This window comes from Scyliorhinus canicula, chromosome 25 (assembly GCF_902713615.1).
Source record: "Scyliorhinus canicula chromosome 25, sScyCan1.1, whole genome shotgun sequence".
NCBI lineage: Eukaryota > Metazoa > Chordata > Chondrichthyes > Carcharhiniformes > Scyliorhinidae > Scyliorhinus > Scyliorhinus canicula.
This window is the reverse complement of record NC_052170.1, coordinates 15,905,198-16,049,376: the sequence shown is the minus strand read 5'-3', so window position 1 is coordinate 16,049,376 and position 144,179 is coordinate 15,905,198. Positions and strand designations below refer to the sequence as shown.

Genomic DNA, 144,179 nt, shown 5'->3' with positions numbered 1-144,179 from the left:
TGCCCTTGGTGTCCAAAAAGGTTAGGTAGGGTTGCTGGGTTACAGGTATGGGTTGGAGGTTTGGGCTGAAGTGGGGTGGTGTTTCCAAGGGCCGGTGCAGACTCGATGGGCTGAATGTACTCCTTCTGCACTGTAAATTCTATGTCTATGCCTATCCCTCCCTCTGACTCTCTCTGTCCGTCCCACCATCCCTCCCTCTATCCTTCTCTCATTCTCTTTGTCTCTCCCCCCATCCCTCACTTCCACCATCCCTCCCTCCGTCCTTCCCTCTGTCCCTCCATCCCTCACTCCCTGTGGAGGCAGAACAAGCTCCCCTTTGTGTTCTGCGTGTGATTTGATGATAATGAGAGGTTGACGTCTACCTTAATCTCGTAGAGAGCCATGAGCACCGCAAAGCTGGACAGATGACTACAACTGCACTCCGTGTGCGTGTCATTCGAAGTTGTGAGTCGGCAGCCTGATGTGGACCAAAAGCCTCCTTCTGCTGACGATTTCCAGAAGGTACAAAATTTCTCCGAGTCACTCACGCCTCCCTGTGGGTAAGGAGCAATTTCCAATCAGAGGTTTCAGAGATAGTGAGCCTAACTCGCCAAGGCTCCTTTGACAGCATCTTTCAAACCCGCGACGTCTTCTGAACTAGAGTGATCAGGAGCAGCAGAAGCATGGGGGGTGGGGGGGGTGGGGGGGGGGGGTGGGGGGCACCACCGGGAGGTTCCCCTCCAAGTCACTCATCATCCTGACTTGGAAATATATCACCCGATCCTTCACTGTCGCGGGGTCAATGTCCTGGAACTCACCACCCCCCCCCACTCCCCTCCTCTCACCCCCTCAACAGCACACGTGAGTGTAACAGCAAGTGTTCAAGAGGACAGCTGAACACCACCTCATGCGGGCAATTAGGAGAGGCTGTGGCGTAGTGGGATTGTCACTGGACAAGTAATGCTCTGGGAGCCAAGGTTCGAATCCCACCATAGCAGATGGCAAAATTCATAAAAATCAGGAATTAAAAGTCGAATAATGGCCATTGTTTTATAGGCAGCACGGTAGCACAGTGGTTAGCACTGTCGCTTCACAGCTCCAGGGTCCCAGGTTCGATTCCCCGCTGGGTCACTGTCTGTGCGGAGTCTGCACGTCCTCCCCGTGTGTGCGTGGGTTTCCTCCGGGTGCCCCGGTTTCCTCCCACAGTCCAAAGATGTGCAGGTTAGGTGGATTGGCCATGCTAAATTGCCCTTAGTGTCCAAAAAGGTTAGGTGGGGTTACTGGGTTACGGGGATAGGGTGGAGGTGTTGGCTTTGTGCTCTTTCGCAGGGCCGGTGCAGACTCGATGGGCCGAATGGCCTCCTTCTGCACTGTAAATTCTATGATTCTGTAGCAATGGGCGATAAAGCTTCACCTTTCCAGCGACGCCCACATCCCAATGAGAGAATATTTTTAAAATCCAAAACACAAGTGAACGCAGGGAGGGCGGAATCCTCCGTAGCTGGGAGCTGGGCAGGCGCGGGAGTTTAATTTGACGCAAGGCCAAAATTCAGTTTCCCCGATGTCATGGTGAGCGGTCGCGATTACGTCCTTAAGGCTTTAGAGGCTGTTGAGCTTCCCGGTGAACACAGTCACAAAGAATTTGAATCTCATTATAAAGCGTCTCGCTGATGCTACATTCCCCCCTCCAAATTTAAATACCCCACCAGCGAGAAATTACAACGTAAGACTGTGAGGGAAGGATACTTCATTCCAGGAGCAATTCCATGCACAAATAGGAATATGGATATATTAAAACAAACTTTATTATTACACAGTCTTGAAATAACTTCATAAAGAAAATAGTTTACAATTACCAGTCAAACAATGCTGAACAATGACAATGACACTGACTGCTATCTTTTATCCCCACTCAAGCAAAACCCACCTCAGGTCAAGATCTACTTTTAAATGTAGTTCGTCAACCCAGGGATTCTTGCTGAAAAGAGACGTCTTGGATGAACCACTTCAAGAGAGAGATCCTTCAGGAAGCCAACCTGCAGATTCTTGCCTCTGTCAAACTACTGTTTAACCTGACAGCCTTTTCAGAAACTGCTGTTCCGTTCACAGGCAATTTTTTTTCTTTAACTGAGCTGCTTTGAGAGCATCTGCCAGTCTGTTCACTGACAGATCAACAATGAACTCCAAAACTCAACACCTGACTGCTTCAGCCCTTGGCTCCTCCCATTAATTACATCGTCTTACTAAAGCTAAACACAAAAGGCTGGATTCTCCGCAGTCGGGATTCACCATTGCGCTGGCAACCCGGGGATTTCCTTACGGACCCATTGCACTGAGGTTGGGCCGGGCAAAGGGCCGAATAGGAGAAAGAGCGGATTGTCCGCCCCCAGGGCCTGCACACCTCACGGTGACATTGCGTCTGGGTCGGGTGGGTGGGAACCCCGGGGTGAGGTGGCGGGGGAAGGGAAAATCCCGTCCATGCAATTTTCACCATTCCCCCTCCTCCTCAGAATACATGTGGGACAGGGAGTGGTGCTTGTAAAATTCCAGCCCACATTTTCCTGGCTGCGACGTGATCCAGCGGCACCTTGAGGTTGAGGAAAGCAGGATCCTTGACCTTTACCTCAGATTGTATCAATTGTGCTTAAATTCCACCAGCTGCCGTGGCGGGATTTGAACCCACAGCCCCAGGGCACTAACCTGGGCCTCTGGGTTGCTAGCCCAGTGGCGTTAACACCCGCCGGATTGAGAACACAAGTTTATGATTTACAGAAATCAGACAAATTTGTTAAAATATCAACATATCGAACAACTGACCCGTTTCCCCTGAATTTCCTTGAAAGTGATATTGACAGTTCCGTTCAGTTCGTGAGAGCGTCTGTTTCCTCTGGTCACAGTTACCACCTTCGAATAAAACTGGTTCTGCTGTGGCTTTTGCGAATCGGTGCTTTCTTCCTTCTCCAAGTTTGCACTCATGATGGATTCCAAACCACTGTAGGACATAAAGGCGAGTAGAGCTGCCAATCGAGGGGAGGGACCGATAAAGAGAAGGTCAGCCAAGCAAAACTAAATCACGCCAGGCGCTATTAGCTAAATCCAAAGCTCCGCTGCTGTGCCCGTTAACCTGGATTGGATTCGGCCTATCTCCTCCTCTGTTTTAAAACTCTCACTTTTTCAAGGATGGCTTCATCCCTCCCTCTCACTGCAACCACCTCCAGCCCTATAACCCCTCGAGGCCTCTGCATTCCTCCAATCTGACCCTAACTTTAATCGTGACATCATTGATGGGCGTGCCTTCAGCTGCCTGAGCCTCGAACGCTGGGACCCACTCCATCTCACGCCACCCCTCCTCTCTCCTCCGCTACGGTGCCCTTAAAGTCCACCCCCTCCTACCAAGTTTAGGGTTACCTGTCCCACTATCTCCTCACGAACGGTGATGTTAGAGTGAAGCGTCCTGTGGAATTTTGCAACATTATAGGTGCGGGGAGGGAGGAGGACCTCCTCATGGACCTGACCATGAATAGATCCAAACAGCGAGTGGTCAAGGGGATAATTCGTCCCAACTGTCTACCTGTCTTCTTATGGCCATGTTCACAGTTGGCTGTCCCTGGAAATGGCGCACATGGTATCCGCCAGCGAGGCCTCCCGTGCCCGTGGGGCACCGTGGGGACTGGGGTGCATCGGCGACTCCTTTAATCACATTTTGTTTTCATGTTTTAAGTTTCCTTTGCGATTCTGTTTACTTTGATGCAGTGTCCCTTTAAGGAACTGAATTTTTAATTAATCCTACAGTTTGTCTATTTAGTTTATTTGTTTAATGGCTTTATCAAACGCTTAACTGAAATCCATGTACACCACATCGACTGCTTTACCCTCATCCACCTGTTTGGTCACCTTCTCAAAGAACTCAATAAGGTTTGTGAGGCACGACCTACCCGTCACAAAACCATGTTGACTATCTCTAATCAAATGATTCCTTTCCAGGTGATTATACATCCTATCTCTTATAAACCTTTCCAAGACTTTGCCCACAACAGAAGTAAGGCTCACTGGTCTATAATTACCGGGGTTGTCTCTACTCCCCTCCTTGAACAAGAGAACAACATTTGCCATCCTCCAGTCTTCTGGCACTATTCCTGTAGACAATGATGACTTAAAGATCAAAGTCAAAGGCTCAGCAATCTCCTCCCTAGCTTCCCAGAGAATCCTAGGATAAATCCCATCCGGCCCAGGGGACCTATCTATTTTCACACTTTCCAGAATCGCTAATACCTCCTCCTTATGAATCTCAAGTCCTTCTAGTCTAGTAGCCTGAAGCACACTCTCCCATCCTGTATGGAAGGGGGAGGGAAGAAGAAGGAGGATCTCCTCATGGGCCTACTACTGGGCCTGGACAAACTTGCCATTAATACCTCCAGGCACGGGTGGTCAAAGGGGTCATCCATTCCAACAGTTTGCCCCCTTCTGCAATGAGGTTTACAGCGACGTGTCCCTGGAAAGGGAGCACACGTTGTCCGCCAGCAAAATCGAGACCTTCCGTGCTCGATGGGCACCACGGGGACTCAGATATTTCATCGACCCCTTTTTATTTTTTTCCCAATTAAGGGGCAATTTAGCGTGGCCAATCCACCTACCCTGCACATCTTTGGGTTGTGGGGGTGAGATCCACGCAGACACGGGGAGAACGTGCAAACTCAGCACGGACAGTGACCCAGGGCCGGGATCGAACCTGGGACCTCGGCGCCGTGAGGCAGCAGTGCTAACCACTGTGCCACCGTGCCGCCCCATCGACCCCTTTAATCACATTTTAAACATCCTGTTGAGATTCTGTTTGTTTTGATGCAAGAAGCCTTTAAGGGGCTGCCTTTAAAGACGTGCTTGTTAGGTGAATTGGACATTCTGAATTCTCCCTCTGTGTCCCCGAACAGGCGCCAGAGTGTGGCGACTAGGGGCTTTTCACAGTAACTTCATTGCAGTGTTAATGTAAGCCTACTTGTGACAATGATAAAGATTATTATTATTATTATTATTCTTATTATTATTAATAAAAAAGTGTTGTCATGTGCCTAGTCTTAATAAATGAACCCACAATGTGTTTATCCAATCCCTGATCGATGCATGGTGCCTTGTATAGTAACTGAGCACAAAGTATTAAATCATCAGAATAACAGAACAGTTCCCCATCTGGAAGAATTCTAAAATGATTTCTGTGATGCAAACTGTTCGCTCGCGATTGCAGGTAAATAAAGTAGAAACATACCAGTGTCGTCTTCACCAATAACCGTGCTGGGGTGGACATTCAAGGTGTTTCCTTTGGCTTGCAATGTCATCATGTCACTTCCTGTGATGTTGTCCCTTTTAATGTAACCTATTTGAACATCTGGTGAGAAGAAGCAAAGGTGTTTTGAATGCCCTCTTTGTGCACTAATGCTCAAGGTAGATAGGGTACCCCGAGGATTAAGGTCCCTCCTATAAGAGTAGAATTAACTGGCTGGCCTATTCAACGGGGCGGCACGGTGGTTAGCACTGTGTGGAGTCTGCACCTTCTCCCCGGGCCTGTATGAGTTTCCTCCGGGTGCTCGAGTCTCCTCCCATTGTCCAAAGACAATGAACATAGAACATAGAACATTACAGCGCAGTACAGGCCCTTCGGCCCTCGATATTGCACCGACCTGTGAAACCCCTCTAAAGCCCATCTACACGATTCCCTTATCGTCCATATGTCTATCCAATGACCATTTGAATGCGTTTAGTGTTGGCGAGTCCACTACTGTTGCAGGTAGGGCATTCCATGCCCCTACTATTCTCTGAGTAAAGAACCTACCTCTGATATCTGTCCAATATCTATCTCGCCTCAATTTAAAGCTATGTCCCCTCATGCTAGCCATCACCATCCGAGGAAAAAGGCTCTCACTGTCCACCCTATCTAACCTCTGATCATCTTGTATGGCTCAATTAAGTCACCTCTTAACCTTCTTCTCTCTAACGAAAACAGCCTCAAGTCCCTCAGCCTTTCCTCATAAGATCTTCCCTCCATACCAGGCAAAATTCTTGTAAATCTGCTCTGCACCCTTTCCAAAGCTTCCACATCCTTCCTATAATGCAGCGACCAGAACTGCACGCAATACTCCAAATGCGGCCGCACCAGAGTTTTGTACAACTGCAACGTGACCTCATGGCTCCGAAACGCAATCCCTCTGCCAATAAAAGCTAACACACCGTATGTCTTCTTAACAACCCTATCAACCTGGGTGGCAACTTTCAGGGATCTATGGACATGGACACCGAGATCTCTCTGCTCATCCACACTACCAAGAATCACCATTAGCCCAGTACTCTGTCTTCCTGTTATTCCTTCCAAAATGAATCACCTCACACTTTTCTGCATTAAACTCAATTTGCCACCTGTCAGCCCAGCTCTGCAGCTTATCTATGTCCCTCTGTAACTTGTAACATCCTTCTGCACTGTCCACAACTCCACCGACTTTAGTGTCATCTGCAAATTTACTCACCCATCCTTCTACGCCCTCCTCCAGGTCATTTATAAAAATGACAAACAGCAGCGGTCCCAAAACAGATCCTTGTGGTGCACCACTAGTAACTGGACACCAGTCAGAGCATTTCCCATCAACCACCACCCTTTGTCTTCTTCCAGCTAGCCAATTTCTGATCCAAACTGCTAAATCACCCTGAATCCCATGCCTCCGTATTTTCTGCAATAGCCTACCGTGGAGAATTTTATCAAACGCTTTACTGAAATCCATATACACCACATCAACTGCTTTACCCTCATCCACCTGTTTGGTCACCTTCTCAAAGAACTCAAAGAGGTTTGTGAGTCACGACCTACCCTTCACAAAACCATGTTGACTATCTCTAATCAAATTATTCCTTTCCAGATGATTGTACATCCTATCTCTTATAACTTTTTCAATACTTTGCCCACAACAGAAGTAAGGCTCACTGGTCTATAGTTACCGGGGTTACCTCTACTCCCCTTCTTGTACAAGGGGACAACATTTGCTATCCTCCAGTCCTCTGGCACTATTCCTGTAGACAAAGATGACTTAAAGATCAAAGCCAAAGGCTCAGCAATCTCCTCTCTAGCTTCCCAGAGAATCCTAGGATAAATCCCATCCGGCCCAGGGGCCTTATCTATTTTCACACTTAAGTTGATCTCCATTCGGGCCCACAGGGAGAGAGGGGAGCAGAGAGAAAGGGAGAGGTTTGTGGGAGAGATGGTGAGGGTGGACAGGAGGTACGCGGAGGCCCCGGAGGAGGGATTGATGAGAGAGCGGCGCAGCCTTCGTGCTGAGTTTGACTTGTTGACCACCAGAAAGGCGGAGGCTCAATGTAGAAAGGCTCAGGGTGCGGTGTACAAGTATGGGGAGAAGGCGAGTAGGATGCTGGCACACCAGCTCCGTAAGCGGGATGCGGCTAGGGAGATTGGTGGAGTTAAGGACCGGGGAGGAAATGTGGTGCGGAGGGGGGTAGACATTAATGGGGTCTTCAGGGACTTTTATGAGAGACTATATCGGTCCGAACCTCCAGCGGAGAAGGGGGGGGGATGGGGCGCTTTTTGGACGGGCTGAGATTCCCGAGGGCGGAGGAGGGACGGGTGGAGGGTCTGGGGGCGCCAGTTGAGCTTGAGGAGCTGGTTAAAGGGATGGGGAACATGCAGTCGGGGAAGGCGTCGGGTCCGGATGGGTTCCCGATTGAATTTTACAAGGCGGATGCAGACCTGCTGGGCCCCCTGTTGGTTAGGACCTTCAACGAGGCGAGGGAGGGGGGGGCTTTGCCCCTGACGATGTCTCGGGCGCTGATCTCCTTGATCCTTAAGCGAGACAAGGATCCCCTGGAGTGTGGGTCATACAGGCCGATCTCACTCCTGAATGTGGATGCCAAGTTGTTGGCAAAGATCTTAGCCACGAGGATAGAAGATTGTGTGCCGCAGGTTATCCACGAGGATCAAACGGGGTTTGTGAAGGGGAGGCAGCTGAACACTAATATACGGAGGCTCTTGAACGTTATTATGATGCCGGCGGTGGAAGGGGAGACGGAGATAGTGGTGGCGCTAGATGCGGAGAAGGCCTTTGATAGGGTCGAGTGGGGGTACTTGTGGGAGGTGCTGGAAAGGTTTGGGTTTGGGGAGGGGTTTGTCAGTTGGGTGAGGCTGTTGTATGAGGCCCCGATGGTGAGTGTGGCCACGAATAAGAGGAGGTTGGAGTATTTTCGACTATACCGAGGGACGAGGCAGGGGTGTCCTATGTCCCCCCTACTTTTTGCGCTGGCAATTGAACCCCTGGCTATGGCGCTGAGGGAGTCGGGGGATTGGAGGGGGCTGGTCCGGGGTGGGGAGGAACACCGAGTGTCGCTCTATGCGGATGACCCATTGTTGGATGTGGCGGACCCGGTGGGGGGAATGCCGGTGGTGATGGGGATTCTCCGGGAATTTGGGGATTTCTCAGGGTATAAGCTTAACTTTAGGAAAAGCGAGCTGTTTGTGGTACACCCGGGGGACCAGGAGCGGGGGATTGGGAGGCTCCCACTGAAAAGGGCGGAGAGGAGCTTCAGGTACTTGGGGGTTCAGGTGGCCAGGAGCTGGGGGGCCTTGCATAAGCTAAACCTCACAAGGCTGGTGGAGCAAATGGAGGAGGAGTTTAAGAGGTGGGACATGCTGCCGCTGTCTTTGGCGGGTAGGGTGCAGTCAGTCAAGATGACGGTGCTCCCGAGGTTTCTGTTCCTGTTCCAGTGCCTCCCCATCCTTATCCCGAAGGCCTTTTTCAGGCGGGTTAACAGGAGCATTACGGAGTTTGTGTGGGCACACGGGACTCCAAGGGTGAGACGGGTGTTCTTGGAGCGGGGCAGGGATGGGGGGAGCTGGCGTTGCCCAACCTCTGTGGGTATTATTGGGCTGCCAACGCAGCGATGGTGCGTAAGTGGGTAATGGACGGGGAGGGAGGAGCATGGAAGAGGCTGGAGATGGCATCCTGTGTGGGTACGAGCCTGGAAGCGCTTGCAACGGCGCCGCTGCCGCTCCCTCCGACGAGGTATACCATGGGCCCGGTGGTGGCAGCTACCCTCAAGATTTGGGGGCAATGGAGGCGGCACAGGGGGGAGTTGGGGGCCTTGATGGGGTCCCCGATACGGGGGAACCACCGGTTTGTTCCGGGGAGAATTGATGGCGGGTTCCTGAGTTGGCACAGGGCAGGTGTCAGGAGGCTGGGGGACCTGTTCATAGACGGGAAGTTTGCGAGCCTGGGTGAGCTGGAAGGGAAGTTCAGACTCCCCCGGGGGAACACCTTTAGGTACATGCAAGTAAGGGCGTTTGGCAGGCGGCAGGTGGCGGGGTTCCCCCTGCTGCCGCCACGTGGGGTCCAGGACAGGGTGCTCTCGGGGGTATGGGTTGGAGAGGGGAGGATCTCGGAAGTGTACCAGGTGATGCAGGAGGTAGACGAAGCCTCAGTGGAGGAGCTGAAAGATAAATGGGAGGAGGAGCTTGAGGAGATTGAGGAGGGGACTTGGGCGGATGCCCTAGAAAGGGTGAACTCCTCCTCTTCCTGTGCGAGGCTTAGCCTCATACAGTTCAAGGTACTGCAGAGGGCTCATATGACCGGGACAAGGATGAGCCGGTTTTTTGGGACCGAGGACAGGTGTATTAGGTGCTCAGGGAGCCCAGCAAACCATGTCCACATGTTCTGGGCATGCCCAGCGCTGGGGGAATTTTGGAAGGGTGTAGCAAGGACGGTATCGAGGGTGGTAGGATTCAGGGTCAATCCAGGCTGGGGACTCTCAATATTTGGGGTTGCAGTGGAGCCGGGAGTGCAGGAGGCAAAAGAGGCCGGTGTTCTGGCCTTTGCGTCCCTAGTAGCCCGGCGGAGGATTCTTCTTCAGTGGAAGGATGTGAGGCCCCCAAGCGTGGAGGCCTGGGTCAACGATATGGCGGGGTTTATTCAATTGGAGAGGGTGAAATTTGCCCTAAGGGGGTCAGTGCAGGGGTTTTTCAGGAGATGGCAACCAATTTGAATAACAATTATTGAAAAAAAAAAGAAATGGTGTGTTGAGGGGGGGGGGGGGGGGGGGGGGGGGGCGGTGGTAGTGGGGGGAGGATCAACAACGAGAGAACCTGGTTTGACTATCTCCTCTATCGGATGTGTTGCATTTGGAGTGTTCTCTGTTTTGGCAAATGCGGAGCTTTACCTAAGGTGGGGTGTGTCCAGTTTGTTTTTCCGTCCTTCTGTAAACCCAGAGCAATGGCTATGACAGCACTTTCCATCGTTTCCAAGAACCGGCCGGCTGCTTTCTGTCTCTCTGAGTCCTTGACACTTTTCCAAACTGTTACATCGCTGAGCAGACGTGTCGCTAACTCAATGATCTTCTATAAAGTAAAGCTGCGCGTTAGTTTGGACCGCCGGCGGTAATTAATTCTTTATATAACACTCGCGAAAGGAGGGAGTGGAGGATTCATTCTTACTCCTGAACAATATTTAACGGTCGTGCGGATAAACGTCACTCAGCTAAAGGCCAGAATAATCGCACGTCAACCAGTGCGCCGATCGCTGTATGAGCGCCGCAGTTTTGTTTCCTTGCTTCAAGACACGGGTGGAATGAAAACTTTGCAAAATGGCGTGCCGAATCGAAAGAGGTGTGAGCAGATCAGGTTCAATGTGACTGGATTGGGATTGCTTTCCTTAGAATGGGAGGAGGATGAGGGGTGACCCTAATTGAGGTACACCACATTTTGAGAGGCCTAGTCAGGGTAGGCCAGAGAGACTTGTTTGCCCCCTAGCTGAGGGGTCGATTACCAGGGGGATTTGAACCCAGATCCCCCAGGGTTTCTGGTTTACTAGTCCAGCGATACCATTGTGCCACCGCCTCCCGCTAATGGAGATGGAGTGGTTTGGAAAGGGAATTCCAGAGCACCGCCACCAATGGTGGGGCAAAGCCATCCAGGGCTGGGAGAGAGGCCAGAAAGAGAGGAGTGGGGTTCTCCACTAGCATAGAACCCTCGCTGGCATCAAGGAGAGCTAGCGCCATTTTGATGGCCCCCTGACTTCCTTTGGGCCCCATCAGCCACTGAGCTCAGCAACATCAACATGGCTTCCTTTCAATTGGAGCTCAGTTGGTCCCATCTTCCTCATTATTAGACGCAGGCTTTTCCTTTGAGAATTCAGCACGGTTGAACGATTCAGGGACTCACCTTGGCAGGAAAAGCAGCACCAGAGCCGTTGCACATCTCACTGTCAAGCTCAGTGGTGAAGTTCATGAAGCGGCAGAACGTGGAATCAGAGCGTGATTTCTATTTGTTTAACACAAAACATCGAGCAACTTAAGGAATTACAGCAGGGCACACACAATGGCCGGTTTATTGAACACCACAGAAACGTGTATGACAATGTGGGTGGACCACATATCCGGCGCAGCATTGATCGGCAGAGATCACACCTCTCCCCATGCCCCACCACCTCTTCCATCCAACGATTGGGACAATTGATGGGAGAGGGGAGAGCATTTCATCGATACTACAGCAGAGGACGAGAGGAGCCCCTTTCCAGATTGTCAATCATGTCAAACTATCAATCACGTCAGGCTGTCAATCACCTCCGATTGTCAATCACCTCAGATTTTCAATCATATCAGCATGTCAATCACCACAGACTGTCAATCACCTCAGATTGTCAATCATATCAGCCTGTCAATCACCTCAGACTGTCAATCACCTCAGGCTGTCAATCACCTCCGATTGTCAATCACCTCAGATTGTCAATCATATCAGCCTGTCAATCACCTCAGACTGTCAATCACCTCAGATTGTCGATCACCTCAGATTGTCAATCACCTCAGATTGTCAATCACCTCAGACTGTCAATCACCTCAGATTGTCGATCACCTCAGATTGTCGATCACCTCAGATTGTCAATCACCTCAGACTGTCAATCACCTCAGACTGTCAATCACCTCAGACTGTCAATCACCTCAGACTGTCAATCACCTCAGACTGTCAATCACCTCAGATTGTCGATCACCTCAGATTGTCAGTCACCTCAGACTGTCAATCACCTCAGATTGTCAGTCACCTCAGATTGTCGATCACCTCAGATTGTCAATCACCTCAGATTGTCAATCACCTCAGACTGTCAATTACCTCAGATTGTCGATCACCTCAGATTGTCAATCACCTCAGACTGTCAATCACCTCAGATTGTCGATCATCTCAGATTGTCAATCACCTCAGATTGTCAGTCACCTCAGATTGTCAATCACCTGAATAAAGTTTCACCCTGAGTCACACATGGAGGTTTTTGGGAAAAATGGCATAATTGCTTGGTCAAAGACGTTGGTAGTCCGGAGTACCTTAAATGATTATAGGGAGCTTGAGAGGTGAAAAGGTTCTGAGAGGGAACTTTAGAGGTTTGCGGATAGTGGTATGAAATCCATTCCATTCTATAAACCTACCCACACTCAGAGACAGATTTACAGTGATACACACCATGACTAGGCGCGGGGCTTCAACAAATTGGGAGAGGGTTTAGGGTTAGGGTTACTGTGGGCCCAATCAGAGCCCGATGACTATTTATTTTTTGATAGGCTCAACAAATACAAATGAGCAGGCAATGTAGAGTGACATCAGACTTTGATTGGTCGAGTACCCTTACAGTAGGAAAACAGACAGGTCCAAATATTGAGGCGACGAGGGAGAGAGGCAGAGGCAGAAGATCGTGAAGAAAAAGGCACAGCCTGCAGGTTCCTCGACCCAGGACTGAGGGCAGAGAGGTGAGCCACGAGGCTCTGGGCCCAAGCCACGAGCTAAGGTGAGCCAGCTGGTCAACAGCCCTCGATAAACGAGGGGAGGAGGTGAGGGTTGAAGGCAGGCCAGCCAGCAACAGGGAGGCGTGAGGCCTAAACTCAAGCCGGACCAACACCCCAGGCGAGTGAGGTTAGTGAGATTCCAAGAATGGTGTGGGAGGGGGAGGGACTGTGAGGAGATGGGAGTATGAAGGTGGGGGGAAAGAGAGCCTGAAGGTGTAGGGGAATCGGGAGAGTGCGTGAGGTGGTGGGGGGAGGGGGTAACCAAGGTTTCAGACTTGCACTAAAGTAGCGATCAATTTGTGTATTTCTGGGGCATGTTCCTTTGCAGGGCGAAGGTCGGCGGGGTTGGGAGGGGCGTGGCGTCATGGCGCTGGTGCCCAGAGATGAAGGTGAGCCCGGGGTCCCACAAAGTGTCAATCCGCCTCTGCCTCGATCGGGCCTACACGTGACTCCAGTCCCAGAGAAATATGTTTGATTGTTGACGGCGATGAGTGTTTGGCCAACAAATGCTGGCCTTGCCAGTGACTGCCACATCCAGCGAAACAACGAACAAACGAATGGGAGAGCAGCGGTTAAGGTTGTTTCTCTGCCAGTCAGGTACAACAATATCCGTTTTACAGTCCAAGGCTTCCTCCTACATGGTGTTTGTAAATCTAAGGGGTTAAAAATCCATCCGTGCCATTTTCTTTTGATTGCGGGTATCGCGATGCACAACTCGCCCCGTGAGGTGGGGCTGGTAAGGCCCAAGTTTGGCGCAGAGATCCCGTATAACTGGTTGTCACGTCGGACCGAGCTGTTAACAACCTCCAGGAGGGCGTTTGGATTCGGTCGCAACATCTGGAGCGGCACAACTGAATTGCCCCCCTCCCCTACCAACCCCCCCAACCCGCCAGGATACTTGATATGCAGAAACAGAAGATACAATAGTCAAGCGGGAACGTGGAAAATTAATTCTTACCCACAATTGAGAGTCCGACTGGCATTCTGCCACAGAGCCCGTACTTCCATTGTCCGAAAGACATTTAAAAGGGCGAGCTGGAAACACAAGTCAGATATTTGAGCTTCCGAATCTCCAGTGGATCAGTAATTAGCCCGCAATGGAACTATAACCATCTCTCTCTCTCCACTACAGGAAGACAGGTGGTTATCTAGAGCTTGGGTGGCACCACTTCGCAAGCATGGGCAAGGCAAGGGTTGAGCTGCCGACAGCCAGTCCGGGGATTGAACCCACACCACTGGCATCATACACCTGATCTGAACGACCCCCTGCCGATCAAGTGCATTAAAAAGAGCACGAGAAAGGAATCCTCTGCACGGTTCTGGCCGCCACACTCCAGGAAGGATGTGAACGCATTGGAGGGAGCGCAGAAGAGGTTCACAAGAATGTTTCCGGGGACGAGAAACTTCCGTTGTGATAGACTGAAGAGGCGGGGAGTGTTCTCCTTGGAGAGAAGAAGGCTGAGAGGAGATTTGATCGAGATGTTCAAACCATGTGGAGGCTGGAGCGAGAGAGTAGACAGGGAGAAACTGTGCTCCGCCGTAAAAGGATCGAGAAGCAGAGGGGGGCAGATTTAAGGTGATTTGCCGAAAGAAGCAAAAGCGATGTGAGAGAAAATTCTTTCGCCAGCGAGCGTCTGGGGTCTGGAATGCACTGTCTGGCAGTGTGGTGGAGGCAGGTTCACTCGAGGCACTGCAGAGGATATTAGATGATTATTTGAGTAAAAACAATGCGTAGGAGTGCGGGGGGGGGGGGGGGGGGGGATGGGGTGAGGCAGGGGAATAGCGCTGAGTCATGATGCTCATTTGGAGAGCCGGTGCAGCCTCGATGGGCCGAATGGCCTCCTCGTGCTCCGTGATTCTGATTCTGAGGTACTTTTCAATTCACGGTCGGACAGCACTGAACATTATTAGTTCAATCTCTCTTAATTCGCCATTGGGTCACAGTTCTAGCGCACTTCATTAGTTCTAGTTCTAGCATACATAGATTGTGTGGGCATGTTGGTATTTAATGTGAAATCCTAGTGTTCACTAAAATAACGGAGATGATGACCTGCTTAAGATCAAAAATTGCGAAGGCTGACTTTGAGTGTCCATTGTTGCACCCAAGGTTTCCTGTATCTCAAACCAGCCCTGGGTTCTATCTGAGGTTTTTGGCTTTGATCAAGGAAGGTTGCTGCATCATTTTCCATTCTTATACTTGAAATTCTGTGCCAGAAATGCCCTATTTCAAGCACCAGGTTAGGTCCAATGCAGAGCCAAACCCGTCTCTAAATCGTCAAGAATGTGGCAAGGTTGCCAGCTACTTTCCCAGGGTAACATTTTTAGCTGTGCCATGGTCTACCCAAATGGAGATGCCAAATTGGTGAAAACCTTGAAGACAATTTGCTACCTTGACTGCCATTCACTTACAACAGTGAGTAGCAAGGAAGCACAGAAGGAGATCACCACAGGGCGGCACGGTGGCACAGTGGTTAGCACTGCTGCCTCACAGCACCAGGGACCCTGGTTCGATTCCGGCCTCGGGTGACTGTGCGGAGTTTGCACATCCTCCCCGTGTCTGCGTGGGTTTCCTCCGGGTGCTCGGGTTTCCTCCCACAGTCCAACGATGCGCAAGTTAAGTGGATCGGCCATGCTAAATTGACCCTTAGTGTCCGAATGGTTAGGTTGGGATACTGGGTTACAGGATAGGGTGGGGGCATGTGTCTAGAAAGGGTGTTCTTTCAGAGGGTCAGTGCAGACTCGATGGGCCGAATGGCCTCCTTCTGCACTGTAGGGATTCTATTCTATGGATTTTATGTCTGTACCTGCTCTGTGAAATTTGTCCCACGCCTCCTACTGCTTCCCTCCAATTGCTTTAATTCTCTGAACTTCGGTTCCCGTCCCTTCCTAGAACGGGAAACAATTTCTCCCTATATACATCTGCAAAACCTTCCAGCCATTCTGAATGATCCGACAGTAAACTGGGAAATATAGGAAGGCCAGTTCAGCCCGACATAATCAGATCAATCGCAAGAACTCACCTTGGTAAACGGCGAGGCTTATTGCTTCTTTCTGGTCATTAAAGGGTCCACTAAACTCTACGCGGCAGCAATACCAACCCTCATCTCCCAGGGTCAAACCGTGTATGGTCAGAGATACGTTACCACGCTCGATGTCCCCGTACAAATTGTATTTTAGTCCAACATTGCTTGTGACGCGTCTCCCATCAGTTGCAAGCAATTTGTCGTCACAAGAAAAACGTGCCAGGCATTTCCCTCGGCCCCAGCACATTGAAACTTTGCCACGATAGTCAACATCATAGCTGCAAGGCAGCGTGACTGAGGACCTCACCTCCCCGCTGATGTGCGACGCCTCTGCAAAAATGAATAGAAATGACATTCAGAGCCTGCAATGTGTCATCAAAGCTGTTGAACAATGACGAATGAATCGAGACACTTTTAAGATTAGTGTGTGGAGGTTTATCCTAAAGAATGGGTGATGTAAGATTGAGCGGATAATCCTGACAGTGTGGGACAGAGGAACAGTCACTTCCTCAAACATCCACCAGCCAATGAGATCTTGGCTGCTCTTCAATCTAATTCCATGGGCTCGCCTTCACCTTGTATCCTTAACTACCTTTGGGTGGCTCAGTAGCTCAGTGGGTGGCATGGTAGGACAGTGATTAGCACTGTCGCTCCACAGCTGCATGTTCCCAGATACGATTCTCGGCTTGTGTCACGCTGTCCGGAGTCTGCATATTCTCCCCGTGCCTGTGTTGGTTTCCTCCGGGTGATCTGGTTTATTCCCACAGTCCAAAGATGCACAAGTTAAGTGGATCGGCCATGCTAAATTGACCCTTAGTGTCCGAATGGTTAGGTTGGGATACTGGGTTACAGGACAGGGTGGGAGCATGTGCCTAGAAAGGGTGTTCTTTCAGAGGGTCAGTGCAGACCCAATGGGCTGAATGGTCTCCTTCTGCACTGTAGGGATTCTATTCTATGGATTCTATGTCTGTACCTGCTCTGTGAAATTTGTCCCACGCCTTCTACTGCTTCCCTCCAATCGCTTTAATTCTCTGAACTTCGGTTCCCGTCCCTTCCTAGAACGGGAAACAATTTCTCCCTATATACATCTGAAAAACCTTCCAGCCATTCTGAATGATCCGACAGTAAACTGGGAAATATAGGAAGGCCAGTTCAGCCTGACATAATCAGGTCAATAGCAAGAACTCACCTTGGTAAACGCCGAGGCTTATTTCTTTTTTCTGGATATTAAGGAATCTTCTAAACGCTACGCAGCAGCAATACCAACCCTCATCTCCCAGGGTCAAACCGTGTATGGTCAGAGATACGTTACCACGCTCGATGTTCCCGTACAATTTGTATTTTGGTACAACATTGCTTGTGACGCGTCTGCTATCAGTTTTAAGCAATATGTTGTCACAAGCATTACGTGCCAAGCATTTCCCTCGGCCCCAGCACATTGAAATTATGCCATGAGAGTCAACATCATAACTGCAAGGCAGCGTGACTGAGGACCTCACCTCCCCGCTGATGTGTGACGCCTCTGCAAAAATGAATAGAAATGACATTCAGAGCCTGCAATGTGTCATCAAAGCTGTTGAACAACGACGAATGAATCGAGACACTTTTAAGATTAGTGTGTGGAGATTTTTTTTAATGTTGTGGTGTAAGATTGAGCGGATAATCCTAACAGTGTGGGACAGAGGAACAGTCACTCCCTCAAACATCCACCAGTCAATAAATTCTTGGCTGCTCTTCAATCTAATTCCATAGGCTCGCCTTCACCTTGTATCCTTAACTACCGTTTGTTAATAAATGTCCATCAATCTTAGATTCAAAATCAACAAATGGTCAATTAGCATTTGCAGACAAGAGTTCCAAATCTCGTTTGCATGAGGAAGTGTTTCCGAATATTACTCCTGAAAGGTCCAGTTCTAATTTTTCAACTCTGCCGCACAGTCCAGGACACCCCCAAGCAGTAGAAGGGAAATGAAAGTCGCCACAGTTTCAGAGGACCATGGGCTGCTCTCCCCTTTTGAGAGGGGGCTGACGGGTGGTGATTTAAGCTGAGGGTCACCACGCCTCAGGCGAGGGACAAGCTTGAGAAGGCGGAGCCTTCACGAATAACCTCAGCCGGTGCGGGGGAATTGAACCCGCACTGTCGGCCTTGCACATCATCACGGACCAACCATCCAGCCAACTGCTCTGACCAAAGCTCGTCTTGCTTGACCCCTTTAGTTTCTTAATAACACTTAGATTCAATCCTCACAATGGGAAGCGCATGCATAGATTTTTAAATAAATTTTAAACCCCTGTCGTGGATATCCGCGGCTCGGATGCAACGCGGGTGGCTGTCTTGGACCCCAACACCCGCGTTATAACGGGGGACTACTGTATTCTGATGGGAAGATGTTCAGCCACTTGACATTTCCATTCATGTTTTTATGAATGGAAATAGCAGAACGACGCTAGTAAAGCCAGCTGGAAAGCTGTTCGATTCGCGAACAGCTTTCACAGCAGAATCCACTCTGCAGAATCCACAGACAATGATACCATTTGGAAGTTTTAGTTTGGGCATTAATTTCCAAAAAAGTGACTCGCATGATACATGAGATATAGCATAAAATCATGTTTTGGGGACGAAAATTTAGGGGTTGCATGATACGCGAGATCGCATGATACGCGAGTATATACGGTAATCCTGGTTTACATAGAACATAGAACAGTACAGCACAGAACAGGCCCTTCGGCCCTCAATGTTGTGCCGAGCCATGATCACCCTACTCAAACCCACGTATCCACCCTATACCCGTAACCCAACAACCCCCCCCTTAACCTTACTTTAATTAGGACACTACGGGCAATTTAGCATGGCCAATCCACCTAACCCGCACATCTTTGGACTGTGGGAGGAAACCGGAGCACCCGGAGGAAACCCACGCACACAGGGGGACGATGTGCAGACTCCACACAGACAGTGACCCAGCCGGGAATCGAACCTGGGACCCTGGAGCTGTGAAGCATTTATGCTAACCACCATGCTACCCTGCTGCCCCGTTTGTTTCGCCTCTCCTCGTAACATGACCCTGGGAGTCCATGTCTCATAAATCTGCACTGCACTCCCTCCAAGGCCAATATAGCTACCCTAATTTGTGGTGCCCAGAACTGCTCACAGTCACTCCAGGTGTAGTCTAGCCAGGGCTTTGTTTCGTTGAAGCATGACTTCTACCCTCTTACATATTTTTAAATCCATTTGTAGGACATGGGCGTTGCTGACTAGACCAGCATTTAGTGCCCACTGCTAATTGCCCCTTGAGGAGGTGGTGGTGAGCCGCCATCTTGAACCGCTGCCGTCCATGTGGTGTAGGTATACCCACTGTGCTGTTAGGGAGGGAGTTGCAGGATTTTGACCCAGTAACAGTGAAAGAAAACGGTCAATATATCTCCAAGTCAGGATGGTGAGTGACTTGGAGAGGAGTATCCGGGTGGTGGGTTCCCATGTGCCTGCTGCCCTTGTCCTTCTGGACAGTAGCAGCCGTAGGATTGGAAAATGCTGCCTAAGGATCCTTGGTGAGGTCCTGCAATGCATCTTGAAGATGGGACACGCGGCTGCCACTGTGCGTCGGTGGTGGAGGGAGTGAATGTTTGCGGATCGGGTGTCAATCAAGCGGGGCTGCTTTGTCCTGGGTGGTGTCGAGCTTCTTGAGTGTTGTTGGAGCTGCACTCATCCGGGCAAGTGGGGAGTATTCCATTACACTCCTGACTTGTGCCTTGTAGATGGTGGACTGGCTTTGGGGAGTCAGGAGGTGAGTTACTCCCCGCAGGATTCCCAGCCTCTGACCTGCTCTGGTAACCACAATATCAATGTGGTCAGTGCTGTTCAGTTTCTGGTGAATGGTAACCCCAGGGTGTTGATAGTGGGGGATTCAGCGATGGTAATGCCATTGAATGTCAAAGGACAATTGTATTCTAGTCCTCAAGACAGTATTCCATCAGTTTTTGCGATTATATTCTGTACCTGTTCAAGACCTTTTAACCTCTGTGCAACTGAAATGAAAATGAAAATGAAAATCGCTTATTGTCACGAGTAGGCTTCAATGAAGTTACTGTGAAAAGCCCCTAGTCGCCACATTCCAGCGCCTGTTTGGGGAGGCTGGTACGGGAATTGAACCGTGCTGCTGGCCTGCTTGGTCTGCTTTCAAACCAGCGATTTAGCCAGTGAGCTAAACCAACCCCAAAGTCTCTTTGGACCTCCACTGTTCCCGGATTGTCACCATCTATAGAGTATTATCCTACTTAAAAAGTGGATGACTTCACATTTCTCTGCATTGAAATCATTTTCCACACCTTTACCCATCCCCTCAATCTAATATGTCTAGGGTTCTGATGCCATCAACAGTGACTATCAAGCAGCCTATCTTTGACCATTGTGAAATTTGGCTTCCAATCCCATCATGCAGGGCAGCAATGGACACAATGAGTTGAGGGACCAATAACGGAGTTAACCAATCATATCTTGCAGTAGATTATTAGGGGGGATTTGCAACCATATTCTTGTCTTCATCCTGACTGAGTGCAAGATGAAAATCTTCAGCAACTTGTCCCTCTCTTCATCAATATGTAATATTTAACAATCCTCCACTCAGTGCGTTTTGAGTTCCTCTATAAGTCCCACCATACCTCCGACACACTGGCTGGCACAGTGGTGTCAGTAGATATGCCATTGAAGGGTAGTGTGCCCCATCCCGCCCACAACTCTTACCACACCTCTCAGGGGGGCTGATTCTCTCCTGTCGGTCCTAGCTCAGTGAGTTATACAACGACTTGCCGAAATAGGTTTTTCACAGAGCGAGGCAACTGTCTGGGATGCACTCATCAATTCGATCGTGGCTTTTCAATGGGAATTGGATAAGGTCGGGGAGTGGGGCTAGCTAAATTGCCCTTGAGGACAGCCAGCCCGGCAGGGTGGGCCGAATGGCCTCCGTCTTCTCTGTAACTGATCCTTGAGACTTTGAATTCTAAATGGCCATGGTGTCTCTCTATCTCTACTTTAATGTAAAGTCCATGCACAATATTTCTGCCATATTGGTAACTGTTGGTTACCGGGCGAAGGTGTTAATTGGCGAATACATTTGAGATTTTTGACTTGTATTCCTCGTTACAAGAAGGTTGAGTACAATTGAGGAGTGGGCTTCAAACCGAAAACGCTTCATGACTTACCAGATTGATGAATGTTTTGATTCCAAAGGACCCAGTTAAAAATAGCTAGGAAAAAAAAGATTTGCTTAGATTACAAGTGAACAGTTTGTTGGGAGATACATTGGGGCCGGGATTTTCCGCCGTTCATGCCGGCGGGATCATCCAGTCTAACCGACAGCGCGCCCCCGCCGTGCGTTTCCTGGCGGCCAGGCGTGAATTCAGCCCTGGCAGTGGAGGGGCCGGGAAATCCCGCTGTCGGCGGACCGCCTCCGCCGCCGTGAAACACGCGGTGGGTTGTGTGGAAAATGGTTCTACCCTGGCATGTTCCCCCAGAACTGGGGAGTACAGCTTCCAATGAGGAGGTTGGTGTGTGGAGGCGAGGGCTCCCTGTATCTATTGGAGGGGGGCTTCCTGTATCCATGGGGTAGGGATTCCCTGAAGTGTTGGGGGGGGGGGCATTGTGTGCACGGGGTGGGAGGGGGGGGGGCGGGCGCGGGGGTCTCCGTATCCATGTTGGGGGGATCCCAGAGCCCCTCTCTCAGAGCCCACCCTCCCAGCATGGCATTGTGGGACCCGCCTGCAACACTTTTCTGACAACGTTTTTTTTTGTATACTGGCGGGAATATCATGCAGTGGCTCCGGTGGGCAGCACACCACTTTCCCCACCTGAGCTGACACTCAGTATCAAATACAACTTGACACCAAGGCACAAAACCAAATATCAGGACAGACCGGCTTTAAGAAGGGAAACTTAGAACGTGAAGCTTAGAACAGTACTGCACAGAACAGGCCCTTCGGCCCTCAATGTTGTGCCGAGCCATGATCACCCTACTCAAACCCACGTATCCACCCTATACCCGTAACCCAACAACCCCCCCCATTAACCTTACTTTTTTTAGGACACTACGGGCAATTTAGCATGGCCAATCCACCTAACCCGCACATCTTTGGACTGTGGGAGGAAACCGGAGCACCCGGAGGAAACCCACGCACACACGGGGAGGACGTGCAGACTCCACACAGACAGTGACCCAGCCGGGAATCGAACCTGGGACCCTGGAGCTGTGAAGCATTTATGCTAACCACCATGCTACCCTGCTGCCCCTTTTTTTAAATTTCTTTTTTAAAATTTGTTCTTTCACGGGGTGTGGGCGTCGCTGGATAGACCAGCATTTGTTGCCCATCCCTAATTGCCCGTGAGAAGGTGGTGGTGAGCTGCAGGAAATGCTGCAGTCCCTGTGGTGTACGTGCACCCACTGTGCTGTTAGGGAGGGAGTTCCAGGAGTTTGACCCAGCGGCAGTGAAGGAACGGCCGATATATTTCCAGGGCAGGGTGGCGAGTGTCTTGGAGGAGGTCGTGGTGTCCCCATGTTCTTGTCCTTCCAGATGGTTGTGTGGGTTTGGAAGGTGCTGCTTAAGGAGCCTTGGTGAGTTCTTGAGGTGCCCCTTGTAGGAGGTACACGCGGCTGCTACTGCGCGTGCCAGTCGCCCAGAGGACAGATTAGGTCATGTTTCCTTCTCTAAAGCACATTAGTGAACTAAATGGGTTTTTAATGACAACGATTGATGACCACCGTAACTGAGACTAACTTTATTAATCAAATTAAAATTTCACCAGCAGCCATGGTGGGCAGCACGGTTGCATTGTGGATAGCACAATCGTTTAACAGCTCCAGGATCCCAGGTTCGATTCCGGCATGGGTCAATGTCTGTGCGGAGTCTGCACATCCTCCCCGTGTGTGCGTGGGTTTCCTCCGGGTGCTCCAGTTTCCTCCCACAGTCCAAAGATGTGCAGATTAGGTGGATTGGCCGTGCTAAATTGCCCGTAGTGTCCAAAATTGCCCTTAGTGTTGGGTGGGGTTACTGGGTTATGGGGATAGGGTGGAGGTGTTGACCTTAGGTAGGGTGCTCTATCCAGGAGCCGGTGCAGACTCGATGGGCCGAATGGCCTCCTTCTGCACTGTAAATTCCATGTTCGATGATCTATGATTTGAACCCATGCTCCCAGAGCATTAAACTGGATGTAAGGACTACTATGTGCATTTTTACCATCGCTGTGTGATGATACTCTCAATGATTTTTATCAGGTTCTTACATAATCATATTTTTGTTTTTTCCACTCAGTTTGCAACAAGTTGCGTCGCTTCCCCTTTAATGACTAGCCAGAATGAGACGAGCAAATAGATTTCCTCTGGGTGCAACCAGTTGCAACATTGAGCAACAATGTCAGCCGGGGTCATGAGCAAACCGATGGAATCTTTCTCACAACTTCTGTTCCAAGAAAGATCTCTCCGTGGGTCCATCTGTAATGGTCAATGAGCAATCCTTCCGCTCTATCCCAGGTGTATTTTTATTAATTTCCAGAATGTGGGCGTCGCTGGTTAGGCCAGCATTTATTACCCTTCCCTAATTGCCCTTGAGAAGGTGGTGGTGAGCCGCCTTCTCGACCTGCTGTTGTCCATGTGGTGTAAGTACACCCACAGTGCTGTTAGGGGGAGAGTTCCAGGGTTTTGACTCAGCGATAGTTAGGGGACGGCCGATATATTTCCAAATCGGGATAGTGAGTGACTGGGAGGGGAACCTCCAGGTGGTGGGGTTCCCAGGTATCTGCTGCACTTGTCCTTCTAGATGGTAGTGGCCGTGGCTTTGGAAGGTGCTGTTGAAGATGCCTCGGTTAGTTACCGCAGTGCCATCCTGTAGATGGTATACACAGCTGCCACCATGCGTCGGTGATGTGGAGATGCCGGCGTTGGACTCAGGTGGACTCGGTAAGAAGTCTTACAACACAAGGTTAAAGTCCAACAGGTTTGTTTGGAATCACTGGCTTTCGGAGCATAGCGCCATCAGGTGAGTGGAGGTGAGTGATGCGTCGGTGGTGGAGGGAATGAATGTTTGTGTAAGAGGTAGCAATCAAGCGGGGCTGCTTTGCCCTGGAAAATTTTATCAAGTTACTTCAAATTTCAACCCTTCCCTCTTCCCTTTGTGTGGTCAATCTCTGACTCTCCCCGTCCCTTCTTTGACTGCCCCTTCTCCATGACTGGAGATAAGCTGTCAACAAATCCTCGCCAACAGGCCACTGATTCTCAGAGCTACTTTGTCCCTCTCCCTCACACTCCCGCTTCCTGTGAAGACTCCATCCTCCCAGTTTCCCTCTCCCCTTTGTCTCTGATACCGAGGACTTCCCCCCCCCCCCCCACAACAATGACCTCAACCATGTCCATTCCATTTCCTGCTCTCACCCCTTCCTCCCTTTTACCAGGGTCAAGGCAGGGAGCCCCCATCCTCACTCTCCGTCCCACCAGCCTCATATCCATTGGATCATCTTCCATTGTTTCCCCTATTTCCAATGCGATGTCATCACCAAACGCATCTTTCCCAGCCATTTCCACCTTTCAGAATGGGGGAGGCGGCGGTATAGTGGCGTTGTCAGTGGACAGAGACCCAAAGTGATGTTTTGGGGACCACGGTTCAAATCCCCCTATGGCAGATGGTGAAATTTGTATTAAATTTAAGAAAAAACACAAATCAGGAATCAGTTCCCGGCTGGGTCACTGTCTGTGCGGAGTCTGCACGTCCTCCCCGTGTGTGCGTGGGTTTCCTCCGGGTGCTCCGGTTTCCTCCCACAGTCCAAAGATGTGCGGGTTAGGTGGATTGGCAATGCTAAATTGCCCGTAGTGTCCTAAAAATAAGGTTGGGGGGCGGGCGGGGGGGGGGGGGGGGTTGTTGGGTATAGGGTGGATACGTGGGTTTGAGTAGGGTGATCATTGCTCAGCACAACATCGAGGGCCGAAGGGCCTGTTCTGTGCTGTACTGTTCTATGTTCTATGGTCTAAAAGTCTAATGATGACCATGAAGCCATTGTTAATTTTTGTAAAAACCCATCTGGTACACTACAAAGGACAAAGAACAAAGAAAAGTACAGCACAGAAATAGGCCCTTCGGCCCTCCAAGCCTGTGCCAACCATGCTGCCCGTCTAAACCAAAATCTTCTACACTTCCTGGGTCCGTATCCCTCTATTCCCGTCCTATTCAATTATTTGTCAAGATGCCCCTTAAATGTCACTATCGTAAATCTAATATCCTTTAAGGAAGGAAATCTGCCGTCCTTACCCGATCTGGCCTATATGTGACTCCAGACCCACAGCAATGTGGTTGGCTCTCAACTGCTCCCCCAGCCCCCAGTCATTTTTGGTTTATTTATACTTGTTTGATTGAAAAGAGTGTAACGGGCGACATGGTGGCGCAGTGGTTTGTACTGCTGCCTTACGGCGCCAAGGACCCATGTTCGATTCGGGCCCCAGTTCACTGTCTGTGCACATTCTTCCCGTGTCTGCGTGGGTCTCACCCCCCACAACCCAAAAACATGCAGGGTAGGTGGGTTGGCCACGCTAAATTGCCCCTTCATTGGAAAAAAAACGAATTGGGTACTCTAAATTTGTTGTAAAAGGGTATACCTCGGGGACAACTGGGACACTGGGTGTGTCGAGAGCTGTGAGGCTGAACAAAGTCAACTCTCTCTATAAAGCAGAGCTCTGTGTCCTTGTATTGACTTCACCAACTGGCTTGAATCTTATTAACAATAACCACAGACTTTGAGGGAGCAGCTTTGGGTGTTGATTCTGCAATACCCCCTCTTGTTTTCCTTTTGCTCCTTCACATTTCAACCCCGCGTGTCATTTAATCGTACCTGCCCTCAACCCTATCATAGACCTTCCGTTTTGTTCTTTACCAACCTCACCCCCCCCCCCTCCCGCCCCACACCCCCGCCCCACACACTCCAAGCCAGGCTTTTCCAGTTCTGACTAAAAGTCATCACTCCAACCTGCTCAGCACTCACGACAATTGTTATTTCCATTTTCGATTAACGCAATATTTTGCTTTGATGTTGAAATCGCCACCCTTGCTCTCAAATCCTTCCGAAGCCTTTGTCCCTCCCTGTCTCTCCAATCTTTCCCCCCTCCCACCCCCCCCCAGCCCTACATCCCACCAAGGCATCAGCTCGCCTCAATTCTCGCCTCAAATTCATTCCCGATTTTAATCATCCCACAATTGATGGCCACAGCTGTCTGGATCTGGAATGATCTCTCTGAATGTCTCCACCTTTTTCTCTCTCTCTCTCTCCCCTCCTCATCTCTCAGTTGATCTGTAAATAACTGAATGTTGTGTGGTTGCTGGTTGATCTGTTGACGCGTGTCTCATGGCGGCACAGTGGTTAACACTGCCGCCTCACAGCACCAGGGGACCCGGGTTCAATTCCGGCCCTGGGTGGAGTTTGCCCGTTCTCCCCCGTGTCTGCGTGGGTTTCCTCCGGGTGCTCCGGTTTCCTCCCACAGTCCAAAGATGCGCAGGTTAGGTGGATTGGCCATGATCAATGCGCTGGAGTTACGGGGATTGGGCGGGGGAGTAGTGGGCCTAGGTAGAATGCTCTTTCAGAGGGTTAGTGCAGACTCAACGGGCCGAACAGCCTCCTTCTGCGCTGTAGGGATTTTATAACATTGGTTAATCGCCCATGTACACCAATGTTCATATTACAAGTAGTTACTCTGGTTTGAGAAATTTGGTTTAATCAGTAAGTTACTGTCAATTATAATTGGACGTTCCACTCAAATTAGCCAACATGGTCTCTATCATCTAGGATTGCTGTCTTCAAATTACAGAGCAGCATTGACTGAAGAGTTGATGTGAGGACCTATGTGTCCCCCATTGTGCCAAGCCTTGTTACCCTGAGAGATTGGAGCTAATATTTCAATCATTGATAGGAGATTTCAGAATGACAGCACGGCAGGCTAATGATCGCAGCGGTTCAGGAAGGCTGCTCGACGCCATCTTCTCGAGGGCAATAAACGTTGCCCTTGCCAGCGATGCCCCATGTCCCACAAATTAAGTAAGAAAGTGAAATAGATGCCGATCCATCATATTGTGGCTACAGTGTGTGACATCGGCAGGATGAAAGGCAGAAACTAGCCCCAAATCTCCTTCGACAGCACCTTCCAAACCTGTGACCTCCACCACCTCGAAGGACCTGGGCAGCGGACGCTTGGAAACACCGCCACGGGCAAGTTCCCCTACCTGCTCCACACCGTCCTGACTTGGAAACTTATCGCCCGCCGTTCCTTCACTGTCACTGGGTCAAAATTCAGGAACTCCCCCCCCCCCCCCCCCCTCCGCCCCCTCACACCACTGCGTCTTTATCAACACCAGGAGGACTGCGAATGTTTAAGAAGATACCTTCTCAGTTAAAGACAATTAGGGATGGGCAATAAATAATAATCTTTATTTATTAAGGTAAGTAGGCTTACATTAACACTGCAATGAAGTTACTGCGAAAAGCCCCTAGTCGCCACACTCCGGCGCCTGTTCGGGTACACGGAGGGAGAATTCAGAATGTCCAATTCACCCAACAAGCACCTCTTTCGGGACTTGTGGGAGGAAACCGGAGCACCCGGAGGAAGCCCACCCAGACTCAGGGAGAACGTGCAGACTCCGCGCAGGCAGTGACCCAAACCGGGAATCGAACCCGGGTCCCTGGCGCTGTGAAGCAACAGTGCTAACCACTGTGCTACCATGCCGCACGCATAGAATAAAGAAAAACAATTACATGTGTAGGGAGTACAATTTAAACTCAAGAAAGGCTACAGCACTAAAGGACAACGTTAGTGTCTCTCCTTACATAGATAAACGTGTAAAAACGGTTATAAAAATGGTCACGCATTATAGTATGCATTAACTTGTACATACATAGGTAATCATGCCAAACTCACCATGAAGCGCAAGACAATGTCCTCTCTTCATCTTTCGTGTGTTCTTTGCACCAGAAACCTGTTGGCAATTGAGAAGAATTAATTTCAGAACTGTCAGCGCAGTCCCTTCTGCAACTCTGAGGTGAATTGGTCGCATTAGCTAGTTAGCCAGCTCAGCTCGGGAGATCTGTGAAAGATTGTGGTTTCCAGCCTCCTTCTGCAGATCTGACCAAATACTCGAGGTTGGGCGCTCGGGTTGAGGAGGAAGTGCTGATGGGGGTACAGCCTTTCAGATGAAATACTAAACTGAGGCCCTATCTATACTCTCTGGTGGGCATGGGAAATACCAGGGCAATATTTGAAAGAGGAACAGGGGAGTTTTCAATAGTATCCTGGTCAATTTTCCTCTTAAACAATCCCTGACACAGATTAGAACATTGTTTGCCCAAATTTACTGGATGAAAATTGGTTCCCTACTGCATGACTGTATCCAAATATACTTAACCAGCTGTAAAATCCTTTACAATGTCCCGATGTTACAACCGGTGCCATATAAATGCAAATCCCCCCCCCCCCCCCCCCCCCCCCCCCGGTGAATCCCGCCCCGCCGCTCCGACACCAGCTCCCGAATTCTCCGGCGCCGGTTTTTTGGCGGGGGCTGGAATCGCGCCACGCCGGTTGGGGTCAATTGGCAGTGCCTCCCCACCCCGGCGATTCTCCGGTCACCGATGGGCCGAGCGGCCGCCCGTTTTCAGCCAGTCCCGCCAGCGTGGATTAGACAAGGCCTGTACCGGCAGGACGTGGCTCTGAGGGCGGCCTGCGGAGACTCGGGGGTGGGGGGGGGGGGGGGGGGGAGAGGTGCAGGGGATCCGGCCCCGGGGGGCCCCCACGGTGGTCTGGCCCGCGATCGAGGCCCACCGATCTGCGGGCGGGCCTGTGCAGTGGAGGCAGTCTTTCCCTCCGTGCCGGCCTGTGTAAAGCCATGGCAGGCGGGAGAAGAAACCCCCCTCCCCCCTGCGCATGCACAGGAATCACGGCAGCGGTTCTGGGAACACGCTGGCGCTCCAGCGCATGCGGCAAATCGCACCTTCCGGGCGACCCGACACCAGACTGGTTCACGCCACTCTTTGGCGCCTGTGCGGCCCGCCGACCAGGTACCGGAGAATCCAGCGCTTGGTTTCTTTAAGTCGCATTTAAAATCAAATATGCAAAGAAATATACCAGTCGCTACTCATTTTCATAGAAAATAGGTCAGGAGTAGGCCATTCGGCCCTTTGAACTTACACCATCATTCAATATGATCATGGCCTATCATGCAATTTCAGTGACCCACTCCTGTTTTCTCTCCGTACCCCTTGATCCGTTTAGCCACAAGGGCCGCTTCCAGCTCCCTCTGGAATATATCCAACGGACCAGCCCCAACAGCTTTCTGCGGTGGAGAATTCCGCAAGTTCACAACTCTCTGAGAGAAGAGGTACTTCCTCATCTCAGTCCCGAATGGCTTACCCCTTATTCTTAGGCAGCGACCCCCCCCCCCAGTTCTAGACGTCCCCAACATCGAGAACATTCTTCCCGCATCTGGACTGTCCCGCCCCATCTTAATTTTACGTTTCTATGAGATTCCCTTTCATTCTCCTAAACAGTATAAGCCCAGGCGATCCAGTCTTTCTTCATGTGTCAGTCCTGCCATCCCGGGAATTAATCTGGTGAACCTTCGTTGGGCACCCTCAATAGCAAGAATATCCTTCCTGAAACTAGGAGACCAAACAACACTCATAGAATCATAGAATTTACAGTGCAGAAGGAGGCCATTCGGCCCATCGAGTCTGCACCGGCTCTGAAAGAGCACCCTACCCAAGGTCAACACCTCCACCCTACCCCCATAACCCAGTAACCCCACCCAACACTAAGGGCAATCTTGGACACTAAGGGCAATTTATCATGGCCAATCCACCTAACCTGCACATCTTTGCACTCAAACACACTCAAGGTGTGGCCTCACCAAAGCTCTGTATAACTGCAGCAAGACATCCCTACTCCTCTACTCAAATCCTCTGGCTATGAAGGCCGGCATGCCATTAGCTTTCCTCACCGCCTGCTGTACCTGCATCCCAACCTTCAGCGACTGTTCCACTGTGACACCCAGGTCTCATTGCGCTCCCCCTTTTCTTAAACTTTCACCATCCAGATAATAATCTGCCTTCCTGTTTTTGCCACTGAAGTGGATAACCTCACGTTTACCCACATTACATTTGCGTTTGCCAAGTACTTTCCCACTCAGCCAGCCTGCGGCCTCTCTGCATTCTCCTCACAACACACACTGCTACCCAGCGCACCTCCACCCTGCCAGCACCAACCTCCCCGTTCTCCCAGTGCACTTTTAGCATTTAATCAAGTAAGGAGATGGAATATTTTAGGCCCCAGCTAAAGGTACTCTTCTCTGATCTGCCGGGCTAACAGTTCAAACACGTGTCTGTTAAAACATAGCACTGTCGTCGCGGTTCTAGTGCGTGGAGAGGGGAAGGAAGAATCAATTGGCCAAAAACAACTTACGGATTTGCCGATGGACTGGGCTGCTGGAGGGGGGAGCAGGTTTCAGCCACCGTCACCAAACATCTTCTGGGAAGAGATTCCTTCTCAGTGCAACTTGCTGGGGGAAAAGAAATGTGGAGGATCCCGTCCGACTCTATCCATGCATCGCATTGAGGGCAATGAGGACATCGACGCAGCAGAGGCACAATCATACGAGTGGTGTGGTCAGGAACTGGTACAATTCAGAGAAGGTAAGGAGAAGTGAAGAGTGACGTAATTTTATTCATGGAAAGGGGTAACGTCGATGCTTTCTTCACACAATTCGAGTGAGGTGAATTAAAGTGGACGAATATTTGATAAAAGGGGCGCAGATTGCAATAATAAAAGCAACCGCGGCCAGCTTTGATTCTAACCTTCTAGCAAACATTTTATTCAGTGAGCACCCCCCCCTCCCTTTCTGGGCGTGCTTGCCCTGGGTTGTTTCTCTTGCATTCAGGTAGCACGCAGCCCGTTCTTGACCATAACATTCACAAATTATATTATAACATCTGTACTTCCAGGCGAACAACTTTGAAGTCAGTTTCAAAATGAGCAATTCTTAAAATCTGGATTTTTTTTTTCTTCTTCCAAACAAACAGCTTCAGTGTCTCGATAAATCTGCATTGAATAGCAAAAAGCAGAAGTGATTCGCTCTGACTCGTATCTTTCCAGCAGTGAAACACATCCTTTTCCGGCTTCGTCCTCCGCACAAACTTAACTCTTTGGCTTATTGCTTGACTTTAGATTTTTTTTATTTTTTTTGCTGAACTTTTTTTTCTTCTCACGGGATGTGGGAGTTGCCGAGAGGGTCAGTATTTGTTGCCCCTCCCTATTTGCCCTTGAACCGCTGGTCCATTTCGGAGGGTATTTGCAAGTCAACCGCATTTCTGCGGGGTCTGGAGTCACGTGTAGGCCAGGTCGGGTAAGGATGGCAGATTTCCTTCCCTGAAGGATGTTAGTGAACCAGAAAGTGGGGGGGGGGGATTCTCCGTCGGCCGACGCCGGAAGTGGGAAACGCGATTGGGAGGAGAATCTGTTCCGCGGCAAAATCGCACGTCCGCCGATTTCACGCCAAATCGCAATACTCTGTCGCCTCGACAGTGACATCAATGCATTCAGGATCGCACATGCAGTAAACGCCTTTAGCGTATCATTAGCGTGCCCGACCCGATCTTCTCCCGGACCTCCGCGATTCTCCGCCTCCAATTGGCTGAATTCCCGACGGTGAGTTTCACTTGGTGCTTTTAAAAATCGTGAAACCGGGGTAGTGGCTGCTGAGTGAGAGAGAGGGGAAAGTGTCCAACATCACCATAGTGAGCTCAGTTGTGCCGCTGGCCGGGGGGGGGGGGGGGGGGGGGGGGGGGGAGAGCTTCCGGGGGGGAGTAGTGGGGGGTGACCAGGAGGTGGGCTCTGGGGTCAGGGTGGACAGGCACGGAACACCATTGCCACAGCCGGCTGCGCACGCTGCTACAGCCGGCAAGGCAGCCATCCAGCGGCGCACGCTGCTGACTGCCCACTGTGAGCTTTGAACCATGGGTCACATGGGTGCACCCCCAGGTTGCCCCACGCCCGCCCTCTCAGGGTGGCCCCAGCCGACCCATCAACAGTATGGGTACGCTCCAGCGCAGCCAGTGCCATCCTGTTAGCTGGGTGTGTGTGGGGAGCGCAGTGTGTACGTGCAGCTGCAGCTTGTCGGCCGCCTAAGTGTCCATCACGAATCTGCCGAATCCAGCTCCGGTTCTCATTGGAATCGATTGCGTTCCACGTGGCGCACGGTGCCAGCCCCTCAAGGGTCGCAGAATCGGTCCAGGGGCAGCGCCGGTTTTGCTGTTGTGGAAGTCAACAAATCAACATCGGGGGTTTTTACAAGACATGGCCAAATTTTATTCATTGAAATTAAATTTCACCAGCTGCCACGGTGGGACCCATGCACCCCCCCCCCCCCCCCGCGCCCCCCCCCCCCTCCCCCCCCCCCCGCAACCCACCCCAGGCCATTCGGGCCCTGCACCAACTGTTCTGCCAGTCGATAAGATCGTAGCTCATTTGTTTGAGTTGACTTCCTCATTCCCCATCTACTCCTGATAACCTTTGGTTCCGATGTCCAACAAGAATAACAGAATCCCGACATTGTGGAAGGAGGCCATTCGGCCCATCGAGTCAGCATCGGCCCTTCGGAAGAGCACCCTACCGAAGCCCACGCCTCCACCCCATCCCCGCAACCCCACCTAACCTGAAATGAAATGAATGAAATGAAAGGAAAATCGCTTATTGTCATGAGTAGGCTTCAATGAAGTTACTGTGAAAAGCTCCTAGTCGCCACATTCCGGCGCCTGTCCGGGGAGGCTGGTACGGGAATCGAACCGTGCTGCTGGCCTGCTTGGTCAGCTTTAAAAGCCAGCGATTTAGCCCAGTGAGGTAAACCAGCACATCCCTGGGCAATAAGGGGCAATTTATCACGGCCAATCCACCCAACCTGCACATCTTTGGACTGTGGGAGGAAACCGGAGCACCCGGAGGGAACCCACGCAGACACGGGGAGGACGTGCAGACTCCACACAGACAGTGACCCGAGGACAGAATCGAACCAGGGTCTCTAGCGCTGTGAGTCGGCAACGCTAACCACTTTACCTCCGCCTTCAAAATGTTAAATGATCCTGCTTCTACTGTCTTCTGAGGCAGAGAGCTCCAAAGTCTCACAGCTCTCTGAGAGAAAATAATTAAGGCCATTAGAAATGGGAACAGGAGGAGGCCATTCAGCCCTTCGCGCCTGAGCTGCTATTTAATAAGATCATGGCTGATCTAACACTCGGTAAGTCCACTTTCCTGCCTTATTTCCAGAAACCTTAATTACCCTATTGAATAAAAAACATATCCATCTCAGCCTTGGAAATGTTCAGAGATTTGTCCTCATTTCTGCCCTAAAAAGGTGATTCTAATTGTAAAACAGTGCCCCCGGGGGTCGTGTAATGTAAGCTCAGGGTCGGCTGCAGTTTCGCGAGCTCCGGCTCTACTCATCTTTTGATCCTTTATTTTATCCCAATGCACATTTCATAAATTTCTTTTTTGGGGAATATATGCCGTGCGCTGTGTCCCGAGATGATGTTGGTCAGAGTTTGGGGACGGGGAGCCGAGTTAAGTCCAAAAGAATTCTTGTTTGTTGAGGCAGCTGTCAGTGGCTGGGATGGGGGTCCACCCTAGTGGCGGGTTCGCTGGTGAGTGTTGGGTACACTGGTCTAACACTGGCTGCAACTGGATGCAGCTTCGATCAGAAAAATGCTCCAGACCTTGAAGTTAGTTCAATCGGGTTTATTGAACTAATAGCACAGTTAGCACAGTTCTCCGTGAGTTCGACTCTCTGCTAACTTAAGTGTGGTTACTCTGACTGAAGCAGCTCTTAGCCACGTGGTGGAGGTGTGAGATTGTAACAACACCCTTGACTGACTCTCTCGATGTTGATCAGTGGAAAGAGGCGGGGTGTGAGCGCCTCGTGCCTTTTATAGTCAGATCCCACCCCGAGTGTCCTGCCTGCTTATTGGTCACGTCCTGTTCTCTGTGTCCATTAGCTGCTTGTCTGTATATCATTATGCGTGTGTCTGCATATCATGACGAGCGGTGCTGTCAACATCGGGGTGACGGCTGCCGTTGCGAACGATGTGTCGGACGCTGATCTTGGCTCCGAGGTGTAGGTTTCCGGTGCTCACTTTGATGAACTGCAGAATATCCTTGAGGGAGTAGTGGAAGCGGAGGGGAGAATCCAGGTACTCGAGAGAGCAATTTCCCTGGTGGTGGCCCGCTTTCAGTTCTTGAAGATCCTGCTGCATGTCCGCACTTACTGACTTCGGGTGTTGGGACTGGATGTGTGGGGGGGCGGGGGGGGGGGGGGGGGGGGAAACGGGTGGGGGGTTGGACGAGGGGGGGTGTTGCGGGTTGTTTGTGAGCCCGGTCTCTCGCGAGGAATGGGAGGTGGGTTCCTGACTGAGTTTGAAAATTGGCTGCCAGGCTTCCGCAATCTTGATTTGGAGGCTGGGTGCATCGGGGTTTGACGCAGCACATTGTCTTCGAGGTAGGCGGGGTCGGTTGGAGGCCCCGACCACTGGTACTGATGTTATCCTGTTCCCGGTGCTCGTCGTGAGGGGTAGAAAATATCGTGTCATGTGGAGCCATTTCCCTCTGTGTTGTTGTAGCCCCTCACCGGGATTAGAACGTAAGAACTAATTTGTCTTGTTTCCTCAGTTACCGCCAGCAGAGGGCAGCAACAGTTTTTTTGGGAGTCATTGACATCATTGACCATAATCCAAACCTATAGCTGTTGGCCCTCTGTGCATTAATATGTAAAATGGTGATCGTTCTGTACTCTGCCTGAGGTTCCAGTTATGTTGCGTCTTTTGGAACTGGGGGTTTTTGCATTTTTTTTGTATTCCGTTTTTGTTATGGGTGGCGTCAAGAATCCATGATTGGCTCCTGCAGGGGTACAGATGGCCAGGAGGGGAGGGTATTGAAAATGAAAATCGCTTATTGTCACGAGTAGGCTTCAATGAAGTTGCTGTGAAAAGCCCCTAGTCGCCACATTCTGGCGCCTGTTCAGGGAGGCTGGTACAGGAATCGAACTGTGTTGCTGGCCTGCTTGAAAAGCCAGCGATTTAGCCGAGTGAGCTAGACCAGCCCCTGGCTGAATTGTATCATTGGTGCCTCAGGTGTTGCAGGAGCTGAGGGAGATATGTGCTGTGGCATGCCCCGAGGGGCTGGTTTAGCACACTGGGCTAAATAGCTGGCTTTTAAAGCAGACCAAGGCAGGCCAGCAGCACGGTTCGATTCCCGCACCAGCCTCCCCGAACAGGCGCCGGAATGTGGCGACTAGGGGCTTTTCACAGCAACTTCATTGAAGCCTACTCGTGACAATAAGCGTTTTTCATTTTTCACATGGCACGGACGTTTTATCCAGAATTCCCGAGTTTGTTGCGCGATGTCGCTGTGTGGGAAGTTGCGCACCGCTTTTCCATGTTTTCAAGGCCTTACCCTTCTCTGCCTTGTTCTCTGGTGGTGCTTGCCGTGTCCAGTGTTCAATGCCCGGCAAGGAATCTACCAAACGACTTGTGACTTGTCCAAGCCAGCATCTTTATTAAATCACACGTGGTAAGGTAATGATCTGTCACAGAGCAAGTTATCCTGGAGTTTCTGTGTACTCCTTTGGAACCTCCCCAAGTGCATGTCTGTCCCCTTGTACGTCTTATATCCATCTCTTCAATATCATAGGCCCTCACGTTTATCTGAGTGCCTCATCACATAGAACATACAATGCAGAAGGAGGCCAATCGGCCCATCGAGTCTGCACCGACCCACTTAAGCCCTCACTTCCACCCTATCCCCGTAACCCCTCCTAACCTTTTTTGGACACTAAGGGCAATTTATCATGGCCAATCCACCTAACAAGCACGTCTTTCAGGACTTGTGGGAGAAAACCCACGCAGACACGGGGAGAACGTGCAGACTCCGCGCAGACAGTGACCCAGCCAATCGAACCTGGGACCAGGCGCTGTGAAGCCACAGTGTTATCCACTTGTGCTATTGTGCTTCCCACGTGACCACTGTCTTGAGACCCCCATGGTGGGTCAGTACTGCCACCTGCTGGTTGGAGGTCACACCGTCAGCCATCTACAATATTGGTTCCAGGCATATCACCACAGTGCTTATAGAGGTATCACGTTGAGTCTAATGATTGTATTGAGCCAGCTATTCCCCTGTCCCCTTCTGTATCCATGCATGTTGAGACTTTTGTCCTGATTTGCGCCATTCCTGTGGCGTTGTTGTGTTATTTGTTGAAATGAAGAATTCAATAAAAATACTTTTTTCTTGGATCCCATAAGAGTGAACATCAATTCCATATCGACCTTGTCGACATCATTCAGGGTCATGCACAATTCTGCTCATTTATGGGAAACAATAGATTCAAGATTGATAGTGGTTCTTAAATATCATGGGCGGGATTCTCCGACCCCCTGCCGTGTCGGACAATCGCCGGGGAGGCGGCATGAATCCCACCCCCGCCGGCTGCCGAATTCGCCGGCGCCTAGGCTTTGGTGGGTGCGGGAATCGCGCCATCGCCGGCGATTCTCCGGCTCACGATGGGCCGAGTGGCCGCCCATTTTCGGCGGGTCCCACCGGCGTAAATCAGAACAGGTCCTTACCAGCGGGACCTGGCTCCACGGGCGGCCTGCAGAGTCCTCGGGGGGGAGGGGGGGGGGGGTGCGGTGCGCGGGGGGATCTGGCCCCGGGGGGTGCCCCCATGGTAGCCTGGCCCGCGATGGGGCCCACCGATCCGCGGGCGGGCCTTTCCGGTGGGGGAACTCTTTCCCTCCGCACCGGCCGCTGTCAACCTCTGCCATGGCCGGTGCGGAGAAGAACCTCCCCTGCGCATGCGCTGGGATGACACCAGGGGGGGCTGGCGCTCCCGCGCATGCGCCAACTGGCGGCGGCCGGCAGAGGCCCTTTGGCCCTGGGAGCGAATGTACTGTAGCCAAATTTGCAGTTGACACAAAAATAGATGGAAAGGTAAGTGACGAGAGGGATACAAACAGTTTGCAAAGAGATATCGACAGGTTAAGTAAGTGAGCAAAAAGTTGGCAAATGGAGTATAAAGTGGGGAAATATGAAGATGCTCATTTTGGAAGGAGGAACAAAAGTGGGGCTGGTTTAGCTCACTTGGCTAAATCGCTGGCTTTTAAAGCAGACCAAGCAGTCCAGCAGCGCGGTTCGATTCCCGTACCAGCCTCCCCGGACAGGCGCCGGAATGCGGCGACTAGGGGCTTTTCACAGTAACGTCATTGAGGCCTACTCGTGACAATAAGCCATTTTCAATTTTTTCAAGAGTATTATTTAAATGGGGAAAAACTGCAGAAAGCTGTAACACAAAGGGACTTGCGGTGGGGGTGGGTGGGGGGTGAGGGGGTAGGGGGGGTGAGGGGGTAGGGGGGTGAGGGGGTAGGGGGGGGTGAGGGGGTAGGGGGGTGAGGGGGTAGGGGGAGTGGGGGGGGGGGTGGGATTTGTGCCTGAAACACAAAAAGCTAGCACAAGGGTACAGCAGGTCATCAGGAAGGCTAACAGAATGTTGGCCCTTATTTCAAGGCGGTTGCAGTATCAGAGTGGGAAAGTTTTGCTGCAGCTGGGCAAGGTTCTGGTGAGACCACAGCTGGAGGACGGTGAACGGTTTTGGGTCCCTTATTTATTTAATTGAAGGCGGTTCAGGGAAGGTCGATCCCCGGGATGGAGGGATTGCCTTGTGAGCAAAGGTTAAACAGGTTGGGACTCTACCCATTGGAATTTCGAAGATTGAGGGATGATCTCATTCTTGAGAATGAAACGTAGAGGATTCTTAAGAGGGCTGACAGGGTAAATGAGAGGCTGTCCCCCCCCCCCCCCCCCCCCCCCCCCCCGCGGGAGTGTCGAGGACCAGAGGGCACAGTCTCACAAAAAAGGGGATGTCAATTTAAGACCGAGATGAGGAGGAATTTCTTCTCTCAGACGGTTGAGAGTCTTTGCAACCCCTTGTCACAGAGAGCTGTGGGGGCAGAGTCCTTGGGTATATTTAAAGCTGAGAGAGGCTCTGGATCAGTCAGGGAATCAGGGGTTGCGAGGAAAGGGCAGGAAAGTGGGCGTGAGGAGTGGCGGATCACGTGATGCTCCACCAGCCGGAAGAATGACTTGAATACATACTTCTTCACCAGACTTGTCTTGGGAATGCTGAGGCAGTCTTACAAAGAGCGATTGGGACAAACTGGGCTTGTATTCCTGAAGAATGGGAGGTGACCTCATTGGAACCGACAAAGTGCTGGAAGGAATAGACAATGTAGATGCAGATAAGATGTTTCCCTTGGTTGAGGGGGGAGGGGGGGGGGGGGTGGGGTGCTGTCTAGAACCAAGGACCACAATTTCAAAAAAATGGGAAGCCACTTCGGACAAAGAATAGGAGAAATTTCTTCACGCAAAGAGTTGTGAACCTTTGGAATTCTCTACCCCAGAGGCCATGGAAGCTCAGTCATTGAGTATGTTGGAGATTGATAGATTTCTGATTAACAATAACGTTACGGGGATAGTATGGGTAAAAGGCATTGAAGTGTTTGATCAGCCACGATCATAGAAGATAGAACATACAGTGCAGAAGGAGGCCATTCGGCCCATCGAGTCTGCACCGACCCGCTTAAGGGGTCACTTCTGCCCTATCCCCGTAACCCAATGACCCCTCCTAATCTTTTTGGATACTAAGGGCAATTTATCATGGCCAATCCACCTAACCTACATGTCTTTGGACTGTGGGAGGAAACCGGAGCACCTGGAGGAAACCCACGCACACACGGGGAGAACGTGCAGACTCCGCACAGACAGTGTCCCAGCGGGGAATCGAACCTGGGACCCTGGCGCTGTGAAGCCATAGTGCTATCCACTTGTGCTACTATATTGAGTGGCGGAGCAGGCTCGACGGGCTGAATGGCCTGCTCCTGTTCCTCTCTCCCTTACGACCTCGTCATTTGCCGGCCAATATTGCGATCAGCTTTCCCATGGAATGTCAGGTTCCTGAGAGTTAGATTTAGTTGGTACTGGCCTGACTGTGGTTCAAACTGGATCAGCTGCTCTCAAGGGTGGAATGGTGCTGGTTGTAGTTGGGACTGGAGGGGGTGGAGACACCAAGGCAGGAGACAGCAGGAGAGGAGGGAAGAGGAAGAGAAGGAGGAGGCGGTCACCACGCAAGAGGCTGGACCAGCAAGCCCTTGTCCTATATGAACCTCGTGGTGGAGGCACCATCTCTTCACCAGGTGACTGTCAGGGGATGATGTCACCACTCCTGAGCACTATGTCAGGGCAGTGTCAGCACAGCCCATGGCTGTCAAAGACATTGAGGCCCTGAGCTCTAAAGCCGTGGATTTCTTTCTGGCTACAGAAGATGACATCATCAATGCATCCCGGTTTGCAACTCACCGATCTGTCAAGGAAGTCACCAAGTCCACAAGGGACACTTACATTTCCTTTAGCTTGGGCAGAGAGCAGCAGGAAAAGAGATTAGTAGGTTTCAAGGATGCAAGGTAACACGGATCATAGTTCATAGAATTTACAGTGCAGAAGGAGGCCATTCGGCTCATCGAGTCTGCACCGGCTCTTGGAAAGAGCACCCTACTCAAGCCCACACCTCCACCCTATCCCCGCAACCCAGTAACTCCACTAAGGGGCAATTAATCATGGCTAATCCATCTAACCTGCACTTCTTTGGACGGTGGGGGGAAACCGGAGCACCCGGAGGAAACCCACGCAGACACGGGGAGAAGGTGCAGACTCCGCACAGACAGTGACCCAAACCAGGACCCTGGGTCTGTGAAGCAACAGTGCTAACCACTGTGCTACCGTTTATTTCTGGGGAGACCACAGATGGCTATTGGGCGACGGGAGTTATCCCCACTAGACATGGGCTGTGACTCCTGTCAGAGGCCCGGTTGCTATGCTATAAATGAACTATGGAGAATAATTTGAACAGGAGGGGGCCATTTAACCCCTCGAGCCTGTCCGCTATTCAGTTCAATCAAATCTTAACTCCATCTCGGCTGCTTGGTTCTTCAGCCTTGATATACTCACTTCCTCTTTTTTGTGAGTGTTCCCTGATATCATTGATGAGCCATCAATCGAACGCGAGACGAGTTGCTGTACAAACGTTAGGCTTTAATAAGCTAGAAGTTAGCCCTGCGGTCGACTACAGTAAATGGACGACCGCCGGGCATTCTGGGTATTTATACATCGCTCTGGAGGCGGGGTTAACTAAGCCTCTCGACCAATCGGGGAGCCGTCACATGACTGGTCTCAACCGATTGGTCGAGAGGCACATGACCGACCAGGGCCAATGGTAAGCCAGTGTTCTGCACCAATGGCAGACAGCTATGCAAATCATACCACCACACTCATTACTTCAGCCTGTCAACTCCACCTAACCTGCACACCTTTGGATTGTGGGAGGAAACCGGAGCACCCGGAGGAATCCCACGCAGACACGGTGGGGGGGGGGAGGGGGAGAACTTGAAAACTCCACATACACAGTCCCCCGAGGTTGGAATTGAACCCGAGTCCCTGGCTAACCGCGGTGCTATCGTGCCGCCCCTTCCAGTCCCACCGATGGTGACCCCCCCCCACCGTGGCGCATAACACGGCGGCGAGGTTGCGGGGTATACAAAACCCTGTAGACATCGGCGGGATTGGACGCGGCCAATGGGCTGTCTCAGCAAGGCCAGCATTTGTTGCCCATCCCTAATTTCCCTTGAATCGAACGGCTTGCTCGAGCCATTTCAGAGGGCATAGAGTGGCTCTGGAGACACAAGTCGGCCAGACCTGGTAAAGGACGGCAGACTTCCCTCCACGAAGGGGAATTAGAGAACCAGGTGGATTCTATACAACAATTGATAATGGCTTTATGGTCACCATTTCTGAGACTGCCCTGATATTCCAGATTATTAATTGAATTTAAATTCCACCAGCTGCCGTGGTGGGATTTGAACCCACGTCCCCAGCGCAACAGCCTGGGGCCTCTGGGTTACTAGCCACTTCGCCATTACATCGCCATGCCCTCATCAATCTTCCATATTCAAGGGGGTCCATGTCTAGTCTGTGCAACTTAGATCCTCAGAATCTTACCCTTTTAGGTTCAGTGCCGTCCTCGTGAATCTTCGCTGTACCCCGTCCTTCTTGAGGTGTGATGGAACCATCAATTCAGCGAACACGTGTAGTTGGATCTGAACAGAGGCTTTAATACACTTACAACAGAGCCAGCCTATTCGTCATTGAACTTCAGATGAACTGCAGGCTGGCTCTAAGGCACTGATCTTTATACATCGGTCCCAGGGGGAGGAGTCCTGGGCGGAGCCAAGGGAGGAGCCCAGTACAAACTCTCGCGTACTCCCAGAGCGACTCCCACTGGTGGTGGGATAGTGCAACTGCACTTACAATGGTGGATAGTGAACATATATACATGGAGTGATATTGGCAACTATATATAGTGTGAATCACATTCACCACAAGGTGCAGTGCCCAGGAGGGTGCGCGGCCTTCGAGATTGTATCTAACCAGAGCCCTGGGTGGGTGAATTCCTTACCTCTTTACATTCCGGCTGTATTGAGATCGGGACCAACTCCACTGGCTTTACAGGTGTTTTCTTTTCTTCCCCCTGCCTGTTTTCTTTTCTTCCCCCTGCCTGTTCACAAGGTTTCTCTCGTGAGGTCCTCCTGCCCATCCACCGGCTTCTAGCCCCACACCACTTAGAACACAATCTAACTGATCTTCTCGGGTACAAAGACTTGGCATTTCCCTGCATCGAACTCCACCCTTAACATCCTGTCTTCCACTTGACTGATCAATGCGCAGGGCAATCTAGACTTCAGATTAAAGAGAGGAAGGAGAAGTGAAAGGAGTTTGCTTTGCCACAACCGCCTGCACTTTGCAAGTGCTGCCCAAATTGTCCCACTCCCCAGTTCGTCTCCTTGATGTGCAATTTTGTTTCCCCCTTTCCAAATAGATGCCAAAGACCCTTTTTTAAAAGTTACAATTTGATCTGCTTCCAGCAACCTTTCTGTCTGTGCTTTCCAGATCGCAATAATTCGCAGCATATAAAAAAAACTCATCTTTCGGCAATGATCTCAAATCTGTTTCCTCTGGTTACTGACACTCGCACCAGAAATAGTTGGCGGGATCCTACGTCCCTTGCAGCCGGCCAATGAGGTTTCCCATTGTGAGCGCCGGCGCGCCGTCGGGAAACCCGGGGATGTGAGTGCGCTGCCTGCGAAGCGGGGGATCCCGCCGACAGAGAATCCCGCCCACAGAGTTTCCCCTCCCTTACTCGAGCAAAATGTTTCGAACTGGGATGTTCCACCTTCCCGTAATCTTGTCCAGTCCAAGTCCAATTCAAGTTTCAAATAGACGTTTGATGGCACAGGAGTGTTACCGAAGATAAAAATCCCCTTTCGTTGCTCCCCTTACTGTCGGTGTTCTTGTGAACAGTTCTGATGGGTGTCAATTGAAAAATTTCGACAACAACGGGTGGAATTGCCTACCCCCGCCCTCCCTGGGTCCTGCTGCCGGCCGGGGAAGGGAGGAGAATTCGGAGGGAGGTCCAAGAATTGCTTTTGCGCCAGCCTGCATTTCCCGCAGGATCTTACGCTGGTGCCCGCCACGGCAAATCAGGAAACCCGCTGGAGCGCGACACGAAACTGGGATTTGCATCCCGCCGATTGGGGAACCGGATGAAGAGCAGACCAGAATCTTCCACCCCTCCATGCCCCATTCTCCGTGGGGCCAGCGGGAAAACACACTTGGAACAATGTGACTGGTGGAAGTCATGGGGCGGGATCTTCCCGCACGGGAACAGAGCCCCTTAGCGAACGCATTTAGCCGGGTGATTCCCGGGGCTCGGAATCCCACCACAACCCCCTGCACCAGGTATCCCCAGGCCCCATCTGCGGGGCTGGGACAATGCCAGATTGGCACCTTGGCGATGCCAGCCTGGTACCCTGGCAGAGCCCCTGCCAGATGGCAAAGCCACCTGGACACCTTGGGCTGGATTCTCCGATTCTGAGGCTGTGTCCCAGGCTGGCGCGGGAACGGTGGAATTTTATGCCAGACAAAATGGCGGACAAACGGCCACTGATCCTGCGTTTGGCTGGGGCCCAGCGTACCGGCCGGGTAGCTCACTCGGCTCTAGCTGCCGATATGGCCCAGAGAATTGCCGGGTCCATGGACGCGCCATAGTGGCGAAGGCCGCTCGCGGACCCGGCCTGGAAATAGTGCCCCCCATTTGGCACGGCTCGTGTGCCCCGGACCACCCCCTCCCCCCCCCCCCCACAGTGCCCCCAGCCCCTGATAAAGCCCCCCCTGTCCGCGAATCGGTCCTCCCCGACTGTGCCGGCGCTGGGCTAAGGCCGCAGCCGCCACACCGAGTTCCCCGACGGGCGAGACCGTGAGAGACCCACGTCAGGGGCGGACCACCGGGGTGCCTTGGGCAATGTCCTGAGGCCATCGACATGCCGCTTTGGAGGGGGCGGAGCACCGCGACAGCGGCGCTGCCCCTGATTCTGTCGGCAACTTGGATTCTCCCGCCGGTCGCCGAACGTGATTTCGGTATTGGTGACCGTAGGGACCAGCCCCTTCTGGCAGTGCCAAGGTGCCCATGTGGGACCAGCAGCGACAGGCTGCCACCCGGCCCAGAGGGCAAGCACCTGGGGTCTCCGATCCCCCTTCCCCCCGGGGGACCCCCGTGACTGCCAATCCGTCTGGTCTCCACTTGCGGGGACCAGCACTGAACAGGGCTCTCCCGAGGTGTCCAAGGCGAGGGGGGGGGGGGGGGGGGGGGGGGTTAGATTCCACACCTCGGGTGATTCCCACCCGAAATGTGTCTTTTGAAATTCCATGTCCACATTATCGGCCACTCCATCCTTATCAAGCCTCCCGCACTGCGTTGAATGGTGTATCCATAATGGGTAAAATCCCAAGCCTGTGCTCCCCCCAATGTTCCTGTCGTCCTACCCCACATGTCTCCGGCTGAGAGCAGCGGGAAACCGACTAACGTTGCAAACGGCACATTTCACCAAACAATTGACATCCTCTAAATTGTATTGGTTGAGCGGTTGATTAAAATAGCAGCGGTCAACATCCTTCCCTTTCTCACATAGTTCTCCATTTCAGCAGCAGGAATGCAAATGAGCAAAGACCCAGCAAAGGATTTATTTTGACCGTGATTTGCAAATGTTGTAATTTTACAGAAACTCAGCGAGCCGGCTTCCGCCAGTCCCAGGGTGAGAAGGCTCCGCACAAGACGCGCGTCGAGAGATTTAGACGGGGGCAAAGCCTTTGGCAAAATGGGTCTGCTCCACTGGGCAAACCTCCTGGGTAAGTCATTGATGCTGAACTCCAACATCTATTGGTGCATGTGGAAAATGTTTGCAATGCAATAGGCGGTTCTTAACATGGAATTTACAGTGCAGAAGGAGGCCATTTGGCCCATCGAGTCTGCACCGTCCCTTGGAAAGAGCACCCCACTTTAGCCCACCCCAACCCCATAACCCAGTAACCCAACCTAATCTTTTTGGACACTAAGGGACAATTTATCAGGTAGCCAATCCACCTAAATTGCACATCTTTGGATTGTGGGAGGGAACCGGAGAACCCGGAGGAAACCCACGCAGACACGGGGGAGAACGTGCAGACTCCGCACAGACAGTGACCCAAGCCGGGTTGCGAACCTGGGACCCTGGAGCTGTGAAGCAACAGTGCTAACCACTATGCGACCGTGCCGCCCATAAAACTATCTGTTTTATGCCGCACAAATCCATGTTTCTAACTTCCCAAGATACATTTCCAGCAATTTGTTTTGCTCCCGAACCTATCCATCAATTTACTCTCAGCATTTCATTCATGTTTTCCAAAAGAACTGCGTTCCGCTTTCCACTACAAACCTTCCGACAAGTCTCGGTCAGGTGTAAATTTGGTTGCTGTTCACTGAGTTTACATGCAATCTTATGATTCCTCCAGCAGAGGAAACCATTTAGCATCTTGTGTCGTGCCAGATCTTCGCTTGAAGGACTCCGTTGTTCCCAGCTCTCCCTATTCGTAGCCCTATTTTCAAATCTCCAGGCACTTATCCAATTCCCTTTTGAAGGCCATAATTGAATCTCCCTCCACCTATTCTCTCAGGCAGTGCATTTCAACACCACCTTCCAAATCCGCAGCTCTACCATCGGGATGTACCCGGGCAGCAGACACCTGGGAACAGCCCCACCTGGAGGTTCCCCTCCAAACCGCACACCATCCTGGTTTGGAAATACATTGGCCGTTCCTTCACTGTCGCTGGGTCAAAACCCTGGAACTCCCTCCCTAACAGCACGGTGGGCGTACCTACACCACACGGAGCACGGCGGTTCAAGAAGTTGGCTCACCGCCACCTTCTCAAGGGAAATTATGGGATGGGCAGTAAATGCTGCCCCAACCATATCCCGCATTCTGTTAGAGCTCAGAAACAACATTTCCAGAGCCCAACTGATAACTGGATTGGATTGGGTTGGACTGGATTTGTTTATTGTCACGTGTACCGAGGTACAGTGAAAAGTATTTTTCTGCAAGCAGCTCAACAGATCATTCAGTACATGGGAAGAAAAGGGAATTAAACAGAATTCAAGAAAATACATGAGAATACATAATAGGGCAACACAATATATGCAATGTAACTACATAAGCATTGGCATTGGTTGAAACATACAGAGTGTAGTGTTAATGAGGTCAGTCAATAAGAGGGTCATTTAGGAGTCTGGTGACAGTGGGGAAGAAGCTGTTTTTGAGTCTGTTCGTGCGTGTTCTCAGACTTCTGAATCTCCTGCCCGATGGAAGAAGTTGGAAAAGTGAGTAAGCCGGGTGGGAGGGATCCTTGATTATGCTGCCTGCTTTCCCCAGGCAGCGGGAGGTGTAGATGGGGGTCAATGGATGGGAGGCAGGTTCGTGTGATGGACCAGGCGGTATTCACGACTCTCTGAAGTTCCTTGCGGTCCTGGGCCGAGCAGTTGCCATACCAGGCTGTGATGCAGCCCGATAGGATGCTCTCGATAGTGCATCTGTAAAAGTTGGTAAGGGTTAATGTGGACATGCCAAATTTCCTTAGTTTCCTGAGGAAGTATAGGCGCTGTTGTGCTTTCTTGGTGATAGCGTCGACGTGAGTGGACCAGGATAGATTTTTGGCGATGTGCACCCCTAGGAATTTGAAACTGGTGAGCCAACCTTGATGACTGTGCTAGATTCCCCGGGTGGAACAAACCATTACAAGGGGACATAAATTTAAGGTGAATGGTGGAAGATATAGGGGGGATGTCAGAGGTAGGTTCTTTACCCAGAGAGTAGTGGGGGCATGGAATGCACTGCCTGTGGAAGTAGTTGAGTCGGAAACATTAGGGACCTTCAAGCGGCTATTGGATAGGTACATGGATTACGGTAGAATGATGGGGTGTAGATTAATTTGTTCTTAACCTGGGACAAACGTTTGGCACAACATCGTGGGCCGAAGGGCCTGTTCTGTGCTGTATTTTTCAATTTTTCCAATTCTACTTGCTAATTCGGCTCCGCATTCAACTACAATACGTAGTAATGTTCCTTTGGTATTATCACTGCTGTCATTAGCCTATCCCCATACTGTATATCGTTTGGACATAAGAATAAAGCATAACCATAGCATATAACCTTACTGAAAGCTGCTGTCATGTTTAAGTGTTGTCATTAACCTATCCAGTGTTTTGATAGAGAGGGACTAGTTGGACAGTCAGTAACAGGGGGCACAGGTTTAAGATCTTTAGCGAGAGACTTATAGTGGAAATGAAATATGAAAATCGCTTATTGTCACGAGTAGGCTTCAATGAAGTTACTGTGAAAAGCCCCTAGTCGCCACATTCCGGCGCCTGTTCGGGGAGGCTGTTACGGGAATTGAACCGTGCTGCTGGCCTGCTTGGTCTGCTTTCAAAGCCAACGATTTAGCCCTGTGCTAAACAGCCCCTGCGTGAAATGGGGAAGGGCATTATTTTATTAACACATTGAGTTCAGATCTGGGATGCGTTGCCTGATTTGGTGGGGCAAGCAGATTCTTTTCTATAATTTTAAAGTACCCCATTCATTTTTCTTTTCCAATTAAGGGGCAATTTAGCGTGGCCAATCCGCCTACCCTGCACATCTTTGGGTTGCGGGGGTGAGACCCACGCAGACACGGGGAGAATGTGCAAACTCCACACGGACAGTGACCCAGGGCCGGGGTCGAACCGGGGTCCTCGACATCCTGCTAAACACTGCACCACCGTGCCACCCTAGGCGGGGGGGGGGGGGGGGGGGGGGGGGGGGGGGGGGGGGGGGGGGGGGGGGGGGGGGGTGCAAGCAGATTCAATAATCAATTTCAAAAGATAAGCAAGAACTGACCTGTAGAAGAAAGGAAGTGCAAGGTTATGGTGAAAGAGTGGGGCTAATTGCATAACTCTGTCGCGGGGCTGTCATAGACACAATGGGCTGAATGGCCTCCATCCTGCTGTAGGATGCTCTCGGGCCGGGAACATCCACCTGAGAGGGTCTCAGCTTAACAATCAAAAAGATCCTACCTCTGACATTTAAGTTTCCCTTAAGTTCTCTCTTGGGATTGTGCCCATCCCTCATCGCCCTTAAATTGAGTGGCTTGCTCAGCCAATTCAGAGGGATAGTTAATAGTCAACCACATTGCTGTGATACTGGAGTCGCATGTAGACCAGACCGGGTAAGGACGGCAGATTTCCTTCCCTAAAAGACATTCGTGAATCAAATGAATTTTTACAATAATTGATGATTGCTTCATGGTCATAAAATACTGCGCTTCAACTCTAGATTTAATTAACTGAGTTGAAGTTCCACCAATTGTCGTAGGCCCACGAGTCAAAGAATTATGGGATGGAGGGGGTCATTGAGTTTTTGCTGTCTCTTTATAGGGGAATCCAGTCAGCCTAGAATTGTTACTCGAAGCTCTGGAGTGGAGTGGGCCTTGAACTCACAACCGCCTGACCCAGATACCAAGGAGGTAGACGCTACCCAGGCCATGGCAACAAGCGAGAAATCTTTGCCCCTGGAAGGGTTCAAAATTGATGAGGAGGAAGCGTTGGATAGACTGTGGGGACTGAAAGTGGACAAGGCGCCTGGACCAGATGAAATGTAGCCAAGGATATTAGGGGATGTGAGACTGGAAATAGCAGGGGCGTTGGCCACAATCTTCCCATCTTCTCCAGACTCAGGAGGAGAATTGCAAATGTTACACCTTTGCTCCAAAACAAAGTCCAAGGAAAAGCCCAGCAATTACAGGCCAGCCAGTTTAACGCCAGTGGGAGGCAAGCTTCCAGAAACAATTATTTGGGATACAATTAGTGGTCACACGGAAAAATGTGGATTGATTAGGAAGAACCAGTGTGGATTTCTGAAGTGGAAATTGGGTTCAACTAACTTGCTGCATTTTTTTTGAGGAAGTAATGGAAAGGGTTAATGGGGTATGTAATAATATACACCAATATATCATGGTGCAGACACACACTGATGGACACACACAGGGACCAATCAACATGTACAAACACCGCAGCCAATCACCAGTTAGAATACACACACTATAAAGGCAGAGAGCACCACGGTTCCCGCTCATTCTGGGTGCTGCCTCTGAGTGTAACAAGAACTCATCCAGCCCAGCACAGACTCACACCACGTACTGAGAGAATCAACGGGTTCGGACAAGGCTTAGGTCTCTAGTTTAAGTTAGAATCATTTAGACCCTCAGTCATCGTGTGTTAGTTAGTTAGAAGTTAGTTAATAAAATTGAGTTGAACCTTCACCAGTGTTGGAAGTGTCTGTTCATCTCTCAAGCCTACACTAGCCAACACTTCAGGGTAATGCGGGTGATATGGTGCATACGGACTTTCAACACACAGTACCACACAACAGACGTGTGAGAAAAGTTATAGCCCATGGAATAAAAGGGACAGTAGCAACGTGGATAAAAAACTGGCTGAATAATGGGCGCAGAGAGCAATAGTCAGGGGGTAGATTTCAGGCTGGAGGAAGGTTTGTATTCTGGGTTTTATTAATAGGGGCTTAGAATACAAGAGCAATGAGGTCATGCTGAACCTATACAAGATACTACTTCGATCTCAGCTGGAATATTCTGTCCAATTCTGTGTGCCACTCTTTAGGAAGGAAGTGAATGTGTTCGAGAGAGAGCAGAAGAGGTTTTCTTTATAAATTTAGAGTACCCAATTATTTTTTTCCAATTAAGGGGCAACTTAGCGTGGCCAGTCCACCTACCCGACACATCTTTGGGTTGTGTGGTGAATTCATACTGTACTGTAATTCACACTGTATTGCATTGCATTGTATTATGTCCTTGTGGGCTCTGTATGTGAGCCGTTGCGCGGCTCTGCCCATAGGGGGAGATGAGGAGCTTGTACAGGGCTCCGCCCTTGGCTACGCCCATGGCTCCACCCATGGCTCCGCCCATGGCTCCCCCCACTACCGGAGGTATAAAGTGCTGCAGCCGTGAGCCTGCTCTCAGTTCTTCTGGTCGCAGGCAGGCTCAGTTGTAAGACTATTAAAATCACAGTTTACTTCTAATCGTGAATTGATGGTCACATCAGGTTGTGGGGGTGACACCAACGCAGACACGGGGAGGATGTGCAAACGCCACACGGACAGTGACCCGGGGCCAGGATCGAACCAGGGTTCTCGGCACCACGAGGCAGCCGGGGTAACCACTGCGCCACCGTGCCGTCCTGGAAGAGGTTTACAAGAACGGGTCCAGGGATGAGAAAGTTCAGTTTTGAGGATAGATTGGAGCAGTGGGGACTGTTCCCCTTGGAGAGGAGATTTGATAGAGATGTTCAAAGTTGTGAGGGGGGAGCTGGACAGAGTAGACAGGGAGAAAGTGTGCTCACTCGTAAAAGGACCGAGGGCACGAAAGCGCAGATTTAAAGTGATTTGCAAAAGAAGCCAATATGATGTGTGAAAAAGCTTTTTGCTGTCGAAGTCAATATTTTTCCCGTTTCTAGACTGTGATAGAAAGATTCAACAACGCTCTTTAAGAAAACAAAACAAAGCTTTATTTACGAATTACAGCTGCATGCAGAAATGGCTGAAACTTGAAGTCAGAGAGCAGTCAGTAAAAACTGCTGTTTCCTTCTCAAGTCCGCGCTTTCACAGAGAATCCGCTCAATATTTATACATTATCTGAATCAAGATTACGTGACTACAGCTTGGTCAGGAATTCGATCAGAAGTAAAAACATAAGCAATATCATAAAACAGGCGTCACCTTGCTGACCTTTCAGGACTCTGGGTCTCATACCATTATCTTGTCTTTTGATCGCATGTTTAAGAATCAGAGGAGACTTGCTCTGGCCCTATCTTGTCGTATTTAGACTGCTTTGGGTTATGACGAGTTAGTCTTATCAGAATTTACAGAGCCCAGGCATTTCGGAACAACTTGACCTTCTCTGATCTTATTCATGCTTTAGGTCATGCGAAGTCAGTTTTTCTTTCATTGTACCCAATAGTTGACCAGTTTTCCCAGCATGCCATTAATTACTTCATACAACATCACATTGCAACAGCGAGACGTTGCCAGGAAGTATGGTGGAGGCCGGTTCAATCGAGATTCAAGTGGGCATTGGATGATTGTTTGAATATAAACAATGGGCAGGGGTACGGGGGGGGGGGGGGGGGGGGGGGGGGGGGGGGGCAGGGGGGAAAGGCAGGGGAATGGACGCCAAGTCATGGTGTTTGTTTGGAGAGCTGGTGCAGACATGATGGGCCGAATGGACTCCTTCTGTACCCTGAGAATTCTGTGATTCTGTGTTATGACAGTGCCACCTCCTGGGCCAGGGATGACTGCAGAGATAAAGGGTAATGAGTTGAATGATCTAAAAAATGGATTAGGACAAGGTGGTGCTCTTTGAGATTCTTATTATCAGGACGGATGTCGTCGTGTTCACAAAGTCCACAGAAGCTAAGTTCAATAACAAAGCTAACATTTATTACACCACTGATTGAAGCTCGGCCACTTACTCCTTTCGCAAGCAATAATCTAGTAATCTACAATCTACTAACACTAGTCTCTACACTCTATCTATACCTGCACTCTGCACTCTCTGGACCTCTCCTCTCCAGCCCTCTCCCAGAAGCCTGAGAGTCAGTTCTGCATCTAGCTCCATCTAGTGGTCAATTATGATAGTACATTAACCCTTTATATTCTAGATATTTTACATAATGTCGCAGACAACAGGGACCGTTGGCTGATTCCAAAGATCATCACAGTTGAGGGAGTGCAAAGATGCTAAAGAGTAAATGTTCCACTTCTTTGCGCTCAAAGTAGTGATCGTGACAGCAATAACATAGAACATAGAACATAGAACAGTACAGCACAGAACATGCCCTTCGGCCCTCGATGTTGTGCCGAGCAATGATCACCCTACTCAACCCCACGTATCCACCCTATACCCGTGACCCAACAACCTTACTTTTAAGGACACTAAGGGCAATTTATCACGGCCAATCCACCTAACCCGCACATCTTTGGACTGTGGGAGGAAACGAGAGCACCCGGAGGAAACCCACGCACACACGTTGGGCAGCCACTGGCCTTGGGATTCCCTCCATTATTTTTAACAAACGGAATATTATGATGACCATGAAACCCCGGCCGGTTGCCATTGAAAACCCATCTGGTTCGCTGATGTCCTTCTGGGAAGGAACTCTGCTGCCCTTGCCCGGTCTGGCCTACATGTGACTCCAGACTCACAGCAATGCGGTTGACTCTCAACGGCGCTTCTGAAATGGCCGAACGAGACACTCAGTTTTTAAAAAAAAATGTATTTGTTCAAAGTTTTCAATAAGTTTACAAAACCCTCCAAAATGGAAAATAATACAAAGAAAAAAGGGCAACATGCCAACAGAACAGAACCACTTAACCCTCTAAACGATAAACAGTTTAGCAAATTAACACCCAATTCAAAACAGGATAGAGCATGCGCCCCGTACAAAAAGGAAAATAAATCACACACCCCCCCCCCCCCCCCCCCCCCCGCCCCCCCCCCCCCCCCCCCCAGGGTTGCTGCTGCTGTTTTTTTTTAATATTAAGGTTTTGCAAAATTTTCCATATTAAATAGTAATAATCTTAACACAGCAAATTAGTGAACATTAACCTAGTGCGTAAAGAGAATATAGATCAGCAATCCACTAGATGTTACCCCACGCGCCTCAATCCTCCCACCCCCTCCCATCGGGGCACTCACCCCCCCCCCACCTCTGTCTGCCCCCCCCCCCCCCCGCCCCGCCATGGGTCGCTGCCACTGCTGAGGTGTTAATTCTCCCCGCAGAGTCAGAAGTCAGCGGACGGTATTGTGCCCCCCTCTCAACAGCGGCAGCTCTGTACCCTTGGCAAAGTTATTTACATGCATATGCAGGCATCCGTTCGTGGTGTTGTCCCTTGCTTCTTCCGGACGGATTTCGCTGACGTTGTCGTCTCGTGCGAACTTCTGCTTCCCCATTTTCTCTGTTCCTGTGGATGCCAAGTTTGTAAACGTTTCCCTGCCTCCCCCCTCCCCTTCCCTGGCTCTCCTCTATTGTTCCCTGTCTCTCCCCTCTGCCCCCCTCCACTCCCCCCTTCTGCCCTCCACCACCCCCCCCCCCCCCCCCGCCCCTCCCAGCCCTGTGGTTCGCCTTTCCTTCCTCTTAGACCCCCCCCCCCAGGGAGGCAAAGGCAAGGATGTCCGCCCTCCTCCCCAGGAATAGATCTGGCTGGTCTGAAACCCCGAAGACCGCCACTTTCGGGCATGGCTCCACCCTCACCCCCACCACTTTAGACATAGCCTCGAAGAAGGCTGCCCAGTACCCCGCAAGTCTGGGGCAAGACCAGAACATGTGGGAGTGGTTGGCCGGGCCTCTTTGGCACCGTTCACATCTGCCCTCCGCCTCCGGGAAGAACCTACTCATACGGTTTCTTGTTAAGTGGGCTCTATGTACCACTTTTAGTTGCGTCAGGCTGAGCCTTGCGCACGTGGAGGTGGAGTTGACCCTATGCAGTGCTTCGCTCCAGAGTCCCCACCCTATCTCAATCCCCAGGTCATCCTCCCATCTCTTTCTTGTTGCGTCCAGTACGGTGTCGTCCCTTTCTACCAGTCGGTCGTGCATGTCGCTACAGTTTCCTTTATCTAGGATGCTTGCGTCCAGTAACTCTTCCAGTAATGTCTGTCGTAGCGGTTGTGGGTACGTCCTTGTCTCCTTTTGTAGGAAGTTTTTTAATTGCAGGTACCTTAGCTCGTTCCCCCTGGCTAGCTGGAATTTCGCTGTCAGTTCGCCCAGTGATGCGATCCTGCCGTCCGTGTATAGGTCCCTGACTGTCAGTGTCCCTCTGTCCTGTACCCACCGTTTGAAGGTGGCGTCAGTCAGCGCTGGCGTGAACCTATGGTTGTTGCAGATGGGAGCCTTGTCCGACATTTTGGTCAGGCCAAATTGCTGCCGTAGTTGGTTCCAGGATTGGAGGGTGGCTATCACCACCGGGCTGCTGGAGTGTTGTTTGGGTGAGGATGGGAGTGCACGAGACACTCAGTTCAAGGCCAATTAGGGATGGGCAATAAATTCGAGCCCGACTAACGATGCCCACATCAAAATTATTTTGGGCGGGGGGGTGGGGGGGGGGGGGGGGGGGGGGGGGGGGGGGGGGAGTGCAGTCACCTTAAACGCGACATCTGCTTACTGGCTGGTGGGAAATTTCCCCTTGTGTCCAGATAATCTGTTCGTGGTCCGAAATACTGCCCCCCACTGTAAGGTGAACAATTCTCCTGTCTCTCCCGTAACTGGAGTTCTGCAGCAGCCCGGTCGTTCTGCTCGTCACCCCCTCCCTCTCTAACATCTGCCGTATTCTTAATAATTCAGCAGGAACCGCGTGCATGGTGGTAAGCTGGCTTTGCAGAAAGTCGAACGTGCATAACAGCAGTTCAGGTTTTTTTTTTAAATTTTAAACTTAAGTAGCTCCTAATAATAGAGCCAGCTGCTCGAAGCACACTGAATTGGCTTTAGAGAAGTGGATAAGGCGCCCCTTTGCAACAGTCAGTTTTGGCAGCGCCGTCCGTGTGGTCATCTTCCTTTTTCCAGGCAGTCAGCAGGATATTTCTGAGCCAGGGTGCATTATCATTACTCTTCTGAGACTAAATGCCGTGCTCTAACCACTCGGGGATATGAGGCAGCAACCTTTGATGAAGACATTTCCCTTCTCACCCCCCCCCCCCCCTCCCTTAACCAGAGGGATGTCAGACGGGTCACGTTCCGGAAGCCCCCTCCATTACCAATCGGACCTGTGGTGTTCTTTGTGTTGTTAATTTAAGGATGGTTGGGGCAGTGTTCACAAAGACCACAAATAGCTTTTAACTTGAACAAAGCTCTAAATTTATTAACACAACTTAATTGGATTTGACACGTACTCCTATATGATACACAGTTGATAACAAACATATAATCTACACTCATCCACTTCTAATCTCTGCACTATTACATTAACTATGATCTGCTCTCACTCACACTATCTTTCCTTCAGTCTGTCATCTAGCTTTCTCTTCAATTGCTCACCCACAAGGCTTAGCATCGATGCCTTGTATCTACATATGTACACCTAGCTCCCTCTAATGGTTGATTTAGACATTGCATGAACCCTTACAGTTCTTTACAGTTATGATAATGTCACAGGATCCGCTCCAAGTTTCCGAATTGGTGCAATTTGCAACCTGCTTCACCCGTTCAAACTCCGAGGCTGACTTCTTTTATCCCTCAGGGTGTTAGAATCCACATTACCACCCAATTCTCCATTGCAAAAAATAAAATCCTCCTTTTGAAACTCCAGGTCATGTGACCATTCGAATTAGGAGCGAGAGGAGGCCACTCGGCCCCTCCAACCAGCTCCGCCATTCAATAAGATCGTGGCTGATCTGATTGTAACATCAACCCGACATTCGTGCTGACCGCCCCCCCCCCCCTCCCCCCTCCCCCCCCCCCCCCTCCCCCGATAACCTTTCACCCCTTTGTTGATCAAGAATCAATCTCAGCTCAGCCTTATGTTATGGGCCAGGGTTTCGAGAACCCCAAAGTGTATCATGGAGTTCACCTGACCCACAACTTTTAATAGATTGTGGTATGGGGAGCACACGGCCCACTCTTCAGGTGTGGTACAGCAGAAATAGAAAAGTAATTTTTAAAGCAAAACAATGTTTATTCTATGAACTCAAGTTAACCTTTTTGAAACATACAGTGAACATCTTAGCAAACATCAATTCAAATACAACCCCCAAAGACTACAACACTAAGTAATCCTTAATAACCTCCCAAACAAAATCCAGAAGACAGAAGAAACACCTTTTAACAGAAGCACATCAGGTTTACATTCACTACTGAGAACATTTATAATTCTGAATTCACCAAATGATCAAGAGATAGTCTTTTGATGGCAGAAAGAATAGCAGTATACCTGCTTTGTCTGGCTTCAGCTCCAACACTGAAAACGAAACTAAAACACACCCTGCAGCAAACAGCCTAAAACAAAAGTAAAAAAGCTGACAGACAGCCCAGCTCCACCCACACTCTGACATCACTGATACACACCCACTTCTTAAAGGTACATTTCATAAACACCCATTTCTTAAAGGTACTCTTGCATGACACTTAAAAATATTCTAAGACTCTGCACCCACGGCCTTTTGAGGAAGAGAGTTCCAGAGACTCACGACCCTCTGAGAGAAAGTAATTCTCCCCATCTGCATCTTAAATGAAATGAAATGAAATGAAAATCGCTTATTGTCACGAGTAGGCTTCAATTAAGTTTCTGTGAAAAGCCCCTAGTCGCCACATTCTGCCGCCTGTTCGGGGAGGCCGGTACGAGAATTGAACTGTGCTGCTGGCCTGCCTTAGTCTGCTTTAAAAGCCAGCGATTTAGCCCAGTGAGCTAAATCAGCCCCTGGCGACCCCTTATTTTTAAACAGTGTCCGCCTCCCCCCCCCCCCCCCCCGAGTTCTAGATTCTCCCACAAGAGGATCTGCCCCCACAACCCAAAGATGTGCAGGCTAGGTGGATTGGCCATTGGAAAAAATTAATTGGGTACTCTAAATTTATATATTTTTTTTAAATAGATGATCGGGTCACCATGGTTTGAGGGACTGTCCCATTGCGGGGTGGGGGCGGGGGAGCGTTCCCAACACTGCCCTGAAGATGTGGGGAGGAACCACAATGATTGTGGAGGGGAGGGAGGGGGTGCGTTATCCATTTCCATGGTGTCATAATATACACCAGTATATCATGGTGCAGACACACACTGATGGACACACACAGGGGCCAATCAACATGTACAAACACCGCAGCCAATCACCAGTTTGAATACACACACTATAAAGGCAGAGGGCACCACGGTTCCCGCTCATTCTGGGTGCTGCCTCTCAGTGGAACAAGAACTAATCCAGCCCAGCACGGACTCACACCACGTACTGAGAGAATCAACTGGTTCGGACAGGCACAGGTCTCTAGTTAAACTAGCATCGTTTTAAACCCACAGTTCTCGTATGTCGATTAGTTCATAGTTAGTGAATAAAATAGAGTTGAACCTTCCTCAGTGTTGGTGACATATGTTAACCTCGCAAGTCTACATCATCCAACACTTCACGTGGGGCGGAAGCCTATTGTTAGCCCAGATTGGGGTGCACTGAGAATCTGGGGGTGCGGTTTGCACCGTCATTCTGGCGAGTGAGGCCTGAGCCACGGAAATCAGGGTGCCATCTTTAAAGGGTGCCCCGATCTGAACAAATACATAAACTCCCCCCCCCCCACAGATATGGAGGACCCCCCCCCCCAACCCACAAGCAAGGGTTGACCCCCCTCCACCATACAGTGATCGGGCATACCCCCCACAGGTGTAGACCCTCCCCAGCCCCCCCACCCCCATCACAGGTGGCCCTCCCCAGCCCCCCCCCCCCTCCCCCATCACAGGCATCATTCCTTCCTCCTCCCAGGCATTAGGGGACACCCCTGCCCTCCCAAACACGAGGGAAACCCCATCAATTGGCTTCCCAGAGGGTCCATCCCTGGCAGTGCCAAGCCGACACTGCCAGGCGGGCACTGGCAGGTTGGGACTGGCAGGGTGGCACCCCTTGGGTTACACATAAAAGGTTTGACAGATGTCCTTTTGTCTTTTGCAGTGGTGGTCTGGATTCAGCACACAGCGTGTTCCGGTCAATTTACTGGTGAGTACAAATCCAGAAATTAGGAACATAAAGTGAAAATGCTGCGAGGAGCACAGATTCCGTTCATTCATTAACCTTCCATTTCAGGGCTGGATGGAAGAGATTCATTGTCCATAACTCTCCTGCCTGACGCAGGAACTTGGGAATGATTCTGTGGGAGGCTGTTTGACTTGTGCTTAAAGATGAACACACTCCGTGAGGCTTCGCGGCCATTTTGATGGCCAAGCGGGAAACCATAAAATCGCCCAAAAGATGGATAAAGTAACTTAATGCAAATAGTTTAAACACGTGTCTTGGCCACAGCTCAGTGGGCGGCAGTCTTTCTTTGAGGTCAATCGATTGTGGAATGAAGTCTCGCTCCGGAGACGTAACCTCGGCTGACAATGCAATGCACCGCTGAGTTTGTACTATGTTTTGGACAAGACACGAAACAGTCTGTACTGTCTTATTTGATCCAAAAGACCCTAGGCGCGATTCTCCGTTGCCCGACGCCGATACCGTAATCGGCAATCGGGCGGAGAAACGACTCCGACGTCCAAATCGGGGCCGGCAGTGGTTTGACGCCTGTCAGCCATGCTCCGCGCCCTCTGAAATGGCGTCATCGCATTGCCGCGCCGTTGCAATGTCATTGGCGCATCATCGGCAGGCCCTCCCGCGATGCTCCGGCCCCGACGGGCGGAGTTCCCGACGGCGCGGGACACGTGCGGTCTCAGCGGTCGGGAACCCGGGGATGGCGGCTGCGGACTGTGTCCAGCACTGTCACACTCGGCCGGGATCCGTACAGCTGGCTGGGGGTGCTTCCGTGAGGGCTGTGGGGCCTGGTGAGGGGGTGGCCAGGGAGTGGGCTGTGGGATCGCGGATGGCAGGTCGGTCTGGGTACGGCAGGCACCATATTGTATGGCGTGACCGCTGTAGGAGCGGCCAGGGTCCCGGCCATTCTCCGGGCATTTTCAGCACGGGACCTTCACCCGACGTCGCTGCTCGACCCTCACCAGTCCCGGAATCAGTGAGAGTTCGGCGCCCATCTGTCCGTCGTAGAACTCCCACGAATTCTCCGTTTGAGCCGGCACTTAACCACTGAAACGGAAAATCCAGCCCCCTGTGACACCAAGATTATGAGTATTAAGTCACATTGAAGTTCAGTAGGAGTTGAGTATTTGCAGATAAGCCCTCATTTGGACGGATGGATCCTTATGATGCCTCTGTGGAGGATTGGACGCAATACATTGAACGTTTGGGCTACGTTTTTCAGCTCAACGGAATAGAGGAGGAAGGGAAGAGAAAGACAATCCTTCTGATCACATGTGGGACCCAGGCCTAAACTTAACATGGCGCCTCGCATCCCCAAGCATGTCTGACTCCAAGTCACTCACTGAGATAGTTGAATTGGTGAAAACACGGTACCACCCGAAGCCACCAGTCATACCCCAGCGATTTAAGTTTAACTAAACTGGGTGAGCCCTTGGGGGAACGATTGTGACTTATCTTTCCAAGCTAAGACATATCGTGGAGCACTGCGACTTCGGAGCCACTCTCAACGATATGCTGCGGGACCGTTTGGTCTGCGGGGCAACTAATGAGGCCAGTCAAAGGAAGCTATTAGCAGAGGCAGATATAAATTTTCAGAAGGTGCTGGAGATAGCGTTGGCAACGGGGAGCGCTACGATGGGTGCACAGGAGATTCAGGGCGGGCAAAAATGGTGCAACACGCCACTTTGGGCGGGAAGCTGCAGTCGGAAGATGCGCCAGAAATGAAGATGTGATTTTAAAACGGGAAGCAAATGCAGTCACAAGTAGAGCGAGAAGATTTAACAGAGCCAATCAATCACTTACGATTGAAGAATAGGGTAATCACTCCTCTTAGGTTTAAAGAGGTTGAATGTTTTTTCTGCCACATAAACAGTCAATTCAGGCATCGATGTACAAGTAAGTCAAGTCTACCCAGTGACAGAGTTTGTTACACATCGCAAGTGTATAATGTGGAAGAGTCCAGTACTGCGGATTTAAATGTTCACTTATTGTTCAACGTGAAAGGGGGCAAAGATTGCTTGAACAGAGAAACAGCCTGCAGGGTCAACGGTTGACCCTTAAAGATCGATGTTGACACGGGAGCCTCTGCCATGGTGATGGGAGAACACACATTTCAATATTCCTAGCAGTTTACATTGAGTTTGAGGGGTACCGCAGCAAAACTAACAACTTACTCAGGAGAAGCCATCAAGGTGAATGGTACCACCACAGTGCCTGTAAGCACTCAGCAGCGGTCCGCTCAACCCCCATCAATAATACTGTCAGACCCAAGGGCTAATTCTTTTGGGCCGTGATTGGCCACTCAAGTTAAACTGCTTGGAGATCTTCTTGAAATGAAATGAAAAAGGAAATCGCTTATTGTCACGAGTAGGCTTCAATGAAGTTACTCTGAAAAGCCCCTAGTCGCCACATTCCGGCGCCTGTTCGGGGAGGCTGGTACGGCTGGTGTCGTCTTAGCACAGGGGAAGAGACTGCCTGAGTTAATGGAGATCTTTGAGGATCCGGAGTATTTGTCCATGTACCAGGAAGGGAGTTGCTCCAACTGAATTGCCCCATGCCAATCTGGGTGTATCTGAAGATGCTCGAGAGGGGTTATGTGTGGCAGCCTGGCATCGAACCCGACATTGGGAGTTTGGTGTAGAAGTGTGAACAGTGCCAAATGCAACAACGGTTGCCTGGTACATCCCCGCTGCACCTTTGGGACTAGCCGGGCCAGCCGTGGGTACGAGTTCCTGTTGGTTATGTGGGGCCAGCACCTGAGGAGATACCGGGTATAGTGATTTCTGTATAAAGCTCCTCAACGGAGGCACACCCGACAGAGGAGTTACACCACCCGTTAGTACCACCTGAAAGATTCGATTCATGGTGGACTGATTCCATGGGGTTTAATATTTTAATTATTGGTGACCAAGTATAATTATTATCGAGGTACAGAAGAACTTAGAGAGGGAGGAGTGTGGTGTTTGTTCCCTTTCTGGGGCGATCTGCCAAGAGGGTCACGTGACCCCGGTGACCAATCAAGGACCAGGGTGCAGGATCACCTGAGCAAACATGGGTTTCTGTACCTGTTCAATACAGTTGTAGTTGTTATTTACCTAACTGGTGAACAGGAAGTATTACACATGTTGAGGGACAGAGGACCTAGGGCTACATGTGCACCGATCATTGAAGGTGGCACAACATGCTGGGAGAGTAGTTAGCAAATAATATATTGTCTAGGACTTTATAAAGAAAGCTGTTCTATAGAAAAGTGTGATGAATCTTTTTTATAGATTGTGTTATTAAAAGCCTGGTTTAACATAGAGGCAGACTGTCTGCAAAAGGTGCAATTTTGTTATGATTGCTGGAGATTCCCTGGAGAGTATATCATTTCAGAGATTGTGTTCAGACTTAGGTAAGCAGGTCAGGGGATCTGAGTGGGATAAAGATGTAATTAATGGGAGGAGCCAGGTCTGTAGCAGGCAGTTTCACTTGTGGCTTTTTGCTGGGAGCTTTGAACTGAGCAGCAGCTTTTGCCAAAGGCTGTCAGGTTAAGCAGTAGTCTGACACAGGGGCTCTGCAGGCTGTTTCCTGACAGGATATCTCTCTCTCTCTCTCTCTCTGTTCAAGCAATCTTTCCAATTAATCTCTCTCCAGAGGACAGCAAGTAACCCTGTGTTTGCTAATCTTATTTACAAGTGGCCTTTGTTCTGTGATGGGTGTTGCATGATTGGAGATAGAAAATGTATCAGTTAGAAGTTAAAGTGTTTCCTTTTATCATTAAGAATTGTTTAGCTGTTAATTGTGAGCTATTTTCTATGATGTTAATGTAATTTAATCCTGCGTTAATAATTGAATTTGTTTTCGTATAACAGACCCCTATTTGTCAGTGGAATCACTGCTGGAGCAAAGTATTTTTTCCTCACAGTTTTACAAATTTGAAAAAAGTATTCGGGTTCTTGAAATGAAATGAAATTAAATTAAATGAAAATCGTTTATTGTCACAAGTAGGCTTCGAATGAAGTTACTGTGAAAAGCCCCTAGTCGCCACATTCCGGCGCCTGTTCGGGGAGGCTGGTACGGGAATTGAACCATGCTGCTGGCCTGCCTTGGTCTACTTTAAAAGCCAGTGATTTAGCCCAGTGCTTGTCTGGTATCCTAACAAATGTTGGGCTGTGGCCTGGGATCTTAATAAAGGCAGGGAGGTTATGCTCGATCAGGTTGCCACAACTGGAACAATACGTCCAGTTCTGGTCTCCGCACCTTGGGAAGGATGCGAGGGTCCTCGAGAGGTGGGGTGGGGGGGGAGGTCTATCAAAAAGGTTCCAGGGATAAGGGGGTTTTAGCTCCAAGGTTAGGTTGGAGAAGCTGAGATTGTTCTTCTTGAAGCAAAGAAGATTGAGGGGAGATTCGATAGAGGTGTAGAAGATTGCTGAAGGTTTAGATAGCGTAGATAAAGAGTTGTTCCTTTCAGAAAACAGTACAAGGATTAAGGAAGCATGGATATACTATCTTGGGCAAGAGATGCGGGGAATGCGAGGTAGAAATTCTTTACACGCCGAGTGTTAATGACTGGGAGCCCACCACCCACCAGAGCGGCAGAAACGGAGAACATCAATGACCTCAAAAGGAAACCAGATGGCACTCCAGGGAAATAAATAAGCAGGGATGCATTAAACATGCATTAGATCAATACGCTTGAGTTCCAGAGTGGGGCGTTGAACCTCATAACCAAGTTAACACTGTAAATTGTTTTAGATAACTGCTCATTTATTAACTGCATTGACCATTACTTCTGAGGAATTATTAGTTCGAGGAGATGGGTTCATAGTGCAACTTATTTGTGATAATTCTCAAGTTTGAATCTGTGAATGAATCGTTTACCAGGGACCCAGGTTTGATTTCAGCCTTGGGTGACTGTCTGGTGTGAAGTTTGCATGTTCTTCCTGTGTCTGTGGGATACACAGAACATAGAACATTACAGCGCAGTACAGGCCCTTCGGCCCTCGATGTTGCGCCGTCCTGTGAAACCCCTCTAAAGTCCCTCTACACTATTCCCTTATCGTCCATATGCCTATCCAATGACCATTTGAATGCGTTTAGTGTTGGCGAGTCCACTACTGTTGCAGGCAGGGCATTCCACGCCCTTACTACTCTCTGAGTAAAGAACCTACCTCTGACATCTGTCCTATATCTATCTCCCCTCAATTTAAAGCTATGTCCCCTCGTGCTGGACATCACCATCCGAGGAAAAAGGCTCTCAATGTCCACCCTATCTAATCCTCTGATCATCTTGTATGCCTCAATTAAGTCACCTCTTAACCACGTCCTTCCTATAATGTGGCGACCAGAACAAGTAAAAGATGTAACACAAATCAGCGACGCTTGAGGGGGAAATGCAGGAAATGTTAGAGGTACCTCCTTTACGATACTCAGTTATCAATCACTGTTTTCTCTTTCCTCTCTTGTTTGTGACTGTTTCTTTCTTAGTCTCATATTAATCCATGTTCTCTTCCCTTTTATTTTGTATTTATCCTAGAGTATGATGTCGGTTATGATTATCTATCTGACTCTTTTGGTGATGGTTCTACATATGGTATATCCGGTAAGAAAGCATTTCCTCAACTTCATTCATGACTCTCTCAATGACTGTACCATAACTGAATTTGTTTCTGACCAATGCTCAGCTGACAGAACCATAGAATCCCTATGGTGCAGAAGGAGGCCATTTGGCCCATCGAGTCTGCACCGACCCTCTGAAAGAAATGAAAAAGGAAAATCGCTGATTGTCACGAGTAGGCTTCAAAGGAAGTCACTGTGAAAAGCCCCCAGTCGCCACATTCCGCGCCTGTTCGGGGAGGCTGGTACGGGAAAGAGCACCCTAACCTAGGCCGACTCCCCTACCCTATCCCCGTAACCCCACCTAACCTGCATACCTTTGTTCACTTAGGGGCAATTTAGCGTGGCCAATCCACCTAACCCGTGCACCCTTGGTCTGTGGGAGGAAATCGGAGCACCAGGCGGAAACCTACGCAGACACGGGGAGAACGTGCAAACTCCACACTAGACAGTCACCCAAGGCCAGAATCAAACCTGGGTCCCTGGCGCTGAGAAGCTGCAGTGCTAACCACTGTGCCACCATGCCGCCCCAAAACATTAAAGTATCAATAAAGTAACACTGAAGCATTTTGGTCCATTTGCTTGGAAATCTGAACTAATCGTGATTGTGCCATCCATTGGGCCGGTGTCTTTGGACCGGCGACGTCTGGTGTTTCCGAACGTGCCGGGGAGGGGATGGACCAATCAGTGCGGCCGGAAGTAAAATCATGATTGAGGCTAATCAACAAGGTGGTTGTCAGTGGAGGAAACCGTGTGTGTGTGGGAGAAACTCTGGAACCAGCTCGAGTTGGGTCCCAGGCGTTGTTGCATCAAAATCAAGAGCTTTGCCTCAGGAAGCGAATGTCTAAGGAAGAATCATCCGGAAGCATGTAGGCCAGTTAGGAGGGCGGGAGTTGTCCCAGCAGCCAGTATGGCCACCTGAAACCACGTTGCCAGCAGGAAACGGTGTTGACCATCCAAGCGGTGAAGTACCGGACTTGCACGTGACAGGCGAGTCTGTCGTCCCCATGGAAACGGATGAAGCTGGATTACCTGCACCCGAGGAGAAGTCGGGTCTAGGGGTTTCGGCATAAAGCTCCCCAGCGGAGGCACGCCCAAAAGAGGAGTATTTATCCCCCACCTCCCCCTCAATGTCACAAAAATAGTTGTATGCCAGTCGCAGTTAAACTCGCTGTTTATGAGATGAAAAAAGCAGGGGAGAGGCAATAATTAAAGTGTGCTCTCAAACCAAATGGATTTTTTTGATGATTTTGCTTCCTACTGCAGGTGACGAAGATTTGGATCCAAAGTGTGGCCCTCATACACAGCACCATACAGCATATGGAGATTTCTATTGCACGTGTGAGGAAGGATATATCCCAACTTCAGGGAAAACTTTCTTTACCGATGGGACTGGATGTAGAAGTAAGGACATTTATTCTTGAGAACTCTGGGCGCAAGGGTGTGGTTTGCGAAGATTTTCAAACATTCAGAGATACAAGTAATGCAAACACAAGGGTTCTGCCATGGGCTTGCACTTTTAAGAAATGTTTTTGTCTTAGCACATGGCTTCAGTGATGTCATTGTGTGGGCGGAGCTGGGCTGTGGCTCTGTGAGTTGTACTTTAGCTTCGCCTTTGGACCGGTTTGAACTGCACAGGTTGAAATAAGTGTTTTTCTCTATCTTCATTTTAAAAGCTGTTGGCAGACTATTTCATAACTGAAAAGAGATAATTGCTTTCTGGAAGGAATTCAAACCTTCTGTTTGAAAAGGGGAACAGAGTATCATGAACAAGTTTTTCACCAGTGAGAAGGCCGTGTGCTGGGCCAAGCCTTTGAAAAGGGGTTTCTGGTTCATCTTGGATTTTGCTATTGAATTGGAACAGTTACGGGGGGACTTCATTAAGGGTTGTACATAGATTATTGCAACTGTGTGGGATTTTAATGTTCGGAATGGATAAAAATTCTTGCTGTGTGTGTTTCTACAAATGTTAACTCAGTTCTTAGAACAAAGCTTGTTTTTTGATTACAAGTGCCAAAGAACTCTGTTGAATAACACCTGAAAGTTTGGCTCTTGTGCTCATCCTAGCCAACTTCAATAAACAGTTAAAGGTTAAGTGAACTCCATAATATACTTTGGTGTTTTTTAAAACCCTGGCCCATAAAATAATAGAAAATTAACACACCAAGCTAGCTTTCCCAGCTCATGGTGTTGGGTTTGACGTTGGAAGCATTGCTGCACTAATCATTTAAATCTTGGCTGGTGTGTGGTCAACTCCATTTCTCCAGCTCTCCACCAAATCCCTTGATGCCCTTCTCTTTTTTTATTTATTTTTATTTTTTATAAATTTAGAATGCCCAATTCATTTTTTTTCAATTAAGGGGTGATGAACCATAAATCGAACGCGAGACGAGTTGCTGTACAAAAGTTAGGCTTTAATAAGCTAGAAGTTAGCCCTGCGGTCAACTACTGTAAATGGACGACCGCCGGGCGTTCTGGGTATTTATGCCTCGCTCTGGAGGCGGGGTTAACTCAGCCTCTCGACCAATCGGGGAGCCGTCACATGACTGGTCTCAACCAATCGGTCGAGAGGCACATGACCGACCAGGACCAATGGTAAGCCAGTGTTCTGCACCAATGGCAGACAGCTATGCAAATCATACCACCACATTGGGCAATTTAGTGTGGCCAATCCACTTGCCCTGCACATCTTTGGGTTGTGGGGGCGAAACCCATGCAGACACGGGGAGAATGCGCAAACTCCACACGGACAGTGACCCAGGGCCGGGACTCAGAGCCATGAGGCTGCAGGGCTAACCCACTACATCACCGTACTGCCCTGATACCCTTATCTAACGAAAATCTATCAACCCCAGCCTTCAGATCCCCAATTGCCCCCCAGCAAGTGAGGGGGCAAATTCTAGATTTCGGTAGGGAAGATGCTCCCTTGATCTCTCTACTCAGTGGGTTGTGTTCAGTCGGTGAAAAGTGAAACTCGACCCGAATACTCTTCTTGATAATGGGTTTTATTCACAGAATTTAATGTGTTTGCTTGTGGATCTGTCTCTTGTTCAAGCGTTCTCTCAAAAGAGTTTCAGTGGAGACTTTGGCACAAAGCGTGTTGCATACAGCATTCTGCACAACCATTGACTAAGATGGTTATATACAGCTGTTTCCTAGCTTGCTCCCGCAGTGTCCCAACAGTCCCCCTATTTTTACTCCGATGAGCAATCAATAAAATGAATTAACTAATTAACAGCCCCTTAAAGGGGCTCTGTAGCAGAAAGACACAAACCTTACGGGGAAAGTTAACAAATGAATTGGGAATGTCACTTCTAAGGATGACGATGCAGTCCAGCCCCCGGGAGCCCGCCACCTCGCAGAAGCGCTCAAGCACGATGGCAGACACCTCTCCAGGGAAACCCAGACGCGAACGTAACCACGGAGTCGGGCAGAATGGTCTCCTCAATCGCCCGCTGACTGGACTTGTTGATTCCCACCTTGGCCGGGCCAAAATGGAGAGCACATCTGATTCCACCAGCCCCCCCCCCCACCCACAATGCCTGTCTGCACAGTACTGGGTGATCAAAGATCAGGAACGTTGGGCGCAAAACTGCAACCGGAAAGCGAGGTGCAGCCTATTCCCGAAAACCACAAAGCGGCTGCAACCTGCCGCAATTTAGGTAAACATGGAAGACGGACTACTCAAGGCCCACAGGAAATACGGGCAGCCTGGGAGTCCGTGAACCATCTTAGTCTATGGTTGTGCCGAACTGCTGTATGCAACACCCTTCGTGCCAAAGTCTCCACTGAAACTCTTTTGAGAGAACGCTTGAACAAGAGACAGATCAACAAACAAACACATTAAATTGAAGTGACAGAAGCTAAATTCATCTAATCAAATTAAAACATTGTTGTGGGAGCTGTGAAGGAGTCCAGCCCCTGTGGGACATGGAAAGTCTCTCTTTATACTTTATTGAACAATACTACACAAATGGTCAAATTAACAATAAATTAAAGTGCGAAGCGGACGGGACACTAACTAAAGAAAATGCCTCTCTTTCTACTGGTTTAATAACGTTGTTCAGTTGTCTCTGAATCATAAAGTTCATAGAATCCCCACAGTGCAGGAGGACACCATTCAGTCCCTCCGAAAGAGCACCCACATTGGCCCACTTCATCGCCCCATTCCTGCAACCCCGTAATCCGGAACCTGCACATCTTTGGACACTAAGGGGCAATTCAGCCTGGTTAATCCACCCAACCTGCACATCTTTGGACTGTGGGAGGAAACCGGAGCACTCGGAGGAAACCCACGCAGACAGGGGGAGAACATGCAAACTCCACACCGGACGGTCAGCGAAAGTCGAAGCCGGGTCCCTGGCGCTGAGAGGCGGCCGTGCTAACCACCCCGCCACCGCTTTCAGGGTTCGAGCCCCACTCCAAAACCTGAGAGCAAAAAGCAAGGCTGAAATTGCAGTGCAGTTCCGAGGGAGGACGACACTGTTGGAGGTGCTGCGTTTCGAATGAGTCATCAAACACAGCATATTCAGCAACAACAAAAGACTGATTATCTGTCTATTGTTACCACATGTGGAAAGTTTGCTGCATGGAAACTTGTCCGCGAGGTTTCCGATGCAACAAGCAATTGACAACATTTCAAAAAGTATTTAATTGGTTGTCAAGTGTTTTGACACAGCTGGCGGAGGTGAAAAGCTCAACAATTAACAGGCTGGCTTTCGTTTTCAAATTAAATCTCCATGACCTTGATTCCCCCACTTCGGAAAATAACATCTCCGTGTCTGCTCAGAACATCCATTTAATATCTTAAACACCTCAGACAGATCACCCCCTCAACCTCCTCAGCTCAAGGGGAATGTTGACCAAGTCAATGCCACCTGTTCTCATAGAATTAATCTGCTAAATCCCAGTAGAGCAGAGCAGAAAATCATTTTCATAATCTGATTAGTACAAAGATTTGGTCCGCCAGAGAAAAAATGGTGGAATTTCACACACAAATGTGAGGTTATCCATTTTGGTAGGAATAACAGCAAACGGGATTATTATTTAAACGATAAAATATTAAAGCATGCCGCTGTTCAGAGAGACTTGGGTGTGCTAGTGCATGAGTCACAGAAGGTTGGTTTACAAGTGCAACAGGTGGTTAAGAAGGCAAATGGAATTTTGTCCTTCATTGCTAGAGGGATGGAGTTTAAGACTAGGGAGGTTATGTTGCAATTGTATAAGGTGTTAGTGCGGCCACACCTGGAGTATTGTGTTCAGTTTTGGTCTCCTTACTTGAGAAAGGACGTACTGGCGCTGGAGGGTGTGCAGAGGAGATTCACTAGGTTAATCCCAGAGCTGAAGGGGTTGGATTATGAGGAGAGGTTGAGTAGACTGGGACTGTACTTGTTGGAATTTAGAAGGATGAGGGGGGATCTTATAGAAACATTTAAAATTATGAAGAGAATAGATAGGATAGATGCGGGCAGGTTGTTTCCACTGGCGGGTGACAGCAGAACTAGGGGGCATAGCCTCAAAATAAGGGGAAGTAGATTTAGAACTGAGTTTAGGAGGAACTTCTTCACCCAAAGGGTTGTGAATCTATGGAATTCCTTGCCCAGTGAAGCAGTTGAGGCTCCTTCATTACATGTTTTTAAGGTAAAGATAGATAGTTTTTTGAAGAATAAAGGGATTAAGGGTTATGGTGTTCGGGCCGGAAAGTGGAGCTGAGTCCACAAAAGATCAGCCATGATCTAATTGAATGGCGGAGCAGTCTCGAGGGGCCAGATGGCCTACTCCTGCTCCTAGTTCTTATGTTCTTATGTTCTTATGTTCTTAGGTGTTGGCCTGACCCTTGAACCCTCCCCCGCCACACCGTAACCCACCCCGCCTCCCGGGGCTGTACAACTCCAATGAAAGGGTGGGCACCAAAGGATCAGGTGGAGCTCAGTTGAACACACCCTTGTCCTATGTCTGGAAGTTGGGGGGGGATCAAGTCACAAGCCCAGGCATTTGAGATTATAATTGAAGCTAATACTTCAGAGCAGTGCTAAAATGTTGATGGTGGGGCCTTAAACTAAGACCCGGTTGATGTGTTGGGTACTCTGGATCCGTGGAGACTGCATTTACCTCAGCAGTAACACATACAGGCTACCAACACTTGTAATAGTACAACACTATTTTATTAAGCTAGAAACTGTTGAACATACTTTCACTGTGGGTCGACACTATGTTAGATTAAACTAAAGACCTATGCCTATCCTAACCAGTCTATGCACTCAGCACTTGGTGAAGATCTGTGCTACAAGCTCGTGCTCTGTCCTTCTGAGAGGCTGCATCCCGAATGAGCGGGAAAACTAGTGCCCTCTGGCTTTATAGTGAGTGTGCTCTAACTGGTGATCGGTGTTGTGTGTGTTGATTGGTCTTGCTGTATGTCAATCAGTGTGTGTGTCTGCACCATGATGTACTGGTGTATATTATGACACCGGTCAGACGGGTGTGAACGATCCCAAGGCCTTATTTCAAACGTGAGCAAAGTCGGTCTCCCTGGTATCCAGCCCAGCGTTGACCACTCAACCATCGGCTGAACAAATGAGATGACCTGGTCAGTTATTTTGCTCCTGTTTGTAGCAAGTGTGGCCGTCACAATGTCGACAGAACTTCCAAAGCTGTAGAACACTTTTTCAGAATATGGGTCAATGCATAAATCCAATTCCTTCTTCATTCAATTTCAGGAAATTTTTCGAAAATCATAGATGAGGTGGAAAACCTGGATACCTTCATCCATCAACTGCTCCCGAATGATTTATTCGCTTTGCCTGTGATGGTGAGTTATTGAAAGTTTCCCAGTATTCTATCTTCCAGGCCCCTCGCATCCTGGTAATTGACTGGCTGGTGCTGGAAGTGTTCAACATTGTTATGTTCCGACCAGGTGAGAGAGGGGGGAAGGATTCCTTCTCTTTTTCCCACACTTCGGTGGAACGTAACGGGTGTTTCGAAATTTAGACAGGTGAGTGTGCCAATGGGCAGGATTCTCCAGTCCCCCAGCCGTGTGTTTCTCTCCCGCGCACTTTCAATGGCGGTGGGATTCTATCTTCCCGCAGCTTGTCAAGCGGATTTACCACTTAAACCTCCCCACACCACCAGGAAATCCACAGACGGAGATGTGCTGCCAGCAGGAAAAGTGAATCCCGACAACCAGAGAATTCTGGACAATATTAAATATTCGTTAGGGAATTACGATGGATGTAGAAATTGTTTCATATTATATTTCATGTTTGTGGCAGTATTGTTTTTAAGAACCCTGGTTTACAATACATCAAGACAGTGTGTCTGCTAAAGCTGTAATTAAGGTGTCATAAAAGGTGAGGTGATTATTGATTTACTTGTTTACAGAGAGGTGGCTAAAGAAACATTATTTTTGTTGCAGGAGATTCCCTGGTGTATAGATAATCTGAGGGATTGCATTTAGTCATAGCTAAGAAGGTTATGGGACTTCTTAGTGGGATACAGATGATGTAATAAATCAGAGGAGCCAGGTCTGTCTGTAGTTTACAGTTTGGCCAAATACTGTTAGGTTCAGCAGAACAGTCTGACAAGACAGGATTTTAAGGTTGTTCCTCAAACGGGTCTCTCTCTCTCTCCAAAGGTCTGCAAAGATAAGGAAGTAACCTGTTGTGTTAACTTATTTCTAAGAGGCATTTGAACTGTATGTGGTTGCTTATTAGAATTAGTGGCAGGTGTGAGTAGTAAGTTACATTTTTCATTTAATTTAAGAACTGTTTAACTATTAATTGTAAAGCTATTTTCTCTGATGTTAATATGATTAATTCTGATTTTAAACTAACATTTGTTTTAACATAAAATGGTACCTATTGATCAGAGTCATCACTTCTGGGGTGAAATATCATTTCCTCACAGTTTTTCATATTGGAAAATTGTTTGGGGTTTTCGTCCGGTATACGAACAAAAGTTAGGGTCTGGTCCCATGTCCTAACAAAGTAAATGCAGATGTTTGAGGGCTGAAGTAGTATAAGGTTGGTATTGTCAGATGTTTGGGTTTGCGAGGTACTGTGTTCCACTTCTCCGAGCTTATTTCATTCATACAGTACTGCAGCTCCCTGAGGCAGCTCCACAGCCGTTGTCAGCCTTCAAGGAGCTTGCTGGGAAAGACCACCCTCACCCTTACATTCACTTGGCTCGGCGCACACCCTCTTCCTGCAACAATACCCTATCTCACCCCCCCCCCCCGGCAACTGAGTCTTTCTCAGTACGTGTTTCACTCTGACCCTCAGTTCATTGGCCAGCCAGTGTCAAACCTCAGCCAGAGCCCGATCGCGGCCGGACATGCAAATCGCATCCGCTTCCAGGCCCGCTGATCGCCTGTGCCCAACGAGCGCAAGATTCAGGCCAAGGTTCTGCCATGGGAGTGTCCCTTGTTGCTCGTTCTGGTGAGTCTGCTTAACACTCAATTGGCTCTGCTTTATGATACCGCCACGAGGTTCAAGTTCAAGTTCAGATCAATGACTCAATACACCAGTTAGTAAGGTTCAATCAAACACATTTATTATTACACAGTAAATCGATACTCATGCAACTAATACTAACGGACGAAACTATTCCTACCACTATAAGCCAATACTTATCTTCGATAAGGGAACCCACTGGATCAGGGAACAATGGCCTCTTGTTCTGTCCTGAGACTGCAGGCTTCCCAGTTGGTACGGGCTAAGGGGTCAGGAGTGTCTATTCTCATAGCGAGCGTTGTATGACACTTACTTGGTGGTGCAGCAATTGGCCAGGCCTCTCCTTCTCACGTTCAAGTTCTTCGAGAGTTGCTAAGGTGTTCTGCTGGGAGGGCCGGCTAAAAGAGAGAGCTGGACTTGGGATCTGTCCTTTATAGGTCACAGGGGCTTTACGCCCATCTGGGTGGACCCTATACCTGCTTGCAATCGATTGGACCTCATACCAATCGAATGGTTTGAATTACCCAATACTGGGGCTGTTTCCCGATCGCTGGGCGGTTCTTGGGGCTGTTTGTAACTTATTGTCCGGGACTCCTGCTGGTGCCTAAGAGTCTGGCTTGACCTTTGTTATTCTCGATTGTGTCCATTGTGCCCGGGAATCACCGGGAATCGCTCAATTAGTATGCAAACGTGTTAGTTTCAGTGTTGTCTGGTTTCTCTGCAGACAGAGTACACAGAGAGATTCTGCAGCCTGCTTGTCTTTCTGAAATTGTCCAATTTTCCCTGCATGCATTTCAATTCTCCGTTTTATGTCGGGAAGTGGCCAACTTCGGTGGCTACACCCTTTCAGAAAGGTTTTTGTCTTCTCACATGGCTTCAGTGATGCCATTTTGTGGGTGGAGCTGAGAGGGGAGGCTGTGAGGTTTGTTTTATTTTTGTTTTCATTTTTGACTGCTGTAAACTACAGACAGAGAAAATAAGGATATTGGCCTGTCTCTCTCTATTTTCATTTTAAAGAACTGTTCCAGAAAACAAAAAACATTAATTATAGATACCTGCCTCGGTAACTTAAACGATATAGTTTGCTTTCCGGAACGGGTTCAAACCTGCTGGTGAGACGGGGTCAGAATCTCAGGGAAAGCCAGTCTTATTCAAGTGATAATTCAGTGTGCCGGGCTACCCCCTTGAAAAGGGGTTTTAGGTTTATGGGATTTTGTTTTTGAATTGGAACAGTTAAGGGGAAATTCATTAAGTGTTATACATAGATTCCTCGTGTGCAAGGTTGGGGCTGATACAGCTGAAGGTGGTGTACAGAGCACACCTCACAAGGGCGAGGATGAGCTGATTCTTTGAAGGGGTAGAAGATGTGTGTGAACGTTGCGGGGGGCGGGGGGTGGGGGGGCGCTAATCACGTTCATTTGTTTTGGTCCTGTCCAACGCTAGGGGAGTACTGGAAGGAGGTGTTTAGGGTAATTTCCAAGGTGGTGCGTGTGAAACTAGACCCGGGTGTCTGGGAGGCCATATTCGGGGTGTCGGACCAGCCAGGGTTGTAAACAGGTGCAGAGGCAGATATCATAGCCTTCGCCTCGTTGATCGCCCGAAGGCGGATCCTGCTGGGATGGAGAGCGGCCTCTCCACCCTGTGCCCTGGCGTGGCGGGGGGACCTATTGGAATACTTGACCCTTGAGAAGGTTAAGTTCGAACTGAGGGGAAGTTCGGAGGGGTTCTACAAGTCATGGGTACTATTTATTATGCACTTTGAAGAACTGGATAACATCGAACATTAGTTGGGGGGGGGGGTGGGTGGGTGGGTTGGGAGGGATGGGTGGATGGGTTGGGGGGGGGGGAGGGGGGCTATGTATGTTAAAGATGACTATGGGTAATCCCTGATTCCTTTTTTGTCCTTTGTTTATGTTAACATGCGGGCTGATGTTTGGGGGTTGGTGGGAGGATGGGATCGTTGTTATTGATATGGGGTTTGATATATTTGTTGTTGATTATTGTTTGTTGTTGTTGGGTGTAAATTCGGGAGAAAAATTGTGAAAAAGGAGGAGAATAAAAATATTTTTTTTTAAAAGCATAGATTACTGTGGCTATGGGGTATCTTTATGTTTGTAATTGATAGAAAGTCTTGCTGTGTGTTTACCGATATATGTTAACTAAGTTCTTAGAATAAAGCTTAATTTGATTAAAGTGTCCGGAAAGACTGCTGAAGTGAAGGTTCTTGTGCTCATCCTAGCCAAATTCAACATAAAGGTTGAAGGTCAGGTGGACTTTATAATAGACTTTGGCGTTTCTCGACCCAGGCACCTTATAGATAAGCAGCACATGTGACCGATGGGTCAAAAATGACCGGAAATGACGTCCGGTGGCGGCCACGAGGGAGTAGATCGCACATTTGGTGGCTCCCGCCCGTGACAGACCTTTTGGACCTTCTCCACCCACCCCACCCCCCCCCCCCCCCCCCCGACTTTTTTCGGAATTTTGTTGAGGGGCCGGTGGTGGATGAGCCTGTGAGGCGGAATCCCACCCAGTATATGGAGACACGGTGCAGAGGTGGCGGTCAGGGAAGGAAGAACCGAATCGAGCACATGTAGATTCTGCAGCAAAGGAACGCATGGCGGATCTGCAGAGAATTGGCTCGGCGGCCCAATGGACACCGGACCAGCTGGTGGAGTTTATTCGGGAGGGCTTTGTGGAACACAGGGTCTCGTTATACGCCGACGACCTGCTCCTGCATGTTTCCACCCCGTTAGCGGGGGTGGGAGGGATCATGAGGATTTTAGGGGAATTTGGCCGTTTCTCGGGGTACAAATTGAACATGGGGAAGAGCGAGGTGTTTGCGATGCAGGCAAGGGGGCAGGAGAGGAGACTGGGAGAGCTGCCATTCAGAGCGGTGGGGGGCAGTTTCCATTATTTAGAGATCCAGGTGGCACGAGACTGGGGGCTGTTACATAAACTAAACTTGACCCGATTAGTGGAGCAAATGAAAGAGGACTTCCGAAGGTGGGGTATGCTCCCGTTATCACTGGCGGGGAGGGTACAGACAGTGAAAATGACGGTAATACCAAGATTCCTGTTTGTTTCTCAGTGCCTCCCCGTCTTTATCCCAAAGGCCTTTTTCAAGCGGGCAAATGAGGTGATCTCCAGTTTTGTGTGGGCGGGTAAAACCTCGCGAGTGAAGAAGGTGATGCTGGGGTGTGGCTGGGGAGAGGGCGGGCTGGCGCTGCCGTACTTTAGCAACTATTACGGGGGGGCAAATATCGCCATGGTTAGGAATTGGGTGGTGGGGGAAGGGTCGGTGTGGGAGCGAGTAGAGGCAGCATCTTGTAAGGACACGGGTTTATGGGCATTGATCACGGCACCTCTGCCGTTCTCGCCGTCCAGGTTCTCCACAAGCCCGGTGGTAGTGGAGGCCCTGAGAGTCTGGGGGCAGTGGAGGAAACATGTGAGAGCGGAGGCAGCATCGGTTTGGGCTCCAATCTGTAGCAACCATCGGTTTGCCCCAGGAAGACTGGGTGGAGGGTTTTGGGGATGGCAGAGAGCAGGGATCGGGAGGATGGGAGATTTGTTTATAGAGGGAGATTCCCCAGCTTGAGGGAGATAGAGGAGAAGTTTGAGTTGACGGGAGGGAATGGGTTTAGATATCTGCAGATTCGGGAATTCTTGCGAAGGCAGGTTCCAACCTTCCCGCTCCCACTACCATGGGGAATACAAGATAGGGTCATTTCTCGAGCATGATTGGGAAAGGCTAAGGTCTCAGATATCTGGAAAGAACTCATGGAGTCAGAGGAAACGCAGACAGAGGAGCTAAAGCACAAATGGGAGGAGGATTTGGGGGAGAGATAGAGGCAGGTCTCGGGGCGGATGTGTTAAGCAGAGTCAACACATCCACATCATGCGCCAGGCTCAGCCTGATACAATTTAAGGTCGTTCACCGGGCACACATGACGGTGGCCCGGATGAGCAAGTTTTTTTGGGATAGAAGACAGATGTGCAAGGTGCGCAGAAGGGCCAGCGAACCATGTCCACATGTTTTGGGCATGTTCAAAGCCTCGGGGATTCTGGCAGGGGTTTGCAGACGTCATGCCCACGGTGTTTAAAAACAAGGGTGGCACCGAGGCCAGAGATGGCGATTTCCGGAGTGTCGGAGGACCCGGGAGCCCAGGGGGCGAGAGAGGTTGACGTTTTGGCCTTTGCCTCCCTGGTAGCCTGGAGACAGATACTGTTAGCATGGAGGGACTCGAAGCCCCCGAAAACAGAGACCTGGGTCAGTGACATAGCTGGCTTTCTCAGTCTTGAGAAAATCAAGTTCGCCCGAAGAGGGTCAACGCGCGGGTTGGTCCGGAGGTGGCAGCCGTTTGTCGACTTCTTTAGAGAAAATGAACTCTTAGCAGAAGAGGGGAGGGGGGTGGGTTTAGTCTCGATTACTGTTCTCGGAAGGTGGAATCTGTGAGGTAGAGGATGGTTGCACTATGCTTATTGTTGTTTGTATATGGTTTACTGTTACTGATAAAATCACAAATGCCTTAATAAAATATTTTACAAAAAAAAATGATCAGAAATAAATCACCCGTCTGTGAGGTGCGTGTCACAGACAACACGTTGCCAGTCAGAGGGAATAATGGTCCAATTGTCAGGTTTTGCTCCAATCAATGGGCTAGTGACATGCGGGGTAATGAATGCATTCTCATTGGCAGGAAATTGTCAATCTCACAGAGAGTATCATCGACAACCCCGAGTGGGAGAAGTTGGAGTCTGACGCCAAACACAGCGCGGCCTCTAAACTGCTGCAGACCGTGTCCATCTCCATGATGACCGCCGCTTTGAGTGCACCTAATGGAATGTTGACCGCATCATCAGAGTTTCTGGGTAGGTCTCCATCAAATTTTAATCCGATGATGGGTTCGCACCATGCTGCTCACTGCCACTCACCTCCACCGTGATGCAGGATCAGGAGTAGATCATTCAGACCCTCCAGCCTCTTCTGTTCCCCCATTCAATGAGATCATGGCTGGCCCATACCTTAAGTCCATTCATTAATTCCCTGCCCATATCAATATCCAATTCACAATTATTAATTGAGCTAGGTCTGCTTTGTTTTATTCAGGTTTCATAGAATTATAGACCACATAATCATAAAATTTACAGTGCAGAAGGAGGACATTCGGCCCATCAAGTCTGCACCATCCCTTGGAAAGAGCACCCTACTTAAGCCCATGCATTCAGCCTATCACTATAAGCCCAGTCACCCCACCTAACCTTTTGGACACCAAGGGGCAATTTAGCATGGCCAACCCACCTAACCTGCACATCTTTGGGCTATGGGAGGAAACCGGAGCACCCGGAGGAAATCCACCCTTGGCATGAAGAGGCGAGAGATGGTGATGCCAACTATTCAAGACCTGTTTGCCTCCTAAAGTGATGCCACCAGAAGCTAAGCTAGTCTTTCTTCATACTTCAGATGCAGTATTGAACCCAAATCTAACACCCCCCCAACCCCCCCCCCCCCCCCCCCCCCCCCCACCCCACACCCCGCCCACCAGCACCACCATCATCACCACCACCGTTGCAGCCCAGCCCACTGTCTCTCAGTTCCGGTCAATGGAAAATGCAGTTGTTGCGGGAGTTTCACACCTATTCGACTACAGTGTCCCTCACTCCTCAGCTCCTCAACTGACCAGACGACACTTAGAGTTTCAGTTCAAGAAGTTTATTCCAGCTTTAGCAGGGGAGCTAAGCATCCAGTAGGTGGCTTGCCAGCTCCCTGATCATTGAAAATACCGAACAATTATATATGTGCTTATCTTCCAAGTAATTAACATACAGCAACCAATAGAATAAATTTGTTTTGAAGTTATCGATATCCATCCACAACTAATAATTAGGATTACATAATGTATAACATGAGTATGATTGCCAATCATAATCAGTGCATATATGTTTATTTATAATATCGGCAAGCACCTATTTGTCTCTACCGTCTCTAATAATTGCTGGACATGAGTAAGATAAAGCCTGAGCTGTGGTGCATCGTACTCCCCTTCCATTGTCCAGTGCTCTGTCAGGCCCACATGAACTGCAGCTGCATAATGATCAATTTTGTGTGTGAGCTATGTGACTCCTGTTTCTCTATAATTAACATACCAAGGGTCCTTTGAGTTGTATCTGCAGACTGGCTGAGTCGAAGCAACTGGTTTCCCATCATTAGTTTTTTTGTCTTTAGGAGTTGAGCAGCTGACAAGCAGCAGCTAGTGCGAGCCTGTTGGTCAGTATTATTCGGGCTTGTGAGGTTTAATGTCTGGGACTGTGTAAATTGCATCTCCCATAATGATGAGGAAAGGAAAACGCATGAATAGGAGAGAATTTGGAGAAAGTCCGTGGCTTCAGCGCATAGTCGGGGATAGCTGCACCTAAATTTAGTTGTGTAAATTAAACCAGTTGTTGTTTGAACATTCCAACGTCTCAGTAACCGTTCCGACGAAGAAACAGACAACAAGGACGATGCCACGACCATTAGTCCTCATGGAACATGGAACATTCTCACAGTTACATGGCCAATATTCATCTCTCAAACCTCCAATAGCAGTCCAGATCAGATTTGGGGCAGCACGGTAGCATGGTGGTTAGCATAAATGCTTCACAGCTCCAGGGTCCCAGGTTCGGTTCCCGGCTGGGTCACTGTCTGTGCGGAGTCTGCACGTCCTCCCCGTGTGTGCGTGGGTTTCCTCCGGGTGCTCCGGTTTCCTCCCACAGTCCAAAGATGCGCGGGTTAGGTGGATTGGCCATGCTAAATTGCCCGTAGTGTCCTAAAAAAAAAGTAAGGTTAAGATAGATAGAGAAATACAGCACAGAACAGGCCCTTCGGCCCACGATGTTGCGCCGAACTTTTGTCCTAGGTTAATCATAGAATTTTGGACAATTTGTCATGGCCAATCCACCCAACCTGCACATCTTTGGACTGTGGGAGGAAACCGGAGTACCCGGAGGAAACCCACGCAGTCACGGGGAGGATGTGCAGACTCCACACAGACAGTGACCCAAGTCGAAATCGAACTTGGGACCCTGGAGCTGTGAAGCAATTGTGCTATCCACAATGCTACCGTGCTGCCCTTAAGAAGTTAACCTACACTCCCTAATTCTACCCTAATCCAAGTACCTATCCAATAGCCGCTTGAAGGTCCATAAATTTTCCGACTCAACTACTACCACAGGCAGTGCATTCCATGCCCCCACTACTCTCTGGGTAAAGAACCTACCTCTGACATCCCCTCTATATCTTCCACCATTTATCTTAAATTTATGTCCCCTTGTAATGGTGTGTTCCACCCGGGGAAAAAGTCTCTGACTGTCTACTCTATCTATTCCCCTGATCATCTTATAAACCTCTATCAAGTCGCCCCTCATCCTTCTCCGTTCTAATGAGAAAAGGCCTAGCACCCTCAATCTTTCCTCGTATGACCTACTCTCCATTCCAGGCAACATCCTGGTTAAGGGGGGGGTTGTTGGGTTACGGGTATAGGGTGGATACGTGGGTTTGAGTAGGGTGATCATTGATCGGCACAACATCGAGGGCTGAAGGGCCTGTTCTGTGCTGTACTGTTCTATGTTCTATGTTCTATGACCTATCTTTTGTGTCATTGCTGCTTGGGGTGAATTGTCAATGCAAAATTACATTGTTGCAGTACGGGGAGGTGGTGGCAAAGTGGTACTGTCATTGGACTAGTAAACCAGAGACCCAGAGTAATGCACTCTGGACCCAGGTACAAATTCCACCACCCGCAGATGGTTAAATTTGAATAAACACCTTACCAATAAAGCTCTTGTTTGTCTGTACCTTTTGTGGTCTGCAAGCCTACCTTGAAAAAGACCACAAGGAAAATTGGCGACGAGGAGGTCGGAGCCAAGCTGACAGACTCCTGGAAAAGTTTGTTAAAAAGTAGAAACATTGCCAATCTGTGCACAGATATCCGAAACGGATTAGAAAGCTAAAGATTTTGCTACACCAAAGTTGGCAATGGAGGGGTGTCAAATATCAGTAGCAGTCATTGAAGGAACCAAAATTGAAATGTAGATTTCGGAGGAAACAACATCGAAAAGAAGCTTGCCACGTGCTCGGCCCAGAAAGGTCTGGAGGAGTAGCGGGAGCGCTGTGAGTATCAGGTAGCCTGCAACAAGAGTTTAGAACTTAGAGTATTCCAAAACTCTGAAAGAAACAGGCTGAGCTCAGGGGGAAAAATAGCAAGGTAGTGCTAAATAGCAAGGTAGTCGTAAAAATGGCAGGAATATTTGGCACCGTGGGACCGCACGGTGAGAACATTGAGTGGTGAAGTTCACATATTGCCATTGTCCCGGCACTGACAGGACTGGTCTGCTACACCATTGAAACTCCGGTCGATGTTGTGTGGAGGAGACACGTTGATCAACATTTAGGAGCTAGAACTAGTCTGCCAGAGACGGAGTCAACCGGGCATCTGCAAGAAACTGTGCCAAGCGCAGATTAAGACATTCCTGTGAACCTGACAACACCAGAAACAACTGTGCAAGACAGAACCCCAGTTGAGGACATTTCAAGACCGGGTTGGAGGGGGGGAGGGGGGGGTGGGGGCATTGTGTATCCATGTTTGTTCCGAGTTGGAATAAGAGTTCGATAACCTGTCGCATTGATGACATCGTTGCACGCGCAAATGGGCAGTCGATCCTAACAGCGTGTACAATAAACACCTTTCCAATGAAGCTCTTGCTTGTTTGTACCTCCGTGGTCTGCAAGACTATCCTTCAAAAATACCACAGGGCGAAGCCCGAAAATGAGACCCTGCTCAGGCCCCAGCTGGAAGAGAGGGGACCTCGCCATCGATGGCCTCTTTTGAATGCGCCTCCCACACCCCACCTCACAATATTTGCCCCTCCACCGGAGCTCCCTTCACTTTGGCCCCTCCCGGCAAAGCCTCCTTTCCCCCACCATGCAAACTCCTTTGAGGCATCATCTTACCTCCATCCGCCCCCCCCCCCCCCCCCCCCCACGCCCACCACCTCCACCACCTCCAGACCTGGTCCAGGACTCCCAGGACTCTGGAGAATGCTTGCAGTTCCAGTCTTGTCCACTGCAGCTTCAGGCGCTTCAGGGACCAGCGATCTACCGACTAGTCCGATTGGTTGGCGGGTTTCCGAGGCAGGACTACCTCTCGAGTGAGAGACGGACGCCCCTCCTCCAGCCTACAGGTGACGGAGAGGGGGAAGCCCGCCATGATAAAGCTCCTGGCCAGCATGGCTAAAGCCGATTCTCTGCTCAGATACCTCATTGCTGATTGTGGAACGGCACTCGGTGTAAGAATTGCCATTTCCTACCTTACAGGTGCTAAGTGAGTTGGGGTCGCTTGATGCTGAGAGGGGTGTGATGCTGATGTGAGCCGATTATCCCTGATCATATTGAATGGTAGGGAAGGCTCAAATGGTTCGTCCCGGCTCTCATTTCCTGGCGTCCTGATGAAGTGAGGTCCCCCACACCTTCCATTATTTTCCCCTGGATAAGCTCGGACGGGTTATTTAACCTGCGGTTACCGTTAACAGGTAAATCATGTGGCTTTTCGTAATTTCAGATCTCGAAATACGGGTTCATCAGGGAAACATTTCAAAGGATGAAAGGCTGACGCTGGACGCGGGAGGCAATACGATGGAGCTTTACTGGAGAACAGCCATCAGGGGGAACCATTCAGGTAATGTCGGCTATCGTCACAACAACAACTTGGGTTTGCGCAGGACAATGACTGCATTCGCCATCATTAAAGCAACTTGGTGCAAGAGCGTCTAAGATTTTTGTCTATGGCCACTCAAATTTGGACATTCAGCCTCAACGCTCGTGGGCAAAAGCAATGTCCCCTCAATATAGCAACACTAACAGGTGTACGTGTTCCAGTTTAGATCCCGCATTAGCAGACCAAAGGTGAGAGGCAAGAATAGTCCAACTGGTCTGTCAACGCCCGCCCCCCCCCCCCCCCCCCAACCCCCACCCTCCCTGCACACAGCCACACACACACACACACATTCACACACACGCACACATGTCACCTCCCGGAAATAAAACCCGGGAATAACCATGTACTGGAAAGTTCCTCAGGGAATCACATCCAGTCCAGGAGATCGTCCAGACCAAGTGCTGTCAATGTCCTTTTACGGGATGTGGGCATCGCGAACAAGGCCAGAATTTGTTGCCCGTCCCTAATTGCCCTTGACCTTTGTGTCTGGCTCGGCCATGTGAAAAATGAAATGAAAATAGCTTATTGTCGCAAGTAGGCTTCAATGAAGTTACTGTGAAAAGCCCCTAGTCGCCACATTCCGGCGCCTGTCCAGGGAGGCTGGTACGGGAATCGAACCGTGCTGCTGGCCTGCTTGGTCTGCTTTCAAAGCCAGCAATTTAGCCCAGTGAGCTAAACCAGCCCCTGTAAAATCGCTTATTGTCACAAGTCGGCTTCAAATGAAGTTACTGTGAAAAGCCCCTAGTCACCACATTCCGGCGCCTGTTCGGGGAGGCTGGTACGGGAATCGAACCGTGCTGCTGGCCTGTCTTGATCTGCGTTCAAAGCGAGCGATTTAGGCTTGTGCTAAACAGCACAAACGATGTCATATGTCATAGGGCAGCGAAGAGTCAACCGCATTACTATGGGTCTGGAGTCACATGTAGGCCAGACCGAGTAAGGACGGCAGATTTCCTTTCCCTAAAGGGCATTAGAGAACCCGCCAGGTTTTATTTTTCCCAACAATCGACAATCTTTGTCACTGTAACCATTACTGAGGCCACCTTTATATTACAGATTTATTCAAACTCTACCGGCTGACGTGGTGGGATTTGAACCCATGATCCAAGAGCTTTCGCCTGGGCCTCTGGATTACTGGTCCAGTGACATCACCATTAAGTCTCCGTCTACCATTAGTCTGCCTTTACTGCACTGCTTGTGGGCCAGGGGAAGCAGGAGTACTTTCTCCACACCCAACAAGTTTAACTTAACCCCAGCTGTCGGCCTTCACCCTGTCTGTCATTCCCCTCATCAGCTCATCTTTCTCCGAGGCACTTCACATCATTCCAGTCTTAACATTGAGCTCCGCGAGTTTAGATCTTAACCAAAATGCCCATCTTCTCTTGGACACTCTGTAACCACTTAACCCTCGTCCAGACCCCCGTCTCGTTGCTTTATGCCATTACCGCACCCTATTGCCTCACACCATCATCTATCGTGTAAGTTCTGCAGCTCTCCAACATGTCACAGAGTTTCCCGATCGTCCTTCCTCGATCCCTGGGGGGGGGGGGGGGGGGGGGGGGGGAGTTTCCAGCTGTTCTCAGCAGCAGGATTTCCCAATGGCGGGGGTGTGGATTTGATGGGAAATCCCATTGACAGCGCATCGGTCAACATCGGACTGCCTCCTGCCCAGAGGAACACACCGCTGGGGGAGGGGGAGCCTGAAAATCTCCCCCCCCCCCCCCCCCCCCCCCGGCTCCGTACTTGTCTAAAAAATATTACATCACAAACATTCACTTCTCCTGAAAGGCCGTTGACCTGAAACGCTGAGGCAATCTTCATTCCTTCCGAGTGAAAATGGTTTGATCAGCTGAGACGCGATAAAACATTTGACACCTGGTCCCAAACCGCGCACCCCTAGTTTTGACAGAGGTTGGAGTTTTAGCGAAAGGTTAAAGGGGGCCGTGCGCCTCCATTTTAACAAGATTTCTTTCATTTATTTTTTTAACCCATTTGAGCTTGGTTTCCCCAGCCTTGGGAAACCCAGCAGGCTGGGTCCATTAAGTGAAAGTCTTTCCAGCACTGCTTGTGGACCAGGGGGAAGCAAGAGTACTTTCTCCAGATCCAAGTTTAATTTAACCTCAGTATTCAACCTTTCGATCACTACCAGCGGCCCTCCCCCCAACTTCCACCCAGGAATGTTTAACTTTCCTCAATCAACCCCCCCACCCCTCACCGCCACATTCTCCCCTCCCTGAGATCATCTTCTCCCCACCCACCATCCCACGATACTATTTGTCTCTCCCTCTCCGCTCTGTTCTCCTTACCTGAGGCCTTGTCCACAGGCTTTTCCGCCTGTCGGGCAGGAGTTTAAATTCCAGAATTTTAAAGGGTGCCCTGCCGTTCATTTCCAGGGAAGCCCGGACATCCAGCATTCCCACCCAGAATTCCCCTCTCCTGCACCTTCACTGAAAAATATCTGACCCGTTAACTCAGTCCCTCTCTCCATAGCCTGACCCGCCGAGTGTTTCCGCCTCCAGGCAGCTGTCCCTTTTTGGTTGGTGTGAGGTCCTGTTGCTTACTGCCGCTTCTCGCCACCAGGTGTCGCTGCTGTTGGCTTTATTGCCTACGGGAACCTGGAATCCATTTTGGATGGCGACTTTGTGGACGGGGAAAGTGGGAAAAGGGAAAAGATGGGCGGGAGTTACAAGCTCAACTCCGACGTGGTGACAGTGACGACAGGGGATAGGCCGCAGGGAACCGAATTGCCTGAGCCCGTCAACTTCACCTTGAGGCACAAACAGGTTTGTTAGCGGCGTCGCTTTAGCTTGATCTTTGTGAGGTTATTTGTCAATGACTTACGGTCCCACATTCGTCTGTGATATCTTGGTGGGTTATCCCACTGCCCGTTGTGTGTGATACCGTGCCAAAACAGATTGGCCGCAACCACTCTGCAAGGAAAAGGTTGATGTTTTATCTTGACCTTTAATTTTAAGGGTGGGACTTTCCAGCGGGCGGTACGGGAAAATTTTGGAGAGCTGTTAAAAGTCAACGGTTCTCCAAATGTTCCAGTAGAATGCTGAAGATCATGGCCTAAGTTTTAGTTAGAACCCTTTAACTTTCATTATTGATCAAGCAGGAAGCAAAGCCGTTGGGTGGGGCTTTCCATGCCCCCCTGCGGTGTGTTTCTCGGCTAAGGGGGCAGCCCGCCATTGGCCAGTGGTTGGATCTTCCAGCCCCGCCACTGTCAATGGGGTTTCCCATTGTTTGTATCTTCCGCCGCTGGGAAACCCGCGGTGGTTCGCCATCCGTGCCGCTAGAAAACCGAGCCGGTGGAAAAATTCCAGCCTTAATCTTACAGCAACTGACCATTCGGCCAGTCTTGTCAATGCTGGCTCTATCCAAGAGTAACCCAACTGGTGCCACTCGCCCGTCCCTTCCCTACAGGTCTGCAATTTTATTTTTTTCTTCAGGTGTTCATTCAATTCCCTGTGGAAAGTAATGTTTGAATCTGCCACGCTCGGTGGGCAGTGCATTCTGGATCCTAACTACTCACTTCTGGTGGCTGCTGGTCCTTTGGCAATCAATCTGTGCCCCCTGGTAATCGACCTTTCTGCCATCTGGTTTATTCTACCCAAACCCTTTATGATTCGAATCTCCACATGTCCCCCAACCCTTCAGCCGACAGAATTGAACAAGGAACCCCAGCTGTCTGACAAAGGGTTAATGTAACGTCCTTGCTTTTGTCTTCTATACCTCTAACAATAAGGTGAAGAGACGCACATAATTTTTTATCAACATTTTTCGACTCCTTCAAGGACTGGTGTACTCCTCGTTCCCTCAGGCCTCTTTAGGTACGTCCACCGTCAGGTCTGATCATTACTCTACCGCCTTTTAATCATTTTTAATGCTTCCATTTTCCTTGAACTGAGTGGCTTGATGGGCCATTTCAGAGGGCAGTTAAGAGTCAACAACGTTTCTGTGGGTCTGGAGTCACAGGTAGGTCACTTGGGCCCTTAAATTGCCAATTAATGGTCATAGAATTATCGAATCAGAATTTGCAGTGCAGAAGGAGGCTATTCAGCCCATCGAGTCTGCACTGGCCGTTGGAAAGAGCACCCGACTTAAGCCCCATGCCTCCACCCTATCCCCGTTATCCCCGTAACCCAGTAACCCCACCTAACCTTTTTGGACACTAAGGGGCAATTTAGCATGGCCAATCCACCTAACCTGCACATCTCTGGACTGTGGGAGGAAACCGCAGCACCCGGAGGAAACCCACGCAGACACGGGGAGGATGTGCAGACTCCGCACAGACAGTGACCCAAGCCGGGAATCGAACCTGGGACCCCGGAGCTGTGAAGCAATTGTGCTAACCACTGTGCTGCCCTCAAAGGGCCTCTTCCCAGAGTGGGAAAAGCTGGTGGCAAGTGTCCACGCACCAGATACAACCCCACCGCGCACACCCACCTCCCCCCCCCCCCCCCCCCCCCCCTCCCATTTGATTGGCCAGCAGCTCTAGGAGGCAGGACAACTCCTACAATGGAGGCGCGAGGCTCACCTCAAACTAATTAGCCGCAGTCCGCCGCTGACCTGGACACCAGGGACCCTGTCCCTCCCTCATCCACCACCTCACCAATAAAAAACCCGACCCATGGAGTCATTATGGTACAGAAGGTGGCCATTCGGCCAATCACATCCCTTCTGGCTGTCTGATCAGTCCCATTGCCTTCTTCTTTGGTTGTGTTGACATCACAGACTAATATCTTTTTTCCATCAACATTAATGTGGGTAGAGCCGACTCAGCCCCTGTGACTCAGCAACTTTGATTCCCTCAGCTGCCTATCCATTTTCCTTTCGAAACCATTCCTTGTGTCCACCTGCTGCGCCCTGGTTGTCCGCTAGCCCCAGGCCACCACCACCCTGCATTTGGGCGGCAGTTCAAGTCAAGGTGGAAGCTCGGATAAAGCCTGGGGGGGGGGCGATATCTGTTGAACTTGGGAGTTATGTGGCAGTTAGTCCAATGAGAAGAAACCTACTGATTCGTCGGCGAGGAACTCCCTTCCTGTCAGCACAGAGGGAGTACCTACACCACAGGGACTGCAGCGGGTCAAGAAGGCGGCTGGCCACCACCTTCCCAGGGGGCAGTTAGGGATGGGCATTAAATGCTGGCCTAACCAGCGAAGCCGTCAACCCAAGAACCAATGAATAAATTGAAGGAAAAGCTGGGTGACCAGAATCTTCAGAATTTGATCAGTTGTTCCTCTTGAACGAATGTGTGAATTTCCCACAGTTTTTGTCATCATCATTTTATTTTTCCAATTGAGGTGCAATTTAGCAGGGCCACACCAACTTACCCGACACATCTTTGGGTTGTGGGGGTGAGACCCACGCAGACAATGTGCAAACTCCACACGGACAGTAACCCGGGGCCGGGATTGATCCTCGGAGCCGTGAGGCAGCAGTGCTAACCACACCGCCACCGTGCTGCCCTCAGTTTTTATCATCATAATATTTCACTTTGGCATGTGCGATTAATAATGGTTACCCTCCCCGTGACGACTATCGAAGGCCTTGGGTGGCCAACATCTTGAGGGATTACTTATGAACTTAGAGGTGGAATATTATCCCATGGCCCCTCGCCATTAGCTGGTCTCAGCTGGAGGATTTCTCTGGGGTGAAACTCCTGATCGCAATTCCCCTTGCGTGTGAACAGAGACGGTCAGCTGCAGGTGTGATGGCTTCCAGGTGCGAATAGCCAGACTACCCGCCCATTGTCTGGGTCTTGGAGGCAACGAAATCCCGCCTCTTGTGACGAGGGTGAAAGAAAACCTGGGCAGAAAATCCCAACTCCAACGCTGTTGAAATAAACAAACACTTTCATCAAATTTCCCCAAAAAAGCACAATTTCTTGTACAATTATGTGGATATTATTTTTGGAAGTAATTGCAATGGATATGTACCAGCGGGAAGCCCACTCTCTGAAGGTAACTGATTGCAATGGGGAATATTAGAACAGTCAAGGTAACAACTGTTTGTTTGTTTGATACAGGAAACAAATTCCGACAAAATTCCGGTTTGCGTCCATTGGGAAAATGGGAAGGAGAGGAGCTTCTGGTCTCCCAAGGGCTGCAAGATAGTCACCTCCACTGAAAACCACACAACATGTGGATGCCTGCACCTGGCGAACTTTGCCATTTTAATGGCTCCCGTTGAAATGGAGGTAAAATCTATCTGTAAAAGCCTTTGTACAAAGCTGATAAAAGGAATAACACTGGAAAAGCCCAAGTGGCTCATTCTAACGACCTCCCTCCGTGACCTTGTTCCTCTCTGTTAACTCTTTCAGCCCGACAATCCATGTTCCTCCAGCTCCGGCCTCCTCTCTATCCCCCACTGTGCCCTTAGTTAGACTTTGAGCTCTGGAATAGCATTCCTAAATCTCTTCACTTCTCTCTCTCCTCCTTAAAGCTGACCTCTGTGATTGTGCAATTGGCCACCTCTCCCAATACCTTTACATGGTCCTATGAAGTGCCTCTGGTACTCTTGCCACGTTAGACGCACCATATAAAGCAAATTGTTTAACTGAGTTAGTTCACCAAGTGATGTTTCAATTAAGGCAGCTAACGCATCGGCCAGGATTTCCACCCCCCCCCCCCCCCCCCCTTCTCCCTCCCGCTAAGTGTTTCCAGTGGCGGAGGCTACTCACCATCGGCCGCCGGTGGGATCTTCCCACCCCGCTGGAGTCTACAGTGTTTTGTACGACTCACCCGCCCCCACTACCAGGAAGCCCGCCACGGAGGATATTCCCTTCGGCGGGACCGGAAGATCCGACCAGCGGGAAGCACCGGAAAATCCCATGATTTTCCACGTGTCTCGCCGGGGCGGAGGCCATTGGCCAGCGCCGAGACCTTCTGGCCCCACCTTTGTCAACGGGGTTTCCCGTTGAATTCACCCCTCGCCAGCGGGAAACCCACGGTGGGGGGTGCACCATCGGCGGGCCCGGAAGATCGCAGCGGCATGAACGGTCAGAAAACTCCAACCAAGGTCACTTTAGCTGGAATCTAGTTTGATGCAGAATTTGCATTCATGGGATGTGGGTACCGTTGGCACGGCCAACATTTGTTGTCCATCCCTAATTGCCCTTGAACTGAGTGGGCATTTCAGAGCGCCAGTCAAGAGTCAACCACGTCGCTGTGGGCCTGGAGTCACGTGTAGGCCAGACCCGGTAAGGACGGCAGATTTCCTTCCCTCAAGGGGTGTTGGTGAACCAGATGGATTTTGGCCGCCATTAACTGAGATGAGCTTTATATTCCAGATTTAGGGGCAGCAGGGTAGCATGGTGGTTAGCATAAATGCTTCACAGCTCCAGGGTCCCAGGTTCGGTTCCCGGCTGGGTCACTGTCTGTGCGGAGTCTGCACGTCCTCCCCGTGTCTGCGTGGGTTTCCTCCGGTTTCCTCCCACAGTCCAAAGATGTGCGGGTTAGGTGGATTGGCCATGCTAAATTGCCCGTAGTGTCCTAAAAAGTAAGGTTAAGGGGGGGGGGGGGGTTGTTGGGTTACGGGTATAGGGTGGATACGTGGGTTTGAGTAGGGTGATCATTGCTCGGCACAACATCGAGGGCCGAAGGGCCTGTTCTGTGCTGTACTGTTCTATTTGTATTAATTGAATTTAAATTCCACCAGCTCCCATGGTGGGATTTGAACCCATATCCCCTAGACTGTACATTTCAAGCCTTTGGATAACTAATGCAGCGATATTATGCCACCAACTCCCCAAAGGGCAAAGGTTTACTCACATTCATAAATATATTCGAAAGCTGGGGTGTCCAAACTTGATCTTCAGGTATTGCGTAGCCTCCACGTTCTCAGGCAGTTCCGCTTTAATGGTGTTTTGATTTTGCACTCAATGATTTTGTCCTCTTCGAACACAGTGGGTTTGGGGATTTGAAAAGTGCCGGCGTTAGCTTCTCTTCCTGTCCCATCATGCTTTGTGGCATTGCAATGGTTGCTCACCCTCAGGTACTGTCTCCCACCCTTTCATGGCAGCCATCCGTGCGCTCCCGACCTCGGGAAACCTACCCGCCCTCCCCAGGCCAGGCAGGTTGCTGTTGGGTGGCGGAACTCCCAATCACCTCACCTGAACGGTTTTCGTTGTCTTAGAAAGTGGTCCGGAGCAAAGACGTTTTGCAACCGTGAGCCTCGACCTTTCTGCAACCCGTTAGCCACATCATCCTCTTCCAACCCGCCCCCTCCGTGGCCCTGCTCAGCAACCTTAAATTAATCCTTTTCTATCCGATTATAGGCTGAGAATCTCAAGCAACGGTTTGATTCCCTATTCCCTTCCCCGTTGACTCCGGGTTGAACAAAATAGGATGAAGGGCAGGCCATTTGGCCCCTTGAGCCTGCTTCTCCATTCAATAAGATCATGGCTGGGTGGGTAGCGATCGTAACTGCCATCTGCACCCCCCCCCCAACCCACCCCCCCTGCCCCCACCCCCACACCCACCCCCACCTACCCAACTCCGTAATCCTCGACTCCCTTGCAGACTGAAAACCACGAATATATTCGATCCAATAGATCCTGAAGGGTTTCGTATATTCTCCGCATGGTGCGGATCACTAAAACTGTTCCTCTCTTTTGTTTTGCAGGATAGTCTCGTCCTCCACATCATCACCCTGATCGGAGTCAGCCTGTCACTCGTCTGCCTCGGAATTTCCACCCTCACCTTTGCCTTCTCCCGTTCCATCCAGCGGGAGACCCGGACCATCCACATGAACCTGTGCCTGAGCCTCTTCCTGGCGCTCTTACTGTTCGTCACTGGGATTTCCAGGACAGGGAACAAGGTGAGGAATTCCAATTGGAACTCACTTCTCCTCGGACCCGCCCTTGAACCATCATCGTCTCCTAACTGCACTGTAGCACATACTGGACGTGTTGGTAAAATTTACATCCGTGGGATTAAAGAGTCAGTGGCTGGACGGAGATGAAATTTGCTAAAGGGACATAAAGCAAAGAACAGATTGGAGGGAGGGGAGTCCGCATTAGGCCCACTGCTCTTTTTGATATGCAATAATGACCTGGGATACACCAGGCATGATTTCAAAGGACAGCACGGTAGCATAGCGGTTAGCACAATTGCTCCACAGCTCCAGGGTCCCGGGTTCGATTCCCGGCTTGGGTCACTGTCTGTGCGGAGTCTGCATATTCTCCCCGTGTCTGCGTGGGTTTCCTCCGGGTGCTCCGGTTTCCTCCCACAGTCCAAAGATGTGCAGGTTAGGTGGATTGGCCGTGCTAAATTGCCCTTAGTGTCCAAAATTGCCCTTCGTGTTGGGTGGGGCTACTGGGTTATGGGGATAGGGTGGAGGTGTGGGCTTGGGTTGGATGCTCTTTCAAAGAGCCGGTGCAGTCTCGATGGGCCGAACGGCCTCCTTCTGCACTGTAAATTCTATGAAAACTCTTGCACATGATACGAAACAGAATCAGAAGCAGGGAAGAAGTTTTGAATGTCCTTTCAAAGTGTCCACACCCGTGAGAAAAACAGGGAGAATCTCGGCAAGGGCGGGAAAACATACTGGGTGGGATTCTCCGTCCCGCTGCTCCCGCCAGCAGCGGGATCCCCCGTCCCGGCCAATGGGGTTTCCATTGTGGCACCCCCACATTGGGAAATCCGCAGGGCGCGAGTGCGCTGCCGGCGAAGCGAAGGTTCCCGCTGATGGAGAATCCAGCCCGCTGGATATCCTGCCCTTTTAACAAACTTTTATTCTCTCCAAGATTCCTGCCGTGCTCGCGGCGACTTGCTTCTGATACCCTTCCCCCGGGAAAACAAGATCTCTGTAATCAGCCGGGAACTCCTTTTAAACGCACCCCCCCCTCCCCCCCCCCCCCCCCTCCGCACTTGTCCCAAGTCCAGTTGGGGAGGAGGGAGGGGGGGGAGGGTGGTGGCTGCCAGAAAGGCAGCATCACGTCCCACGCCTTCTCGGTGAGGCCGAGCAGAGGCGGAAAACCCCCTACCCACGATCGGGCCGACGTCCAGCCAGCAAGGTCACCAACCCTGCCCGGCAGGAGTGAGTGCCAGCTCACTCCTAAAGGGGGCGGGATTGCAGTGCCGGAAGAAGATGAATGACCATTTTCGTGCAGCCGGGGTAAGTCTGCTTCCTCGTCTCCCTCAGCACCCCTGAACACACCCATCACAACTCCACGGCGATCACACTCCTGCCCACCTCGTCGCGACACAGCACTTACCATGCGCTGCCTCCCCCTACTCTTCCCCATGGTCCACCCAGTAGCTCTGGTGCCCCTCAAATGCCCACTCCCACTCATCTCCCACGCATGCGTGAATTCATCCACATCTGGACAAACTCGACAGGCGTGAGTGGGCACAACCGGTCAGAGTGATGCCGGAGATCAAAGCCCATCTGAGGAATGAGCCCTCGAGCTTGCTGCCAAGGGGCAGGACCACTCCTGTGTGGAGGGCAAGATCGAGACCAAAGGCACAAGTGAGAATCCTCAGCACATTCAGTCATGGCACAAGCCTCATGTGAGTGACCTTTCGCCTATCAGTGTTCCCCGGTCCAAACTAATGCCATCTCCCTTCCATTGCAGGTCAATCAGTCTGGACCATCCTCGTGGTCCCTGGGCACCACAGACCCGAGCAGCTCGGCGGCAGGAATCTCGGAGACCAGCATTGAAGAGATGCCACACTCGACACCCGCACCCTCCACCAGGGCAGATCCTTGCACCTCGGTGGGATTCAATAGTAGGCAGGCTCCTGGCTCACTAACTGGTGAGCACCTCACACCTGATGAACCACAGTAGACGGAGGCTGGGGCGTCCCAGGGATCCAGCACTCAGAGGGATGTTGGAGTCCAGGACTTTGCTGATCCATAGGCTGATGGCGTGCTCCTGGGTACGGTGGGTCCCAGAGCTGCTGGAGCTGCAAAGGCGGAGCCACGAGCATTAGGAAGGGTTCACCATCCCCCCTCAGACTGCAAGGCCGACTGGAGGAGTCCCATCGCCTTCTGTCCGAGAAGATGGTGTCGTCAGTCCGACGGAAGAGGCCAACACTGCGAGTGTGACGTCCGCAGTGCAGACCTTGGTGCAGGATAGGCACCCCATGGAGGGGGATGTCCACTCCATGGTTCAGCTCATGATGAGGGCATGAGCTCCATGGCGCAGTGCTCCAACCATGGTGCAGGCATGGTCAGCAGTAGAGGATAGCGGGGCTTCTGGATCTCACTCCAGCTGCCCCTCTGTCCCATGGAGGGGCCCCCAGGCAGCCAAAGGGAAGAGGATCAGGAGAACAGCCTGGGGTCTTCCATCCAGGAGGCCCTGGGAGTGCCCAGCATATTTGACACCTCTCCTGTCGTTGCTGGCCGCCAATCATGATCAAAAACATTGCCAGCTCGACCGGCTCCATGATTCTTCCCAATCAAAAACTGGAAGGAAGAGTGAGCACTGAGAAGGCCTGACAATTCCCTGACCCGCAGCCCTCTCAGGGTCTGCAGCAGCCACCCATCCGCATCCCCCTGTGTGAGCACCTTTTCACTGGGCCTCGCTCCCTCCCCTCTCACACAATAGTGTCTTCACCACGGTCTCCCCTCTCAACTCCAGCCGAATCAAGCACTTTGACCCTTGAGAGCCTCAGCGGGCCATGTGACTCCCCCATGGGTGAGGAGTTAGGACAGCTGAGTACATTCAATGGACCTGTGTTCTGACCTCACAGGGGAACAGACGCTGCCCTCCCCTTCCCCGCTATCCCTTCAATGGGGTGACATCCCTTCAATGGGGTGACTGATGAGCGATTTCACCGTAACATCTTGCAGTGGGGGCCAGACCGCTTCACGTTTCCCGATTCTCGCTGTATTTATCACCCGGGCCGCCACTCCCGCTGTCAAAATGGCCAAACGGATTAAAGGTGTGAAGTGATGAGTTTTGGTTGAAAACATGAGGAGAAGCAATGGATCGGATTTGGCGACCATCCCCGCTGGCGGGATCTACCGGGAAAATCCGTGTGAATGCGATTTGAAACTCAAAGCTCTTGAGATCCGAGGGGGGGGTGGTAATTTTGATTCAGAATTGGCCCAGTTATGATCAATGGTGTCTTGATGACCGGAGAGCTTGTTGCTGAGGAGGTCCACAAGGGTTCGTTCCCGGATCCCTTGCTATCCCAATCCATGGTATTAATCAATGATATGACCATGGAGTGAAGTGAGGGCCATAATTTAAAAGTTTTCACATGATATGAAAATGAACCGAGTGTTTGATAATAGCTGTCGGAAGATATCAATTGACTGGTCAGATGGGCAGCACGGTAGCATGGTGGTTAGCATAAATGCTTCACAGCTCCAGGGTCCCAGGTTCGATTCCCGGCTGGGTCACTGTCTGTGCGGAGTCTGCACGTCCTCCCCGTGTGTGCGTGGGTTTCCTCCGGGTGCTCCGGTTTCCTCCCACAGTCCAAAGACGTGCGGGTTAGGTGGATTGGCCATGCTAAATTGCCCGTAGTGTCCTTAAAAAGTAAGGTTAAGGGGGAGTGTTGTTGGGTTACGGGTATAGGGTGGATACGTGGGTTTGAGTAGGGTGATCATGGCTCGGCACAACTTCGACGGCCGAAGGGCCTGTTCTGTGCTGTACTGTTCTATGTTCTATGGGCGAAATAAAGGGGCAAGGGAATTTAATCTGAGGAAGTGTGAGGCAATGTATCGAGTAGGGCGGACAAGACGAGGGAATACTTCTGTTTTGGGCCAGGGTTTTTCCAAATCTAAAAGCCTATTTTTAGTCTCTGACCTTATCCAGCCTCAAAAACTTCCGAGCCTTTGAAAGAGCCATTGTCCCCAACTCCCTACTTAAACTGAAATACCACACCTGAAAAGCAACCACAATATGCTCACCCCTCACTGTATTTACGTTCACAAAGCCAACCCAATCGATAGACTTTTATCCCGGATGAGCCCCCAATTTGTTATGGGCCAGTGTTTAGAGAAGCCCAAAGTGTAGCATGGAGTTCACCTGACACACAACTTTTAATAGATTGTGGTTATGGGGAGCACACGGGCCCACTTTACAGGTGTGGTGCAAACAGAGAGCTAAAGTACTTTTAAATTAAAACAATGTTTATTTATGAAACCAGATAACACTTTATAAACCCACAGTAAACATCTTAACAACTATCAACACCAATAATCCCCACAGATACAATATTCTATAAGTAACCCTTAATCTTTCCTTGCAACATCCATAAGACAAAAGACCCTTTTTAACACAGAGATCAGGTTTAAATTCTCTACTGAGAGCAGTTATCATTTTGAAATTACCCAAATGTTCTGAGACAGTCTTTAGATTGCAGAGAGATCCTTATACAACTGCTTGCTTTTCCTGCAGCTATCCAGCTCTCAAATTGAAACTACAACACACTGACACACACCAGCTTTTTTTCAAAGCGAAAGTGAAAGACAGCCAGCCCAGCTCCACCCACACTCTGACATCACTGCAGCCAACCGATAAACACCCATTTCTTAAAGGTACATCCACTACAGCTATTTAATAAACACCCATTTCTTAAAGATACTTTCACACGACACTTCATAAATTATACGATAACCTGGGTGGAACGTTGGCACAGTGTTTAGCATTGCTGCCTCAAAGTGCCAGGGACCTGATTTTAATTCCAACCTCAGGCGACTGCCGGTGTGGAGTTTGCATGTTCTCCCCATGTCCCTGTATCCGTTCTCCAGTTACCTCCCACAGTCCACAGATGTGCAGGCTAGGTGGATTGGACATGCTAAATTGCCCCTTAGTATCCAGGGATGTACAGGTTGGGTGAAGTTACAGGGATAGGGCGGGAGAGTGGGCTTACAGGGATAGGGGGCTCTCTCATAGGGGCGGTACAGACACAATGGGCCGAATGGCCTCCTTCTGCATCGCAACATTCTGCGATTGTAGAGATAATCATTGACCATCAAAGGTCACCAGATGTAAGGTGGAAGGACCCAGTAGCTCAGGAAATCAAGAATAGTGGAACAGAACAATAAAGCTGAAAATCTTAAGCCCCGATTTGAAATTCCCCATTTTCCGGGGGGATTTGGGGAAGGCGATAGTTCAAATATGGACAGGCGAGGAACTCATTGAGTCTCAAAGTTGGACTTGACAAAGCCAATTAGACTCCGGCTTAACTTTAACTGAATGCTGTGGAGAAAGAAAACCCAATATTGTGGGCGAAGGCGCAGAATGACACCAAGTTCCGCCAGATCTCATTTCCATAATCTAGGGCCCAACCACGATCCTTGTTAGTTAATGCGGATCCACGTACCTCTTCTGCAGTCTCTGCCAGGTTTATCTGCCACCCTCCCTCCCATCCATCCACTGCCGTAGACCATGATATAGGAGCAGTATTAGGCCATTCGGCCCTTCAAGTCTGCTCTGCCATTCGACCATGTCTGATATGTTTCTCATCCCCATTCTCCTGCCTTATGCCAATAACCCCTGATCCCCTTATTAATCAAGAACTTATCTATCTCTGTCTTAGAGACACTCAGTGATTTGGCCTCCACAGCCTTCTGCGGCAAAGAGTTCCACAGATTCACCACCCTCTGGCTGAAGGAATTCCTCCTCTGCTCTGTTTTAAAGGATCGTCCCTTCAGTCTGAGGCTGGGCCCTCGGGTTCTAGTTTCTCCTACTAGCGGAGACATCCTCTCCACGTCCACTCTATCCAGGCCTCGCAGTCTCCTGTAAGTTTCAATGAGATCCCCCCCCCCTCATCCATCTGGGGCTGGTTTAGCACACTGGGCTAAATCGCTGGCTTTTAAAGCAGACCAAGGCAGGCCAGCAGCACGGGTTCAATTCCCGTAACAGCCTCCCCGAACAGGCGCCGTAATGTGGCGACTAGGGGCTTTTCACAGTAACTTGATTTGAAGCCTACTCGTGACAATAAGCGATTTTCATTTTTCATTTTCATTTTCATCCTTCGAAACTCCAACGGGTACATAGCCAGAGTCCTTAACCACTCTTCGTAAGGCATCCCTTCATTCCGGGGATCATTCTTGTGAACCTCCTCTGAACTCTCTCCAAGGCCATCACATCCTTCCTTAGATACGGGGCCTTCTCACCAGGTTGGTGCGGAATCCAGGTCTGGTGTACCATGAACTAAAATGAGCCTGGCTTCTTGCTCGTCAGACAGGGTGGAGCATGGATCTCACCTCACCAACACTACGTTCGCTGCACACATTAAAATTGGGGCTTTGCAGAAAAAAACCTGTCAGAAAAACAACAACGGCAGGAGATAAAGGCCGGCAAATTTACAACCACGATCTGATCCTGCACTGCACAGAGTTCTGGTAGATACAGTGCAGGTAAACCACAAGTAATTAATAACAGAACATAACAAAGAGAACGCGGCCACTAACCAGTGATACCCACAGCGAGAAAACAGAGTGGAAAAAGCTACCATTTGTAGAGCGAATAATAATCTCACTTCCCCCAACGGCCAGGACTAATGCAAAACCCACACGACGGTTTGAGCTGTCAGTGACCTTGTTTTGAACCAGCCACTGTGATTGCAAGGCTTGAGAGTCAACGGGCGGAATTTTCCAGCCCCGGCTAGGCAGGCGCGGGTCCGGACAACGCGGCGAGACATTGAAACGCCCTTTGACATCGGCAGGACCGGAAAACCCGCCGGCAAGAGTCGGGGGGAGAGGGGGTAAAATTCCGCCCAAAGCATCTTCCCTCTTCTGAGGTGTTCTTTTTATAAAGATTCATTTTCTTCTCAAGATGGTGTTGCATCAATACTGATGTAACCTGAAGAAAAACAAAGAGCGGGATTCTCCCGCTTTGAGTCCACCACACAGGCCACATCGCCAAGCCCCGAACTTATTAATTAATCACCAGGCTGTTTCACGCGGTGTTCGGCGGCAGAGCAGGTCAGGAGACGCGTGGTCCGCCAACATGTCCGGGTGCCTCGTTGTGAAGGCCGCCCTACATCACTGACCCACCATGGAGGAAGGGAGGTGGATCGCCCGAAAATGAAGATGGATCTCCGGGAGCACTCTGAGGCTGGAACGTGGCCCTCCTGAGAACGGAGGTGGATAGGGGAAGGCCTCCACCCTGAACTCTGGAACAGGCCAAAGGCATTGTTAAGGTGAGTCTCGACCTCTGCGCTCCACGTTGTTCCGAACATGTCTCGCACCGGCGTGATTTCGTGAATCTGGTCATTGGCGGGGGGGGGGGGGGGGGGTGGAAGCCAGGACACTGGGAGAATTTCCCTTCCTTTCCCTTAATTTGTCGTGTTGCTCACCCGGGGTAAGCCGGGCTGCACACGATGCAGTTAATCAAGTATACACCAAATGTGAGTGTTGGTTCAATATAAGATTTATTGAACTTCAGTAACGAAGCGCACTGCTGCCTGTGGGTTGATTCTCTACTGCTTTAAGTAAACTAATATTAACTATCTGGACTAGACTAGCTCTGACCCATGTGTAGAAGGTGTTGAATGATTTGTACACCCTGACTGTCACTACAGTTGTCACCAGTGGAAAGAGACAGATTGCTGATGCCTCGTGTGTTTTATAGTTGGAAGCCCCCCTCTGGTGTTCTGTCTGGTGATTGGTCGTGTTCTGTTCTGTATGTTGATTGGCTCACCTGGGTGTCTGTCACTGCCTGCTTTTACCTCATGATGTGCATGTTATGACATCATTGAAATACTTCCACAGCACCTTCTCAATCCCCCCATGCAGACAGATGGGCCGAATGGCCTAATTCTGGGATTCTGTGATGTAAATGTACCTCGTTGTAGAATTTGATCAATTGGTATTTAATGGAGGCAATGGGTGTCTCACCCATCAACTGTAGAGCGGGTGAATGCCCTGCATCACTTCTTTTAAGGAAGGCCTACTGAATTATGTGCCAGTCAGGCCTTCTCCTAGTATCAAGGACCCAGGCGGGGCCGAAGTCCAGCTCACATTTAGCTGCCAGCCGATCAGAGGCTGGCAACTTTATTGACTGGCAGCGCCACTGGGAAGATGGTGGTTGCTGCTGGTACTACACCCATTCGAGGTCTCGGATTGTGGGTGGAGCCAGGCGCACAGGTGAGTGATGGCGGGAGGCCATTCACGAACCTTCCTGCCCATAGTGTTAATTGTGCTCTTAGTGTGCGGGGCGGAGAGGAGAGGGGGCTGGGCCTCTGCGCAGGGCCCTGTCGCCAAGGAAACCAATACGTACCTCGAAGCCTCATGTGCGAGACCGCGGCGAAGATCTCTGAGGCATCGAGGTACCTGGATTTTATTGGGATAAAAAAAAGTCACGTCGAGGGAGGGTGGACTCAACACCAGCTCTATCACTGATCTTTGCAGAGCACTGCCATGTATTTACAGAAAAGAAAGTGCTGGAAATACTCGGGTCAGGCAGCATCAACGGCGAGAAGAGCAGAGTTAACATTTCAGAATTGGTGAAAGGTCATGGATCAGAAATTTTAACTCTACTTCCCTCTTTCTACACTGACAGAGTGCAGCTGATAATACATTGCACATTATTAAGTTTCAGCAGGATTCACTTCATCAATCCTTGTTTTAATCGTGGAAACTGCACTTTTTGCTGTGAGCGTGAAACAAACAATGCTGAACAAGTAAACCTGAATCATCATGCATCTTTTTAACCGTACCTTCTGCTTTCTACTTTTTTTGGCCATTCTTTTCTTTGTGCTCTTTTACCTTTACTGTCAAAGAACAAGGGACGGTGCAGACTCAATGGGCCGAATGGCCTCCTTCTGCACTGTAAATCCTATGAATCGATGAACAAAGAACAATGCAGCACAGGAACAGGCCATTCGGCCCTCCAAGTCTGTACTGGTTATGATGCTAACCTTGGCCAAAACTCTCAGCACTTTCTTGTGCCGTATCCCTCTATACCCATCCTATCCATGTGTTTCTCAAGATGCCTTTTGAACGCCGTTAATGTATCTGCTTCCACAACCTTCCCTGGCAACGCGTTCCAGTCGCTCACCACTCTCTGCGTAAAAAACCTGCCTCGCGCGTCTCATCTAAACTTTGCCCTGGACCTGAAACCTGAAACCTATGCCCCCTGGTGACTGGGAAAGAGTGCCTGCCCATCCACTCTCTCCATGCCCCTTGTAATCTTGTACACCCTCATTTGAACATCAAATCTGTTGCTGCTACTTCAGGAAAATATTTTTTGAAAGAAAGAAATGAATTAGATTCCTTTTGTCTATGTAGTTTCTTGTCAGAATTCAATTCAGTTAATCAAGCCTTCAGGACAATTTTGAACTTCATGCATAAAGACGAATGTTTTGTTCACATTTTTCATTCTTAGATTTCCTGAATGTTTGAAACTTAATTTAAAAACACCCACCCGTGATGATGTACATGTATGAAGCATTGGATTTGCGTTTTCCATTTGTGTTTTAGATTTGTGCAATAAAGGGGCAAAGCTAAACTTCAGATTGGTGTGCAATTTGCCTTTGAAATGAAAATCTGGATTTTGCTGCCAAAATTTGGTATCTGGAACACTGATTTCTGTTGGGAATGTTTGGCAGCTCTGATTAATATATTGCAAGGGGCTGGGTCTCCATTGGGCGCGGCAGACCTGTAAAGCAACCTGCCCAACACCAGCCCACCCAGGCTGGATACGGACCTGCCCCTACCCAAGGAAAAGAGGTGGCGAGGGCGAGATGAGGCACTTAAATGTTTTAAGGGCCTCAGGAGACCCAAGAGCAAGTGGGCCACCCAGTGCCTTCACCACATCTCCCCCCACCTTTCCCCCCACTAAAATGGGGGGGGATTCCAATTTACAGGCCTCCAACCCCACCCCACCCCCAAACATGCTGAATTGGGGAGTGGAAAATCCAGCCCACTGACAGAATGAAAGGAGATGTTCCACAAAGCAGTCACCCATTTATGGTCCCCCCCCCCCCCCCCCCCCCCCCCAACATTGAGGGACTCACATCGTGGATACAATAGACTAAACTGCACGAGCTGCAAGTGTGTCCCTGTTTCACCTGGGAAAGGTGCTTGGGGCCTAGGGACGGTGAGGAGAGAGAAGGCAAAACAGCATGCTCTGCACTCGCCGCAGGTGATTAAGGACTGGGGCCAGGACATGGTGGGGTGGATGGTCCCTTCAGAGCATCGTCAGGGGGAAGGCAGGGGAAGATGTGTGGAGTGGTCGGTTCACACAGGATGGCCCATTTAACATGGAGACTGCTGGGGTGGAAGATGTGAAGAAGGATCGGCCTATCATGATCCTGGGAGGGAGGGGAAGTGGATGACAGCAGGAAATCGAATGGACACAGTTCAGGGGCCTAGTCAACTACGGTAGGGAAATCCTCAGTTTAAGAGGTATCAGAAATGTATTTCAATATTTCCAGATTGGTACAATCTCTGGTAAGAACTATTTTATAACATTACCAATGCTTAAATTGATCCTTCACAAGTCTCTGCAATGGTTCCTTGGCTGTTATCATCTAACCTGAGCACTCCATCCTTTCAGGTTTTATGTGCAGTTATAGCCGGCGCTCTCTATTACTTCTTCCTGGTGGCATTCGCCTGGATGTTTTTGGAAGGGCTGCACCTCTTCCTCATCGTCAGAGACCTCCGGAAAGTGAAAGTTTCTCAGGCTATCGTTATCCGCAATGTCTACCTCTACGCCATCGGTTACGTTCTGCCTGCCGTGGTGCTGGGGATTTCGGTCGCTGTCCACCCCAGTGGCTTCGGAACGTCGAGACAGTGAGTAATACGGACCCGACGGCTTCCAGGCACACACACACACACACACACACAGTTGAGCCAATTGCCCTGTCAGCAGCCAGCCCTGGCCAACTGATCTTAGAATATGGGGGGATATTTAGCACTGACCTTTCACAATAACAATTTTGAAGCATTGTCACTGTTATCGTGTAAGAAACAGGGCTGATAGCTTGCACTGAAGGAGCTCTCACAAACAATGTGGTCATGACCAGGTAATCTGCTGAAGTTGGCTGAGGGATTATTTTTTCGTTTGTTGATTTGACAGGATGTGGACGTCACTGGTTAGGCCAGCATTTATTGCCTATCCCCAGTTGTCCTTTAAAAGGTGGTGGTGAGCCACATTCTTGAACCGCTGCAGTCCTTGAGGTGTAGGTATACCCACACGCTGTTAGGGAGGGAGTTGACCCAGGAACAGTGAAGGAACAGCCGATATATTTCCAGGTCAGGGTGGTGAGTGACTTAGAGGGGAGCTTCCAGATGGTTGTGTTCCCAGGTATCTGCTGCTCTTGTCCTTCTAGGTGGTTGTGGCCATGGGTTTGGAAGGTGCTGCCTAAGGAGCCTTGGTGAGTTCCTGCAGCGCATCTTGTAGTTGGCACACACGGCTGCTATTGTGCATTGGTAGTGGAGGGAGTGAATGTCTTGTGGGAGGGGTGCCAATCAAGCGGGGCTGCTTTGCCCTGGATGGCGTCGGGTATCTTGAGTGTTGTTGGAGCTGCACTCATCCAGGCAAGTGGAGAGTTTTCCTTTACACTCCGGACTTGTCCCTTGTGGATGGTGGACAGGCTTTGGGGGGTAAAGGGGTGAGTTACTCCCCACAGGGTTCCTAGCCTTTGACCTGCTCTGCCAGCCACAGTATTTTTGTCCAGTTCAATTTCTGCTCAGTGGTAACTCCCAGGATGTTGTGGGCCAGGACACCAGGGAACTACCATGCCTATACTCGGAAACAGTGATGTTAAATGCGAGGGTACCCCCAATACCCAGAAGGGTATCTTGGAACTTCCTAAATGTTTCTTGCACAATTTGATATTATGCGAGGAAAAATATGGGGCGCGATTCTCCGCTGCCCACGACGGGTCGGAGAATAGCGGGAGGGCGTCCCCGACATTTTTCACGCCCTCCCGCTATTCTACCCCCACCCCCCACGGCCGCTGCTCGCAGTTTTTTACGGCGAACAGCGATTCTCCCCAGGCCGATGGGCCGAGTTCCCAGGCCTTTACGGCCGTTTTTACGGCAGCAAACACACCTGCTTTTGCCGTCGTAAAAACGGCCGCAACATGCCCGTTCTGGGCATCCAGGGCCCCGGTTGGCACGGCAGTACCATGGCCGTGCCAAGGGGGGTAACGGACGCACTCCTTCTCCCTCTGCCGGCCCGCAGGATCAGTCCGCGGGGCGGTCGAGGGAGATGACGGCCCCGCGCATGCGCAGGTTGGAGCCGTCCAATCCGCGCATGCGCTGCTGACGTCATCGTGCGCGTCAGCCAGTGTGACGCTTGGCGGGCGGACTTAGCGACGGTCGCTAAGGCCGTGATGCCGTGCTTCACGGGGCCCCGCTGCTAGCCCCGCCCGGGGGGGGAGAGAATCGAGTCCCGGGAGGGGGCGCGGAGGCTGCCGTGAAACACGGCCAGTTTCACGGCAGCCTTTACGACTCGCCGCATTTGCAGAGAATGCGAACCGGCGAGGAAAGATCCAGTCTTGTTATAATCATTCAAATAAAAAATGGTTATTAAACTATAAAACGCACAACACGAAAGATTGCAATGAAGAACAAAATTACAATTAACTGCAATAATGGCTGCATTGAATTAACCCTATTCCAGATCTATCTACTTTCCTACTCTCGAAGAATATCCACTTCCCAAAACAACATCCCATAAGTTTTGACACTCTGAGCCAAATCTAGCAAATAATGGATACACATGACCTGTATATTTATTTTGGAAGAAGCTTCTTCTGGTTCAACATTGAATCTCTTGGGTTTAAAACAGCAGTTTTTCTGCACAGAAACTTGCTTTCGGGAGCACTCTGCTCACATCTGGGCATGGCTGTGATCTCAATTGCCCGTCAACTGCTCAACTGCTGTACAAGGCTAACCTGCCCCTGATATAGGGTTTATGCCGTTTGATCTTGTCCTACCTAAACAACTCGTTTTAGAAGTCATGCTTTTAGAGTGTAAGTGTGACATGCATTATTATCTCTCCTTTTGACCTCCTACCCTCTGTATAGAACAGTACAGCACAGAACAGGCCCTTCGGCCCTCAATGTTGTGCCGAGCAATGATCACCCTACTTAAACCCACGTAACCCGTATACCCGTAACCCAACAATCCCCCCATTAACCTTACACTACGGGCAATTTATCATGGCCAATCCACCTAACCCGCACATCTTTGGACTGTGGGAGGAAACCGGAGCACCCGGAGGAAACCCACGCACACACGGGGAGGACGTGCAGACTCCACACAGACAGTGACCCAAGCCGGAATCGAACCTGGGACCCTGGAGCTGTGAAGCATTGATGCTAACCACCATGCTACCGTGAGGCCCCTAATCTTTCACTCAGAATTAATTCCATGGCCTATTGTTCTCCACTTAACTTAAGTAAATGTCCGCTCGCTCTGCTGCTTGGCTAATCAGCACAGGGTGCAACTGAACCCGAGCAGATAAATCTTTTGACGTACGTCAGAGGCTGATGGAACCAGAGTTTCCCAACTGACCCACAAGACAGCATCCTTGTGCTGCCCCCCCTTGTGCTGCACTAGAATTACACACTCAGGTTTCTTCAGCGACATTTGAACCCACAATCGACCAGTTCAGAGGAACATACACAAGCAGCTGAGCCTGGCATACTGTTGCTGTTTAACATGGGAATGATGGTGAGAAAGTAGTCGAGCGTATGGTGGCCTAGTGACAATGTCGCTGGGCTAGTGATCCAGAGACCCAGGGGAATGCTCTGGGGACCTGGGTTCGAATCCCGCCGTGGCAGATGTTGGACTTTAATTTCAATTCATTAAATGTGAAATTGCAAGCTAGTCTCAGTAATGGTGCGCATTCCCTTGATCATTGTAAAAAAACACATCTGGTACTCAAATATTGCTCTGTGCCATTCTTGCCTCGTCGGTCCTATGTGGGACTGGAAACCTACCATCTATCGTCTGGAAGGACAAGGGCAGCAGGTACTTGGGAACCCACGGCCTGGAGGTCGCCCTGCAAATCACTCACTATCCCGACTTGGAAAGGTATGAAATGAAATGAAAATCGCTTATTGTCACGAGTAGGCTTCAAATGAAGTTACTGTGAAAAGCCCCTAGTCGCCACATTCCGGCGCCTGTTCGGGGAGGCTGGTCCGGGAATTGAAGCCGTGCTGCTGGCCTGCCTTGGTCAGCTTTAAAAGCCAGAGATTTAGCCCAGTGAGCTAAACCAGCCCCCAATATATCGGCCGTTCCTTCACTGTCACTGGGTCAAAGACCTTGATCTGCCTCCCCAACAGCACAGTGTGTGTACCTCAGCCTCAAGGACCGCAGCAGCTCCTATTGGTTACTGCCACCTTTTCAAGGGCAGTCAGGGACGGGCAATAAATGCTGGGCCCAACCAGCGATGCCCACAACATAGAAACCATCGAATCCCTACAGGGTAGAAGGAGGCCATTTGACTACAAGGCCAACGAAAAGATTCCTTTATTGATCCAAATCCAGGGAATGATTTAGAAATTTAAAAAATGCAAGGGAGAGAGAAACCATCATAACCGGGTGAAGTAATTATTTTACTTAATATACTATGCGGCCCTTTGTGAATTGTGAATTTCTGAATGCGGCCCTTGCACGGAAAAGTTTGCCCACCCCTGGTGTAGAGGCAGTATGGAGGCAGTGTAGACGCAGTCTGGAGATAGTCGGGAGGCAGCGGAGAGACAGTGTAGAGGCAGTGTGGAGACAGATTGGAGACAGTATGGAGGCAGTGTGGAGACAGCGTAGAGGCAGTATGGAGGCAGTGTAGAGGCAGTGTGGAGACAGTGTAGAGGCAGTGTGGAGACAGTGTAGAGGCAGTGTGGAGACAGTGTAGAGGCAGTATGGAGACAGTGTAGAGGCAGTGTGGAGGCAGTGTAGAGACAGTGTAGAGGCAGTGTTGAGACAGTGTAGAGGCAGTGTTGAGACAGTGTGGAGACAGTATGGAGACAGTGTGGCGACAGTGTAGAGACAGTGTAGAGGAAGTGGAGAGACAGTGTAGAGGCAGTGGAGAGACAGTATAGAGGCAGTGTGGAAACAGTGTGGAGACAGTGTAGAGGCAGTGGAGAGACAGTGTGCAGACAGTATGGAGACAGTGTAGAGGCAGTATGGAGACAGTATGGAGGCAGTGTGGAGACAGTGTAGAGGCAGTATAGAGGCAGTGTAGAGGCAGTGTGGAGACAGTGTAGAGGCAGTGGAGAGACAGTGTAGAGGCAGTGTAGAGACAGTGTAGAGGCAGTATGGAGACAGTGTAGAGACAGTGTGCGACAGTTGGAGCGTGTGGAGACAGTGTAGAGACAGTGTAGAGACAGTGTAGACAGTGTAGAGGCAGTGTGAGACAGTGTAGAGGCAGTATGGAGACAGTGTAGAGACAGTGTGAGACAGTATGGAGACAGTGTAGAGGCAGTGTAGAGACAGTGTGCAGACAGTATGGAGGCAGTGTGGAGACAGTGTAGAGGCAGTGTAGGACAGTGGAGACAGTGTAGAGGCAGTGTAGGACAGTGTGCAGGCAGTATGGAGACAGTTGGAGGCATGTGGAGCAGTGTAGAGGCAGTATGGAGACAGTGTAGAGGCAGTGTGAGACAGTGTGAGACAGTATGGAGACAGTGTGGAGGACAGTGTGGAGACAGTGGAGACAGTATGGAGGCAGTGTAGAGGCAGTGTAAGACAGTGTGGAGACAGTGTAGAGGCAGTATGGAGGACAGTGTGGAGACAGTGTAGAGACAGTGTGCAGACAGTATGGAGGCAGTGTAGAGGCAGTGTAGAGACAGTGTAGAGACAGGGTAGAGGCAGTATGGAGGCAGTGTGGAGACAGTGTTAGAGACAGTGTGCAGACAGTATGGAGGCAGTGTAGAGGACAGTGTAGAGACAGTGTAGGAGACAGTATGGAGACAGTGTAGAGACAGTGTAGAGACAGTGTGCAGACAGTATGGAGGCAGTGTAGAGGCAGTGTAGAGACAGTGTAGAGACAGTGTAGAGACAGTATGGAGACAGTGTAGAGGCAGTGTAGAGGCAGTGTGCAGACAGTATGGAGGCAGTGTGGAGACAGTGTAGAGGGCAGTGTAGAGCAGTGTGGAGGACAGTGTAGAGGCAGTGTCAGAGACAGTGTGCAGACAGTATGGAGACAGTATGGAGGCAGTGTAGAGGCAGTGTAGAGACAGTATGGAGACAGTGTAGAGGCAGTGTAGAGACAGTGTAGAGACAGTGTAGAGGCAGTATGGAGGCAGTGTAGAGGCAGTGTAGAGACAGTGTAGAGACAGTGTAGAGGCAGTATGGAAGCAGTGTAGAGACAGTGTAGAGACAGTGTAGAGACAGTGTGGAGACAGTATGGAGGCAGTGTAGAGACAGTGTAGAGACAGTGTAGAGGCAGTATGGAGGCAGTGTAGAGACAGTGTAGAGACAGTGTAGAGACAGTGTGGAGACAGTATGGAGGCAGTGTAGAGACAGTGTAGAGACAGTGTAGAGACAGTGTGGAGACAGTGTAGAGGCAGTGTGGAGACAGTGTAGAGACAGTGTGCAGACAGTATGGAGGCAGTGTAGAGACAGTGTAGAGGCAGTGTAGAGACAGTGTGGAGACAGTGTAGAGGCAGTGTGCAGACAGTATGGAGGCAGTGTAGAGACAGTGTAGAGACAGTGTAGAGACAGTGTGGAGACAGTGTAGAGGCAGTGTGCAGACAGTGTGGAGACAGTGTAGAGACAGTGTAGAGACAGTGTAGAGACAGTGTGGAGACAGTGTAGAGGCAGTGTGCAGACAGTGTGGAGACAGTGTAGAGGCAGTGTAGAGACAGTGTAGAGACAGTGTGCAGACAGTATGGAGGCAGTGTAGAGACAGTGTAGAGACAGTGTAGAGACAGTGTAGAGACAGTGTGGAGACAGTGTAGAGGCAGTGGAGAGACAGTGTGCAGACAGTATGGAGGCAGTGTAGAGGCAGTGTGGAGACAGTGTAGAGGCAGTGTGGAGACAGTGTAGAGACAGTGTAGAGGCAGTGTAGGGACAGTGTAGAGACAGTATGGAGACAGTGTAGAGACAGTGTAGAGGCAGTGTAGAGACAGTGTGGAGACAGTGTAGAGGCAGTGGAGAGACAGTGTGCAGACAGTATGGAGGCAGTGTAGAGACAGTGTAGAGACAGTGTAGAGACAGTGTGCAGACAGTATGGAGGCAGTGTAGAGACAGTGTAGAGACAGTGTAGAGACAGTGTGCAGACAGTATGGAGGCAGTGTAGAGACAGTGTGCAGACAGTATGGAGGCAGTGTAGAGACAGTGTGCAGACAGTATGGAGGCAGTGTAGAGACAGTGTAGAGACAGTGTAGAGACAGTGTGCAGACAGTATGGAGGCAGTGTAGAGACAGTGTGCAGACAGTATGGAGGCAGTGTAGAGACAGTGTGCAGACAGTATGGAGGCAGTGTAGAGACAGTGTAGAGACAGTGTAGAGACAGTGTAGAGACAGTGTAGAGACAGTGTGGAGACAGTGTAGAGGCAGTGGAGAGACAGTGTGCAGACAGTATGGAGGCAGTGTAGAGACAGTGTAGAGACAGTATGGAGACAGTGTAGAGGCAGTGTAGAGACAGTGTAGAGACAGTGTAGAGACAGTGTGGAGACAGTGTAGAGGCAGTGGAGAGACAGTGTGCAGACAGTATGGAGGCAGTGTAGAGACAGTGTAGAGACAGTGTAGAGACAGTATGGAGACAGTGTAGAGACAGTGTAGAGGCAGTGTAGGGACAGTGTAGAGACAGTGTAGAGACAGTATGGAGACAGTGTAGAGACAGTGTAGAGGCAGTGTGGAGACAGTGTAGAGGCAGTGTGGAGACAGGCAATTTGGAGACAGTGTAGAGACAGTGTAGAGACAGTGTAGAGACAGTGTAGAGACAGTGTAGAGACAGTGTAGAGGCAGTATGGAGGCAGTGTGGAGACAGTATGGAGACAGTGTAGAGGCAGTTTGGAGACAGTGTTGAGACAGTGTTGAGGCAGTGTGGAGACAGTGGAGAGGCAGTGTTGAGACAGTGTAGAGGCAGTATGGAGACAGTGTAGAGGCAGTGTGGAGACAGTGAAGAGGCAGTGTTGAGACAGTGTAGAGGCAGTGTGGAGAGTGTAGAGACAGTGTGGAGACAGTGTAGAGGCAGTATGGAGACAGTGTAGAGGCAGTGTGGAGACAGTGAAGAGGCAGTGTTGAGACAGTGTAGAGGCAGTGTTGAGACAGTGTAGAGGCAGTGTTGAGAGTGTAAAGACAGTATGGAGACAGTGTAGAGACAGTGTAGAGACAGTGTAGAGACAGTGTAGAGGCAGTGTGGAGACAGTGTGGAGACAGTGTAGAGGCAGTGTAGGGACAGTGTAGAGGCAGTGTAGAGGCAGTGTGGAGACAGTGTGGAGACAGTGTAGAGGCAGTGTGGAGACAGTGTAGAGGCAGTATGGAGACAGTGTAGAGACAGTGTAGAGGCAGTGTGGAGACAGTGTGGAGACAGTGTAGAGGCAGTGTAGGGACAGTGTAGAGGCAGTGTAGGGACAGTGTAGAGGCAGTAAGGAGACAGTGTGGAGACAGTGTAGAGACAGTGTAGAGACAGTATGGAGACAGTGTAGAGACAGTATGGAGACAGTGTAGAGGTGGTGGAGAGGCAGCCATGACCATTGCTCCTTACAGGTTCAACATGATGGGCAGTGACGGGCACCTGGCTACTTGGAGGGAGGAATATTTGGCTTTCTATTGGGAGACAGGACTTAGGCACAGGGGTAGGTCATTCAGCCTGTCAAGCCTGCTCCAAAATTGAATAAGATCATGGTGATCTGTTTGTGGTCTCAACTCCACTTTCCTGTCTGCACCCCCCCAGCCCAGCCCCCCTCCCCACCCCTACAGCCCCATCCACCCCCCTCCGGACAGCCCCAAAACTAACAACTAACCACAGGTGGATTTCAACAATACATGCACTGCTGAGAGTGAACTCTGACGATTTCCTGCACTTGGTAATGGTGCATGTCTATCCAGAAAAACAATGCAGCAACCTCCTCGGGGATGTCTGAATTTCAAACTCCAACCACCGGTGTTTGAGGCCAACGCGACAAACTCATTAATTCTTGACCACAGTCGCTTATAGCTCGGACGACACTGTGGTTTACTCATGACTCTACAACGCCTTGTTATTAGGGGAGTGGATCTGTTCTTTGGGTTGGTTGGCGGTTTCCTGATTGCATTCTGGGTTCGAGTTATGGGCTGGCCCCATCTTCTGTTGGTTGACGGGCTCTGCTCGGGTAGCTATCTGGGAACAGGTTGGGTGTGTCCAGCGTGCGTTGTGGATTATGTAACAGGCCTCACAGGTCTCCGCACCTTTTACACTCTGAAAATTCGCTCACTGCTCTTTTGCAAATGACCATATCCATTTCCTCTTCACTGAATTCTCAGACCACTTACTTCCCGAAGCTTACCCAGCTCTTTGGTAACTTTCCTTTTGACCTGTTTAGCTCCTCCAGCGTTGTAAACTTTCATTTACATGAAATGAAATGAAAATGGCTTATTGTCATGAGTAGGCTTCAATGAAGTTACTGTGAAACGCCCCTAGTCGCCACATTCCGGCTCCTGTCTGGGGAGGCTGGTACAGGAATCGAACCGTGCTGCTGGCCTGCTTGGTCTGCTTTAAAAGCCAGCGATTTAGCCCAGTGAGCTAAACCAGCCCCTGGCGCTTTGCAGTGTAGGAGGCATCACGAGACATTTCACATCTAATAAAACTTAACACGGCGCATCATCAGGGAAGCTTGAAGCAATGCCCAAAGGCTTAGTCACAGAAGTAGCTGAGAGGCAGAGATGTCTCGGGAGGGAATTCAGAGTTTCGGAGCTACATAGTTTACGGTGCATGCGCCAGTGATGGAGTGTTGGGAATTGGGGATAGGTAAGAACATCAGAAGTAGGAGCAGGAGGGGACCATACAGGCCATCGACTCGGCTCCGTCACTAAATACAATCAGCAGACTATCCATGCCTCAGGCCTCCGATCAGTCCCACCCCCGAGTGAGTGAGCCTGAGTGAGGGAGGATGAGTGGATGTGAGGGTGGATGAGTGAGTGAGGATGACGGGGTGTGGGAGTGAGGCTGAGAGGGGATACAGGCCTTAACTCCACTTTCCCGCCCACTCCCCATATCCCTTGATCCTTCGAGAGGCCAAAGATCTGTCCGCCTCAGACTCGATCAGCGGGATTCTCCATTTCCGGGGACTAAGTCCCCACGCCGGCGGGAGAACCGACGCCAACCACTCCGGTGTCAACAGCCCCCCGAAAGTGCGGAATTCTCCACGCCGGCGGGACTGGCCAAAACCGGACAGCCATTCGGCCCACCTGGGCCCGGAGAATTGCCGGGGGTGCCTCTGCCAAAGGACCCCAAATGGCGTGGCGTGAATCCCGCCGCCGCCCGAAAAACGGCGTCAGGGCGGCGGGACGGTATTCGTGCCGCCCCCCGGGGATCCTCCGGCCCAGCGGGCAGTCGGGGAATCCCGCCCAATGTGTTCAACGCTGGAGCATCCGTAACTCCTGAGGTAGAGACCCCACAGATTCACAAACTTGATGAACAAAATTCTCCTCACTTCAGACCTAAATGATCGGCCCCATATCCTGAGACTCCCCCCCCCGCACCCCCCACCCGCCCCGTCCCCCCGCTCCCTCCCCCCGTCCCCTCCCCCCACCGTGCTCATGATTCCTCAGCCAGGAGAATCGACCTTTCAGTGCTTACCCTGTCTACGATTCCGGCGGATGTTATAACTGGATGGGAAGATCCCAGAATGGAACGCTGCCTTCAAAGTCTGTGACTTTTAAGTTTTGTTTCGCGAACATGGAGGAACAGAGTTACATGACCACTAATTAGATTTAACAACAAGGAAAAAACATTTATTAAACATGAAAAAATGGATCATAGTGCAACACTCCTTTACTCCCTCCTTAGGTTAACATTAGCTACAATGGTCTCATTGGTACACAAAATCCTTTTGTAAACCATACAGATTGGCTCTGGTCACCACACACTCCACTCTGAACCCAAGTTAGTGTCATAGAGCCTCTATAGTGCAGAAGGAAGCCATTCGGCCCATTGAGTCAGCACCGATCCTCTGAAAGAGCATCATTCCTAGGACCACTCCCCCGTAACCCCACAAAGCCTTTGTACACTAAAGGGCCATTTAGCACGGCCAATCCACCTAACCTGCACATCTTTGGACTGTAGGAGAAAACTGGAGCTCCCGGAGGAAACCCACGCACACACGGGGAGGAAGTGCAGACTCCGCACAGACAGTGAACCAAGCCGGGAATCGAACCTGGGACCCTGGAGCTGTGAAACAATTGTGCTAACCACCATGCTACCGTGCTGCCCAAACATCTATCTACAAACATCTGTAGCCCCCAGCTAAAACTAAAGAATAAAGGAAAGTTTCTTCCCTTATGAGGGCCTCTAGTTGCCAAGCAACTATATTTACTCTTCACACCGTAGCTCTCCTTATCACAATCGAAACATAGTTGTAAGCCCCACACACACAAGTACCTTTGTCCAGCATGAATCTAAGTATAGCTTCCTTTGAGACACAGATACATTAAATTAAACCCACTGAAAACTATACCTTATTATTAATGCTTACCAATACAAATATAAATCTCTTAAAACTGCCTTTACCATACGGACACCTGTCAACACCTTTGCAAGAAGGTCAGCATCGAAAGAGCAGGGAGATCTCCAAGAAAGTTTTCTTGAATTAATTTTTACAAGAAGTGAGCTTCACTGACTAGGCCAGAATTTGTTGCTCATCCCTAATTGTCCTTGAGAAGGTGGTGGTGAGCTGCCTTCTTGAACCGCAGCAGTCCATGAGGTGTATGGCCATTATGCTGTTTGGGAAGGAGTTCCAGGATTTTGACCCAGCGACAGTGAAGGAACGGCCGATATATTTCCAAGTCAGGATGGTCAGTGGCTTGGAGGGGGACTTCCAGGTGGTAGTGTTCCCATGTAACCATGTAAGATGCCCTTGTCCTTCGAGATGGCAGTCTGCATAAGTTTAGAAGGTGCTGCCAAAGGAGCCTTGGTGAATTCCTGCTGTGCATTTGTAGCTGGTACACACGGCTGCTACTGTGCGTTGTTGGGAGAGGGAGTGTCTGTTTGTGGGAGGGGTGCTAATGAAGCAGGGCTGCTTTGTCCTGGATGGTGTCGAGCTTCTTAAGTGTTGTTGGAGCTGCGCTCATCCAGGCAGGTGGAGAGTATTCCATCACACTCCTGACTTGTGCCTTGTAGGCTTTGGGGGTCAGGAAGTGAGGTACCCGCTAAAGGATTCCTCACCTTTGACCTGCCCTGGTAGCCACAGTATTAATGTGGTTAGTCCAGTTCAGTTTCTGGTCGTTGATTGTGGGGGATTCAGCGATGGTAATGCCATTCAATGTCAAGGGGCGGTGGTTAAATCCTCTCTTTCTTATTGGAGATGGTCATTGCCTGGCACTTGTGTGACGTGAATGTAACTTGCCACTTGTCAGCCCAAGACTGGACATTGTCCAGGTCTTGCTGCATTTAGACACGGACTGCTTCATTATCTGAGGAATCTTGAATGGTGCTGAACATTGTGCAGTCATCAGCGAACGTCCTCACATCTGACCTTATATTGGATGAAAGGTCAGTGATGAAGCAGCTGAAGATGGTTACGCCTAGGACACTCCCCTGAGGAACTCCTGCAGTGATGTCCTGGGACTAAGTTGACTGACCTCCAACAACCACTGAGTGACCCTGGCGGAACACAAACTGAGCATTAGTGAGCGAGTTCATGCAAAGTAAGTGCCGCTTGATAGCACTATTGATGACCCCTTCCTTTACTGATGATTGAGAGTAGACTGATAGGGCATTAATTGGCCTGGGCACTTTTCCACATTGTCGGGTAGATGCCAGTGTTGTAGCTGTACTGGAACAACTTAGCTAGAGGCGCAGCAAGTTCTGGAGCACAGGTGTTCAGTACTATTGCCGGGATCATGTCAGGGCCCATAGCCTTTGCAGTGTCCAGTGCCTTCAGCCATTTCTTGATACCACGTGGGGGTCAATCTTATTAGCTGAAGACTGACATCTGTGATGCTGGGGGCCTCCGGAGGAGACCGAGATGGATCATCCACTCGGCACTTCTGGCTGAAGATTGTTGCGAATGTCTCAACCTTGTCTTTTGCACATCTGGGCTGGGCTCCTCCATCATTGAGGATGGGGATATTTGTGAAACCTCCTCCTCCAGTGAGCTGTTTAATTGTCCACCACCATTCATGGCTGGATGTGAGAGGATGTCACAGCTTAGATATGATCCGTTGATCATGGGATCGCTTAGCTCTGTCTATCGCTTGCTGCTTATGCTGTTTAGCATGCAAGTATCACAGAATTATCGAATCACAGAAATACATAGTGCAGAAGAGCGTCTGCACAAACACATGGAAAATACCTGACCTGCTGACCTAATTCCATTTCCCAGCACTTGGCCCACAGCCTTGAATGTTCTGACGTGCCAAGTGCTCATTCACTTTTTAAAGGATGTGAGGTAACCTTAAAGGATGGTGAGGCAACCCGCCTCTACCACCCTCCCAGGCAGCGCATTCCAGACCGTCACCAACCTCCGGGTAAAAAAGGCTTTCCTCAAATCCTCCCTCAACCTCCTGCCCCTCAACTTGAACATATGCTCTCTCGTGACTGACTCTTGGATTCTCCGCCGGCGGGAGGCTCCGTTTTGCTGGCAGCCCCGGGGGGTTTCCCGACATCGTGGGGCTGCCCCACAATGGGAAACCCCATTGACCAGCCGGCCTGATGGAGCATCCTGCCGGCGGGGTCAAACAGAAATGTCCAGCACTCCAACTAAGGGGGGGGCGGCTGCTCCCTATCCACCCTGTCCATGCCCCTCATAATCCTGTACACCTCAATCGCATGACCCCCTCAGTCTTCTTTGCTCCAGCGGAAACAACCCAAGCCCATCCAATCTCTCTTCACAAATAAAATGTTCCATCCCAGGCAACATCCCTGGTAAATCTCCTCTGCGCCCCCTCCTGTGCAATCACATCCTTCTGATAATGTGGCGACGAGTTGCACACAGTACTCCAGCTGTGGTTTGTGGCCTGTGCTGTAGCTTCTCCAGGTTAACACCTCATTTTTCGGTGTGCCTGGTACTGCCCCTGGCCTGCCCTCCTGCCCTGCTCTCCGTTGAACTGATTTGATCTCCTGGCAGTCTGATCTGCAGGTAACGGTAGAGTTAGGGAGGACCATGAGGTTGCAGATTGTGACTGAGTACAATTCTGCTGCTGGTGATGGCCCACAGCGTTGCATGGATGCCCAGTCTTGAGTTGCTAGATCTGTTCTGAATCCATCCTATTTAACCTCACACAAAACCCTTTGTGTCTATCCGCAGATAGCTTCACCTTTCAGTTTCGACGACAATCTTACGGTCGGACTTTCTTTCAATTCCCTTTTCTGACCCACGGTTTTGTGGGAGAGCTCGAGATGTGGAAAGGAAGTGGATTTATGGTAACAGGTTATTAGGGGCAAGAGGGTTAATTTTAACCCAAGTGGCCTAGCCCGGTATAATAATAATAATCTTTATTGTCACAAGTCGGCTTACATTAACACTGCAATGAAGTTACTGTGAAAATCCCCTCGTCGCCACTTTCCGGCGCCTGTTCGGGTAAACGGAGGGAGAATTCAGAATGTCCAATTCACCTAACAAGCGCGTCTTTCAGGACTTGCGGGAGGAAACCGGAGCACCCGGATGAAACCCACGCAGACACGGAGAGAACGTGCAGACTCCGCACAGTCAGTGACCCAGCCGGGAATCGAACCTGGGACTCTGGCGCTGTGAACCAACAGTTCTAACCACTATAAGAGGCTTGATAGGCCGAATGGCCTACTCCAGCTCCTAAAAAGTATTATGTGAAATATAATTGTGCTTGCAGACGTCTTTTACCAGTCTCATTATGGACTCCATCGCGCTACTGTCATCGTGATCCAATTATATTATTTGCGTCTTGTGTTTCCATATTGAAGAAGCAAGGTGAAGAGACTGAAAGAGCTGGGCTGCTCTCCTTCGAGCTGAAAAGGTTGAGATTTGGAAGAGGGGTTTTGGCAGATAAATGGGGAGAAATTGTGACCACTGGGAGGCGGGTCAGTTACCAGAGGGCTCAGATTTTTAAAATTACCAGAAACGATCTGGAGGGAAACAAATAGGCGATGAGGTGCTCAAGGTGGTGCCTAAAAAAGGGTGTTGGGGCATAGATCCAATAATAACTTTGAGAAGGGAATTGGAAAAAACTATTTGCGAAGGAAAATATTGCAGAACGTTCAAGGGAGTGAGAGTCATTCTTTCAAAGATCCAGTCCTACTGCAAAAGGGTCGAATGGCCTCTCTGGTGTGCTGTAGGATTCTGTGAGAGGACAATGCAAAGCAGCAGAGGTAAAGAGCGGCGATAGGCGGCGATGGCCCTATCAAGCCTCCGAGCTCCCACCCACTGTGAGGGAGGAACACTCAAAGTCCTTGGAGAGGGAGGCCTGAAACAGGGATGCACGTGAGAGCTACAGGTTCATGAACAACCGTCCTCCTCACCTTATGGTGCCCCTGACAGTAACTGTCAGGCGAGGTGTTGCAATTAATCACACTCTGCTCAGGAAACCACAGCAACCTCACTTCCTGTTGTTGTCCTCCAGATGTGTTTGAAGGTGAAGGCGGAATTTGCACGGTATACTGTGGACCATCGTTCAACCCCTTACAAACACAAGCTTGGGAGATTTTCACCCTGCATTCTCAGACTGAGGGGAGTCCCCTGGGCGAAACACAGATCACGGAGTCAAGATGCTGGTGGGCCATGAAGGGGAGGCCTTCACGTTACGAACGCTGGGGTGGGACAGGAACCCCAGAACCTCTGGCTCAGAGTCAGGGGCTCTAACCCACTGCACCACAAGCCATGTTCCCAGGCTGGGCCAAGCTGGGTTGCAGCAGGGAACTCCGTCACTGCTCCCTTTGATATCGCCAACCCTTTAGAAGGAGCTGTCCCTCAGGCCAGTGCACCGCTGCCTGTACACTCCGCCCTGGGGAATGCCAACAGCTGGATTCTCTGCTTCCTGACCAGCCTGTCAAACATGACGTCCTCTTCCACAGAGCGCACACTCAGGGGACCCCCAGTGGAAAGCTCATGGTACCCCTGTGGGTACAGCTGGTAGAGAGGATGGTGACAGCTCCTAATCAAGTAGCATTCAGGCAGTCAATAACTGGCTGAAGAGAGAGAAGGGTCAGAAATAATCGATAACCCGAGGGCCTACATCTTGTGAGCACCTTATTGGTCATCCTTAAGTTTGGTTGCCACTTGGTCTAATTACAAGTGTCTTGGGATAGTTTCCAGCATGAATGTTGCTGCGTAAATAAAAAGGGCTGTGGGTGCCAAATTCCTCCAAAGCATCGAGCCAATCTGGGCGCCAGGTTTTGGCAGGTGAGCGGAAGCAGCAACGATAGAGTTTGGGGGTTCTCCACACCTCCATATTGGAAAGGTCCAGCCCCCAAAAAGGAGATGGGGCAGGTGCCCCATCATCTGTCCCATTCCCCAGTTGCACAAACCCAAACTGATGTTGGGTCTTCTGGTTGGAGATTCTTTGCTCCTCTTCACTGGCCGGATGCAGTTAGGCCTGATTTTAATTCACTCAAAACCCACCCACTTACAATCAACATCTGGCCAAGGTCGGAGTTTTAGTCCATTTTTCATTTTTAGCCCAAAAACTGACAAAAGAAGTTGGCTTTAAATAGATTTTTAGCAGTTCAGTTAAAAAAAAAATCAAGACATCTCTTTTGGGCAACTGACCCACTTCACACTATTGACAATTTCCTGTTCCTGCAGTCCAATTTTAATCTCCAAAACAGATGGATTTTGTTTGCATGGATTTTGTTTCCTATGGAAACTCAAGAAATTTGGCATGTCTTCATCGACTCGCACAAACTGCTACAGATGTAGAGAGCATCCTACCCGGCTGCATCACAGCTGGTATGGCAACTGCTCGGCCCAAGATCGCAAGAAACTGCAGAGTGTGGTGAACTCAGTCCAACACATCACACAAACTTGCCTCCCTCCCATTGATTCTGTCTACACCTCCCGCTGCCTCAGGAAGGCAGACAGCATTATCAGAGACCCCTCCCACCCGGGCATTGCCTTCTTCCAGACCCTTCCATCAGGCAGAAGATACAGAAGTCTGAAGACTCGCACATCCAGACATAGGAACAGCTTCTTCCCCACAGCTACAAGACTCCTCAACGACTCCCCCTCGGACGGATCTGTTACCTGTAAGAACACTATTCACGACGCCCTATGCTGCTCTTGCTCATGTATTTGCTTTGTTTGGCCCCTTGTTCCGCACTGTAACCAATCACTGTCAATGTACCACTTGTCAATGTTCTCTGTTGATTATTCTTTTTGTCGACTGTGTAATTAAAACCACGGGCAGGTTTCCCAGGCTGAGGGCAAGTCAGCAGGTAGATGGCGCCGAGAAGGGTTGAATCCATCAGGTCTTTATAGCACTGCTTGTGGACTAGGAGTAGGGATGTTGCTTCCTGGCCTCGGAAGCAACCCAGTAAACCACTCCGAACAACCACGATCTGCCCCCTCCCCCCCCACTCATCCTATCCCTTCACCCCTCACCCTCGGCAGTATCTATCACGGCCCCCCTCCGCCCCCCCCCCCACACAACCCCCCTGCCCTCCCCCAACCCCCCCACAAATGGGTAACCAGCCTGTCAATCAAGGCGAGCTATCAGAGAGGATGCTTCCCAGGAAATGCTGAACAGAGCTCAAAACTACAAGTACATCAGTGCTTCTCGCCCATAACGGCCATTACACATATTCTCACCGCTGCCCGGAAGGAGGCGAGATCTATAAGCACCTCAAGGATAGTATCGGAGCCAATATTTCATCGCTGAATCTATACAATAGCAGATATATCAATGGATGGATGTGTTTCCTGGTATATGAGTGTAACTTCTATTTCATTCACAGCTGCTGGCTGCAGTTAGAGAAAGGATTTATCTGGAGTTTCCTGGGACCTGTTTTCTTCATCGTTTTGGTAGCTATTCTCTCATTCGCTCACTTCACCTTCCGTTGATTTACAGCTAAAAATTGAACTGAATGTTCAGGCCGAGATAGAGAGGACATGGAGAGGGTGTTTCCACTTGTAGGAGAAACTAGAACCCGGGGGCACAGCCTCAGACTGAAGGGACGATCCTTTAACACAGAAATCAGGAAGAATTTCTTCAGCCAGAGGGTGGTGAATCTGTGGAACTCTTTGCCGCAGAAGGCTATGGAGGCCAAATCACTGAGTGTCTTTAAGACAGAGATAGATAGGTTCTTGATTAATAACGGGATCAGGATTTATGGGGAGAAGGCAAGAGAATGGGCAGTACGGTAGCACAAGTGGATAGCACTGTGGCTTCACAGCGCCAGGGTCCCAGGTTCGATTCCCGGCTGGGGTCACTGTCTGTGCGGAGTCTGCACGTTCTCCCCATGCCTGCGTGGGTTTCTTCCGGGTGCTCCGGTTTCCTCCCATAGTCCAAAGACGTGCAGGTTAGGTGGATTGGCCATGCTAAATTGCTCTTAGTGTCCAAAAAGGTTAGGAGGGATTATTGGGTTACGGAGATAGGATAGAAGGGGGGTTAAGTGGGTCGGTGGAGACTCGATGGGCTGAATCGCTGCCTTCTGCACTGTATGTTCTATGTTCTAATGGAGATGGGAAACATATTGGGCAGCACGGTAGCACTGTGGCTTCACAGCGCCAGGGTCCCAGGTTCGATTCCCGGCTTGGGTCACTGTCTGTGTGGAGTCTGCGCGTTCTCCCCGTCTGCGTGGGTTTCCACCGGGTGCTCCGGTTTCCTCCCACAGTCCAAAGACGTGCAGGTTAGGTGGATTGGCCATGCTAAATTGCTCTTAGTGTCCAAAAAGGTTAGGGGGGATTATTGGGTTACAGGTATAGGGTGGAAGTGAGGACTTAAGTGGGTTGGTGAGGACTCAATGGGCCGAATGGTCTCCTTCTGCACTGTATGTTCTATGTTCTTTCAGCAACGATCGAATGGCAGAGCAGACTCGATGGGCCGAATGGCCTAATTCTGCTCCTATGTCTTATGGGCAGATAGCAGCTGAAGTGTAAAAATGAAGCTTGTCTGAGCACTGGGTATGTTTCCTGCTCAGACCTTGCTCTTGTCAACTGCAAATCCTGACCTATCGTAAAATACTTGCTGCAGCTTAATACCCTCTGAATTCAGTCCTTTGCTCGGATTCTAATTCCTTACGTTATTACGTTTACATTAACAGGTCAACACAGCCCTCCTGCTGTCTGTCCTCTTCATATTGCATAAACAGCTCTCTGGTCTTAACTCCAAAGTGTCAAAGATTAAAGACATGCGGTGAGTCAATAAACTGATTAATACCCCTCATGATAGCTATTAAACCTAAGCTTTGTCTGTCATTTCCTGCCCCAATATCTTCCCATTCCCATGTCGGAGTCCCGAGGTGGGGTTACCTCAATGACAACAGTTACCACCCAGCACTTCTCCCAAATATAGCCTTGGGGCAGTCGTCACGAGCGCAATATTTCCTGCATATCCAGGTCAACTAATATGTTGGACCAAAACCCTGGAACATCTCACCTAACACTGCTGGGGAGGACATCTTCACCACATGGACTGCAACGTTTCAAAATGGCGGCTCACCATCACCTTCTCCAGGGCAAATAGGGATGGGCAATAAATGTTGGTCTTGTCAGCGACGCCCATATTAAATTCTCTTAATTCAAGCAGTGAGGCAAGGCCAGCATTTATTGTCCATCCCTCGTTACACCACCAAGGTGGAGGATGCTCTCCTCAATGCCACCTGCCTATTTGCTTCTTGCCGTTGAGCTTTGTCGCAATTGTCCGAAGGCAGAAAGAGCCGGTTTCACAGTGCGACCTTGGAGCTGTTTTGTAGTTTTCATCAGCTGTGTTCAGTGGTCGCGCACTTTTGCCTCTGAATTTGAAGGTTATGAGTTCAAATCCTGCGCCTGAAGGTTGAGCACAAGATCTTGGCCGCTGCTCCCAGTGTGGCACGGAGGGCGTGCAGACTCCTCTCAGACTTTAATTCAAGGCCGGAATCGAACCCATGTCCCTGGCCGAGTGAGGCAGCAGTGCTAACCACTGTGCAATTATGCCGCCCTCTCCGCTAAGGGAAATAGGTCCTCCCTGTCCATTCCATCTCGGCCCCTCATACATTTGAAAAATTGTGTCCAATCAGCCCGTGACTGGTAAACCTACAGGCATCGCTTTGCCACCTCAAGGCAAAGTCAAATTATGACCAAAGTTACGAGCTTAATCCAGACTTTCAAGCCGGCATTAAGGACGGAATTTCCCGTCATGTTTTCCAACGGTAGCCGAGGTTCGCCACTGGCTGCCGGTGGCGTCTTACCATCCCGCCAATGTCTTCGACATTTTGCGTGTCTCACGCCCACCTTCGCTGGGGAGCACGCCACGGGAGGAGCTCACGTTCGGCAGGACCGGAACATCCTGCCGACAGGAAAGGCTGGAAAATCCCACCCGAAGTACCGGTCGATTGGAGGGAGAACGGGAGCATTTCCATATTGTTGTCATTTTCCCTGAATCACTTCCTTGAGAAAACTTCACGCAGCGATGACCTAATCCACGGTCACTTTGGTGAAGGACAATGAGAAGATTGACTCTCTTGGAATTGTGGTCCGAGGGCTCGGGGAGAGGAGAGATTTAGTGAAAAGCAAGACCGCAGGCACATCAGAAATGAAGGGTGTTTTTTTTGTTGTCTTTATTCTTCCATGGGATGTTGGGCATCGCTGGAAAGCCCATTTGTTTCCCTTCCCCAGTTGCCCATGGACCGAGTGACTGGCTTAGCCATTTCAGAGAGTAGCTAAGAGTCAACCACTTTGCTGTGGGTCTGGAGTCACATGTTGGGCCAGACCAGGTAGGGATGGCAGAGTTCCCTCCCTAAAGGGACATTAGTGAACCAGATGGTTCTTTACAACAGCGTCTCCACAGCGAGATTCCCGGCGGACGTGGGTGGGAACCATTCAAAACATTGTAAACCTCACTGGGGTTGGACGATCCCACCAGTGTCCATGACGAGCTGCCTCCACCGACAGTAAACTCGCCATTGGGGGGGGGGGGAGCGTGGGGGGGGGGGGGGGGGGATGCAGAAAGCCCCGCCCTATGTTTGCAACAGGCTTATTTACGTGAGTTTTAAAATATACCTACCATCACACAGTGTCTGCACTCAGCTCAGTTCCATTAGCTTCTGTGGCATCTTGGCTCAGAGTCCACACCCGGGCCATAACCACTCGAGCACAGTGAGCATAGATCAGTTACCAGACTCACATAATCAAAGACCAATAGATGAGTTGAACACGACAGTGATAAAATATTCCTTCAACGTTCGAGTTACACAATGTTTTCTTTTGCACAGAATGCTGACGTTTAAAGCCATTGCACAAGTATTTATCCTGGGTTGTACCTGGATTCTCGGTTTGTTTCATTTTGGAAAAGAATCGGTGGTAATGTCCTATGTATTCACCATCACCAACAGTCTCCAGGGCACCTTCATCTTCATTATCCTCTGTGTGTTGAACAAGCAGGTACTGGATATCCTGAAACCCTCATTGCTCTTTCAATTCTACATCGTGAGGTGCGCGAATCATTTGATGGTTTAAATTTTAAATCACCTTGCATTGTTAATTTTCCCCTGCCTTTCTCCCTCTGCTCCTGCACAAAGGTGAGGAAAGAGTATCGCAAGTGCTTTGGCGGAATGAAGAAAGCAAGTTTCTGGTCGGAATCGGCGAGCACGAGTGTGGTGACAGCAACAGTGGTGAGTTTGGCTTAATTGGAACCACTTCTTATCTTAGTATGACCTATAATCTTTATCAGTGTCACAACTCGGCTTACATTAACGTTGCAATGAAGTTACTGTGAAAATCCCCTCGTTGCCACATTCCGGCGCCTGCTCGGGTACACTGAGGGAGCAATTTATCACGGCCAATCCACCTAACCCGCACATCTTTGGCCTGTGGGAGGAAACCGGAGCACCCGGAGGAAACCCATGCACACACGGGGAGAACGTGCAGACTCCGCACCAACAGTGACCCAAGCCGGGAATCTAACCCTGCGCGCTGGCGCTGTGAAGCAACAGTGCGAACCACTGTGCTTTCTTGTTCCAGCTGAGGTGAATTTTTCAGGTTTAGCTCCATCGGTGCCACTCCCGACTGCAAGGCAGAGACCTGAAGGTCCTTCTCCTGCTCCAGAGGCTAGGCATGGAGGCTGACACTCCCAGAGCAGTACTGGGGCAGTGCCACACTGCCGGAGTTGCAGTCATCCCGCCTGGGTCTTTACATCTCAGGTGGATGGAAAACAGCCCGTGATTTATTTTAAAGAAAGACCAGTTGGTAACCTAGCAATATTTGCAATTGAAGTAAGTTAACCTGGTGTTGTAAGACGTCTTGCTATTCAAAATAAAGTTAATAATCAAGTCTTGGGGTGTGATGATCCAACCTGACCATCAATCTCCCCTGGCAGCAACCTGGCATCGACAAAATTTCCCCTCAGCTCTGTGGCCTGCATCTGTCCCTAATTTCCGATGGGTGAACCCGCCCATTCCTGGGACGTTCCTGCCTGTCCCAGATGTTCAGTGGATGTTTTAAGGAACCACTAGGATTATTGGAGGAAGGACAGGAGTTGTCCTTTACATTGCGATTTTGCAGCACATCAGTAAATACAGAGTCAGTACTGCATTCGTCGGCATAACAGCGAATGTCTGCATTTAGTGAAAGGCGATCGTTTCGCAAGAAGCACTTTGGGTTGTCTTTGAGCAATGAGATAATGTGCAATTCGTATCTCAACATCAGTAAGCTTTGAAATGTACGTCGTGCTTAAGCTGGTGGGCTACATTATGTGAGATGGATCTAAGCAGCAATGACAATCTGAAAACTCAGAGTTTCACATGATTTAATTCAAGGCACAGAGACGAGAAGCATTGACCATGTTTGGATTTATTGTCATGTGTATTGAGGCAGAGTGAAAAGTATTGTTCTGCGTACAGTCCAGACACATCGTTCCTTACATGAAGAACATTGGACATACGATAGATACATAATGTAAATACATAGACACAGACATCGGGTGAAGTACTACTCAGGAGAGTATATAAAGAATAATTAATTTGACGCGTTAAGCTCTATTATGTACAGGGGTATGAAGCATTCTCAGTGCCTGGAATCATAGATGAATCCAACAGTTAATTTGACCAATCAAAACAACTTTTATTTGTAGTTCCTGCCTTGTTGAGGGTCAACTCTTCCTTTTAGAATTGAGTGCCTGTCTCTTGGAACAAAGGGTGGGATTTTTCGCCCCCACTCACCCCCACCCGTTTTCCAGCAATGGAGGAGACTCACCACAAGGGGGCAGCGAGATCGTTCCTTTCCTTCCTGTGAGAATTCCTGCCAGCCTCTGGGTGGTAAAGTGCTTCCTTATTTTACTCCTGAATGACCTATCTCTCGCTGGAATATAGTGGCCTTTCAGTCTCATGTTATCCCCCCCCCACCTTCAATTAGAAGAAGCAGCTGCTCCTTGAATTAATCAGTCGGGTGGCAACTCTAACTGGCAATGCCGTGTTCGCTGGCCGCAATGCTAGCTTCACAGCACCAGGGACCCCGGTTCAATTCCCAGCTTGGGGTCACTGTCTGTGCGGAGTCTACACGTTCTCCCAGTGTTGCGTGGGTTTCTTCTGGGTGCTCCGGCTTCCTCCCACATGTCCCGAAAGACGTGCTTGTTAGGTGAATTTGACATTCTGAATTCTCCCTCTGTGTACCCGAACAGGCGCCGGAATGTGGCGACAAGGAGATTTTCACAGTAACTTCATTGCAATGTTAATGTAAGCCTACTTGTGACAGTAATAAAGATTATTATTATGTGGTCATCTTTCTGATGCAGAGGTGATAGCACCCACTGACGCGACCAAATCTACGGGCAGTTTCAAAATGCAATCTTAGTTGCTCCCGGGCGGATGCAGCATCCAATTTGTTCACGGCAAGACCCCACAACAAGAGCTTGGACTTATTCAGCACCTTTAGTCATATCAAAACCTCCCGAAGCGTTTCCCAGGAGCAGTATGAGGATGGGTTTCACACTGAGTCACATACGGCGAACTTTGGGACTGTCGAAAATAGCGGTCGATTTTTAAGGAGCATTTCAAAGGTGCTGGAGAGGAAGTGCGGTTTGAGATTTGCAGAGTGCACAACAGCAACAAGTGCCCAATTAGTCTTTTTTTTTTTAACGAGTGATGATTGGCCAGTGAAAGTTGTCCAGGACACAAACAAATTTCCCGCCTCTTCAAATTGTGGCATGCGACCTCTTGTGTCAAACTGAGAAGGCTTTGGTTGCATGATTCATCTGAGAAAACTCTGATCGTCTAGCCCTGGAGTATGTAGGTTGTGGTATCAAACTAATTGCCTGGTCTACTGAGTTAGCAAGGCAATTGGAATTAATACAATAGTGCTACCGTGAGAGCAATCTCATAGGTTGAATTGCTTACAGCTGTTCATAGAATTTACAATGCAGAAGGAGGCCATTCAGCCCATCAAGTCTGCACCAGCCCTTTACAAAGAGCACCCTACTCAAGCCCACATATCTACCCTATCCTCGTAACCCAGTAACCCTACTTAACCTTTTTTTTGGACACTAAGGGCAATTTAGCACGGCCAATCCACCTAACCCGCACATCTTTGGACTGTGGGGGGAAACCACAGCACCCGGAGGAAGCCCACGCAGACACGGGGGAGAACGTGCAGACTCCGCACAGACAGTCACCCACCCGGGAATCGAACTTGAGACCCTGGAGCTGTGAAACAACTGTGCTAACCACTATGCTACTGTGCTGCCATGTAAAAAATATTCTATTCCACTTGGACCCTGATTTTAAGTTCATATTTCACTCAAAAGCTGTATTGCCATTCTCTGTAACTGGCATGTGAGATTGGTTATAATAATTGAGTGGTGTATTATAGAGTTTACCTGGGAACGTGATGGGAATGTCAGGTCAAAAACAGATCAGCTTTGAACTTTCCATTTAATTCCAAGATAGAATAGAACCGGGGTCCAAACTGTAGCTGATCGGCGTTTTGACCTGGATACAAGGCCCATGTGATTCACGTTGCCATAGAGATAGAGGAGAAGGGTTTTTAAAATATCTCTGAACCCACAGATAAGTTAACCTGCCAGGATCCAGGAGAGAGAATCATAGAATCTTTACAGTGCAGAAGGAAGCCATTTGGCCCATCGAGTCAGTGCCGACCCTTAAAATGAGCACTCTACCCAGGCCCACTCCTCCCTATCTCCGCAACCCCATAACCTAACCTGTACATCCTTGGACACTAAGAGGCAATTTAGCACAACCAATCCACCTAACCTGCAGACCTTTGGACTTGTGGGAGGAAGCCAGAGCACCCGGAGGAAACCCATGCAGACACAGGGAAAATGTAGAAACCCCACACAGACAGTCACCTGAGGTTGGAATCAAACCCGGGTCCCTAGCACTGTGAGGCAACAGTGCTAATCGCTGTGCCGCCATGCCGCTTTAGTTAGAGGGGGCAGCTAGAGGGGGCAGCTAAAGGCTGCAACGTGGCACATGGAATATTACCACACAGAAGGCCACTTGGCCCACTCTGTCTGGACTAGCTCGTTGAAGGAGCTATTGGCTCAGTGTCACACTTGCTTAGTAACATATTTGTTCCCGGGTCCTTTGCTAATTATGTTGAACTTGCATTTAGATGATTAATTCATATCACGTTGTCAATAAATAAAACTGTTATTCTTTTATTTCCAAGGGAGGGACGAGTGCGATGGAATCGAAAGTATAAGAGGCTGCGTCGACCTGGAGAATCACAGCACAGGACTTCACAGATCATCGTACCCTACCAAGAAAGCAGAATTTGTGTTGTTAAGATATTTCAGTGGAAATCTAAAATAACAGATAAGGCTTTTAAGAATTATGTCGAAAGATCTGAGGCTGGAGATTTCGACAAGGCTAAAGATTCTATCTAGTGCCTCTCTCTCCAGCATTGGCTGAGAAAATCATGCAGGCTTTTTCCCGCACAAATTTGGTCTTTTTGATTGAAGGGTGAGCTCCCACCCATTCCTGTGTGGTGAACCATAGGGGCTCTCCGCCTTGATATGTCTTGGATCCGAGCAGATTATCTTGTCTGTGAGTTCAGGGATATCTTAGAAATCCTTCCCCATGCACAGCCCATCTCCAGGGCAACATGAATCATGTGGGCCTTGTATCTAGGCAAAAATGCTGATTAGCTCTTCTTTAGACCCCAATTCTAACTATCTTTGAAGTCAATGGACAGGTTAAAGCATAGCTGTTGCCACTCACAACACCTTCCTGGTATTCCGGGCCAAGGTTTAGAGATCCCCCAAAATGTATCACGGAGTTCACCTGACCCATAATTTTTAATAGATTGTGGTTATGGGGAGCACAAGGGCCCACTCTACAGGTGTGATGCAACAGAGAGCTAAAGTATTTTTAAATTAAAATAATGTTTATTCTATGAATCCAGTTAACACTTTATAAACCCACAGTAAACATTTTAATTATCAACACCAATCATCCCCAATATTATAATATCCCCAAGATACAATATTCTCTAAGTAACCCTTGATCTTTCCTTGCGACATCCATAAGACAAAAGACCCTTTTAACACAGAGATCAGGTTTAAATTCTCTACTGAGAGCAGTTATCACTTTCAAATCACCCAAATGTTCTGAGACAGTCTTTAGATTGTAGAGAGATCCTTATACAACTGCTTGCTTTTCCTGCAGCTATCCAGCTCTCAAAACTAAAACACACCCTGTAGCTGCCTGCTCAAAAACGAAAGTGAAAGACAGACAGAAAGCCTAGCTCCACCCACTCTATGACATCACTGATAAACACCCATTTCTTAAAGGTACATCCATTATAGCAATTTTATAAACATCCAGGGCGGGATTCTCTCAGCCCGGGGCCGGGAATCCCCACGACCGGCATGAATCGCGCCACGCGTTCCCGACGCCAGCACATAATTCTCCACAGAGGAGAATCGGCGCCATTGACGCCGGCGTGGATGGCGTGGTGCCAGTCGGGGGGCCGCTCTATGTGGCCCCACCCGCCGATTCACGGCCCAGCATGGGCCGAGCGGCCATCTGAAAAACCCAAGTCCCGCCGGCGCCGTCCACACCTGCTCTCAGCCAGCGGGAACTCGGCGTGGAATGGTCGGGGTGCGGCCTGTGGGGGGTGGGGGGGGGCAACCACAGGAGGGGGCCTACGATGTGGCCTGGCCTCAGTCGGTAGGCCAGCCTCTCTGTCTGGGACCTCCTTTCTTCCTCGCCGGTCCCAGTAGCCCTATGCCATGTTGCGTCGGGGCCGGAGCGCTGAAGGGAGCCACTGCGCATGCGCACGTTGGCACTGGTGTCACTGCGGATCGGCACCGAGTTGACGCCGGGATCAGCAGCTGGAGCAGTGTGAACAGCTCCAGTGCCATGCTGGCCCCTTGTAGGGGCCAGAATTGCTGATCCTGAGTCCATGTTGACGCTGTCAAGAAACTGACACCATTTTCGACGGCGTCAACATTTAGCCTCAGGATCACAGAATCCCGCCCCCATTTCTTAAAGGTACTCACACATGGCACTGCGACTTTGGTGAATGCTAGTCTTAACGTTGTAAATACAGGGGCTGTCGCCATTGATTAAAAATCTTTCTTAGTTTCACAGGTAGGTGAGTTTGGATTAATTATAACCACTTCTTATAATAGTATAATCTACAATAATCTATAATTTTTATTGTCACAATTTGGCTTACATTTACACTGCAATGAAGTTACTGTGAAAATCCCCGAGTCGCCACACTCCGGCGCCTGTTCGGGTACACGGAGGGAGAATTCAGAATGTCCAATTCACCTAACAAGCACGTTTTTCAGGACTTGTGGGAGGAAACCGGAGCACCCGGTGGAAACCCATGCAGACACAGAAATTGAACCTGGGACTCTGACGCAGTGAGGCAACAGTGCTAACCACTGTGCTACCGTGCCGCCCACCTTCTCCACGAAACAATCCGTGCCCTCCATTTTTAATCTTTAACACCTCTCTCATCCAGACTATTATCAGAAAGGCTTCAGCAGAGGTCACATGACCCCCAGAACTTTACTCTAAGTTAAAGACAGTCCCAAAACATAACAATTTCCTAAACCTTATAATTGGAACACTTTCTTCCCTTTTAATTGGAACTCTTATGTGGACTAATTCATTTATTAATAATCTTAATTAATAATCTTTATTGTCACAAGTAGACTTACATTAACACTGCAATGAAGTTACTGTGAAAAGCCCCTAGTCACCATATTCCGGCGACTGTTCAGGTACACTGAGGGAGATTTAAGAATGTCCAAATTACCTAACAGCACGTCTTTAACATAGCATTAGCCTTTATAATATCTTTTAATAATGATTGCAACATTTTGTAATCTGAGTGTGGACTGAGGAAGCAAGTTTCTGATTTATAAATCAATCAAAATGTCAGGAAGTGTACGTGGGCATTTCCAAACTAGCTTCTTTTTCCCCCAGCCACCTGCCAACCCAATCTGGACCATCCCCGTAACCCTCATCTCCATTACGTACAGGTCCGGGGTCCAGTATCGAAATCACTTTGGACCTCACCGTTCTGCTCCGGGATGTGCCATTCCTCTCTGGCCACCTTCCCTGGCACATCCACACAATGGGGCATCAGGGCCAGCGGTCCTTACACTTTCCTGTGGTGTCACACCTGGCGCATCCAACTGGGAAAGGTCAAAGTTTTCTTTTATAAATTTAGATTAACCAATTATTTATTCCAATTAAGGGGCAATTTAGCGTGGCCATTCCACCTAGCCTGCACATTTTTGGGTTGTGAGGGCGAAACCCACGCAAACACGGGGAGAATGTGCAAACTCCACACGGACAGTGACCCAGAGCCGGGATCGAACCTGGGACCTCAGCGCCGTGAGGCAGCTGTGCTAACCACTAGGCCACCGTGCTGCCTGGGGGGGGGAAAGGTCAAAGTTGACAAGGCTGCCCACATCCTCACTGTAGCCTCACGAGCAATTAGTCATCCTTGCTGCGGTGGCCGCATCTTCCTCTTTTGTGGTTAGCTACAACTTTGTGAGGGAATCTCCATTCCTGAATTCAGCTCCGTGGCTAAGAGGATTGCAGCCAAGACTCCCGAGACATGTTTTTCTCCTCTGGCGTTTCCAAGTGAGACAACCAGCTACATGATCCATATAGCCCCCTTTTCAACTCAGGACCCCCCTTTGCACCTTACAGCCAATGGGACACTTATTGAAGCGCAGTGGCTGTTGTAATGTAGGAAACTCCACTGTCCATTCATGCACAGCAGGATCCCAAAAAACACAATGACCTGTTTGTCGGAGGATAAATATTGGGACCTCAACACCCCCCCCCCCCGGTAATTTTCTGAAGTCTGGTTTGGGAGCTGTTACAGCTACCTTTTTATAATAAAAATAATCTTTATTGTCACAAGTAGGCTTACATTAACACAGCAATGAAGTTACTGTCAACAGCCCCTATTCGCCACATTTCGGCACCTGTTCACGTACACTGAGGGAGAATTCAGAATGTCCAATTCACCTTTCAGGGCTTGTGGGAGGAAACCGGAGCACCCGGAGGAAACCCACGCAGACACGGGGAGAACGTGCAGACTCCGCACAGAGAGTGACCCAAGCCAGGAATCGAACCTGGGACCCTGGCGCCGTGAAGCCACAGTGCTCACCCACTGTGCTACCTGGGCCTTCGTTCGAAAGACGGCACCTCCAGCAGTTCAGCGCTCCCTCAGGGCTGCACTGGGAGGGTAAGCCTGGGTCAGGTGCTCAAGCCTCTGGAGTGGGACTTGAACCCACAGCCTTCAGGCTCACGGGCAGTGAGCGCTTTCGACTGAGCCACAGCAGACACCTGTGTGAGGGACTGGGATGGTGGGGCAGGGGTCATGTGGCCTAACTTGTCAGTGATTTTCTACGAGTATGAATTGAGGCAGATCGACCTTATTTTCACCAGCAAGGCGGAATCTGCCTTTGTATTGCAACAACAACTCACATTTATATAGTCCCTTTAACACGGTAAAACTTGGCAAAGACCCAGTTCAGGAATGTTCCAAACATCATTTGGGGCCGTATGTCACAGAAGGAGGTATTAGGATGGGCTGGAAGTAGGTATCTTTAGCAGTGCCTTCAAAAAAAGAGAGAGATGGGAAAAGTATAAAGGAGGGAATTCTGGAGCCTGAGGCCTAGGCCACTGAAAGCATGGCTGCCAATAGCGGAGTGATTATATCGTAAATACTCAAGAGGCCAGAGAACGTGCAGAATCAGAGGGCTGGAGGCGGCCAGGTCACCTGTACATAAACACTTTGCAGCCTAACCTTTGCTGGTGATCACATGACTCAGAGCTGTCATAGGTTTCCAAGGCTTGATCAGAGTTCATCGCTTAAGGACAGCCGAAGATTGTAACTGCATGTAGAATGTCGCCTTGGCCCTGCGCTCCTTTATATTCGTAGGATGTGAGTGTGGCCCTCAAGGCGGCCATTTAATGCCTGTCCCTAGTTACCCATGAGAAGGTGGTGGTGAGCCAACTTCTTGAGCCTTTGCAGTCCATGGGTTTGAGAGATGCTGTTGAAGAAGCTTTGATGCACTGCCGTGATGCATGCCATAGATAGTACATGCTGCGGACACAGTGGTGGAGGCAGTGGATAGGTGCCCGATAGTTGCCTCCGTTTTGCAGAGTAGAGCAGTGGGTTAGCGACCCTATCTCTGAGCCAGAATCTCGGGGTTCGGGACCCGCCCCAGAACTTGATGGCCGAGGGAGGCGTGTTCATAACGTGGCCAACCAGGCTGAGCATCAAACTCCAAAATCCTTCCAACACACCAATAGCTGGCAGTAAGAGCAGGAGAGACTCCTGAACAGCCACCCTTGATACTGAGTGGCGCTCCTCAAACTATAAGCCTCTGGTGACAAGCTAGCAATCTGTTCCAGGGAAAAAAAACTCACTGTGAGAACAGATATTAGAACTTAAAAACTTAAAAGGAGCAATCACATTGCCGGGAGTGTTCAATAGGCCCCCGAACAGTCCGCAAGAAATAGAAGAGCAGAAATGTTGAGAAGTTTCAGATAAGTGCAGAAGTAATAGAGTAGTGATAGTGAGGGTTTCAATTTCCCCAACATTAAATAGGGTAGTCATAGTGTGAAAGGTTTAGAGGGTGCAGAATTCTTAAAATGCAGTACAGGAGAACGTTTGAAGCCGGTACGTAGAAGGTCCGACAAGAGGCCTGGACATAATGTTAGGCCGTGAAGCCTTTGGGAGGAAATTGGAGCACCCGGAGGAAACCCACACAGACACGGAGGAGAAAGTGCAGACTCCACACAGACAGTGACTCAGACACGGGGGAGAACGTGCAGACTCCACACAGGCAGTGACTCAGACACGGGGGAGAACGTGCAGACTCCACACAGGCAGTGACTCAGACACGGGGGAGAAAGTGCAGACTCCACGTAGACAGTGACTCAGACACGGGGGAGAACGTGCAGACTCCACACAGGCAGTGACTCAGACACGGGGGAGAAAGTGCAGACTCCACACAGACAGTGACTCAGACACGGGGGAGAACGTGCAGACTCCACACAGGCAGTGACTTAGACACGGGGGAGAAAGTGCAGACTCCACACAGGCAGTGACTCAGACACGGGGGAGAAAGTGCAGACTCCGCACAGACAGTGACCCAAACCAGGAATTGAACCTGGGACCCTGGAGTTGTGGAGCAACTGTGCTGACCACTGTGCTACCGTGCTGCCCAAGATTGCTGTGGAAAAGGACAAGGATGGGCCTGAAATCAAAGTTCTAAACTGGGGGGGAAGGCCGACTTTGAAAAGATCAGGCATAATTTGGAGTGAGATGACGTTTTCAGGTAACTGTGTGACAGAACAGTGGGACGCATTCAAGCGGGTAACAGGGAGAGCACAGGGCCGTGTTCCAATAATGAATAAAGGTGGGACCCTTGCTGTTTGTGGTTTGTATAAATGATTTGGACTTGAATGTAGGAGGGTCGATCAGTAAGTTTGCAGATGATATGGAAATTGGTTGGGTGGTAAAGAGTGAGGAGGATAACTGTAGATTACAGAAGGATCTAGATGGGCTCGTCACTTGGGCTGATCAGTGGCAAATGGGATTCAAACTGGATAATTGTGAGGTGATGCGCTTGGGCTGGACAAACAGGGCAAAGGGAATACATGAAGAATGGCAGGACTCTGGGAAGCACCGAGGATCAGAGGGACCTGGTGTACAGTAGTGGATAAAGTAGTTATGAAGTAGGTATACTTGCCTTTATTAGCCAAGGCGGAGAGTTTAAGAGCTGGGAGGTTACGCTGGAATTGTATAAAACATTGGTTAGGCCACAGCTAGAGTATTGTCTGGAGTTCTGGAATCCACATTATAGGAGGGATGTGATAGCACTGGAAAGGGTGCAGAGGAGGTTTGCTAGGATGTTGCCTGGGCTGGAGAGTTTTATTTATTAACAGATTGCATAGATTGGGGTTATATTCCTTGGAGCAGAGGAGACTGAGGGGGGGCATGATTGAGATGTATAAAATTATGAGGGGCATAGATACAGTAGACAGGAAGAAATCTTCCCCTTGGTGTAGGGATCAATGATCCGTGGAACTAAATTTAAGGCGAAAGGCAGGAGGTTTGAAAAATGAAATGAAAATCGCTTATTGTCACGAGTAGGCTTCAATGAAGTTACTGTGAAAAGCCCCTAGTCGCCACATTCCGGCGCCTGTCCGGGGAGGCTGGTACGGGAATCGAACCGTGCTGCTGGCCTGCTTGGTCTGCTTTAAAAGCCAGCGATTTAGCTGAGTGAGCTAAACCAGCCCGGTTTAGAGGGGATGTGAGGAGAAATCTATTTACCCAGAGGGTGGTGGAAGCCTGGAACTTGCTGCCTGAAAGGGGGGTGGAAGCAGAGACCCTCATAACATTTCAGAAGTATTTAGATGTGCGATCCCAGGGCAGACACGGCTATGGGCTGGAAAATGGGATTGGAATAATTAGGTGATTGTTTTTGACTGGCACAGAGGCGATGGGCCGAAGGGCCTTTTCTGTGCTGTAGACCTCTATGACGCTATCACTATGATTAAGTCTGCCTTGTGCTCCATGAGGTGCGGGAGGCAACTTTGCAGAGCATTTTCCACACGGAGAGTCCAATCTCCTTACATGGAGCCGTAAAATGTGCTTGCCACTTGCAAAAAACGCTTAACACCACTAAACCCACCAAATGTCTACCATAGACCTGAACTTGCAGTGATATTTCACAGCAGAAGTGTAAATCTGTACCCAATACTGTGTTCAATAAAGCTTTGTATTGCTGCATTAAATGATGGAGCTGGCTCAAAGGGCTGAATTCCTACTTCTAATTCCTATGTTCCGACACTAATGTTTCTGACAATTCTCTGGTGGTTCTCCAACATGCGGCTGAGAGGCCTAATGTGGGCTAATGTGGAGGAAAGCACTAGAAGGCCTCTGCCCTGAGTCACAATTACTCCCCAATCATTCCAAACAGCTCCCCTCTATGTTACATTTAAGAAACTTAAGAAGCACAAACACCAGTCCTCACAACACAGTAACGTGACAATAATCAGAAAATTAGATCCACTGGCGTTGGTTCATAGAATCATAGAATTTACAGTGCAGAAGGAAGCCATTCAGCCCATCGAGTCTGCACCAACTCTTGGAATGAGCACCCCACCCAAATCCACACCTCCACCCTATCCCCATAACCCAGTAACCCCACCCAACACTAAGGGCAATTTTGGACACTAAGGGCAATTTAGCATGGCCAATCCACCTAACCTGCACATCTTTGGACTGTGGGAGGAAACCGGAGCACCCGGAGGAAACCCACGCACACACGGGGAGGATGTGCAGACTCCGCACAGACAGTGACCCAAGCCGGGAATCGAACCTGGGACCCTGGAGCTGTGAAGCAATTGTGCTAACCACCATGCTACCGTGTTGGTCAGAACTCAGAGGGAGAGCTTCCCTGCTCTTCGTCGGAATAACATCGCGGGAGCTTCCTCGGGCAGCTGGGGGCTCAAGGTTTACCATGTCCTTCGACAAATGACACATTCGCCAGCTTTGCAGTCCTTCGGCACCGCCCTGGAGTCTTGCCTGGGATTGAGTGCTCCACTCTCTGGAGCGGAGCTTGAACCCATGTCCTACTGATGCAGCTATCATCAAAGCAGAAGCGGAACCTCACACAAAACCATTTGTGTTTATCCACATATAGCTTCAGCTTTGAGTTTCTGCACCGATCTTACGGTCGGGCTTTCTTTCAATTCCCTTTTCTGACCCATGGTTTTGTGGGAGAGCTCGAGGTGTGGGAAGGAAGTGGATTTATGGTAACAGGTTATTAGGGGCAAGAGGGTTAATTTTAACCCAAGTGGCCTGACCCCGTGTAATAATAATAATCTTTATTGTCACAAGTAGGCTTACATTGACACTGCAATGAAGTTACTGTGAAAATCCCCTCGTCGCAACTTTCCGGTGCCTGTTCGGGTACACAGAGGGAGAATTCAGAATGCCCAAATTACCTAACAGCACGTCTTTCGGGACTTGTGGGAGGAAACCGGAGCACCCGGAGGGAACCCACTCAGACAGGGGGAGAACGTGCAGATTCCCCACAGATAGTGACCCAAACCGGGAAACGAACCTGGGACCCTGGCGCTGTGAAGCAACAGTGCTAACCACCGTGCCGCCCGTGAGCACATTAAAACAAGCAACAAGCAAAGTGCTGGTACTTTTCTGCCATCTTAAGCCCATAGGGTTCTGTGGGCGGGTGAGATGCCAGGCTATAACAAGGCAGGGGCCTCTTAAAGGTCTATAGATCACGGGAGCTGTTATGTCAAAGGGTTCCAATGCAAATTACATTCAGATCTGTGCGGTGAGTCCTGCCCTGCTGTGGATTTCCCCCATCACTCAACCCCTTCCTTCCCTAGAACACCTACACACCGCACATCTGAAAACTGGCAGATAGCCCTTAGCCACTCGATGATCGCTCACGTGTAGCTGAGCCATGCCCCCCCCCCCCCCCAGACCCATTCTGCATGGGACGCAATGACGGCCAGTGAATCCTTGGCTCCTAAGATTAAAATCAAACTTATCGTTTCACAATTAAAATTCCTGATCAGGTAACGAGCACACAATCACAGGCAGTGGCTTTTTAAAAAATTGACTTCTTATCGAGGTATAGGGACAGAGGAGAGAGCCAGTCAGTCCTTCGATCCTGTTCCATCATTGTCTTAGATCTAGAATCCATAGAATCCCAGCAACGTAGAAGTTGTCCATTCGACCCATCGAGTAAGCACTGGTCCTCTGAAAGAGCGCTCTATGTAGGCCCACTCCCCGCCCTATCCCCTTAACCCCAGCGCACTGATCACGGCAAATCCACCTAACCTGCCCATCTTTGGCTTTCTCTGCAAACTCCACACAGAGGTGGGAATCGAACCCGGGTCCCTGGCATTGTGAGGCAGCAGTGCTAACCACCGTGGTGACATGCCACCCCTGTCTCAATCTTGTCTCGTCTGAAAGGTCTGGCTTCTCCAGGGGAGGCATGAGCTTGCAACCCCAGCAGTTTGCGAGCTTGGACCATCATATAAATGCTGACCTATCCCAATGACACAGAAAGTGGTCCACTGAAGATAGGAAATGAAGGCGGGATTTTCCAGCCCTACCCTGTCGGCGGGATTGTCCAGTCCTGCCGAAGGTGACCCCCCCCACCACCACCACCCTGTCCAAACAGCGGTGGGACAGACAAGCCACGGAAAACGGTGGAACAGGAAGACTCCACCAACAGCCAATGGCGATAAGCCCTCGCCCTTGGAAAGCATGTCATGGGATGGGGGGGGAGGGGGGGAGAGAGGCAGCGGAGCCCCCCCCCCCCCGCCGCCAAAGTTGGCAGGTGGTGCTCCCCCTGCACTTGAGGATGGACGTTCTTTGCCAAACCATTGTGCGAACGGGTTTTGTTATCAGCCGTATGAATGTTACTTCTAATCATTAAACTCATGACCACACTGCAACACTAAGACAGGAAAGGGGAAGGAAAGAACATGTGCAAAGTGAAGATGAAACACGTTCTTTCCTGTACGGCAGGCAGTGTTTGTGCTGGCAACCCTTTCACTGAAACCGTGCTGGTAAAATGTGCTCAGGCCTACAATGACCTGCCTTTATATATCACCTTTCCCCTCGTGCAACAATCCAAGGTGCTCCAGAGGCCAAGTACAATTTCACAAGGGACCGCATAACGAGGATGCTGGGGATGGGGAGAAGACCAAATTCTCGGTCAAGTGGGACCGACTGGACCAATTGAGGAGAGTCTCAAAGGAGGGGGAAGGAGGCAAAAAAACAAAAGATTGAGGGATCGAATTCCGGAGAGTAATTCCTCAGCAGCTGAAGTTACCCACCAATGTTGAAACGACTAAAATCGGGCCTACTCCAGAGCTGCAGGAAATCAGTGAACTAGGGACGATCATGGGGTGAGGAGGGGTGTAGGGGTGGCGTGGGGGTGAAGCCATGGAGGACGTTTGAAAGACAAAGACAAAAGTCTAAAAATTGAGGCAATGCTTACCCGGGAGCCAATGTGAATCAGAGGGCGCAGGATCCACGGGATTTGATGTAATTTAGGTCAGGGGACAGCAGAGCATAGAGTGGCATGTGGTTTGCTGAGGATGGAAAGTGGGAAGCCAGCCAGGAGCACGGTGGAACCAAGGTCTGAATTTTCAGGATAGTGAGCACTTGGAGCCCACCAGCCTGAGAGTCAGTGATGTGATGAACGCAAGACATTTGGATACGTATTTTACGTATCTGGTGCAGTTATGGTTTTAAAAGCCTGGGTTAGGGTGTGTACAGATCTGCTGCGGTAATATGTTTTTTTAATTCCTGGTTTAAAAGGCAGACAGATTTTGTGGCTGCAAAAGGTGCAATTAAGATGTGGTAAATGTGAAATCATCATTCTTTCAAGCCATGCTTATTTTTACAAGGAGAGGCCTAAAGGAAATTTGGTATGATTTCTGGGGAGTAGATAATTCGAAACATAGAGTGCGATTCAGCGGACTTGAGTTACAATCCGCTAAACGGCATGTTTAGTGGGATGTTTCTTGGCACCGACACTTTGCTGCTTTTTTTTGTCTCGGGGGGATTATGTCTGCTGGGATCACACTTCGAGGGATTTCCTGCTGGTGAGCTGAAGCTTACCTGACACCCCGGCATTACTCAGGGCACCCCGCACTGCTAGGCTGGCAGTGCCAAGGTGCCTTGGTGCCAGGGAGAGTGCCAGGGTACCATCCTGCCCTATCCCCGACCACCCGGGGGTCTGCAATGGCCTGGAAGATCCCCCCAGGTACCATTACAACTGGCTCACATTTATGTGGACCAGTACTAAATGGCACCCTGGCGAGGTTGCCCAGCCATGGCCGTTGTGTCCCGGGCGCCAGGTGAATTCACCATCCGGGTATTTAAAAGAGACACACAGATTATTTAGATATGCAGATCTGGATCACACCCAGCGGGAGCGAGATCGCGACATCTCGCGTGATTCTGTTGAATCTCATGAGACGTTTTGAGCATTGCGCTACTTGCGAGGCCCCTTGCGAGATTCAACGCCCTCACCCCGACACCAAGTTTATTTCGTATTTTCATATTTCTACTCTAACTCTAAAGTCTGCACAAGCTGTTTTGCTTAGAGCAAGAAACCATTACTGTATTTTGAAAGTTAAATCCGCCTGTAAACCAGTAAGTCGATTATATCTCTTAAAGTCTACTGCTGGCAGGGGCTTTATTGAGAACATTTGATTTGGAACCACAAGAAGATCACAAACTCTCAATTATAATCAATAGACACAATAAAAGATTTAATTTCACACCCGAGACGTGTAGCTTAAATTTCTACTGAGTTAAAAGTGTATACGAGACTACACTTAAACCGCATGGTAGATTTCAACACTCCCCCGCCCCCGGGTTTCCTGGGTGCCCTCCCACTGCCAAGTACAAGGGTGTCCCAACACGCACCCCCCCCCCCCCCCCCGGGACCCCTGTAATTGGGAGATGCCCCAGGGACCCCTGTAATAGGGAATGCCCCCCCAAGAACCCCTATAGCGAGGAACCCCCCCTACAGGGACTGCTGTAATAGGGGTATCCGCCAGGGACCCCTGTAATAGAGGGACCACCCATAGGGAACCGTGTAATGGAGGATACCCACAGGGACCCCTATGATAGGGGGACCCGCACGGGGATCCACTACCAAAAGGAACCCCCTCCATAGACCCCTCCCCCACACAAAGTGTCCCGTCACCCCAATCACAGCCCCTGCCCCCACCCAGAAATTGGACAGTAGGAAGCAATATCGCTGTAATACCTACCTTGCAGCTCCATGTGTCCATTCCTGGCGGGAGAGTAGCTGTCGGCCTCTGGTTCCCACAGATCCACTATCTGTAAGCCATTCATAGCTTTCCAGCAGTGGTCTGTGATTGACAGCTTGGAAAAACCATTCATATCCTTTCACGCTTCAATAGCCTAAGTGGTGAAACCCGACTGTTTGCCCCTCGGCCCATAACAGGGTTCACCACGTCAGGGCCACGGTTATAGAGACCACAAGTGAACCTCGCCCACGTGACTCCCGTCCGCGAGGACCGGAGAATCACGGGAAGACGGAGCGTCGGGCACTGGGACGGCTAAATAGAGGCAAATGGGTCATTACAACCCAATTGCATTTATTTACAACCCTCTGCCTGGGTGCAGCGTGGAACACTTACGCCGCCAGAGGGGGGTCGGAGCTACACGTTCGGGTCGACGCTCGATGCCAATCCCCATTTTGCCCTGACGCCCGATTCTCCGTCCCAATGAGGAACGCATTCCGGATATCCCGGGATGGGGAATTCAGCCCAATATATCTGAAATTCCTACGCTCATCACGCTGTCCAAAATCCTGTCAACCTGGTTTGAGATGTCCCTCACCCTGGCACCAGGTAGGCAACACACCAAACGCGACTCTACATCCTGTTCACAAAGTACGCCATCTATTCCCATCACAATAGAATAATATTAATAACAATAATCTTTATTGGTAGGCTTACATTAACACTGCAATGAAGTTACTGTGGAAATCCCCCAGTCGCCACATTCCAGCGCCTCTTCGAGTACACGGAGGGAGAATTCAGAATGTCCAATTCACCTGACAGCACGTCTTTCGGGACTCGTGGGAAGAAACCGGAGCGCCTGGAGGAAACCCACCCGGACACGAGGAGAACGGTGACCGAAGCTTGGAATCGAACTCGGATACCAAGAACTGTGAAGCAACAGTGCTAACCACTGTGCTAATCCCCAGGCACTACCACTAATCCTTATGCTCCCCCCCCCCCCACTCACTTGAATGGCCGCCTGCACCATGTGCAGTGGTCAGCTTGTTCATTCTCCCTGTTGCCTTTTCCTTTGTACACACAGCGAGCACATGCCTCGTACCTGTCAGAGGACGTCAATAGCTGAGGCTCCTCCTATGCTAAATTCAGGGGAACTCTATCTGCCTCACGTGCAGTGACACGCTCCTGTCCCTGGCCACTGCCCAATTTTGTGGTATTTAACCTGGTATTGTGGTATGTCACTGTCTGAAACACAGCGTCCAGGTAACTCTCTCCCTCTCAGGTGTACCGCAGTGCCCGAAGCTCGGGCTCCAGCTCATTAACTCTGAACTGAAGTTCCTCAAGCTTCAAACACTTTCTGCACATGTGGTCAACGTGGCTCGCAATAGGACCCACCAGCTCCTGCACTGTGTCACTAGTTTAGTTCATTAGGTTTCCTCTATATTTAAACGATTGTTCTTAGATCGTCCCTGAATTAAATACGATTTTCGAAATGTACTGCTACTTAATATTAGTCCCCAAATGTGGATTTCGCACCAGCCAATCAGCTCACCACTTTCCTGTGAAGCCTCTTTGAAGCCGCACTCCCATACACGGTGGTTTTAATTTTTCTTGTGCTTTTTCACCCTGTGTTTCCACCGCTCTCTTCACCCTGTGTTTCCATCGCTCTCCTCGTGCTTCTTCACCCTGTGTCTCCGTCACTCTCCTCGTGCTTCTTCACCCTGTGTTTCCACCGCTCTCTTCACCCTGTGTTTCCATCGCTCTCCTCGTGCTTCTTCACCCTGTGTTTCCATCGCTCTCCTCGTGCTTCTTCACCCTGTGTTTCCACCGCTCTCCTCGTGCTTCTTCACCCTGTGTTTCCATCGCTCTCCTCGTGCTTCTTCACCCTGTGTTTCCATCGCTCTCCTCGTGCTTCTTCACCCTGTGTTTCCACCGCTCTCCTCGTGCTTCTTCACCCTGTGTTTCCATCGCTCTCCTCGTGCTTCTTTACCCTGTGTCTCCGTCGCTCTCCTCGTGCTTCTTCACCCTGTGTTTCCACCGCTCTCCTCGTGCTTCTTCACCCTGTGTTTCCACCGCTCTCCTCGTGCTTCTTCACCCTGTGTTTCCACCGCTCTCCTCGTGCTTCTTCACCCTGTGTTTCCACCGCTCTCCTCGTGCTTCTTCACCCTGTGTCTCCATCGCTCTCCTTGCGCTCTCTTTACCCTGTGTCTCCGTCACTCTCCTCGTGCTTCTTCACCCTGTGTTTCCACCGCTCTCTTTACCCTGTGTCTCCGTCACTCTCCTTGCGCTCTTTTATACTGTGTCCCCGCCGCTTTCCTTACGCTCTCTTCACCCTGTGTCTCCACCGCTCTCCTCGTGCTTCTTCACCCTGTGTTTCCACCGATCTCTTCACCCTGTGTCTCCATCGCTTTCCTTACACTCTTTTACCCTGTGTCTCCATCGCTTTCCTTACACTCTTTTACCCTGTGTCTCCGTCACTCTCCTCGCGCTCTTTTACCCTGTGTCTCCGTCACTCTCCTCGCGCTCTTTTACCCTGTGTCTCCGTCACTCTCCTTGCGCTCTTTTATACTGTGTCTCCGTCACTCTCCTTGCGCTCTTTTACCCTGTGTCTCCGTCACTCTCCTTGCGCTCTTTTACCCTGTGTCTCCGTCACTCTCCTCGCGCTCTTTTACCCTGTGTCTCCGTCACTCTCCTTGCGCTCTTTTACCCTGTGTCTCCGTCACTCTCCTTGCGCTCTTTTACCCTGTGTCTCCGTCACTCTCCTCGCGCTCTTTTACCCTGTGTCTCCGTCACTCTCCTTGCGCTCTTTTATACTGTGTCTCCGTCACTCTCCTTGCGCTCTTTTACCCTGTGTCTCCGTCACTCTCCTCGCGCTCTTTTACCCTGTGTCTCCGTCACTCTCCTTGCGCTCTTTTACCCTGTGTCTCCGTCACTCTCCTTGCGCTCTTTTACCCTGTGTCTCCGTCACTCTCCTCGCGCTCTTTTACCCTGTGTCTCCGTCACTCTCCTTGCGCTCTTTTACCCTGTGTCTCCGTCGCTCTCCTCGCACTCTTTTACCCTGTGTCTCCGTCACTCTCCTCGCGCTCTTTTACCCTGTGTCTCCGTCACTCTCCTCGCGCTCTTTTACCCTGTGTCTCCGTCACTCTCCTTGCGCTCTTTTACCCTGTGTCTCCGTCACTCTCCTCGCGCTCTTTTACCCTGTGTCTCCGTCACTCTCCTCGCGCTCTTTTACCCTGTGTCTCCGTCGCTCTCCTCGCGCTCTTTTACCCTGTGTCTCCGTCGCTCTCCTCGCGCTCTTTTACCCTGTGTCTCCGTCACTCTCCTCGCGCTCTTTTACCCTGTGTCTCCGTCACTCTCCTCGCGCTTTTACCCTGTGTCTCCGTCACTCTCCTCGCGCTCTTTTACCCTGTGTCCCCGTCACTCTCCTCGCGCTCTTTTACCCTGTGTCTCCGTCGCTCTCCTCGCGCTCTTTTACCCTGTGTCTCCGTCACTCTCCTCGCGCTCTTTTACCCTGTGTCTCCGTCACTCTCCTCGCACTCTTTTACCCTGTGTCTCCGTCACTCTCCTCGCGCTCTTTTACCGTGTCTCCATCACTCTCCTCGCACTCTTTTACCCTGTGTCTCCGTCACTCTCCTCGTGCTCTTTTACCCTGTGTCTCCGTCACTCTCCTCGCGCTCTTTTACCCTGTGTCCCCGCCGCTTTCCTTACGCTCTTTTACCCTGTGTCCCCGCCGCTTTCCTTACGCTCTTTTACCCTGTGTCTCCATCGCTCTCCTTGCGCTCTTTATTCCTCTACCTCTGCTGCTGTCCTCGCCCTCTTTCATCCTGTACCTCCGCTGCTCTTTTATCCCATTGAGCTTCACAGCTTCCAGGTCTGACGTACCATGCCCACCGCACACCTTGCTGAGGGATAAGCTGCTTGATAGCTCTATTGATGATCCCTTCCATCACTTTGCTGATGAACAAGAGCAGACTGATCAGGTGGTAATTGATCAGGTAAGATTTGCCCTGCTTTTTGTGTACAAGACATACCTGGATAATTTTACGTATTGCCGAGTAGATATCAGTGTTGTAGTTGTAAGGGAACAGCTTGTCTCGGGGCATGGCAAGTTTCGGCGCACAAGTCGTCAGTAGTTTGTCGGAATATTGTCAGGACCCATAGCCTTTGCGATGTCCAGTGCCTTCAGCCGTTTCTTGATATCACGTAGAGCGAATCGAATTGGCTGAAGACTGATTGAGGGCCTCTGGAGGAGATGGAGATACATCATCCACTCAATACATCTGTCTGAAGATTTTTCCGTATGCTTCAGCCTTATCTTCTGTATTGCTGTGCTGGCACCTCCATTATTGAGGGCGGGGATATTTGTGGAGCCTCCTCCTCCAGGGAGTCATTTAATTGTCCACCTTTTACAACTGGATTAGACAGACCTGCAGAGCTTAGACCTGTTCCATTGGTTGTGGAATTGCTTTGCTCTGTTACTTGATGCTTATGATGTTTGGCACATAAGTAGTGAAACATGATGGGCTGAATGGTCTCCTCCTGCTCTGTAACAATTCGTAGCGTGATCAATAAAAGCTGGGAGACCCCGCTGCCGGGATCGACCCGGCTCGTCGCACCTCTCGGGAATCTAACGGGATCTCGTGAGATGTTGCAATGTAAATCCTGCCCATTGTGGGTGGGATCTTTTTGGCAAATCTGCATGTTAAAGTGAGACAGTTAGTCTCACTTTAATGTGCAGATGCCCAAGGTACCTGACCCCCTTCGAGTCGGAGATTTCAGGTGGGCACCGTGTGGTACAGGTCTCCGCAAATGGGGACCGGACAAAATGCCACTTGTGGGGGTCTCCCAGCAGATTGGAGGCCACCAACTGCCCCTTTGGGCAGAGTGGTGCCTTAGCCCTGCTGGTGCCACCTGAGCACCTTGGCAGTGCCACCTGGGTGCCAGCCTGGTACTGCCAAGGTGCCCAAGTGGCACTGGCAGGGCCACTACCAGGTGCTAGGTTGGCACTGCCAAGGTGCCAAGCTGGTACATTTTGTGTCGGTCGGGCCTGGCATTGCCAGCCTAGGTGTTGGAGGGGGCTGCGGGAAGGGGATGGGGATCATCCTATCGTGCGTTTGGGCTGCGAGGGGATTGCTTTGGGAGATTGGGATGCCATTTAAAGATCCCAATGTCTCGCTACACAGCGAGCGGAGCTTAGTGTACAAAACTGGGCAATGTGCGGCCCAGGCTGTGCGTTCTCCACTCAGGCCCCTTATACACCACAAGTCGCAATATGTTTCTCGGCGCTAACACGCGGCTAAACTTACTCGCGATGGAGCTTTGCTCCAAATTTGGTGAACCGCGTCCTATGTGTCTTGTGCGGGTGCCGCTGAACCTAGGGGTGTGTAAAACAGCGTGTGATGGCGTTAGACACGCATCCCGATGCAACCCTGCACTCACATTGTTTTGGTTGGATTGCCGCCCTGCCCGCCGCCAGTCAGTTGAGGGGATTATCTACGCCATTGCGTGGAATATTTATTCTGTGATGGAACCATCAATTCACTACACACGTGCTTTAAGATATGAACAGTGGTTTTAATCTACTTACTACAGAGCCAGCCTGTTACCCATTGAACTCTCGATGAACTGGCAGGCTGGCTCTGGACAAGGGTATTTATACAGCAGTCCAGGGGGAGGAGCCGTGGGCGGAGCCAAGGGTGGAGCCCCGTACAAACTCCTGAGCATTCCCAGAGCTACTCCCCCTAGTGGTCGGATAACGCTACTGCGCTTACAATGGT

At 50.1% G+C, this 144,179-nt stretch overlaps 2 protein-coding genes across 2 annotated transcripts in view; one reads left to right on the top strand and one right to left on the bottom strand.

The window, feature by feature from the left end:
* Nucleotides 1–41,561, bottom strand: part of LOC119957011 (adhesion G protein-coupled receptor E1-like) — a 48,907-nt gene extending 7,346 nt beyond the window's left edge. The window contains exons 1-11 of the mRNA XM_038784593.1: nt 41,424–41,561; nt 27,752–27,809; nt 21,012–21,056; nt 17,002–17,334; nt 15,810–16,142; nt 13,748–13,824; nt 11,180–11,278; nt 10,180–10,357; nt 5,240–5,359; nt 2,797–2,996; nt 363–533 (exon numbers count right to left, since the gene is read on the bottom strand). Coding sequence (XP_038640521.1) covers nt 363–533; nt 2,797–2,996; nt 5,240–5,359; nt 10,180–10,357; nt 11,180–11,278; nt 13,748–13,824; nt 15,810–16,142; nt 17,002–17,334; nt 21,012–21,056; nt 27,752–27,809; nt 41,424–41,561 — 1,752 coding nt within the window. The remainder of the gene's footprint in view (nt 1–362; nt 534–2,796; nt 2,997–5,239; nt 5,360–10,179; nt 10,358–11,179; nt 11,279–13,747; nt 13,825–15,809; nt 16,143–17,001; nt 17,335–21,011; nt 21,057–27,751; nt 27,810–41,423) is intronic.
* Nucleotides 41,562–50,729: 9,168 nt separating this feature from the next.
* On the top strand, nt 50,730–126,675 carry LOC119957010 (adhesion G protein-coupled receptor E1-like). The gene is made up of 16 exons (XM_038784592.1): nt 50,730–50,748; nt 57,078–57,122; nt 62,671–62,736; nt 64,017–64,154; nt 69,467–69,558; nt 75,898–76,069; nt 80,797–80,913; nt 83,533–83,735; nt 86,984–87,154; nt 89,581–89,775; nt 100,421–100,656; nt 117,886–117,952; nt 119,194–119,285; nt 121,342–121,510; nt 121,648–121,740; nt 125,750–126,675. The coding sequence occupies exons 1-16, from the start codon at nt 50,730–50,732 to the stop codon at nt 125,780–125,782; spliced, it is 1,908 nt and encodes a 635-aa protein (XP_038640520.1). The 3' UTR covers nt 125,783–126,675.
* Nucleotides 126,676–144,179: the final 17,504 nt, after the last annotated feature.

Bases quoted from the DNA above. Each gene is read 5' to 3' on its own strand.
- LOC119957010 (XM_038784592.1), top strand. The intron at 89,776-100,420 runs GTGAGGAATTCC...CCATCCTTTCAG, and splicing joins TTTCCAGGACAGGGAACAAG to GTTTTATGTGCAGTTATAGC. The intron at 100,657-117,885 runs GTGAGTAATACG...TTTCATTCACAG, and splicing joins GGCTTCGGAACGTCGAGACA to CTGCTGGCTGCAGTTAGAGA.